This window comes from Zingiber officinale, chromosome 2B, assembly GCF_018446385.1.
Source record: "Zingiber officinale cultivar Zhangliang chromosome 2B, Zo_v1.1, whole genome shotgun sequence".
Classification (NCBI taxonomy): domain Eukaryota; kingdom Viridiplantae; phylum Streptophyta; class Magnoliopsida; order Zingiberales; family Zingiberaceae; genus Zingiber; species Zingiber officinale.
In genome coordinates, this window is record NC_055989.1 from 154,857,487 (window position 1) to 154,999,449 (window position 141,963).

The following is a 141,963-nucleotide window of genomic DNA, read 5'->3' on the forward strand; positions in this document are numbered from 1 at the left end:
TCAGTAACTCATTTAATTAGTCGACATTCTATATCTTAAACACAGGGAGATTAATGCACTCATAATAAGAAGGAGCTCATAATGTAATTTGGGATTGGTGCGGTAGTTCAATAATAACTTTTTAGTGGTATGAGTTATTATTGATGAACTTGAGTTGGGTGTTCGGGGCGAACATAGGAAGCTCAAGCTCATCGGGAGACCAAAACTAATTTCTCCTCTCAACCCTTGTAGGCTCACTACAAGAAAAATGTCATTCAACAACACTCAAACGACAACGGTTTTATACCAAACCGTTGTCTTTTTGCCTTTTAACAACGGTTTTAACAAAAACTGTTGTCTTTTAGTAATTTTTTTGGCCTATGACAACGGTTTTTAAAAACCGTTGTCTATTTATGTTTTTTTGGGGATACAACAATGGTTTTTAAAGGGTACGACAACAGTTTTTTAAAACTGTTGTCTATGTGCAATTTTTTGGGATTACGACAACGGTTTTTAAAAACCGTTGTCTATTAAGTGTTGTTAAATGCAATTGTTTTTTCTTTCGCCACTTTTTCTCCTTCGTCATTTGTCTGTTTTACGCCTTGTTTTTTTCTGTCTCTTTCCCAAAACCCTACTCTTCGCCGACTCCTCCTCACCGCCCTCTTCGTCGCCTCCCTCCTCACCTTCTTCGCCGCCTCCCTCCTCACCGCCCTCTTCGCCTCCTCCCTCCTCACCACCCTCTTCGCTGCCTCCTTCCTCGCCGCCCTCTTCGTCGCCTCAACTTTTGGCCTCGCCACCTCCTCCTCGCGGCCTCTACTTTCAGCCATCTTCACCGCCTCCTCCTCCTCAAGCCTCGACCTTTCTCATCCTCCTCCTCCTCCTACTCCTCGTCTTCCTCTTTCTCCTCTCTCTAGGTTTGATTCGCTTCGGAAATGGCGGCATCACTCCAGTCGGCAGTGTTCCTCTCAAATCGTATTGATCCGCACAGGCGTCTCTTTGTATCCCCTGCGAGATCTCTTCCAGGTTTTTTTTCGCCTCTTTTACGAATCAGATAACTATTACTAATTTGGGATCTGAAGATATGACGATTGTTCCTTTGGCACTCAGGAACGAAAGGAAGCATCTCCGGTAGAATTCCATGGGCTTTCATATTGTGGAGCATTTGCTCGGATTCTCTTTATGTTACATGGGTTTTCTTTTGGAGTTGAACTCCAAAGACAAAGCTTGGCATGCTGAGGACTTTCTCAGATTTCAGGTTTTTCTTGGGAGGTTTGCTTTGTGTTTATAATGACATTTTCTGCATGGGAAAAGCTTGAAGAGGGGAGGTTTTATGCTTGCTGGTGTGTTGATTTTGTTGGGGTTGGGTTTTCGGCAGAATTCTGTGCAACTCCAGTGTGCGTCTGAATGGGTGCTTGTGTGCTATAATCAGTTCTTTGATTTTAGTATTTATGGAGGTTGTTGAAGGTGGAGCTTGGAGGTGTTACGATGTTTCCAAATGATGGGGATTTCAATGTTGTTTCCCAAATGATGGAGAGATTTGAGAGTTCAAAGTTGATCTCAAATTTGAGCTTGGCATGTTGTGCTTTTTATCAACTTTCAGAGCTAGTGATTTTTTTGGAGCTTGTGACTGGGTTTGAAGAGCTGAAGCTTTTGTGGAAGGGTGGTCCTTGTTAGAGTCAGCGTAGAAGAAATTGGTGGCGTAAAAGGACATTTTGGACCGATAAATGCTATGGCTTTCAACCCTGATTGGAGAAGGTTTGAATTCCTGCTCAGCTTTAACGGAATAATCAATTCTCATTGGCCTTCTGAATGATCTAAAATTCAAAATAAAAATTTTCCACTGAAGTTTAAATTGATTTCTCAATGTTTTGATTGGCGTGTCTGCATTTCATTTATCCTAGCCTGCTGTATGTATTCTTGTATTTTTTTTCCATATTTTGTTTTATTCACAAAATAGTACTCTAAACACTTGATTTTCGATGTATAGCTGATGAAATTGGGTTTATTGTATTCTTAGTGGCTATAGAAAACGAGTAATCTTTCAGTAATTAATTACAAAATTTGCATATTGTATTGTTGTTCTCTTTTTCCCCCCTTTGGTTAGCACCTTTGATTATTGACCCAATGGTAACAGCATTCTGGTCATTGATTGGGATCGATTGAGATGTACGTTTTTGTTTCTGATTGAGCATCTAACCATGGACCAGTGCATTTGATAACCAAAGCACAAATGATTTTGTTAGTCTTTTTAATTGAAATATATAGGAAAAGTGGTGGTACATGTATAATTACATTCGGTTGGGATATTTTTTCCTTATAAATATTGATCATGTCTTAAGGTTAAAGAGATAGTACGCTGACTCTAATAGATGATTTATTGACTGGTGGAAGATTTCTTAAACTTAGAATGAAATTTTCTTAAACTTGTTAGATTCGATGGAAGGATCTCCGGTAGGCTCAGTGGAAGGAATTTGATCACAAATGCCGTTGCAGTTGAGTGTTGTTTCGTTCTTACTCGTCCTTGTAAATCGATACAATATGTCTCGTTATTTACTTACATTTCTGTCTCTTCTCTTACATACTCCTACAAGTTCCACCGACTCTAAACCTGGGTAAGTTTCTTCTCTTATGCAGTGATGTTTCTTGACAATTGATTTTTTTTGGAAATTGCAAAGGATTTCTCATGTTGAGTTGTTATTTTCTAAATTCATTTGTGGATTGGAAGAGACGTAGGACAGGGAGTTGTTACTCATTATAATCTTGGCCCAATCTGGAACATTGTGTTTATAATAGCATCCACTGTCTAGTGTTTCCATGTCCCTTTTCCTTGTTGAAACTTTTATCCAGCAGGGCGCTAGTATTTTCTAACTCATATAAACATTTATTTGTTGAAGCTTCTGCTATTGTCAGAATTCTTGTTGATCAAAATCAGTGGTATTTTGGTGCAAGTATCTGTTGTCAGATTTATAAAGTGTTCTTATAATGTTGAAAGAAAAATTTATAATGTGGACGTAGGAAGTTTCAAAATATTTACTGAACTAGGGTGGAATCTGGAATTTAATTAAATGCATCATCATGTAGAGATGCTGATAAAGTGGACATGATTAGTCAGATCAGTAGAGCTTCTGGTGTGTACAATCGTTGTATGTCATATCTTAATTTGCCAACTTTATACTTATAAAATGTAAGATGGAGTATGCGCCAAAGGATGATATGTTTGCTTGTTTGTTGCTTTAGGCTTGTGAAGGGCATAAAGATACTATTGCTTTACATTTGATTTCATCATGCCAGAAGTTTTTATTGTATGAACATGGAACATTAAAGTCCTTGAATGGCTAAGCACGCCAATGAATATTAAATTCTACAACAATTTTTGCAGTGTGATTGGTCCAATTGTTTTTGGACACAACAAAAACAACTAATGATCAACTAATGCTCTTCACTCTTCAGTCCTTACTAAAATGATTAAGATATTCTAAAGTTAGATTTCAGCCTGATGAAGAATATTCTTTGTGACTGTACAATAGTGCAAGCAGAGCAATTAAATGTGCTAGTTGTTGTAAGATTTTTACTGAAAATGTGTGATAATACATATAGTTTGTCAGGAGTAGGTTTATTTGCTAAAATCACTCATTTTACAATTTAACAACATTTAGGAAGTGCATTTCTCGGTGCTCTAGCATTATGTTTAGGCAAACTTATGGAATTAATTTCTATTTTTTTATCTAACAGAAGTGTTAAGTAATTATCTTTACAGCCTTTTATTCTTGGACTTTCGTTTACAAATTAAGCCGGTTAGCAATAAAGCTTATCAAGTGTTTAATTCTTTTAGTATTTATTTCTTGATTGACCATAAGTTATGATGTAGGTTATTGAGGATATGTCTATACAAGTCAATGTACCTGCTCTAGCAATGGAAGAGGTAAAAATATCTTTTGGAGTTGTCTTTTAGTTTATGGTAAAAACAGTTTCGAGTCACTGAAATACAATGGTTTTGCAGGTTGCTCCATTGGCCGTCTCAGATGCGGCTATGCTTGCCCCTGAGGAGATTTTTCATGGAAAAGGAAACATCAAAGAAGAGGCAGAGTTAACAAAAGAAGAGAGGAAAAGGAGACGGGCCAACCAGAAAAGAAGATTTCGAAGATTGAAAGGTATCCTTTATTCGCTTATATTTATGGTTCTGCTTATTTTCATGCTTGTCTACAATCTGTGCATAATGGTCAAAAAAATTAGTGGCGAACTTGTGACAGACATGATCCACCACTTAGAATTACATAGTTCTTGTGCACAGGATTGTATAATTTCATTCTGCTCTTTTTAGGTGTCCTCAAGAGTATTGGGAAGAATGCCGACAAGCTAAAAAAATGAAGAGACTTTAACAAATTAAGGAGCACTAGGAGCTGCAATCCCTCCTCTTCACCGACATCTAAGTAGAAAATCTTGTGTTATATTGTTCTACCTTTGTTTTAATAGTGTTATCATTTTGTTGGTTGCTTATGAAATTTTGTTGGTTGCTTATGAAATTTCTTCAGAATGTTATAAATATTATTTTTTAATGTTAGAAAATTGTATATTAAATTTTATTTTGAAATTTAGTATTTTGAATGATTTATAATATTGGAAAATTGTGTATTAATTTTTTTTTATTTTTTTTCTAAAAAAGACAACGGTTTTTCACCGTTGTCGTAGATAGTTTAAAACTGTTGTTGAAGACCCTGTTATTAAAGGTAGACGCTCAAAGACAACGGTGAAAAACTGTTGTCTTTGAAGGAAAAGACAACAGTTTTTCATCGTTGTAAAAAATGTTGTCTTTGCTTTCAAAGACAACAGTTAAAAACTGTTGTCTTTGGCCACCCCTTTTAACAACACGACCTTTAACAACAGTTCAAAATGGCCTACGACAACGGTGAAAAACCGTTGTTGTTTGACTTTTTTCTTGTAGTGGCTCTATAAAACTTTGTATCCACTAAGTGCACTTCTTATCCAAGTAATGGGATGGACACAACCTTGCTTGGAGCAAGGGGGCCGGCCAAGCAATGGCTTGGAGCTCAAGTAGTGGCCGACCAAGCATGGAGCCGACCATAGGAATAGGATTAAAGGAGATTTTAATTTTTGTTAAAATTTTTCCTTTTGGAGTCATTCGTGAAGGGATTTAAAAGACAAATTTTAATTTTAAAAATTTCCTTTTACAGTCATCCTCATGGTTTTAAAAAGAGAATTTTAGATTTTAAAATCTTTCCTTTTATAACTATCTACAAAAGATTAAAGAGAGATTTTAATTTTGTTAAAATCTTTCCTTATTTGTAGTTATCTATAATGCTTAAAAGAAATATTTTAATTTTTGATAAAACTTTCCTTTTATGTAACCATGATTTAAAAGGAGAAGTTTTAACTAATCTTTCCTTTTTTGTAGTTGTCTACATGTTTTAAAAGAGAGAGATTAATTTTAAAACTTTCCTTTATTGCCATGTACAATAGTAAATTTTAAAAAAGATTTTAATTGTTATTAAAATTTCTTTTTTTAAAGGGAGGTCACAAATAAGGAAGTTTTAATTATGTTTAAAACTTTCCTTTTTATAAATATCATGGTTTAAAAGGAAGCTTTAATTTTTGTTATAAATTTTTTTCCTTTTTAGCATACCATGATGTGGCCGGCCATAAGAAGATTAAAAGGAAGTTTTAATTAAACTTTCCTTTTTTGCCATGACCAAGGATTATAAAAGAGAGGTGTAAGATGCCTCATGAGAGGAATCTCTAATGAATTGATCTCTCTAAGTTCCCTCTCTTCTAATCTTTTGGTGGTCGGCCATCCCTCTTCTTGTTTCTCCTTGCTTGTTCTCCTTAGGGTCGGTTCCTATCTTTAGTTTGTTTTCTTCAACTTGCTTGGTGGTCGAAACCTAGCTTGGATGAGAAGATCTATAAGGGCCAGCGACACACTTGGAGAAGAAGGAGAAGAGAAAGAAGTTTCCTATTTTGACATCCCTTAATGACTCAAGAGTCTTGGAGAAGAAGAAGTGGTCCCAGTGGAATTCATCTTGGTAGATCGTCGCCCACACAATGCCCAAGAGGAGGTGAGGAATACAACAGAAGATCAAGAGGTCTTGAGCTACCAAGAAAGTGTTGGTGCAACCTTAGGTCAAGGTTGACCTGGTTGACCCGACTCGAGTTGACCTGACTCGAGTTGTATTTTGATGTTTGACGAGAACATGATGGGAGATTGTTGGTGCAACCTTAGGTCAAGGTTGACCTGGTTGACCCGACTCGAGTTGACCTGACTCGAGTTGTATTTTGATGTTTGACGAGAACATGATGGGAGATTGTTGGTGCAACCTTAGGTCAAGGTTGACCTGGTTGACCAGACTCGAGTTGACTTAACTCGAGTTGTATTTTGATGTTTGACGAGAACAAGCTTGGGAGATTGTGGGTGCAACCCGTGGTCAAGGTTGACCTGGTTGACCCGAGGTGAGTTGGTTGACCCGAGGTGAGTTACCCTGACTCGGAAAAGTCCAAGCAGGGAGCTTGGCACAGGAAAAGTCCAAGCAAGGAGCTTGGCATGGGAAAAGTCCAAGCAGGGAGTTTGGCATGGTGAAAAGTCCAAGTATGGAGACTTGGCACGGAGAAGTCCAAGTATGGAAGCTTGGCACATGGGAAGTCGGAGAGGGCTCAGTAGCTCGTTCTCCGGACTGTGGTCAGAGAGGGCTCGGGAGCTCGTTCTCTGGACCGGATGGAAGTCGGAGAGGGCTCGGTAGCTCGTTCTCCGAACTGTGGTCAGAGAGGGCTCGGTAGCTCGTTCTCTGGACCGGATGTGGAAAGTCCTGGTGAGTGAAGCCAGGCAGACGGATAAACCCTAGTGAGTGAAGCTAGGTGAAAGTCCTGGTGAGTGAAGCCAGGCAGTTGGAAAGTCCTGGTGAGTGAAGCCGGGCAGATTGGAAAACCTGGTGAGTGAAGCCAGGTGAAAACCCTAGTGAGTGAAGCTAGGTGAAAGTCCTGGTGAGTGAAGCCGGGCAAGGGAAAATCCAGATGGATCAAGGATGATCGGACATCTGGTGTTGAGAAGGTCAAGTAGGTCAAGGGAGTGATCGGATACTTGACACGAAGAGAAAAGTCCAAGTGGGTCAAAGGGATTGACCGGACACTTGGTGGGGAGTCTTAGCAGGTCAAGAGAGTGACCGGATGCTAAGCATGATGTACCAACAGGTCAAGGTTGACCGGATGTTGGTTTGGAAGGTTTGGGACTTGGTTTGGGCAAAAACCAAGCTCTGGATCGATCTGGGGACCGATCCAGTGATACGGTTGATCGGTCTGGTGACCGATCAGTAATCAAACAGAATGCTTCTGTGGATTATCTGATCAGGAAGCAAACAGAAGAGAAGAAGGAGAAAGGCTGATCGATCCAAGGGACCGATCAGACTCCTCCTGGACCGATCAGGACATGGCCTGATCGGTCCAGGCTTAGCCTGATCGGTCCCCAAGACCGATCAGGGATAGTGTGGACCGATCAGGTTGGAGCCTGATCGGTCCAGGACTAGCCGTTGTGAGTGACAACGGCTAGGTTATTTCGGGCTTCTGTGTTATGTTCTTTTTGCTTGCAGGTTCGCAGGTTGGCTCAGGATATCAGAGGTTATAAGAAGAGATCGAGGGCTGCTGACTAAAAAACTTCTTCTTCCTCCTCGAGCTGCTGTTCTTCTTCACTGCTGTGATTTGAGCTTTGCTGAGCTCGCTTCTGCTTGAAGCTTCGTGTGAGCTTCATCGGCTGGGTTCCTGCTGTTGTAGGCGTCGTTTGAAGCTGCTGCTTCATCCAGTCGACAAGAAGGCAAGCTAGGGTTATTACATTTTTGTATTGTACTTAGTTTCTTGCTGTATTCTCGTACTCCTGTTTATCTTGCTGTTGCAAGACATTGTGGCGAGGTTTCTCCACCCAGAAGGAGTGATTATTAGCCGGGTTTCCGGGGACTCATCCACCGACGGATTGATAGGCTTCGTCCACCTTACGGACACGCCGAGGAGTAGGAGTTTCATCTCCGAACCTCGTTACATCCATCGAGTTTGAGGTTTGTCTTTTTCCTTTACGTTTCTATTTAGTTATTTCCGCTGCGCTAACCCTAATCGTAGGAAGAAACGAAGAATTTGGGGCGGCTATTCACACCCCCCCCTCTCTAGCCGCGATCATCGATCCTAACAGAAAGGTATAACTAGTTGTCTTATTCCGCATTATACTAGTTTTCTTTGTATGGATTTTGAAATACTAAACACAAGAGGCTAACGATTCTAGGTAATCGAATTTATGTTTCGATTTTGTGTTTCTTTTGTTTTTCGATCTTGTGATTCGATTATTTTTAGTGGTTAAACCTAGGGTTACTATAAGGAGATTAAATATTGAATTTCGTTGAAAGGCTTTGTCTAGGAAGTGGTGGATGATCCCATAGCCAAGAAGGCCTAGTGCCTCGCCATGTTTAACCTGGAAGTCGATCCTTAAAATAAATATTTAATCAACTTTATAATATGGGTGGATTTGGATTATTAATGTTAAGCATCGTTTGCGATCCAAGTCTAAACATCTAAGAACAGATAAGTTAAACTTGGAATCAATAATGTTAAGTTCTGTTTGCGATTCCAAATTTAATTTCTAAAGAACACAATAGGTTGTTAGGAAAGGTTCGGGACTTGTACAAAATTTTTGTACAAGGGAACCAGTACGATATTTTGAATAGCAACCAACAATGTTTTGCAGGTGAGTTGAGGTAAACTACTGGAGATAGTGAAGTGAGGTTGTGTCCCGTTAGGGACAAACCTTAGGTACTGATCCAACTAAAGAAACCAACGGTGGTTTTTAAGTTGAGATCAGGATAGTCCAAACTGTCTGAATCATGCATACTATATTTGTACTAAACTTATCTTGAAGAATTATGTCCTAACTCTATTTTGCAGGAAAAATATTATTTTTGTTTACTAACACTATTTTACAAAAAATGATATTCTGTCAACAGAATAAAGGTGTTCAGTCAACGGATCGATGAAATATCAGAATAGTAAAATTTGAATTAGAGAACAAAAGGAAAAAGTTGTTCAATCGACGGATAAAGTCTGATCAGTCGAAGGAACAATGTAATCTTAGGGATTGAGCGGATTAAATCTGATCAAACAGGGAAAGTAAAGTTCAGCCAACGGAAAGATCTTGATTCGTCGACTAAATAGAGAGATTTCCACAATCGAATTGATCGCATCACTGTAAATAAGGAAGGAACAGAGGATCGGTCGATGGATAGAGTGATCAGTCGATGGATCAGTTCAATCGATTGAAATTCTTATCAGTTGACGGAACGAGACCTAAAAAAGAAGCCCTCAAGCTTCGAGTCAGATAGAACTCCTGCTTTTCAATTTTCCACTGCACTTATTCTCTGCTCATGCAAGCTACAACTACTACGATGCCGAGAGACCTCCGACCACTTACGCTTCATCTTCTATACGATTATTGTCAGTATATTTATTTTACTTGCACATTGTATTCACACTTTTATTATTCTATCATTTAGTGGATTGCCCAACTAAAGTGATCAAAGATCATCGGCCTTGGAGTAGGAGTCAGTTGGATTTCAAACTAAGTAAAAAAGAGACATGTCCCTTGTTTTTCTTTCTTTGCTTTATTCCGCTGTATACTCTGGTTTTACAAAAGAAAAAAAAGTTTTTAAAGCTACGAGATTCACACCCGCTCTCTCGTACTCTTATGATCCAAAATGGGGAATTGAGCCCCTTAGGTTTGACTGACACTTTGGGCTAACCGGGATATATGCGGGGGCCAACAGGCTCCTCCTGAGGAGTGAGGAATTGAACTCTAGATGTTCAATCAGCGCTGAGTCCGATCGACTGTATGCTGGAACCTTGCCCCTGAGGAGTGGACAACTAAGCTTCATAGGTCTGATCGACACTTTGGACCGACCGACCATATACCCCCTGAGGAGTGAGGAATTGAGTTCTAAATGTTTGACTGACGTTGGGTCTAGGGTTGTAAATGAACCAAGTGTTCGTGAATAAGCTTGATGTTCGACTTGGTAAGAGATTGTTTATGTTCGTTCAATATGCACAAGATTAATTAAATAAACAAGATTGAATAGCTCATTAAACTAAACAAACAAGCTTGAACACATGTGTGTTCAGCTCGTTAACATTCATGAACAACATTCATGAACAATGTTTACAAACTATATTCATTAATAAAACTCTTTTTAATATGCTAAATAAACAATAAAATTAAATAAAATAAACAAATAAATTTGAATTATCAAGCTCACTAATCAATCAAACAATTAAAAATTTTAAACAATCAAATATGCTTAAATTTAGAGCTTGATAACATTTAAATGAACCAAACTCAAGGAAGCTTGAATTGAGAGCTCGATAACATCTAAACGAACTAAGTTCAAGACAAGCTTCAAACAAGCTCAAGCTCATAAAAATAAACTAAGCCAAACTTGAACAATTATTTCAAAAGTTGGTTCATTTAAGTTTGACTCGGCTTGACTCGGTTACCTTATCAAACAAATTTGAACACCCCAAAGCTCGGCTTAGCTCGACTCGTTCACAACCCTAGTTGGGTCCGATAGGCTGTATGCTATGAGACTTGTATAGGAAAAGTGGAGAACTAAGTTCCATGAGGTTCAACCGGCGCTGGATACAACCGACTGTATACCCTGACTACCTCCTTAAATTTGACTGTCATCTCCCCTTAACTGTCGACTCCACATTAATTTCAGGATTACCCATAACATGTCCTATCATAAGTCTCCCTTTAAGTCTAGTCGAAGGAGGCTCATGATTGACTGACTAGACCCGAGTCCTATTACCGCCCGATCATTTGAACAGATGTTGAATCTGCTCCTCGTCCCTCGATGCCATCATTTATCTTTCTTAAAATGTGATTGCTAGGCGTGTGCCATGCAAGGTAAAGCGAAGGTGATGAGTGTGAGGGTGTATCAAGGAAATAATTTGGTTGTCTCGTCCATCATAAATGTCGTTCTATGGACAAGCACCATGTATTGCATCAACTCTTCATTCTCCGATGTGACATCTAACATACGCCTTTTTATATTGAATGACCCCCTGATCTAATAGTTGCAACCATTCAGGCTATTTTGATCTTTTATGCAGTCATAAGAGTACACACATCCATAATAACAGAAATTCTGTTATGCAATCAGTATAAAAGGAACGACCTCAAATGATCCTGCTCTATATACACATAGTGTACTAATGTAATTTTATACTCAAGATAAACTAATACCAAATTACACTACAACTATTCCAATGGTTTGTCCCAATCCATCTTGGTTGTGAGGTTCTATTTATAATTTATAAGGAACTGATAACATGATATTCTGTGTGACACCACACATGATGTTATCTACAATATAAATTAAATGGACAACTGCATTTAACTAAATGCATACGTTTGACCAATGTGATTCTCATTTCAAAATAAATGTTTATACAAAAGGCTTTTAATATACATCCTAACATTTTTCGCTCGGCCTATATCATCAAAGGGTGTGCAAGACAATATCCAGTGATACACGATAGGAGAGGGTGGCACGGGCGGCAAGCTGATCGGCTGTGTAGGCTCTTGCATGAAGCTAACCGTAGGAGGAACTAGCGGGTGTTGGATCGAGATAGACGAGAGGGGGGGGGGGGGGGGTGAATCTCATTCGTTAAAAATATTTTCTTTTCATAAAATCATATCAAAGTAAATAGCAGCAGAAAATAAAGAACACTTTCATTTTTTATTTGGTTCACAGCCCCGTGACTATTACTCCAAGCCCCATAATCTTTGACCGCACTCATTGGGTAATCCACTAATAATAGTTCTTCCACAGGAAACAAATTTGTACAAGCATGAATACAATGAATATGCAAGTATGAAAAGAATTTACCAACAACACAAGTATGAGGATTTAGCAAAGTTGTTGGAGAGCTTTTGAAGCAGATGTATTACCACTTGCATAATCAGTAGCAACACGTAGAGATAGAATGAATCAAGTAACAAGTATTTCTCAGCTCTAGGCTTGAGGCTTTCTTTTATAGACTTCGTTCGATTGACTGAAAAACTCTTCAGTTGACTGAACTTCCTATCGGTTGACTAACTACTCCGTGCCTTTCTTTGTTTGCCTCAATTCGATCCGTCCGATCTCGTGATTTTCGATGTTCGGTCAACTGATCAAGTCTATCGGACGACTAATCACTCAAAATGTTTTCTTCGCTGAGATTTGATCTTTTGTATGATTAATATCAACTAATGTTCAGTCGGTTGATTCTAGTGTTTGGTCGATTAATCTGACTGATTTCCTTATTTGTCGAGATTCGATCAGGCCGATCGATCCTTGAGTTTGGTCAATCGATAGGTGCTAGATCGAACCGGTTATATGTTAGGAAACTTATAAAAAAAAAAATGAAGAACTAAGTCCCATAAAATCTAACTAATACTAGGTCCCTTCAATTATAAATCCTAGCTAACTATCTCTTTAAATTTAGCTGTCATCTCTGTTAGAGTGTATACTAAAAGCCTAGCTTTTGGTATAAACATTTATCTAGAAATAAGAATCACATTGGTCAAATATCTACATTTATGATAAATGTAGTTGTTCAATTAATTTATATTGTAGATAACATGGTGTGTAGTGTCACACACAGAGGATCATGTTATCAGTACCTTATAAATTATAAACAGTAGCTCACGACCATAATGGAAAGGAACAAACCATTGGAAGGTCGTACTGTAATTAGGTATTAGTTTATCTTAACTGTATAATTACACTAGTACACTTAGAGTGTATTGAGTAGGACCATTAGAGGTCGTTTCCTTTATACTGACTTTATAAAGAAACAAAGACCTCAGTTATTATGGAAGTGTGTGCTCTTAATCCTAATATAATAACGAGCACATATATTTGATATTTATTTTTTTAATTTATCAATGGGTGAGATTTAGTTCGATGAATCAATAAGCCCGATAAGTTGGGAAATGATATCACTTATAGTGTGTGTTGTTGATTATAGAAGGAAACTGTGTCCTAGTGATCTAGGTTGAGAATGTCCCCAAGAGGAGCTCATAAGGATTGTCATGTTAAACCCTGCAGGTGGACATAGTCCGACATGACGATGAAGTTGAGTGGTACTACTCTTGGAGCTAGATATTAATTAAGTGAGTTGTCAATAACTTACTTAATTAGTGGACATTTGTTATCTTAAACACAGGGAGACTAACACACTCATAATAAGAAGGAGCCCAAAATGTAATTTGGGATTGGTGCGGTAGTTCAATAATAGTTCTTTAGTGGAATGAATTATTATTGATGAAATTTAGTTGTGTGTTCGGGGCGAACACGGGATGCTTAATTTCATCGGGAGACCAAAATCAATTCCTCCTCTCGGTCCCTATCGTAGCCTCTAGTATATAGAGATTTATACCCACCGCATACCCACCTTCTTACCCATCCAATGGGGCCGGCCAAGCTAGCTTGGAACCCAAGCTAGGGCCGGCCAAGACCAAGTGGATGAGCCATGTAGGTGGCCGGCCAAAGCTTGGGTCCCAAGCTTAGGTGGCTGCCACTAGAATATTAAAAGGATTTTTATTAAAATTATTTCTTATGTGGATATCATGATTTTAAAAGAGAGTTTAAAAATTAAAAATTTCCTTTTATAACTTTCTACAAAAGATTAAGAGAAGAGATTAATCTCTTTCCTTATTTGTAGATTAAAAGGATGGTTTTAATTTTTGGTAAAAACTTTCCTTATTTGTAAATCATCTACATGTTTAAAAGAGAGTTTAAAATTTGAAATCTTTCCTTATTTGTTGATTAAAGGAGGATTTTAAATTTTAAGAAAACTTTCCTTTTAACCATGTTCATGATTTAAAATAAAGTTTAAAATTAATAATTCTCTTTTATTAGTTTCTACAAAAGATTGAGAAAAGATTTGATATCTTTCCTTATTTGTAGATTAAAAGAGATTTTAATTTTTAGAGATAACTTTCTTTTATCCACATGTTTAAAGAAAGATTTTAATTTATTAAATTTCCTTTTATAAACCAATCATGAAGGATTAAATTATTGGAGAAATTTTATAAATTTCTGGAGACAAATTAGGAAGTTTTAATTAATTAAAACTCTCCTTGTTTATAACTTGATAGTGGCCATGTAAATTGAGAAAAGGAAAATTGTTTTTAATTAAATAAATTTTTCCTTTTCATGGCAAAAGAATTAAGGAAGTTTTTAATTAAATTTCCTTATTTGCCAAGACCAAGGATTATAAAAGAGGGGGTAGAGAAGGCTTCATGGAGAACAACCTCTATTATTTCTCTCCCTCTTTTCCTTGGTGTTGTGGCCGGCCAACCTCTCTTCCTCTCTTCCTCTTGGTGGTGGCCGAACCTTCTCTATTTGCTTGGAGCTCTTGTGGTGGCCGGATACTACTTGGAGAAGAAGAAGAAGAAGGAGAGAAAGCTTGTATCCCTTGGAGCTTGGTTGGTGGAAAAAGATCTTCATCTTTTGGAAGCTTTGTGCTTGGCCGAAACTTGAAGAAAGGAGAAGAAGGTGCTTTGGTGGATTCTCATCTCGGAAGATCGTTGCCCACACAACGTCCGAGGTTAGAAGAGGAATACGGTAGAAGATCAAGAGGTCTTTCTAAAAGGTATAACTAGTAATTTTTCTTTCCGCATCATGCTAGTTATTTATGGAAATAATACCAAATACAAGAGGCTTACGATTCTAGTATTTCGAATATGTTTTTCGAAGTTGTGTTCTTTTGTTTTATTTTTCCTTGTGATTTGATTGTTCTTTTCGGTTAACCTAAAGTTATTTTAGGAAATTAAATATTAGATTTCTATAAAAGGTTTTGTCTAGTCGGTGGTGGTTGCTCCCATATCCAAGAAGGCCATGTGCCTCGCCACGTCAGTACTGGGAACCAATTATGGAAATTAATATTTAATGGAATTAATAACTTAAGGTGATTTGGGTCGAACGTGTTAAGTTCCGCAGGAGATCCAAGTCAAAACCTAAAAGAACAAATAGATTAAGTTTTGGATCAAACGTGTTAAGTTCCGCAGGCGATCCAAAATTTAATTTAAAAGAACACATGGTAGCTAGGAAAAGGTTCAGACCTTTGTACAAAATTTTTGTACAGTGGAACCTCTAGGCTTTCCGAGTAGCAACCAACAATTGGTATCAGAGCTAGGGTTTTGCCTCTGTGTATTTGGTATTAGTTTAATTATGCACATGTCATACATAATTTAGGCAGGTTAATAGTAGGATGTGCTAACTTTGTGGATGCAGGATCCAACTATTATGACTTTTAGTTATTATGTGTGTAATTGGACCCTTGGACATGTCAAGGGCATTTATCTGTGTGTGCATGATTGTATTAAAATACAGCAGGAGCTGTATTTAATTTTATTAGGATTTTATTTTTGATCTAGATACATGTATATTCCTTTTATGGAATATAGGATCAAAATGTAAAATTCTATTTATGTCGCGGATCGAATCTTGTAAAGCGTGGAACCTTCTAAGGACCAGAGGCGCAGCGGAACTAGGAGCAAGATGGATGCGACAGCTAGACCCGGTGGCGGTGGCCAAATATGGCAGCAGCTTGGGATGACAACACACGGAGGACAACTAGAGATAAAAGCCATAATAATTGAAAATTAGATTTTCTATTTATTGCTTTTATATATTGTGCTGTGTGTGCATGTTAGTATACATGACTAGTAGGCTAGCATAGTTAAAATTCCTCGTTTATAAATAACTAAGTGGGAGAGGGATTTTTAAATAAATCCCATGGTCTCCATTACTGGTTTGTAAGTGATGCAAACAAGCTTGCGCGTTGGCTCTGAGTGCCTTCCTCCATAACGGATGAGCTTGTTTGTGGATCACTAGAACAGACTTCCATTTTTGGATGACTATAGGAAGTTAATTAAGAGCGTGTGATTTTCCCCAACGGAAGGGGCATAATCTTATTAATGGACTTAGTGTCAAGTAATGGTATACACTTAGACACATCTAATAGTATCCTCCCCATCAGAGTCACTGCTATTATTTGTGTGACCAAATGAAACCAACTATTAATTTGTCATAAAACTAGGTTGACAAGATAATAAAATTAAAGGGTTAAAACCCCTCTTACAAATGATTGATTTTGTATACGTCCACACTAACGTGGCATACAAAATTAACGGTGTTTGAGATAATTTTATTTGTCATAAAGATACGTTGACAAGATAGTTAATGGGTAAAACCCTCCTTTTACAAATGTTGAATTTGTATACATCCACACTAACGTGGCATGCAAAATTCACGGTGTTTGAGGTGTTGGTAAATTTAAATAATATTGTTTGAGGAATCAATGTTATTTTAAATTCAAAGAGTTTTGACCAAATATTTGATCAAAGACAGATCAACTATTAATTTTATTCGTCATAAAGTAAAGTTGACGAGATAATAAAATTAATGAATAAAATCTCCTCTTCGATTTTGTATGCACAAAATTCATGGAGATTTTAAGGAGTTGATCTTGACCAAATGTTTTTGTGATTCTTAGGATGTTTGTCAATCCCTAGTAGTCATACTATAGAAAAAGACTTAGTAGTCCCAATTGTAATGATTGGAAATAGGACTTGGACATTAAGGTAGACTGTCTTCTTAGAACTAAGAACAATTTAGGTGTATTTAATTCATTAGTTGAAACATGTCTAGTGGTGTTATCTACCAGAACCTGGAGTGTAGATACAAGATGCCATTAATCATGTCTGCAATTCATTGCAGGGTTCCAGAAAACCCGACAACTAAATGAAAGGTAAATCACCATCCACATGGGCACTACTGTAAAAGTGGTAACTGTTGCAGTGGGAGATGTTTATCCTTTGATAAGAATAAAATATGGATTTTAAGTAATTGTCTTTACGTACCAAGTTTAGAAAGAACCTGATTTCAGTTTCTAAACTATTATAGATATTATGTCTATTTTGATAACAAAGTTGTTATCAAGAAAAATAGGAAAGTTATCTATTCTGGTATGATGGTTGACAATTTATAATCCAATAGCTCCCACGATGCAACAAATGGAAATTGGTAACACATCTTCTAATTTTAAGAGAAAGCAACCTTCGGAAATGAACCAATTATATCTTTGGCATCTAAAGCTAGGTTATACTTGAGTAGGATTCATTGGTAGCTGATGAACTTTTGGGTTCATTGGTAGTGGAAATCTTTCCAACCTGCGAGTCTTACTTGGAAGAAAAATAACCAAGAAGTTTTTAAGTCCAAGGGGTATGGAGTCAAAGATATGTTGAAATCGGTTCATTCTGATTTGTGTGATCCTATGACTATCCAGACAAGAGGTAGTATTGAATATTTTGTCTAATTTATAGACAACTATTCAAGATACAAATAAATTTACTTAATGTACCGCAAGACTAAGTACTTTGATTAGTTCAAAGAGTACAAGGTTGATGCGGAGAAATAAAGTAAAAAGTCACTATGGAAGATCGTAGTGGCAAGTACCTCTTGAGAGATTTTAGGAGTCACTTATCAGAAGTTGGATTTCAATCCCAACTAACTGCATCTGGTACACCCCAACAGAATGGTGTAGTAGAAAGAAGGTAAAGAACTCTTATGGAATAATTAGATAGATGATGAGTTATTCAGAAAATTACCAAATTTGTTTTAAGGATAAACTCTGAAAATGAAAGTAAACATAGTGCCTTCCAAGTCATAACTCTCTACTCATATAGAATTGCTGAATAGGCGTAAGCCTATTTTGAAGCATATTCGGATTCGGGTAATCTAGCACATATGTTAAAGAGAGATAATGATAAGTTGGATAGGAGTTCACTTGTTTGTAAGTTATCCTAGATAAAAAAAGTAGGTTTATAGTCTTAAAAATCAGAAGGTCATCAATGACTGATTTTTAGAAAAGGACTATATTATAAACCACGTGCTCATAAGTAAATTTGTTCTTAAAGAAATAATAAAGGACATGTCTAACCTAGTACCAACTGTACAAGATGAGATACCACAAGAAAACTGCAACACGTATCACATATGATACACAATTGCAGAAAATACCTTGTCGTAGTGGGAGGGTTGTTAGGCAACCTAAATAGGTTCATGTTTTGGGAGAGTTTTTGGATTCGATCCCTGGAGGACATGAACCTGATCTCCGGTCATATGATGAAGTACTCCAAGATAAAGATGCAGCATCTTGGCAAAGAGTAATGAATAACAGAATTAGAATATATGTATTCTAATAAAATTTGGAAGCTTATAGAATCACCAAATGGTGTAAAAGCCGTTGGGGTGTAAAAAAGGTATATAATAGGAAAAGAGGGATAGACAGGAAGGTGGTAACTTTCAAAGCAAGGCTTGATGAAAAAGGAAACTTTTTTCACTGGTAGCCATGCTTAAGTCTATCCGGATTCTTTTATCTATTTGGCAAGTGGATGTCAAGACAGCATTCCTTAATGGAAGTCTTGAAGAAAGCATCCATATAAAGCAACCAGAAGGGTTCATTGCAAAGGGCTAAGAGCATCTTGTGTAAAGCTCAATCAGTCTATGGACTGAGGCAAAGCTTCAAGGTCTTGGAACATCCGGTTTATCAAAGTAATTCAGACCTATGGATTTATTTAGTAACCGGATAAGTCTTGTGTATACAAAAGGTGTGATGGAAGCGTGGTGGTATTTCTTGTACTATACGTAGATAACATTTTTGGTAGTTGGAAACAATATCAAAATGTTGTCAGAAGTAAGGGTATGGTTGTCCAAACAATTAGATATAAAGGACTTGGGAGAATGTATATATTCTTGAGATCAAAGTAATAAGGGATCGCAAGAAAAGAATATTTTACTTATCCCAAGCTTCATACATCGGAAAAATCCTTGCTCGTTTTAAAGCATGCAAAACTCCAAGAAAGGTTTCTTACCTTTTCAGAATGGAGTAACTTTATCTAAAGATATGTCTCTGTAGACATTAAAGGAGATAAAGGAAATAAAGGCAGTTCTTTATGCTTCGGCTGTCGGAAGCCTAATGAATGCTATGCACGAGATAAGAAATCTGTTTTGCCAAGGGCATAGTTGGCAGATATCAAAGTAACTCTGGACAAGGACAGTGGACTGCAGTAAAGCATATATTGAAGTACCTTAGATGCACTAGAGATTATATGCTAGCTTACAAGGCAATTAATTTGGTCCTTGTGGGTTGCATGGATTTTGACTTCCAATCGGATAGGGACAATAATAAGTCAACCTCGGGGTTTTGTGTTTACTTTAGGAGGTAAAGTCATAACTATGGAAGAGTGATAAGCATAGGTGTTTTTCTGGACTCCACCATAGAAGTTTAGTATATGGCAAGCCTCTGAGGTAGCCATAAAAGCTGAATGACTCAATAACCTCAAGATAGACTTAGATATGATTTCTGGTTTGTCCAAAGATTATTACAATTTATTGTAATAATATTGGTGCAGTAGCAAACTCGAAGAAACCATAAGTCTATAAAGGCAAGTAAACACAATAGAGCGCAAGTACCACCCAATACGAGAAATCGTATAAACGAGGAGAAGTTGTTGCTGCCTAGAATGCATCAGATGATGACCTATAGATCTTTTCACTAAGGTCCTTAAGGCGAGAGCTTTTGATGGACATGTTGAAGGGTTGGGAATCAGATGTATGGCAGCAGATATGGCAGCTTAGTCTTTTAGTATAAGTGGGAGATTGTTGTTGGTGCAACATCCTTCAAGTCAAGGTTGACCTGGTTAACCAAGCTGAGTCTTGGTTTGGGTTTAGATGTTTGACAATAAGATATTGATTGGAGAAGAGTCAAGTAGGTCAAGGTTGACTGGATACTTGACTAAGAAGTCCTAACTGGCAAGCTAGGCAGAAGGAAATCCTGGTGAGTGAAGCCAGGTGAAAGTCCTAGTGAGTGAAGCTAGGCAGAAGGAAATCCTGGTGAGTGAAGCCAGGTGAAAGTCCTAGTGAGTGAAGCTAGGCAGAAGGAAATCCTGGTGAGTGAAGCCAGGTGAAAGTCCTAGTGAGTGAAGCTAGGCAGAATGAAAACCCTAGTGAGTGAAGCTAGGTGAAAGTCCTGGTGAGTGAAGCCAGGCAAGGAAGGAAATCCAGATGGATCAAGGATGATCGGACATCTGGTGTTGGGAAGTCCAAGTAGGTCAAAGGGATTGACTGGATACTTGGCAAGGAAGAAAATCCAGATGGATCAAGGATGATCGGACATCTGGTGTTGGGAAGTCCAAGTAGGTCAAAGGGATTGACCGGATACTTGGCACGACGAGTAAAAGTCCAAGTGGGTCAAAGGGATTGACCGGACACTTGGTGGGGAGTCCTAGCAGGTCAAGGGAGTGACCAGATGCGAGGCATGATGTACCAACAGGTCAAGGTTGACCGGATGTTGGTTAGGGAGGTTTGGGACTTGGTTTTGGGCAAAAACCAAGTGCTGGATCGATCCGTGGATCGATCAGATGTGGATCGATCGGTGGATCGATCCAGTTCTTCTGTTCGCGAAGCTCGGATCGATCCGTGGATCGATCCGAGGTCCCGATCGATCGGCCGATCGATCGGGCGATCTTCCGCGATAGCGCCGGATCGATCCGTGGATCGATCCGGTGAGTGTAATCAGGCGCTCGGATCGATCCGTGGATCGATCAGCCTCCGATCGATTCGGAACATTTGAATCGATCGGGATCCGACCGCTACGTCGGGTTTAAAGCCGCAGGCGAGCGTGGTCTTCGGCATCTCTTCACGAGCTCTTCTCAGATTCATTCCAGCTCCTCCACAGCTCTCTACAAGCACGTGATCGCCAGTTCTTGAAGGTTCTTGGAGGCTTTCCAAGTCAAGAGGCGGATCTATTGCAAGAGGAAGAAGTTAGGGTTAGGGTTTTTACTGCACATCTTGTAAGCTTTTGCTTAACTTGTATTTCCCTTTCTTCTTCTTGTATTGAGAGTGTTGTAGGGCTTCTCCGCCTTCGGTAGTTACCGAAAAGGAGTGTTTCATAGTGGAGGGTGTGTGCGTGGTGTGGATCCTTGGATTAGTCACCTCCTTTGGAGGTGGATACCAAGTAAAATCCTAGTGTTAGCGTGGTTGTATTTGTTTCTGTATTTTCCGCTGCATATTCTTGAAGAAACAATCAACGACAAGCAACGTCGAGGAACGAGCGAGCGACGAGCTATTCACCCCCCCTCTAGCTACTTTTGGTCCTAACAAGTGGTATCAGAGCAAGGCCGCTCTTCACCGGAATCATCGCCGGAAGGGTCAAGCATATCAAGAAAAGCTAGAGGGTGAAGAAGCTGGAGCAAATTCTTCAAGTTCAAGATTTTATCAAGCTCAACTTCAAGATGCAATTCCAAGATGGACTTGGATTTGACACAAGGGTGGCTCCACCATACACTTCTACAAGTTTTGATTCTTGGAGATCAAGAATCGAAAACTTTCTTATGATGGAGATAGAGCAATGGTTTGCTCTAACGGAAGGCTTCAAAGCTCCAACGAACTCCAAGGGCAAGCTTCTAAAGAAAAGCAGATGGAGCTCGGAGCAAATTCAAAGGGGCGAGGCAAATGACAAAGTGACCAAGCTTTTGGTCAACTTATTGCCTAGCCACATCTTGGCTCAAGTTGGAGAATTCGAAGATGCCAAGGAGCTTTGGAGTAAATTGGCCAAGCTTCATGAAGAGATCCCCTCCACTGTACGAGATCAAGAAGAATCCAGAGAGGGAGACTCTTTGGAGCAAGACCAAGAGGAGGATTCCGAGGTTGAGAGATGCTCAACCTCCGAAGAAGAGGAAATCCAAGAAGCTTCATCCTCAAGGGAATGCAACGAAGGGAACAAGGAGGGAGCATACTCCTTGTTTCATATTCAAGATGATGAAGCCTCCACCTCTAGGATTGAGGGGGAGCAATCCTTGGTGACACCGGATCAAGAAGAAGGAGAAGCCTCTACATCCGGGTCAAGAGAAGAAGAGGAGGAAGAAGCTTCTACCTCCATAAGTCAAGAAAAATCAAATGGAGGAGAATCAAGGTCCGATCAAGAGGAAGCTTCTACCTCCGGATCCAAAGAAAAAGATGCCACCCCTACAAGCAAAGGTATAAATATTTCAATTAATAATAAAAATCATATTATATGCTTTGAATGTAGGGAACATGGGCACTACAAGAGCAAGTGCCCTAAATTAGCCAAGAAGAAGGGCCAAGTGGCACAAAGGGCAAGGTGAAGCCCAAGGAGACCATCCCAACACAAAGAAGAGCAAGGAGCATATTATATGCTTCTCTTGCAATCAAAAGGGGCATTATCGTAGTCAATGCCCCAAGGGGAAGAAGAAGGTCAAGGCTCAAGGAGGCACTAGTCAAGGGGGAGCCTCCAAGGTAAAAAGGAAGGTAATTTTCATTGAGCCTATTCCTTTGCAAAATGGTAAAAAGCATGATAGTTCAAATTTTTATCATTTTAATGCAATTTACCATAAGAATAGAAAGCATGAGGGTTTTAAGGAAAAGCATGTGGCCCTACATGCTAAGACTATCACTCCTAGGGTTAGGAATGTAGGTAAAAGTCTAGGCAATAACTCTAAGGATTTTAGATACAAGCCTAAAAACCAACATGCTCATGGACTTAATGAAAAACCAAATCCTAAGGATTTAATGATAGAAAATCAAGTCTTAAGATCAAGACTTGATAAAATGGAAAAGACCCTAAAAAAGATGGAAAATATCCTAAAAGGGCAAAATGAGCAAAACCTAGGGCTAGGAAAGTCAAAGCCATCAAATAGCCATAGAGGTTTGGGATACAAACCAAAGGCTAAGAAGGATGTGCCTAGTTATCATAGGGTTCCATATAGTTATGGAACAAACCCTAGGTTTAGTGGTCAAGTCAAGAATACTAGGGAAGTCATCCCTAAGAGTATTTTTGCAACCAAAGTGACTAAGACTTCTAAGAAGTCTAAGAAAGTCACTAACAAGGTCACAAGGGAGGCTATCCCTAGGGTTGACCTAGAAAATGTGACCAAGGCTTCTAAGAAGCCAAACAAGGTCACTAGGAAGGTATCTAGGGAAGTTATCCCTAGTGAGTACCTAAAGCATCCAAGGAGCACCAATAGGTGTTGGGTTCCTAGGAGCATCTTCTCTACCCCATAGAGGGGGTTAGAGAGTGTCAACTCCGATTGGAAGGGTAGTTAACCCAACCTTGAGGAAATTGACACTCAAGGAGCATTTTCAAGGTTTTTGTTAACCTTCGAAAATGAAATGGAACAATTATTTACTCCTTGAAAGAGTAAAATGTGCCTAGTGGTGAAAAATTGATTTTAGTCTTTAAATGGCACATATTGGGAAATTCATAAGAACTACCAAGTTGGGATTTTAGTATGTTCTTAGAAAACTTAAGGCAATCCGGGCCTTAATTTAAAAGTGCTACTCTTGTGGAAAAATGAAATATGTCAACATTTGAGGAATATGCTTAATTTCAATTGGCATAAATTAATCAAGGGAATTAGAAATGCCAATTTAGGCTTTGACAGTTTCTTGAAGCACTTTAGGGCAATCTAGGTTTAAGTTGTAAGTTTAGCTAAGGTTTTAAGGATACTTAGATAGTTAATCTAGGTATACTTTATTTATGCTAAATCTTGTCATGATTGTTTGCCCATCATATGCCATGACATCATGTCTACTTTTGCATTCATGACTTATTATGAAAAATACAAAAATACCATGTCATGACATTCATACATCATGTAGTTATAGGATATTTTCTTTTGAAAGTTATTTCCTTTTGATGTATGCCATAACATTATCATGCATTAGTTCAATTCCTTGTAATTAAGGACAAAAGGCATTTAACAACAATTATTAACAAGTGACATCCTTGGTGGATGTCTAGTATATATCTAAAATGCCTAGATAGATATGCATGATCCCTAGAATAGGGCAAAACCAAAATCTTACATCTCACAAGGACTATAAGATGACTTGTATGTATTTTAGTGCACATTAGATACAAGTGAGATGTTAGGAAGATGAACAAAACTCAAGATGTTGATTTAGTGCATTCTTTTGAGTTTTAGGTTCATCAAAACACATAGTTATGTGTTTTCCCATCATTGGGAAAGCTAATGTACAAGTCATGTGCATTATGCCCAAGGAACATGATGGGATATTGGTTTTGAAAATGTTTTTAAAATGTTTTTGGAAAACCTTGGTGAAGGCTATCTTTTGATAGTAATCACCATTGAATAGTTAGACACAAACTTGAAGAAAACACTAAAGTTTTTGTACGTTTTCAAGTTTGTGTCAATCTTTGAAAATATGATGTATTTTCATAGAAAACTATTTTTCCTTGATAATATATGCCCTAAACAATGTCTACACGAAATTTCATAATTTTTGGATTTTTGTAGAATTTTCTAGGGGTTTCTGAAGTTGACTGAAATGGAATTTCAGCAACTATCAGAGCTCCGATCGATTCATGGATCGATTGGAGTTCCTGAATCAATCCATGTCTCCCGCGAGCAGAAGCTCGCTGGATCGATCAGCCGATCGATCCGGTAGTCTGAATCGATCCGTGGATAGATTCAGAAAGGTTCAATCGATTGGAACCCAACTCCAATCGATTCAAGTTGCTGATTTTGGCTGGGAAAGCCTGATTTCAGCACTTTGAACCTATTTTAGTCTAGGTAACCATTCCAAACCCTTAAAATACATTTGTATACATAAAAAGGGTGTTTTCGTGTTGAAAACAAGGATGGAATGGTAAAGGAAGGCTAAGTTGAAGTTTAGGATGAGGTTTGTTTCAAATTTTGAACATTTGAACCTCAAAACTTCTAAATCTGGGTTTCCTAAAGGTTTAGGGATTCCAAGTCATTGTTGGTGCAATGACAGAAGTTACCACCATGTCTTTAGGGGGAGGGACTCTTTAAAGGCATGAAAATTATTTTTCATGAACCTTGGAAGGTGGTTAACCTTCATTGAAACTGCTCAAGGTTGAGCATTTAAACTTGAAATGGGGATAAATGGGGAGTGGATATCCTCATCATTTCAAGTGGCAACTCAAGTGGTTGAAAATGCTCAAGGTTGGGTATTTGTCAACATTGAGGGAGAAGTTAAGGATAATGAAGGGTATGGGACCTTCAATATTGAGTTAATCACAATGAGTGAAATTGTGATCACGATGAGCAACTCTTCAGGGGGAGAGTCTTCAACAAATGGAGTTGTTGAAGTGTGCTCAAAATTGGAGCATAGGTTGATGTGTGTCCAAAGACGGGTTGATGTTTTTGTAGGGGATTGATGTGTGCCAATAGGGGGAGAATGAAAGGAAGTAAGTTAGGTTTTCATTACCTAGAGGGAGTTTGCCCTCTAAGGGGGAGAATGAAAAGCTTAATTTATGGGTTCATTACCTAGTGGCATGAAGAAGGAGGCTATAGGATTAGCCTAACTTACATGTGGGATTGTAAGTGTTATTGTGGTATTGTCAAACATCAAAAAGGGGGAGATTGTTGGTGCAACATCCCTCAAGTCAAGGTTGACCTGGTTAACCAAGCTGAGTCTTGGTTTGGGTTTAGATGTTTGACAATAAGATATTGATTGGAGAAGAGTCAAGTAGGTCAAGGTTGACTGGATACTTGACTAAGAAGTCCTAACTGGCAAGCTAGGCAGAAGGAAATCCTGGTGAGTGAAGCCAGGTGAAAGTCCTAGTGAGTGAAGCTAGGCAGAAGGAAATCCTGGTGAGTGAAGCCAGGTGAAAGTCCTAGTGAGTGAAGCTAGGCAGAATGAAAACCCTAGTGAGTGAAGCTAGGTGAAAGTCCTGGTGAGTGAAGCCAGGCAAGGAAGGAAATCCAGATGGATCAAGGATGATCGGACATCTGGTGTTGGGAAGTCCAAGTAGGTCAAAGGGATTGACTGGATACTTGGCAAGGAAGAAAATCCAGATGGATCAAGGATGATCGGACATCTGGTGTTGGGAAGTCCAAGTAGGTCAAAGGGATTGACCGGATACTTGGCACGACGAGTAAAAGTCCAAGTGGGTCAAAGGGATTGACCGGACACTTGGTGGGGAGTCCTAGCAGGTCAAGGGAGTGACCAGATGCGAGGCATGATGTACCAACAGGTCAAGGTTGACCGGATGTTGGTTAGGGAGGTTTGGGACTTGGTTTTGGGCAAAAACCAAGTGCTGGATCGATCCGTGGATCGATCCAGGATGTGGATCGATCAGTGGATCGATCCAGATTCTTCCCAGCGAACAGAAAGCTTCTGGATCGATCCGTGGATCGATCCAGAGGTCCCGATCGATCAGCCGATCGATCGGGACGATGCTGCTTCGCGCGATAAGCGCTGGATCGATCCGTGGATCGATCCAGGCGCGTTTCCAGAGCACAGAGGCGCTCTGGATCGATCCGTGGATCGATCCAAAGCCTCCCCGATCGATTCGGAACATTTGAATCGATCGGGATCCGACCGTTACGTCGGGTTTAAAGCCGCAGGCGAGCGTGGTCTTCGGCATCTCTTCACGAGCTCTTCTCAGATTCATTCCAGCTCCTCCACAGCTCTCTACAAGCACGTGATCGCCAGTTCTTGAAGGTTCTTGGAGGCTTTCCAAGTCAAGAGGCGGATCTATTGCAAGAGGAAGAAGTTAGGGTTAGGGTTTTTACTGCACATCTTGTAAGCTTTTGCTTAACTTGTATTTCCCTTTCTTCTTCTTGTATTGAGAGTGTTGTAGGGCTTCTCCGCCTTCGGTAGTTACCGAAAAGGAGTGTTTCATAGTGGAGGGTGTGTGCGTGGTGTGGATCCTTGGATTAGTCACCTCCTTTGGAGGTGGATACCAAGTAAAATCCTAGTGTTAGCGTGGTTGTATTTGTTTCTGTATTTTCCGCTGCATATTCTTGAAGAAACAATCAACGACAAGCAACGTCGAGGAACGAGCGAGCGACGAGCTATTCACCCCCCCTCTAGCTACTTTTGGTCCTAACAATTGTTAGAGTGTATACTAAAAGCCTAGCTTTTGGTATAAACATTTATCTAGAAATAAGAATCACATTGGTCAAATATCTACATTTATGATAAATGTAGTTGTTCAATTAATTTATATTGTAGATAACATGGTGTGTGGTGTCACACACAGAGGATCATGTTATCAGTACCTTATAAATTATAAACAGTAGCTCACGACCATAATGGAAAGGAACAAACCATTGGAAGGTCGTAGTGTAATTAGGTATTAGTTTATCTTAACTGTATAATTACACTAGTACACTTAGAGTGTATTGAGTAGGACCATTAGAGGTCGTTTCCTTTATACTGACTTTATAAAGAAACAAAGACCTCAGTTATTATGGAAGTGTGTGCTCTTAATCCTAATATAATAACGAGCACATATATTTGATATTTATTTCTTTAATTTATCAATGGGTGAGATTTAGTTCGATGAATCAATAAGCCCGATAAGTTGGGAAATGATATCACTTATAGTGTGTGTTGTTGATTATAGAAGGAAACTGTGTCCTAGTGATCTAGGTTGAGAATGTCCCCAAGAGGAGCTCATAAGGATTGTCATGTTAAACCCTGCAGGTGGACATAGTCCGACATGACGATGAAGTTGAGTGGTACTACTCTTGGAGCTAGATATTAATTAAGTGAGTTGTCAATAACTTACTTAATTAGTGGACATTTGTTATCTTAAACACAGGGAGACTAACACACTCATAATAAGAAGGAGCCCAAAATGTAATTTGGGATTGGTGCGGTAGTTCAATAATAGTTCTTTAGTGGAATGAATTATTATTGATGAAATTTAGTTGTGTGTTCGGGGTGAACACGGGATGCTTAATTTCATCGGGAGACCAAAATCAATTCCTCCTCTCGGTCCCTATCGTAGCCTCTAGTATATAGAGATTTATACCCACCGCATACCCACCTTCTTACCCATCCAATGGGGCCGGCCAAGCTAGCTTGGAACCCAAGCTAGGGCCGGCCAAGACCAAGTGGATGAGCCATGTAGGTGGCCGGCCAAAGCTTGGGTCCCAAGCTTAGGTGGCCGGCCACTAGAATATTAAAAGGATTTTTATTAAAATTATTTCTTATGTGGATATCATGATTTTAAAAGAGAGTTTAAAAATTAAAAATTTCCTTTTATAACTTTCTACAAAAGATTAAGAGAAGAGATTAATCTCTTTCCTTATTTGTAGATTAAAAGGATGGTTTTAATTTTGGTAAAACTTTCCTTATTTGTAAATCATCTACATGTTTAAAAGAGAGTTTAAAATTTGAAATCTTTCCTTATTTGTTGATTAAAGGAGGATTTTAAATTTTAAGAAAACTTTCCTTTTTAACCATGTTCATGATTTAAAAGAAAGTTTAAAAATTAATAATTCTCTTTTATTAGTTTCTACAAAAGATTGAGAAAAGATTTGATATCTTTCCTTATTTGTAGATTAAAAGAGATTTTAATTTTTAGAGATAACTTTCTTTTTATCCACATGTTTAAAAGAAAGATTTTAATTTATTAAATTTCCTTTTTATAAACCAATCATGAAGGGATTAAATTATTGGAGAAATTTTATAAATTTCTGGAGACAAATTAGGAAGTTTTAATTAATTAAAACTCTCCTTGTTTGTAGCTTTGGTGTGGCCGGCCATGTAAATTGAGAAAAGGAAAATTATTTTTAATTAAATAAATTTTTCCTTTTCATGGCAAAAGAATTAAGGAAGTTTTTAATTAAATTTCCTTATTTGCCAAGACCAAGGATTATAAAAGAGGGGGTAGAGAAGGCTTCATGGAGAACAACCTCTATTATTTCTCTCCCTCTTTTCCTTGGTGTTGTGGCCGGCCAACCTCTCTTCCTCTCTTCCTCTTGGTGGTGGCCGAACCTTCTCTATTTGCTTGGAGCTCTTGTGGTGGCCGGATACTACTTGGAGAAGAAGAAGAAGAAAGAGAGAAAGCTTGTATCCCTTGGAGCTTGGTTGGTGGAAAAAGATCTTCATCTTTTGGAAGCTTTGTGCTTGGCCGAAACTTGAAGAAAGGAGAAGAAGGTGCTTTGGTGGATTCTCATCTCGGAAGATCGTTGCCCACACAACGTCCGAGGTTAGAAGAGGAATACGGTAGAAGATCAAGAGGTCTTTCTAAAAGGTATAACTAGTAATTTTTCTTTCCGCATCATGCTAGTTATTTATGGAAATAATACCAAATACAAGAGGCTTACGATTCTAGTATTTCGAATATGTTTTTCGAAGTTGTGTTCTTTTGTTTTATTTTTCCTTGTGATTTGATTGTTCTTTTCGGTTAACCTAAAGTTATTTTAGGAAATTAAATATTAGATTTCTATAAAAGGTTTTGTCTAGTCGGTGGTGGTTGCTCCCATATCCAAGAAGGCCATGTGCCTCGCCACGTCAGTACTGGGAACCAATTATGGAAATTAATATTTAATGGAATTAATAACTTAAGGTGATTTGGGTCGAACGTGTTAAGTTCCGCAGGAGATCCAAGTCAAAACCTAAAAGAACAAATAGATTAAGTTTTGGATCAAACGTGTTAAGTTCCGCAGGCGATCCAAAATTTAATTTAAAAGAACACATGGTAGCTAGGAAAAGATTCAGACCTTTGTACAAAATTTTTGTACAGTAAAACCTCTAGGCTTTCCGAGTAGCAACCAACAATCTCATAGTAAATTTTATTAGTATCTCACTTTAATTTTAAGTACCACCTCTCTTGAACTATCGTTTCGGGTCATCCATTACATGCCGTATGAATCATAATTAAGAGTTGGTTATCCCACGGATTGTCTGATCTCCTACATGCAAAAGTCATGTTCCGTTAGGAAAAATGTTCCTTGATTTACCCAAATAATAACAAAACATATACATCATTACGTACGTAGTTAGCTACTCCATCACTGCATTTCCTTGCATGGCTTCTATTGAACACTATGTTTTTTATATAATACATTAATTAACTGTGAATTAATTTTTACAATATCAGAGAAAACATTATATTATCCTGCAGATTTTTTTTCTCCATGCAAAAATATAAATATTTAATTTCTTTAGCTTCATAAATATAACTATATACGGAGCTTTCATGGTTTCTCCACGTGGCTACCAACTCCTGCATCACGTAAGAAAAATGAATTAATAAATTATTTTTTTTAATGGAAATTAAAAGAGATAAGAGCGATAGGAATTTTAATTAATTAAGTACTTACGTGTACTTGATTAATTAGTCGAGTTGATAACAGAGTTGGTTAAAGGCGGGCAAGTTGTGGTCGAAGAGCGCCACGTAGACTTCGATGCCGGCGGCGGAGTCTCCGGCGACGGACGGAAGGAGTACTATCATCCCCTCGGCCGGCGAGTAGGTCGGCATGAAGCAGAATGGGTGGCCGGCGCCGAAGTCGACGTCGTGGAAGGGGAAGCGGAGCCAGCTGTGCACCTCGAGGTGGGGGCTCATGACACACTCTACGGCGTCCGCGGTCGTCTCCAGGTCCTCCGCCCGCACCGCAGGCGAGCTGGCGAAGTCGATGAAGGAGCGGAAGTAGCGGTCGTCGGCGACACGGGAGATGGCGTCGCTCACGATGGTGGCGGCGTGGCCCAGAGGGCGATGGGACACATCGCCGGCCGGAGATCTGGGGAGGGCCCACAGGACGAGGTTGCCGAAGTATTCGTCGGGGACGGGCGGCCGGAGGCGGGCGCGGCCGTCCACCGAGATCCGCACCTGGACGCAGCGACTCGTTTATTATATTAAAAAAATTTCATTTCGCCCCTTCTAATTTTCCTTATTTTTGAAATATCCTCTAAGTTTCAAAAATTGCTATTCATAGTAAAAAAAATATATTGTTTTTAAGAAAATAAATGAGAGATATTAATAATTTTTAGATTACCTCAGTGGTCGTCCGCGGGTCGAGGCCGCGTGCGCGGGTAGTGACGCGCCACAGGTGGGCCACCAGGCACTCGAACGTGGTGAACCGCCGCCTCGAGTCGCCGCCGCTGGCGGTGGCGGACGCCTTGGCCTTGAGTCCGGCGAGGAATTGCTTCCCGAAATGGGTGCGGTGCACCACCACGCAGTCCTTGCGGGGGTCCTCCTTGGAAGCCCCGAACATCTTCCTCGCGGCGAACTCCGCGCCGCGGTGCTCGAACTCGACGCGCGGCGGCCGCCGCGGCGGGAAGAGCGCCGCGCGGTTGTAAATAACTTGAGGGTGACCAATCGGGAGCCCGCGCGTGGCGCGGCCCCAGGCGACGAGGAAGTTGCTCGCCGCGTGGCCGTCGGCGACTAGGTGGTGAGCCGTGAACCCCACGGTGAGGGTCCCGCACGCGAACCTCGTGAGCTGGACCTGCACCAGCTCGGGGCCCACCGGGTGGATCGGCGGGTGCAGGGCTAGCAGCGCCGGCGAAGGCTTCGTCAGCGCCGCCCGGTCGAAGGCGGCGTCCGAAGAAGCCTCCACGAACCGAGCACCGCCGTCGTTGAGGAGGACGAACGGCTCGTCCTCAACGTCGACGTCGAAGGCGAGGCGGCCGGCCCAGTCGCGGTAGTGGGCGAGGGCGCGGGCGAGGCCGAAGGCGATGTCGGCAGTGGAGACGGCCACCGGAGGGGAGAAGCCATAGATGACGGCGATGTGGGTGTCGTAGGTGATCTTGTCGAACTGGCTGAGGCGGACGCGGAGGTCGGTCGCGGGCGGTGGACCGCCTGCGCCGGCATCGTAGAGGGGCTTCACGAGGGTGGAGCTCACCACTCGAACCCTCGACGGAGTGGACCCCGGGAAAGTTTGCTCCGGCACCGGCATTGCGTGGGTTTTAATATAAACCTTAATTAAATACCTTAATTAAGTTTTAATTTGGTGAGAGGAAGTGACTAACTGTGGTTGGAGTGGAGCTGTGGAGGAGCTTAAATAAGGCGAAGGCAATGCAAATTTTGACGTCATCATGATGTATGCATGCAGGCATGCATGTATGGATATTATAAAATTTAACAGAAAACTCTAAATATATTTGATGAATTATTTTTTGACTCTGGTTTTTGTTTGGTGGGGGAATTAAATAAAGGTTATTTTTGACTTTTGGATGCATATATACCTGACTAGTTGTTCCGTGAAGTCCGTATAATTTATATATGCTTTGAACAACACTCTCATCTCGTTGAGTCGGCAACTGAGAAAGGGCACATTAATTTTCTATTTTACCCCCTCTTATTATTTACTATGATGTTGAATTTTTAAAAATAATAAATACACCCTTCAGTCAATTGCTACGTTAAGTTTGAATTTCTTGCCAGAAAATTATATATCTATGCATATTTAATTTCTAGAAATGTTTGGTGCCTGAAGAAAATATGTGCAAGAGTAGTGTCGGATGAGACTTCTGAAAGAGCTTCTCGAACATATGGACAACTCATATTACATCATATTTTGGAGAATATATTGAGAAAGATTAGTGTTGTATTATAAATATGTCGGCTGATCACAAATTCATTTAAAATATGTATTATGGGGAATGAGGATACACAAATTATTTGATTTGATGCCTAAACTATTCAATTTGATGAAAACAAAATGATTATAGAATTAAGTTGTTTGGTGTAAATTTTGGTAGGATGATCTTGCAACCTGGCTTAGAATTGAACTAGCTTGTGATAAATTGTGAGTTTATTCTCACCTACTTTGCAGCTGTATAATCTAATGTTAGAGGTAATGATCTTCTGTTTTCAGAATATTCTCAATAATCTAAAGATATTCCTGTGCAAGCATCATATTAACAGAAGCACACAGAAGAGATTTGAACATAAAAATTGGAGATCAATTAATATTGAGCTCGGCTCAAACTCCTTTACTAAAACAAATACAAACACAGTTGAGTTCACTTATTGATTTCTGTTCATGCAAAACGATATTTATATCAAACATGGGAAGGTTGTAGATACAAAGAACTTGTAACTTTATTGAACCCATTTTGTAGCTCGACCTCACATTTATAATGGGAGGATTCGTAGATACACGGACCTTAGGATGTATCGAAGATCAGCTCATGAAGGCCGAGTCTTGAATTCTTTTGGTAGCTTAGAATGCTGACCATACTTGAAGGTTGACTTCCGGACAATTAGCCTCAGTAGATTAACTCGGTCCCAATCAGTGAGTTTAGAAATTTGGATCTTAATCATCACCACCCAACTTCCTAAACTTTAGAGGAAGAGAATCATCAAAATTTGCAGTTCTCTTAAATCTCCTCATGTTCCACTGTGAAGCACGTTTTTGTGGATTGTCGGCGCAGACTGTAGTGTCAAGAGGGTTTGCTGAAGTTTTCTGATGCAAGACATGAAAATCCTGTCAGTGAGAAAGAAGCAGTAGGTTTCATGTCATATACTTTTGGAATTTCAGATTAAAAAAAAGAATAAATGGAAGATAAAGGAATCAATATGCATTTTGGTTGAAAGTCGACATGAAATATAGCAACTGGAAATCAATAAGAATTAGGTTCAGTATGCCAGAATATCAGTAGGTGATTGGCAGATAAATCTTGTAGATTAACACATGAAAAATCTAAAATGACCATTCATAACCATCGAATTGTGGAGTGTTATGCTGCTAATGCTTGATTGTAATCAATGTGTTCCTTGATTTTTTATTTGCTAAAGAAGGGGATGATATAAGCAAGGCACATAATTATGTCAATGAGGTGGAATGTAGCTTTCAGTTATGGTTTCAATGCAATGGACGATCCAATCTTAAGATAAGAACAATATGAACTCAATAAATGCACCAAGTGACCTATTTTATCTCTCAACTGCCCTGTGCGTGTATGCTCGATCTAACCTCGTTTATGTAAACACATTGTCAGGTACTGACATGCTGAAAATATTTTCATGTGCTTCCTGAGAGGACTGGAATTTTCTTAAACTTTTGATCCTTGGACAATGAAATATACAGATGTACATTCCAGGTATTTCTCCTGATGACAACCTTCATGAGCACATAAATATAGACGACAAAATGTTGATTTTACCTTTTAAAAACAATTTTCTGACGTTTTTGGCTGGGAGTATTATATGATAAAATTGCTAAATTAATGTATCTTTCTTATGCCAATGTTTATCAAATGGTTACTGTATTGCAAAGTGGCATATCTTGTCCCCTAAATATCCATGTCCTATATAGCACAGAAAGCTACCTTTGGTCTTTATTTCAACTATGATCCTATCCAAATCCGTAAAAGAAGTAACAAAGAAGAAATTTAACATTGCCCAAATAAAGAGGAAGGAGCAGAAATTTAATCTAGAAACTGGCTGAATCGAGTGAAACAACACTCTCTCTAAAATGAGTGAATTTAAGACACATATTTGGATTATTCTTTTACTTTTTTTTTTAGATAATGAATATTGCTTTATATTTATATATCAAACTTGAAACTCTTTCAAGCTGTCAGATTCCAGAATGTGCAAAGCCAGTTTGAGGCATTTTACACCATTGGTTTTCTTAACTTTCTTGAGGTAAGAAAGAGCTCTAGTTTAATCATCTAAGTTAGGGATTCATGAATTCTCATTCTCCTTCACACCTAAACCTAATGTTCCTACTTATCTTCTTCCTCCACTATTTTTCAATTTTCTTCCTTTGATTCTATATCAAGTAGATATGCAGAAGTTTAATCCCTCTGACCTACTAATTAGGCCTAAGAGCATGTGATGGTGGGTTCTAATCAAAGATCGATAGTTGGCATACCCAAAAATGGTATAAACCATGAACAATGTACAGAAATTCTATTCACTATTACGTTACCAATTAAATTTAAGGCAGTAAGGTAAAGACAACATGATCTTACATGAGATGTTCTAACTGAAGAAGCCATGCCGTCACCGCCAGCATCACAAGGTCCAGTGCCTGAGGAGGAAAACAGATGACGACACTTTCAGTAATTAGCTAAACTACTCAAATTAAAGTAAATGTCTCAGGGAAGTTTTATCCTCCCTAATAATGCTGACCAGAAGTGCTCGCTCGCCATGGATCAATTGGGAATTGTCGTTCGAATCCTCTACAAGATGGTAAATGTTCAACCCCACTTGGTGCTAAGAAGGAAATAGGCAATGGCAAATCCCAATTTCTTGGAGGTCTCATTCGACTTCGATTCTCCAAAATTCCTGTGCTTCCAATTCTTGTTCCTCTACTCCTATCTATCAAGTGAGCAGAGTTGAAGAATGGAGATACCGAAACCCGACTGCGCCCATCAAGTTTCCTCCTTGAGGGGCAGAGAAAATTCCAGTTATCAGATTTCTTGCCAGGGGGAAGAGGTTCCAGTTTCCTTCCGTTACCAGATCCAAAAACTTCTCGTTCCCTATCGAATTCTTCCCCGAGGTGAGCCATCTTGCGAAATAGAGGAAAACGACCGCTAACCTCACCATAATCGTCCTTAACAAAAACTCTTCCACCGCCATTGTAGCTACCTGCAAGGCGTCCAGGTCCCCCTCGAGGAAGGGCTGAGCTCGGCCTAAACTGAAAGGGTCCAAACCCATTGAGCAAATCGTTTCCTCCGCAGTCCACCACAATCCGATGCGGAGGCGGCGGCGGCGGTGGTGGTAAAGGAGACTGAGACTGGGGGACGAATGTGAGCCTCCGCTGTAACAGATCAAAGTAGCCGCGGGCGACGAAGGGCGAATCGAGATTCGGAATCGACATTCGGGTGCGGGACTCGTCGGTGTCGATGGTGACAACGTCCAAGGTGGCGCCGGGGTGATCGAAGGGCGTCCGGAGCTTTCTTCCATCGGGAATAGGGGGCTGTGCAGCGGGGGGAAGAGGGGGAAGCTTGAGATTGAGGCGGGAGACCCAAGAGGACGCACGTAGGGTTCGAACTTGCCCGTCTGGGAACGAGAAGGAGCTTCGGCGACCTTCGCCGCTGAGGCGGGCGGCGGAGCTCTTGCTGTCGACGGAGCCCCTCGAAGAAGAGTGGACCGAGCGAGTGGCCATGAACACGAAAGGATAAGACGAAGCTGCTTAATAGGGAGGTTATTGTTCTACAAAGGCATCTAATGTGATAATTTGATGGGCCGGGCTTCGGTCTTTATTTTGGACTTTGGTGCTAATGGGCCGAGATTAAATATTTAATTTAGCCCGGTCCAACAAGCTGGCTCACCAAACCGGGTCTAGTGCCGGACCGGTTAACCTGGTCATTTGAATGGTCACTGCATTCACTCGTCGTCTGTTTCCCGAGTTGAAGGTTTCGCCGTCGTCTCTACGAACAAACCCTAGCTCTCTCCGCTTCTCACCCTCCGCTCGCCGAGATGTCGACTTTCGTCCCTACGTCGGAGGAGGATCCGGTGCTCGCCGTGGTTCGATTCACTTCCGAGCTTTCCTGGGCCGACGCAGGGCCTGAGGTATGAAAGGAAATTGACCCTTCGATGTATGTTTGCCTGCTTTTGTTTTGGATAATGTGTTCTTCTGATCTGATTTGGTTACGGTCTATGTTTGAGGTAGTATATAAGGTTTTTGGTATTTTTCCACATAGCCTACTTGATGCTATTACAGATTTGCGTTTTTTCGTTAAAGAGTATAATCGAATTTGTAAAAGCAGAGTTTTTGTTTGTGATAGTTGATGATTTTGCACTTATGAACCCTGAACGGAGGTTTTTTTGTTCGCGTATATAATCTGTGAACGTAGAAGTAATGCACGTTCAGATTCTTTCTTTTTTTATAAGTTGCTTACTTGGGTAAGTTTTGTCTGAAACTTGTTTCATGGTTTCCTTGCTAGGTCGCGGACACTCAGGTGAGTGGGTTATGCATGGAAGCGGAAGAGTTCATGCTTAGTGGCAGATGGCTGGACTTGGCTTCTCTCATCCTAACGACGGTTGACTTGATAACATCTCGTGTATCCGAGAAAGGTATTACTTGTAATTTGAACAAGAACTTTTAGCATTCCAATGTGATTAAATGTCTGACTGTTTGTTTTCCAATACAAAGATCCTCCACTAGTCTTGTTTTAAGGACTTTATAATTTTTATTCTAGTCACCTTAATCTTGTATCTTCTGCAAGGGGGAAAAAAGAATGGCAGAATGACCTACAATCCTCGCCAATGAATAACCTTAGAGATGTCTTCTTGTTCTCTTTTCCTTGCAAGACAGAATCATTAACCTTGTGTGTAGGAGGAATTCAAGTGCTTGGGCTTTTGTTTCTAATATTTTAGATCAAGGACTTTCACAACAAAGCATTTTGTTTCTGTCAGGGAAGATCATAGAGTTTCTTATATCCAACCCTTAATAGGGAACCATGTTTCCACTTTCCAGAAGTAGGAATTAGTAGACTTTTCAACATGTAGAAGCCCAAAAAATCAGTGATTAGTTTCCATGTTTTGTGAGAAGTGGGAAAATCTTTATATTGAATGAGTAATAACAAGCTATATGTCACAATTTGAAACTTGTGTATAGCTATGTGCCTATGCCATAATTATTCAATCAACAATTGATCATGATTACGAAATTTGCAAAATTTAAAGTAATACTACCTCATACTTTTTTAAATTTGTAATTTTTCCATACTGTTCATCCAATAATATTCGCATTGATGTCTTTATTTACTAAACTAGTACCTTCTTAAGACAATTATTTTCTTCTTTGTGAACTAGTATTTAAATGTTGGTAATTAGGAAACTACATCTATCAAAAATTAGTGCTAATGATAATATTAAAATGGACATATGAGGTATATGAAAAGGTAAATTAAAAAAATATATATATTCAATAGCAATTAAGAGAAGCTACAAAAATGAAATTTAGAGAAAATAAGTGAAGATGTAATGGGCATGTTCCAATACTTATATCTAGATTCTAGACATTAGATAAAGTGAATTTGTTGAACTTGGAGAGGTAAGAGGTAGAGGAGGACCCAAAAAAATAATAGTCCATGGAATTAATAGTGATTTACGAGATTTGGGTATTAGTGATATAAGATCAATGTAACCTATCCCTATTAACTGGAACTAAAAACATGGTTTGTTGATGTTGATGTATATGTTTGAACAACTGGTATTTGGTTTCCATGTGCTCATACAAAGAAATGGGTCAAAGGGCATCTATTACTCAGTTATTAATTCTTGTGATGTATATGAAATAATTTTATCAACAGTTTTATAGTATCAAGAAAAAAAATATGTATGAATTGTTACCATTTTGTATGTATATACTATTTAGCATAATCAATTGATTTCCATTGTTATCAACTTGCAACCTTCCCGAAATTATAATAACACAATTATTATTATTTTTTTTTTGTAAAGCTATCCTTTAATTCCTTTGGTTATACAAAAGAAAACATTTTATGCTCCATAACATTAGCTAAAAGTTAAGATATATCATTTCATCTTACTATTTACCTTAAAAGACAATTTAGTGCATTCATGCTTGGACACAAAGGTTGTGGATATTTGTCATGGTAGATTAAGAAATTTTAACTTTTTGTTTTGCTCAAAACACACTGTTGCTTGTTTGTATATTGCAGATCTTGAGTGTATCTTCACTGTTATTTGCAATCTGGTAACAAGAGCCAATACGCCTGATGAAGCATTGGAGATGGCACAGTTGATATCTGCAAAAGTTGTCCAACAACCAACTGATAGACCAGCTTTGAGATTAAAGATGTGAGGTTTTCATTTTTTCTCTTTGGGTTTTATCATTCTCTGTTACTAACAAATGCACTTGTTTGAACCAGTTTGTTCAATCTCTACAATCTGCTAGAAAACCCATACAGCAAATTCTTTGTCTACACAAAGGCACTTGATTTGGCAGCCAGTGGGAAAGTTACTGAAAACATCATTCCTTCATTTAAAAAGATAGATAGTTTTCTGCAAGAATGGAACATTGGAAGGTTGGACATGAGGCAGCTTTTTCGGTCTATTTCTAATATTTTGAAGGATAACAAAAGGTGGAGAGAAAAAACCTATTGTTTTTCTTATACTTGTCTCTCATCCCTATTTCTTAATGTTCTTGTTAATTGTTTGCAGTATGGCAAAAGATTCTTTTGCCTTCCTGACAAGGTATTTGGCCACTTTTTCTGGTTCTGGTGAGGATGCCTCTTCTATGAACGAAGCTAAAGAAGAAGCTGTTCAAGCTGTCGTTGATTTTGTTAGATCTCCTGATATAGTGCAGGTATCTCATTTGAGCAATTTTGTGCATCCATTGGAGTTTGAGTACTCAGTTTAATAGCTACTTAAGGTAAAGACAGTAAGAGAGAGTAATAAATTCATTCTCAGCATAACGAACCCCTTTTGCTTCAGACAGGAGACATTTTAAAAGTGTTTTAGGAAGACAATTATGATGGTCTTAGTTACTATTTTACCAGTTCTTGACATCGATATCTATTATCATCTGTTTATAATCATATTTATGCTAACCAAGTTGCATTAGTATCTTATCTTCTTTGTATCCTTATTTGATATCTGACCAAAATAAATAAAGTAGCCAGCGCACATTAGAATTTGCTCAGCCTAAAACTAAACTTTGAGAATCTGTAACACAATATTTTGTTGGTCAGCATAGGCTTTGGCTTTTGGGACTTGGACTCATGATGTCATTTTTGTGAAAGACCTGTCATCCAAGATTTTGGCACAATAGAATTGTTTGCTTTTTAAGTGTTGCTATTTTGCGTTCAAAATTTTGCAATGCTGGTCTTGGAAGCACTTGTGGCATTTATATTATAGGCATATGGTTTAACCTATATGTGAGCATATATTCCATGTTGCTATTCTTGCAGTGTGATTTGCTTGATTTGCCCGCTGTAGCACAACTGGAAAAGGATGCAAAATACTCATTGGTTTACCAGCTTTTGAAGATATTCGTTGCCCAAAGGCTGGACGCATACTTAGATTTCCATGCTACAAATGCAACGTTGTTGAAAAACTACGGTACGTTACACATTTTTTTCTGCCTGTCCTATTCTTTCTACACTTCCTTGTCTGACATCTGTGGTTCTGCAGGTCTAGTTCATGAGGACTGCATTACAAAAATGAGGTTAATGTCACTGCTAGATCTCAGTTCCAACGAATCTGGAGAGATACCATATTCTCTTATTAGAGACACTCTACAGGTAATAAAATGCCGCAGATTATACTTGTCACTTGCTATTCTTAATTATTGCCTTTACAGATCACGGACGACGAGGTAGAATACTGGGTTGTTAAAGCAATCACCTCCAAGCATCTAAGCTGTAAGATGGATCAGATGAATCAAGTTGTGATCGTCAGGTATGTGAAATCCGCTTCCTCCATAAGTTCGCGATCAATGTTGCTAGAACTTGTCGGATGAAGCCCTTCTATGGCTGTTTAATGTATCTATACTTAAACCTGACATGTCCTTTTCCTTATATGCAGCCGACATACAGCGCGGGTATTTGGCTTGTCAGAGTGGCAAAACATTCATTCGAAACTCGGTATTTGGAAGGTAAAAGTCTGTCATTTCCTCTGGGTGATCTTGAGTTAGTAGAGCCTCAGATATATTACAAGTTACAACATCTTTGTGATTGTTTCTTTAAAATGAAGTGGTTGAGGATTTCTATTAAATTCAAAGAACCGGATCATTATTAATTTTTGTAAATTTTCTTTTATTCAGCGCAACATTGCAAATGTGATCAGCACACTTCAAGCAAACAAGATATCTGAAGGAGTACAAGGAGTGCAAGGACAAGTCATTCGTTGAACTATGCAAGTTTTTGAAATTTTTCTAGGAAGTTCATGTATTCTTCTTTGTAATGTTTGAGAAAGGATTCACTCTTAAAGGATTTGTTCTCCATTCGACTTATTATGGGTCAATGATATAGTGACTTTTGAAGTTCAATGTTGTCAAATGATATTATGGAGTTATAAGTTTAGAAAATTTTTAAAGATCGAATCAAATGCTGATTTTCCCCCTTCAAAGTATGAGTTCGATTAGTTGATTATATGTTTATGATTTTGTGATTTTTATGTGATGAATATATTGTTAAAATGAGGGTGTGGCCTATGGAAGAAACGAGGGTATTGAAATTAAATTTTTAGCTTTCTAAATAACTAATTTAGAATTTTTGTCAAGCAAACAATACGAATTTTTTCCTGAGATCAAAACAAAATCTATCTGCCTCTGTTTGCTAATCTCTACCATGAAATCAGACTCCTAAGCAAAAAAATTTGACGAATATTAAAAAAAAAAAAATGCACACCGTAACAACAAACTTGAAAAATGATCATTGAACTTCCATTTGGTAGATAATACGTGATGAAATCTAACAATTACACATTTATTCAAGTTGTACATGAAATGGTTTAGTTTCTATGGCTACAACCTCGCATATTTTTTCAAAGTTTCTTCAGCTTCTTTTGCATGGTCTGGTACGGGCAAGTTTACTAAGAGGGTGACCCTTGCTGAGGATATCAGGACCCCTTTTTCTGAGCCAGACTCCATGTCCATCTTCCATAGCTGCACCTCCCACACCTTATCAATTAATAATAACAAATAATTTCATTAATCTTGCATTTGCTGACTGTTAAGGCCATCAATGAACAATTTTAGAGACTCCATATTTGTCACCATGAAGAATGAACCTGTCTACATTAATGGGTTGTAATATATAAAAAAGGACTCTATAATGAACCTCTCCATGTTAAAGGGTTGTAGATTAGAAAAAATGGAAGAGTAATTTAAGCTGTCATGATCTCAATTAGCTCTAATTTATAATGATTGATTTTCTTGTCCCCCTAGTCTGCCCACCCTACCCAACCTATAATTACTTCTTATCTACTTCCATTGGTCCATTAACTCAAACCAGCCTAAACTGTTGCTTGTCTTTATCAGCCTTCATAGAGCAATTGAAGCACTCACTCCAACCTCTAATGTCATCATCAACCCATTAATCCTCAGTGTTGACCCTCAAATAAATTGACAAGACGTTGAAAAAAACGTATTCACTTTTTATCATCATCAACCCACCAAGTTTAACTCTCTCAATTGGCCTATTAAATATTGTAATAAAAAAAAGAAATTCCTTTTCCACTTCACCTTAAAGAATGGACCCTAAAGAACAATACATAGTTGGATAGCTCAGCCTTCTTCATTCTAGTAAAATAAATTATTGCATTATTCTGAAACAATTGCGCCTTACGCAGGAGTGTCGTCATGCCGACGGAAGGATATCACAATTACACTCCTTAACTGCGATATGTACCGAAGCATAAAGGCAGTGGGCCCCTTAAGACGACAAGTGGCGCGACGGGTGTGTGACTGTCGAAGGGACCGGTAGGACTCCGTCGCCACCGGAACAAACACTACGCCGGCGATGGCGTTTGGTGGGAAGTGAAAGAGTGAACTATGAAACCGGCGGTACTTACCCAAAAAAGTACCCGCTGGTGGAAAACTAAGGCGATTACATATATAGTTCTTACGGAAACCGGCAGGACTTTCTCACCCAAAAAAGCACCCGCCGGGGGCGATGGGGAAGATTAGGAAGATTCTCACCCAAAGAAAATACCCGTGCGTCGATTGGTGTTTGGCAGTAGGGGAGTCGCCGGAAAAGCAGGGCGGATCGGGTCGCGTACCTGGATGGTCTTGCCGAGCTGGAGCGGTGTGGCTTCGACGAAGACGCGGTCGCCGGAGCGGGCGCTGCGGTGGTGGTTGATGCTGAGCTGAATCCCGGCCACGCGGCGGAACCCGGAGGCGACGTGCGCCCCGATGCTGGCCAGCGCCTCGGCCATCATGGCCGATATCCCGCCGTGGAGCACCTTGAACGGCTGCCATCGATTCCAACCATCCATCAGAGGGAGGGCGAGAGGGGAGAGGGTAGGAATCAGTACCTGGCAGCAGGAATCGGTGACGGTGAGTCGGCCATTGACCTTGGCGGGGGAGATGAGATCGATCTCGAAACCGATGTTATGGAGGGCGGCGTCGAGTTGGGAGGTCTTCGACTTGGCCGGCGGAGAAGGGTTGCGGGCCATCTCTTCGTCGGCGGATCCGTCGCGGGGAGATCGATCGATCGGTGGGAGGATTTGTGGAGGGGAATCGGAAGGGGAGAGGTTGCGGTCAATAATGTGGATAGGGAGGACTATGAGAAAGGTAGGTGGAAGTGGGCGATGACTCTGAATAACCATTTTGAAATTTTGAACCGCTCCGCCCGGAGAAGAGATGCCGATCGAACCAGACCGGTTCGAACAAGCACTCAGGATGCAAATCGATGGCACAGACTCGAGCTAGGCCTACCATGCGAGCTTAACTTGGGCTCAAATTTCTAACTCTGCCGTTAAGCAAACCGCACAAGTTTAATTGAGTTTGAATACCAGTGGAGTCGGGTACACATTGGGTTGGGTGCTTAGAATATGTTTAAGAGTTAAAAATGACATCGATCCTGCCTGCTTACTCATTCAGCCAGGCTGTGGCTTAGATGGCTGAGAATTCGGATCATTTGTTTAATTGCCTACTGATCATTCCGTCGTTTAAGTTAATCAGCAGGCAATAAACAAAAGCCCGATTCGAAGGGCAAAAATGGCCAACTAATCTTTTTTTTTTTTTTTTGTGGTTAAGTGGTCAATCACCCACGATCCAAGTATCAGGATATATTACATTATTATGTACCCTTTTTTTCTCAATTTGATAAAACAAATTCATTCCTCAGAATTGATTTAGTCTCTTCAATTGTTTCTCGATTCTCCCTACAACTTCGAAAGTCGTCTTTGCAGTTTACATCAATGCCTGAATCTAGACAAGGCAAATGTTTGACTTTAACATGATCGTCAAAGTATAGTTACCGAGTACGGTATAAGAGCATCTGCACAAAATCAAATTGTTAATAGAGCTAACTCAAGTCCCTCTACAATATTAAAGAGCAGCAGCAGAGAATGAAGGGAGAAGAGCCCTCAAAAATATGTGCGATGCTTCTACACTACCACACTTCGACCTCATTACTTTCAATGCGAAATGGATCATGATAAACGACATGGGGCCGAAACTTACAAATAAAAAAAAATAGCATCAATCTTGAGGATTCTGAATCACAATCTTGTCTAGTGAGCATTCCACACCCTCGTCGGAATCCAGCAGTAGGTTCTTGGCCATCTTGCTTAGAGAAAGTAGTCAGGCGTCCTTCGTGTAACGTCGGGCTCTCCTCTCCTAGGTGCTGGGTCAAACTGCAAGAAAGATAAGATACTCTCAACCTATGTTAATTCGATACACTTAAGTTTCAGGCAAAAGCAAGAAATGATAACACCTACTGTACAAGCATACTATTTTTGTAAACAAAGAAGGTATAAGCATACTATTTTTTGTAGGAAAAAAAAAGTAGAACAGGGTATTGTATGCTGGGGTAAGGACATCAAAGTATACTAAGTTAAAGATTCGATCAATTATGTATAAAAAATTCCATTGATAATATACCAAAATATGACAACAGATTCACAACACCGTGTCCATTTGAAGAGAGAATTCAGGTAACTGACCTGAATAAAGGTCTGTCCTTTGCACTCATCATATTCCATTATTGATGCCATGTTCCCACACCGGTAACAATAATTCGGAGCGCTAAATATGGTAACCACCTTTTGTTCCTGTTATGCAGCCATAAAATTTACACTTGAAACTCATACATGGAAATGAGACGAAAACAAGTTCATCAGTGCAGAAAATTACGTGGCCCCAGTTATATCCCTCCATAACCAATTGATGAGCTCTGGCTATTAACTTGAGATTGTTGGTATGGTTGAATTGCTCAGATATATCCTGGAAGATTCAACATGAGGCGGTAAATAGACTTATCCACACAGCAAAACAGAGAAAATTAAACAAGCGAGGAGAACATACTTGGCCAAAAGTGTAGCCAGCACCACGTGGAGAAATACCCCAACCACATCTATCGTCAGGGTCAGACCACAAAAGATCACACATGGGCCCCTCATGAGGAACTTCTTGAACACGATCAAAGCTCCTAATGCTATCGAGGGTTTCAACATTTGGCGATAATCCACCGTGCAGACAAAAAATTTCAGATTCAACCTGGACAAACAATATTGTGCAGTTCAAATATAGGTAATTTGATTCACTACTGCAAAAGGAATTGTCAGAACAAGAACACAAATCATCTAATAATCCATCAAGACATCACCAATCAACTAAAAAGGGAAAACAAAATCGTTTTTACTATACAGAATAAAACAGAGTACTACAAACAGCTAAATATAAGGTGTATTAAAATGGTACGTATTGTGACATCAAGTAGCATACAATGAATCAGTTGTTAATAGAGGCAGATAAATAAAAGCAGATATTCTTTGACATAATATCCAGAGTAGCTCTCAGAGAAATGAAAACTGTAAATGTCTATCCATCTAATTGCTAGTGTGTAAGATGGATGTTTAGAAAAATAATTGAATATAAAATAAAGATAAGATGATTGAAATATTTAGCCTCTAGTGGTCGCGTGTGCAAAATTTTCAAAGCACAAAAACTTGATATATTTATGAAAGAGATCAATAACAAAAGTGCCATGTTCTTTTATCAACTTTAAATCAAACAGCAATCTCCATAACTAGCAAACTGTATACTCATAAATAAAGAATGTTAGAATATTGTAACATAATAACTAGGGGTATTATTGTAATTATGTTGTATATCCTTCTCTATATAAGTCAATAACTCCGTGGTGTCTAATACACGGTTTTCTCTTAACATGGTACCAGAGCATAGTTAAAAGAAAACCCTAAACTTCCTATTGCCCTAGTTTCCGCCGCCTCTCTCTTTTCCCCCTCGCGATTCTGCCCGCCCAACGCCGTGCCTTCCTCTTCCCAACACCGCCAATGCTGCGCCGCCCTCTGCCATCCCTCCCCATCCCGGAGGGGCTACGGCGGCTGATGTGGGTCGTCACCGGGGAGCTTCGACATCGCCGAAGAGTCGGGTTGCTGCCCTCTTTCACGCCGGTGAGCCGCGAGCAGCAACTGCTGCTGCCACAGTGCAGTGTGCCCTCCCTCGTCCGCTCGCGGGATCGCGACCTCTCTTCCCCAACTTCGATCCCGCGAGCTCCGGCCTCCATCCAAGAGCCCTTTGATCGCTCCCTCCTCTTTCCTTTCGTCTTAGCTACCCGCAACTCCAGTCGTGTGTCGCTGACGAGCAGGGCGGCGATAGTAGTGCCTTGAACGGAGATACTTCTCTTCCTCTCGTCTGGATCCGAGCAACTTGTGTGTTGATCCAACAGCATCTCCCGATCCTTGTTGAAGAGTGTCGGCTTCAATCTAGGGTTTCGTTGTCGTAATGGTTCTGCCCTCTGGAGACTGCTGTGGACTTTCTGCGGACGTGGTTGCGAAAGCAGGAGTTTTCACTAGAGAAGGGGGCAGTCGACTGCCTCTTCATCTTCTCCTTCGACGTTCTTCACAATTCTTTCCAAACTAATCAATGGCTACATCCGGCATCCCAAAACCAGATACCTCAATCTTTACCAACCACATCATTGCACCCCTCTCTTCCGAGAGGGGTTGGATGGTAAATATTACGTCTCTTGGGCATCTCACATTGAGCTTTGGCTTCTTGGACAGGTTATGAGACACATCTCACTCAAACTGAAGAAGATGTTCAAGTCGCCGATCGTCCTCTATAAAAGAAGGTTGACGCTCAGTTGTGTTGTATTATCTGAACCACCATCCATCTATCTCTTAGGAATGTCTTCCGTACTCACAAAACCTGCAAAGCCGTTTGGACACAGGCTCAACAACATTTTACAAACATCTCTCGGCGACTCTATCAAGTTTGTGAAGATCTTATGACCATCCTCAGTGCCCATCAGATTAAGGATTCAATGTCAACTTATCTAGGTTCGATCTCTAGCCTTCTTTGTGACTTCATGAACTGCTACCACCTGCGGCCAGTCCTGTTGAAGAGCTTGAAAATCGGAAGAAATTTTTTTTATTCCTGGCTTTATATGGTCTGCCCATAAATTATTCTCATGTTCGTAATCAGATCCTAGGCAGCCCCACAGAAGCTACCATGAATAATACCTGGGCAACTCTCCTCCGTGTCTCGACCAAGATCTTGATGATGTCTCCTTCTGTTCCTGTTGACTCGTCAACTTTGGTCTCTCGACACAACAACAGACCTCTGCCTCGCAAGGGTGGCAAAGGTCGTCCTTGGTGTGATCATTGCCACTGCTCGAGCCACACGATTGATAAGTGCTAGGGTCTGCATGGTCGACCTCCTCGCATTGCTCAGTTCGTTCAGAGTTCTATTGCTTCTTCAGCTTCCGCTTCACAGTTAATACCGGATCTGACCCCACAACTGAAATGGTTTGAGGATCGTTGGCTTCTGGTTCCACTGCTACTGTTGCACACGCTGGTAATTCCTTTGCTGGCATATGTCGCTCTTCAAATCCTTGGGTTCTTGATTCTGAGGCCACTGATCATATCACTGGTAATAAATCTCTATTTTCTTCTCTCACTACCTCTGGTTATTTACCAATTGTCACCATAGTCAATGGTTCCCAAACTGAGTCCAAGGGTATTGGTATTGTTCATTCTTCTCCGTCTTTTTCCATTCATAATGTTCTTTATGTTCCCGGAACTCCCTTTAATTTATTGTCAATAAGTCAACTTACTGGGTCTCTTGATTGTGTTATTTCTTTTACTAAAACGTCTGTTTCTTTACAGGACCGGAGTACGGGGAGGATGATTGGCTTCGGATGTGAGTCTCATGGACTTTATCGGCTTCAACAACCCTCTCTTGTTGGTTCGGCGATGACATCTCCACTTCTTATTCATGCTCAGTTGGGACATCCAGGTCTTGACAAGTTAGAAACAATTACATCTTAGTCTTTCTCACTTAGAGTCTTTGCCTTGTGAGTCGTGTCAGTTAGGTAAGCATGTTCGTAGTTCTTTTTCTCCTCGCACTGTGAGTCAGGCTACGCCCCCCTTTGCTTTGGTTTATTATGATGTTTGGGGTCCGAGTCGTGTTTCTTCTACATTGGGATCACGATATTTTGTTACTTTTATAGACGATTTTTCCTGTTGTACATGGTTATATCTGATGAAGGAACGTTCAAAATTCTTTTTTATTTTTCAATCTTTTTTTCATGAAATCAAAACTCATTTTGGTATTTCTCTTCGAACTATGCAAAGTGATAATGCACGCAAGTATATTTCTACTCAATTTAGTTCCTTCTTGGCATCTCATGATGTACTGCATCACACATCTTACCCTCATACCCCTCAACAGAATGGGGTTGCAAAACGCAAGAATCGTCATCTCCTTGAGACCACTCGGACTCTTCTTCTCCATTCTCATGTTCCTCATCAGTTTTGGGGTGATGTCGTACTTACTGCGTGTTATCTCATCAATCGCATGCCTTCCTCCACTCTCCAGAGTAAAATACCTCATCATATCCTCTACTCTCATCATCCTCTTCATCCTTTACCACCTCGGGTCTTTGGTTCTATATGTTTTGCTCATGATCTTGATCCTAGCATTGATAAACTCTCTCCTCGGTCTCATAAGTGTATTTTTCTTGGATACCCACGGTCTCAGAAAAGGTACAAGTGTTATTCCCCTACTCATCGTCAGTATTTCATTAGCAGACGTCATATTCTTTGATTTAGTTTCATTTTTTAGGCCTCCTGCTTCCCAGTTCGAGGTTTCTCCCTCTCCATTTGCACCAGTGACTATCTTTTGTCCTCCGAAGGCACCTCTATTATCCCTAGCCTCGTCTCCTCCTTTACAGGTTTATCAGCATCATCCTCATCCTGCTTTGCCGCACTGACATTGTCGTGGACACATCTTTGGAGCCAAGTCCTTTGTCGTTTCCTCCGATCCCATCTCCTGACTCTTGATATTCCTATTGCACTTCGAAAGGGTATACGTTCCACTCGTACTCCTTCTCTTCACTATCTTTCTTTGAGTTATCATCGTCTTTCTCCTTCCTATTATTCTTGTCTTTCTTCCTTATCGTCTGTTTTTCTTCCTAAGACTGCAAGGGATGTCTTTGCCCATCCAGGGTAGAAACAGGCTATGCTCGATGAAATTTGTGCTTTACAGAGTAGTGGGACTTGAGACCTTGTTCCTCTACCACCTAGGAAGTCAGTTGTTGATCATCGATGGGTGTATACGGTGAAGGTTGGTCCAGACGGTATGGTTGACAGACTTAAGGCGCGTCTCATCGCTAAAGGCTATACTCAGATCTTCAGATTGGATTATAGGGATACCTTTTATCCTGTTGCCAAGATGCCTTCTGTACGCCTATTCCTGTCAATTGCTGCGATTCGCCATTGGCCTCTTTATCAGTTGGACATCAAAAATACATTCTTATATGGTGATCTGCTCGAGGAAGTCTACATGGAGCAACCTCCATGTTTTGTTACTCAGGAGGAGTCCTCTGGTCTTGTATGTCGCGTGCGAAAATCTTTATATGGCCTCAAACAATCAATCACCCAGAGCATGGTTTGGTAGATTTAGTACTGTAATTCAACAATTTGGCATGACTCGGAGCAAGGCTGACCATTCTATTTTTTATCGTCACTCATCTACTGGTTGCATCTACGTAGTGGTTTATATTGATGATATTGTTACCTGTGTGATTATCTTGAGATTTCACAGGTGAAACAACATCTTTTTAAACATTTCCAAACAAAGGACCTCGACAAACTCAAATATTTCTTGGGAATAATAGCAGCACAGTCTAAATAGGAGATCATCATATCCCAAGGAAGTATGCAATGGATATTCTGGAAGACACGGGAATGTTAAACTCAAAGACAGTCGACAACCCTATGGATCCTAATATCAAGCTCCTGCCAAATCAGGGGGAGCCTCTTCCAGATCCTGAACGGTACAAGCGATTAGTAGGGAAACTAAGCTACCTTACTGTTATTTGTCCGGATATCTCATTTGCGGTAAGTGTAGTAAGTCAATTTCTCAACTCTCCATGCAAAGAACATTGGGATGTTGTGACTCGCATTATTCGATATATCAGAGGCGCACCAAAAAAGGATCTTTTGTATGCAGACAAAGGACATACTCGAGTCATAGGGTACTCTGATGTAGATTTGGCAGGATCTCCCATTGATAGAAGGTCCACTTCTGGGTTTTGTATATTTATACAGAGGTAACCTTGTTTCTTGGAAACGCAAAAAGTAGAATGTTGTGGCAAGATCCTGTGTAGAGGCAGAGTATCGAGCTATGGTCATAACTAGTCAAGAGCTTATACGGCTAAAACGATTGCTTCAGGAACTCGGGTTTGGGGAGGTTACACAAATGTCATTTATATGTAACAACCAGGCAGCCATGCATATTGCCTCAAACCCAATTTTTCATGAGAGGACAAAGCATATTGAAGTTAACTGTCACTTTGTTAAAGAGAAAGTCATATCAGGAGAAATATCTACTAGTTTTGTCAACTCACATGATCAACTAGCAGATATATTCACTAGAGGTTCTCGAATTGACTACATATGTAACAAGCTGGGTACATATGATCTATATTCTCCAACTTGAGAGGGAGTGTTAGAATATTGTAACATAATAACTAGGGATATTATTGTAATTATGTTGTATATCCTTCTCTATATAAATCAATAATTCCGTGGTGTCTAATACACAGTTTTCTCTTAACAAAGAATATTAGAATATTCAGTAAGCATCTTCAAGATATGTTGAAGAGTAAGAACCAATGCTGTCAATGGGAGATAATCAAAAAGATCTGTGAAGGTCTTCCAGACATTTGCATTGCCATATCTGCAACAGAAAATGAAATACAATTATTATCAAAATTCTGACTGCAACCCTGAAATTTTTCACAACATTAAAGATCAAAGAAATTAGATCTTTAACGGCAATAACTTTATATTGTGCAGGCAACTTAAACATCTTTGCTTGTCAAATGTGTAAAAATATGCAAACAAATCAATGTTAAAACTATTATGTTGATAGATGATATGGCATTGCATCACCAAGAAAATATAAAACATAGAAGACCGTGGCAAAACATATATTACAAATCAGTCCAAAAATAGGCATAAGTTTCCCTTTTCAAGAAATGTGTCCTTTTTCTCTTTTCCTCATTTGTTGGTGAAGGGAAAAGGAGAAATGAAACTTTTTCAGGTACCAAATAGCAAACAAATATTTAATAGCATATTTCAATGTTTGAGAAAATCTTATATGCCAAAGGTAGTGTACACCAAAACCAAACTCAAGTGTCTAACTCTATTTGCTGAAAATCTCAATTGCAGCACAAAAACTGAAATAGAAGGAAAATGTGTCCATATGACAAACCAAAAATAGTCGACCAGAATGGTTACTCTTGATCAAAACTTCAAGCATCAATCCGCAAAGTCATTTTACAAAATCTCATGGGAACAAAGAGTATGAGGAGAATGTAACTCACTTTCATATTGATGTTACCACAGAAATACAAGATAAACTCAAGCATAAAAAGCAAATGTATTGCACATGAAACACTATCAACTAACGCTTCTCTTCATACATTATTCTCTAATGTCAGGAATACTTATGTAACAACAGATGCAATAGTAAAGGAAAATAAATAAATACAAATGAATAAAGTTCCTGTCGGGGCAGATATTAAGCTATAAAAAAGATAGTCACAAATCCAATAAACACGCAAAGTAGGGCTTACTTTCTCAGGCATTCATCATAAAATCCATACACCTGGGTAATCTGCAATAACAGGATACAAAGTTATATTCTAAAAAAGTAAATGAGATGAGCCTAAGCCCGATAAGTTTGTCAGCAAGATATGAAGTACAACAGGAAGAAATCAATATTTTCATAAATACTACCTACCATAAATAGGATATGAATATGTCAAATTGAATCTTTTAGGAACAATGATATCTTATTATGCAAAGATTAATAGGTTACAAAAAAAAAACATAGGAAGAACAACCAAAAATTATGCTATATACCTGACGACTCTCATGGTTTCCTCTGAGAATGGTAATTCGCTGAGGATAACGCACCTTGAGAGCCACCAAAAGCTGTTCATACAAAACCAGTTGATACATCAATATGTCATCAAGACTTCATTGTTTTTAGAAAAATAAATATTGACAAATGCTAAATAAACAATTGTAGAAAAGTATTTTTTTATGATAGCCAATGTATAAAGAACATAGAATACAAGATCAACAAATGGACGGAAAAACATCTAGAAAGTGACATAGAGCAATCAAGCAATAATGCTGTTCTAAGATAAGTTTGATTCTGTTTGTGACACTCTGAGCAAAAACTAAGGCTGGCTGACCAAAAAAGAATTAATTCTGTTGTGTGTAGCATCTGATGAACTTCCAACTAAGATTGTGCAATTTGTAACTTGAAAAATATATATCAAATATGTGAAACTTATTAATACAACATAGCAAGAAATTCCATAGGAACAAGAACAAGATACTTTTCTTACCGTAACTGTCTCGACAGAATAGTACCCACGATCCACATAATCACCCATAAATAAGTAATTGGTATCTGGACACTGAAAAAAAAAAAAAAGATATGATTAAATCCATGAAATCCTTGGGATGATTAAATGGTCATGATAACTTCATTTAGTTGGTTCTTAGTTTTCTAACTCGAACAAGTACCTTTCCACCAATTCGAAATAGCTCTGCAAGATCATGAAATTGTCCATGAATATCACCACAGATTGTCACAGGGCTTTTCACTGACTGCAATACATCCAAAATTGTCACGAATACAACAAAGTTGCTGACTAGAGCACTTCAATCAGAAAATGTAACCATGTGCACGGTGAGGCTTGTCCAATATTTGGTTCAAACAGAAAAGAACAAACTGTATTAAATCTTATTTGATATGAAAAAGCTAGACTTCCATTTTAGAAAATTTCAGGCTATATTTAAAATGGCTAGATTCCACCAATCAAGAAACAAGATTTGTATTATTCAAAATAAATTTAATAAATCATTAATATGTATCTTTCTACATTTATACATTTAACTAATCAAACTAAAAATTCAACCCGAACAAAAATAAGTCATTTCAGTTTGGTGAGGTGGCTTCACTAGAACTTCAGTTAAAACCTTTTTGGTTTCACTAGGTAGATCATCCAGTTTGTCTATAATCGATTGGGCAGCCTAGATGAACAGATTTTACGAGGAAACGCAGGGCAAGGAAACTAGAAAAAATAAAAAAAGGATCAGAAGCAAGGTCTGAAATCTCGACCCATGCCGAGATTTCGGTCCTAGACCGAAACGATACGATTTCAGATCCGTATTGTGCCGTACCGATACGATTTCGATATTTTTTTTATTTATATATAGTAATTATTAGAAAAATATGTTTATTGTGTATAATTTAAAAATAAATTGTATATAGAATTTATATAAATTCTCAATTATTGGACAACTTAATATGGTTAGAAAAATTTTTAAATATCTTAATATTCATTGATCTAAATTTTAAATTAATTCTAAGACAAAAAAAATATATTATCTATAATACGTATATAAATTAATAAAAAATACTATGTTATGTACAATAATTATATAAATTAACTATTTATTCATTTAATTAATTATTATTTTAAAGAATATATATTTAAAATGATAAAAAATGAGAATATTAATTAAATACTAAAACAGTAAAAAAATATTAAAAAATATATAAGATTATTAATCTGATTTCTTAGATTTTTTAATTTTTTAGGATTTTTAAATAAAATTTAAAACAGTAAAATTAATTTTCAAAATATTAATTAATAAAATTTATTATTTTTTTAAAATTTTAAATATATTTATATTTTAGGATAATTTAATTAGGATTTATAAAAGCCTCTTCAAGATATCACTAGGAAATGTTTGAACTAATTAAATCAAAATATTTAATTTTTAACATATTGTCTTCATGCTACACTCGTCCGGTGGTGCCGGAGCATCGCAGGATGTCTCTGCGTCGCCAGATGAGTCCAACGACTCCTCCAGCAGCGCCTAAAAGGCGCTCAGGACCGTATGTCAATGCCAGAGGAGTCCCGTGACTCCTTTAGCACCGCTTGCGAAGCATGTGAGGCATTTGGGACACCTCGGGACATCCAGCGAAGCGTGGTTAGACCGTTAGAGGTGACTCTGGGATGCCAAGGCTTCCGAGGGCACCAAAGGCGTTGACGCCTCTGGTACACTTCCTGGGCGCCTCCACTTGGTCCCTGCCTTGCTCACTGCCTCGCCGGATGCCTTTGTCGTTGATTGCTCGCCGGATGCCTTCGGCGCTGCCCCTCCCCTTCCTTTTGTCACGTGACGATGAGCGCACGTGATTCCTTCTATCACATGACGCACGTGATGACGCACGACGAAATCGTCACTAGTCTAGTGCCAGTTTCGGTGAGTGGGTGGAATGGTAAGTTTCGCCCGTTCCACTAGGCACAGAACGAAATTTTGAACACGGATTAGAAGTATTGAAGTAGGAAGCATCATTTTGATGAAACGCCAGCAGAAATATGATAAACGTGTGCCTCAAGTGAGTTGTGTGCTTCAGTCAGCGTCTCCCAGTGAGAAATGGTGGTAGAAAATCAAATTTTTATTAATTGGAAGATTCTAATAACAAAAGGTTTCTTTAAAAAGCCTCAATCATGACCATTCATCCTTAAAATAAGTAAAAATTAACCTACTCCTAAAATACTTAATCAAATTTGGACCTACTCTAAATAATATTTATGAAATAGTATTTAAAATTACTAATTTGCAATGACTTGATCAAAATAAATTTTACAACCAATAAAAATTAAAACTCATCGAATTAAAATTTACAAGTCCAATTTACAAAATGTAAACCACATAAATCACCTATAATAGAGAATGATCATGGCCAGCATGCGAGTGAACAACTTCAAGGAAATTCAACAGCTTTATACTTTAACAAGGGCCTTAACTAGATTGAATAACTTACTTAAAAGAAGTAATGTCTACCTGAACATTGCTTTCTTCCATTAAAACCTCCTTAGCTTTTTCGCAAAGCACCCTAACCTGAAATTTTATTTAAAAACAAGGGGAAAACTTATAAATATAGTTATTAACTCACAATGATAAACTGCAAGAAATTCCAAATATTATTTTCATAGGGAAAAAAAGAACACTAAACAAACATTGGACTGCAAAAGCTAATGTCTTAACAATGAATAACTCATTGTGAACTTTTAGCAATTAGCAAGACACAAGAAGGGAATAGAAGCATTTACATCTATTCCTTGTTAATAGAACAAACAGTTAATGCATGTAACTAGAGGAGTCCTCCTATAACTTGAGTAATATTTCATAAATTTCCAGAGGCTTATGAAAAGATATAATAGAAACCTCTACGAATATTTTTTCTATATATCTTACAAGAAAAATCAGCTCGATCAAAAACTGAATTCCGAATGACATGCTGATCACATAAACTATTTCCCATGTCTCTAACAAATTAAAGCATTTATAATTGTATCAAGGAGAAATAATTAAGTCACATCGGATAAATAAATCATCAGATTATTCATTAACAAGCGACACTAACCCACCCCATAGTCCAACAAAGAAAATCATTACAGTCCAGGAATGAAATATGGACTGGCCAGTTCTACATTAGCAGTTTCAAGTTTGGGAAGAGCTCAAATTTCTCTACAAACTCCATTATTTAAAGCTTGAATCATAGGATACGTGGAACAATCCAGGGAACCGGATCAAAGACCTGCAACCGAACCAATTCGTTACGAAGAAAGATCGACTAAAGATTAAAATAGATCTAACACCAATATCTACCGTTTTACATATACAGATCCCAGTGATCACTAGAAACAAACATCTCAGCCGAACCACACGCCATAACAGCATCGCAGATCTGTAAATTGCTAAACACCCACTCAACCTCAGATCTGTAAAGAATACGCATGAATCGAGCAGAAAACCCCCAAAACAAACATCCTGACCAGAGAAGGAATAAATCGAAGGAGCGATCGGACGAAAATAAGCGAGGGAAAGGGCGAGATGTAACCTCCTGTTCGGCGAGCGGCTTGCACTGCATGAGCTGCGCGATCTGCTCGTCCAGGTTGCCATGGGTGTCCGAGGCCGGCGCTGGACTCACGCTCATCTTGTCCTCCTTATACCAGTCACCGCCTCTCTCGCTCGCGAGACGCCTCCGCAACCCGGAATTGGCACCTTATCGCCGCCTTTCGATCCCGACGAGCTCCTCCCCGCTTTTCTCCCTGGAGAACGACGAGCCGTAGCTTCGAACGACGAGGAGGAACGTGGGAACCCTCGTTGATGGTGGAGCCTGCGTCGTGGCCTGTGTGGATTTTGGGTTCGCTATCGTGTGGGATTTGAGGCGCGTCGCACTGGACAAGATCCGAGAAGAGAACACGCCAGAAATGATACGATCCATTTTCGATATAAGTACGATTAATATCAATAATTGAAAAATCACATGACACGCGATTCAAATTATAAACAAAGTTTTCGTCTTTAATTGTCTACAAGTTTAATTAATTTATATTTATATAAAAATCTACGTGAGCAATTAATCAATTATCAACCATTGACGAGAGATCCTTACATATCATTTTTCTACGATTTAGATGAAAATAAAAACTAAGTAGAATGGAATTACAAAACTTTCAGGTATGAAAAGGCATGAAGTACTACGTGTTCTATCATCCATTTTATGACGTCATAAATAATGGAAAAAAATTCATAGTATCACAAAAATTGAAAAGAAAACTACCATGGTAAATAGCCAAGAAACATTATTCACACAATGAAGTATAATTCAGTGGGAGAATTGTATAGTTTTTTCCTTTTAATACAAATTATTGCTCAACAACTCTCTGCATCGACTATAAACCACTTCCATCTAACAAGCTTGGTACATTTTTCATATAGGAAGAATAAACAAATCAGGGCACTCGAAACAAACGCGATGCAGAGTCGAAAACTCCAAATGAAAGTCACAGTGAGATTGGTTTTACTTATTTGGGGATTCCGGATCCATCTCTGCATGCGGTGCGACAAAAGGGATCACTGGTGTTGATCACTAGCAGCGTTGCAAGTCCTCGAGTTGTATCAGTAGACACCCGATGAGGGGATGCGCGAGCAGACAGAAGGGGGAGCTCAGTTGAGTGTGTAATGAATTTGTTCGAGTAGGTGTACAACCTGGTTGGAGTAGAGAGGATGGCGATGCGACTCTGAAGCCAATGCATGGGAGTTTGATCCACCTCCTGATGAAGCGAGTACAGATTCTTGCTGCATGCTTGTTAGCTCCAAGAACTGCATGAGCATGTCTCCGTCGAGTATGCTAGGAACTCCCGACTGCAACACAACTTATGAATCTTAGAAATCACATGTAACACAGGCATACCAATGATAACAATTAGAAAAGGGGGTCATGAAGAACGAGAACAAAGATAGTGTAATTCTTACATGTTTGGCAATATCAAATCCTAGTTTAGAAGGGGTTTTATATATTACTATATCGCTATGGTTAAGCAAGTCTCGAAACTGGTCGGTTGGATGAACCGTTTACAGCTTAGTTGGAAGGAAAAAGAGGAGATAAAATGAGATGAAAAGATATAAATAAGGCGACCTTAAACAAGATTTGGATAAAAGATTCATAAAGACAGCTTCATATGAGCATAAAACAGAAATTGCGCATACCGGAAATCCACGCCCACGGTATTCCCTGTGGTTGTTTCCTAGAACAGGAGAAGTCAGAGAATGAACTGCAAGTCGATCTTGGACGGCATCTAATAATGCATATTCTTCACTGCAAAGTAAAATACTATTAGCAGACCACAAATTAACCTTCTGCAATTTAAGATGTTCAAAACTGCAATAATATCGTAGTCCTATTCATGCATGCAAACGAAAGCCGTCGATCAGAATACTAATTAAAGAAGCTAACAATGACTTGACTCTAGAAGCAGTAGCCAACGGTAAGATATTTAAAGAAGATGCTTTATCTGGGAGAAAAAAAAACATGCACATAAAAAGACGCACAACTGATGAATACTATGGGATCTGAGAGCGGATAGTTCATCTGACCTTGTAATAGGAATGAGGATGAAGACACTTCCTAGCAACGTGCTTGCAACAATACTATCATAGGAAGATTTCTGAACTATCTCCACACCAATAGATTTATTAGGAATATTATCTACTGGAAGTTTACATGGAACTGGAGCCTACAGAGCACATTAATGGATTAGAACAAGTCATTCTAAATAAAATAGAAAACTTAATTGGCAAAAACAACACAACATGAAGAAAAATAGAACTGATAAATCTCAACCAGTAACAGAAATGATAGAAACATTTAAATGAAAACACACACACAAAAAGCTGACAAATCTGCTTAAAAAAATTTTGGAGGCAAGGAAGTTTTGTGATTGCAAGTCAAGATCAATAATAGTGACATCATGCACAACCACCACCATTGGCAGAGTAGAGGACGCCAACAAATTTGCACTTCCAGTTACCTTCAATTTTTCACATCATTATTAAATATTAACCAAAATAATTAAGCTTTTGGAATCACTGGTATGGAAAAACTAGGATGTTAATTTAATACAGAAACCAAGAAGGGCATCTAATTTCACCCAAACACGAGTTAAAAGGACAGCATTGAAAGAGTTCAAAGTCTGATCCATGTAACTAACTAAACAATTGTTTATCTACAGTATACCAGAAGGTTTAATTCTTCCTGTTACAGATAACCTAACTACAAAGTCATTGAGGCATACTATAAGTTTGATCACACAATGTCCCCATGAAGATAACATCCCAGAAATTACCTTTACAATGCTCATGACAGTTTCACCCATATAAAATGAACAATTCAGCACCAGGTTCTTCTCAGGGTATTCATTGGCTGCAAGATACAAACACAAACTTAACAGTCACGTAGAAATATAGCGAAATGACTACATTAGGCAAAAAAAAAAACAGTAAAAAACACAGGAAATACAAAACAAGAACCAACGTAAGTCACCAAACTCACACAACATCATTGTGAGTGGCAAAATATCTATGAGACATTAGGTGTAATTCCAATACATAAGAAATGTAAGAAAAGACATTGAGATGGTATGGGCATGCCTAAAGATGATCAATCATACCTACAGTAAGAAGAGTTGAATCTATTGGAATACATTGAGTTAATCTTCATAGTCATTGGCATGCTTAAAGATGATCAATCATCAATGAATTATGAGAATCATAATACATTGATCAATGTAAAATAAAATAATTAAATTAATTTGAATATTGACATTTGTGTGCATGTATTTCAATATGCATATCCATTAGGACGGAAGTTATCTTATAAATTTTGTATGTCTCTTTGAAATGCAAAAATGCAAATCTTAATGGGAATGAAAAAAAAAACCTTTTTTTAGAAAGATGGGCAAATGGAAGTTTAACTTACAAAAATTTTACATCTTGAGTGATAAATTATTACCATTCCACAAGCTAGAAAAGGCATTTGAAAAGCCAAAGCATACCTTCTAAAGTATTGGGACATGACAAAACAGAAATGTTCCCTTTACGATCTGATACGATGGCAGTATCACGATTCATCAGAGCACAATCAGCAACCAATCTCTGAGCAGGATCAGAATACAAGAGTTCTAATTTTTTAACATCCTAAGCATATAATACATAAGAAAAATTAGTTCAAATTGAAAAATCAAGAGATAGCAACACCATAACTATCTTTGCTCTTATATGCCTTCAGAGGCTTACAATAAAACAGCTAAGCTTAGAAGAAAAACCATACCGCATGATACGAATAAAAAAGGATACCATCACGGCAATCACCAACTGCTATTCTATTATAAAATGTCTTCAAACAAGTAATGGCAAAACGTGTCCTGCCCGTAGCAAACTTTCTCAGCCGCTGAGGGTTCTCATTTGCAAAGCCAAAAACATTAAGCTGTTAAAAACAATGAGCTTTCTTAGATGTTTGAATGGGGAAAAAAGGTAGAGTCAACTGAAGACATTAGTTGACATGAGAGATCAGATAATACACAGCTATCCTCAATAAAAGAGTTTCTAGAATGATAACTCACAGTATTACCAGCAGAAGCCAAGATAAACTGGTCTAGATAAGAGCAGACTGACAGTACAGCACCAGATGCTAAGGCCTGGGAAACTAATCGCAATTGCCCTGCCCCTGTTTCATCAAGATGAATACCATCACAACAAATATCACCTTGGCTGCTGCACTGACTATTAAGTGACAATTCTTCACCAGCATGGCCAATTATCTCCCCAAATGTAGAGCCACTTTGGGAAGATAGATTCAAATTAGAGCAGTGGTTTGGGCTCCCCTCGGAACTATATGTGAAATCCAAGCTCAACACAATCAGTCGGCCCTTTGTACTGTTTATTCCCAGTAGAATACATCATATAAGTATAAACATTATATATGATGAAAAAGTGTAGCCCCTTTCAGCATAAAGAAAACAATGTAAAAGTTCAAATGTACATAATTATTATAGCTAAAAAGTATTTTGTAGATAAATTCTCCAGTTCTTCAAGAAGAACAAAACACTGATCCACACAAATTAAGCATATAGGCATACACTTTAATGTATGGTCGAATGAAATATAAAGTCTATATCAACAAAAAAAGTAATGCAATTTCAGAATTGAAGTGTCTCATTACAGTTTATGGATATTTGTTGTAGATTCAACTTTAATCGTGATTCCTAATTGGAAAACAACTCTTGATGATGTCAGAGGGATAAGATTCATGTAGCAACCCCAAATAGTTGGAACAAACGCTGATAATTCCTAACTGGAAAGTACTCTTGACTACCTTTGTTAATGGAGATTTTAGGGTGTTTAATCTATATTTTCTCCTTTCCTAATATCTCCCCAGCGGCTGCAAAAACTCATAATTCATAAAATTAGGGTGCTATGAAACTTTCACGGTTTCATCACATAAGTGAACTCTACCAGAGTACTTTCTGAATCTGTATATGATGGCAACTAATAAAGAATTCCTTCTCAGTTCTAGCTTGTAATCTGAAATCAGGACTCTAGCTGAAATGGATTGCCAGAAATCCTGCTTAGAGGTTGTATTATGTCTAACTTATAAGCCCTTTTCATTAACTCATATACCACTGAATTTTTTTCCCAAACCAAACAAACAGCATTCATCAACCTCTCCAACTTTCAATGAAAAGGTCAATGTCATATAACAGATCAATTAGCATTCCAGTAACAAGGTAGCATTTGCATGTACCAAATGCAAAGATATTATGCTGTCACATGCTTTCCAATGCAAGCTAATCCCAATGTCAAGGCTAAATTTTCTCACCGTTGACTTTGCATGAACCCAGTGCTAACACCAACTACAACAATAGTAGATATTTAGATACCCAATACACCTAAACATTACTAAACCAATCCCTCGAGAACATCATAAATGACAACACATCACTACATTATCTTAAAAGCCAAGAGTGACATAACAAAATAATACAGATGTGCAAAGGAAAATGTGACAAGGAAACTGCAAAGTCGAGGATTCGCAAATGTAGCCTAGGTAGAACAGACATTCATATAACCGCCATTAATTTATTTAATTTTTCAAGCAAACCACAGTCATTTCTGTGAAAAAAGCTAGAGGCAAAGCACATACAAACATGGAAAGTCCAACAGAAAAACTATTGATTACAAGAGTCCATTGGACATCCGAAAACAATTGGCATAGTCTTCTTGCAAGGAAAGATAACACAAGAAATTCAACTGCAAACCTTTCAGCTTCACCACTAGGCATAATAATCCTGCCAGAAGATTGACTGGTTCCCACAGCCAAGACTTGTTCATTTCCTACCTTCACTATTTGCATGCATTTTGCTGTTTCCCCAGGTTCACACTGAAATTTTGAAAGCAATGTTCCACTAAGGGGATCTACACGACATATGTCTGATGAACATGGTCCACCCTTTAGTCCAGTTCTCAGCACTAGTAAAGTCTTACTTTCATTATGATATAAAAGTTTCCTTGGAGTGCCATGAATGGAAAACTTTTGCACATTAAGTCTCTTGCAATGTATCATTTCAACCTGCATGACAGAGAACCAAGCACAGGAGAATAATGATAGTTCTTGAGAGAAAAAAAATATCTCCAACAAAACTTCAACAGCATATAAAAGAAATGATTAGGACAGTCAGCCTAAGTGAAGAAAATAAATGCTATTAAAGAAAATAAATGCTGAAAAAAATACAATCTACAGCAAAGAAAAGGCAATAACCAAGTTACGAAAATATCATTATTTGCAAATCTATTACTATCAATATCAACCTCACAACACAGAATATATAACCAAACAACTAGACTTGCCAATACCTCAGAAAACTAGCAATCAGGTAACCCAACAACAACACCACTCCACTACTCCCAAGCCCCTCCTAAATATAAAATTCAATTTAAAGAATCCCTCTGAGCATATCAGCAGCAAAAAAACTGGTTAAGGCATCACTATAATAAAGCAATCTATAAAGATAAGTGTATATCCTTAGTTTTAACAGCAATCACCAATTACACTAACAGAAAGAAGATAATGGTCAGTCGTCGATTATCAAACCAAATTAAAACAGATTTCTAACCCCAAAACAAGAGATCACAGTTCTGTAATAATCTTATTATTTCTATCAATTATCAGAAAATTATGTTACTGTATACACATCCCTGAACAGGTTATATTAAAGCAGCAGTATTCATTGGTTAAGATGAAAAATTAAACGTTGAATATGATAAAATCAAGTATAGGACATCTACCAGATGTAAGCTGTTTTCTGCAACAAACAGAACCCCCTTAGGACAGTCAACAGAACTGACAGGAGACACATGAGTAGCAGGCTGAAATGAGATAGATGTATATGCAAGGCTGTGCCTTGCTGTATATAATAACCAAGGCCTATCACTGAGTACAATTATGTCTGCATCAAGTGATTCTTTCATTGGTACCAAAACAGCAGGAGTAATTCCTATGCGTCGAATAGCAATCAATTGCAAAAAAATAGGCGCGGGAGCTTTAGTATCTTCCATTGCACTATAATAAGAATTTAAAGTATCCACACTTGATGAAAGACTTCCAAAGTCATTAAAACAAGACCTAGTAAAACCACTATGCCTGCTTGGATCTGTCTGAGCAGACCACTCAAAACGAAGAAGCATTCCATTTCTCAGCCCAGCAAGAACATAAGGATGATCCACTGATACAAGCCTAACATCTTCTGGAATACATCCACTAATAGGACTACCAAGTGCATTGCTCACTTCTATAGCTCCTACAGCAATCACTCTGAACACATCTTGATGGCCATATGATAGAAGTTCAACTGATGGCTTATGTGTACCAATGACAAAAGCAGTATTAATATCACATTTATCAATGTGACTAGCTTCATGATCCTTGACATTTGGTGTAACTTCTGAAGCCAAATGTTTAGAATTGGCATTTCTCAATGGAATAGAAATGCAAGAAACTTCATACTGCAGTCTGACATGCTGAATCTCATATATTTCAAAATTAAATGCTGATATTGATCGGACACCAAGAATGTAAAGAAAGCAAGGATTAGAGGTAGCTACGATTACCAAATTTTGACCTACAGCGCCAACACTAATTGTCATATTATTGGGAGACCAACAAGAAAAAAATGGTTGAGAAAGAGGTATGCCCTCAGGATGAGCAGATGAAGAAGGTAAACAGAGTTTTACACCACACCTATGAATTTGTACAAGCATTCTATCAGCAAACAAACCACAGGCCAAAGTACATACATCAGGCTGAAAGCCAACTGCTTCACTTACATCACTGAAGCTTAAACCAACTGATAATATTCTAGTTTCTTCAACAAAGGACAAAACAAGGAAAGAGTGATAAGAGTCACTTTGTTTCATCCTCAAGGTCCACATACCAGTTACTCCTGGATAAATAGGTGCAGTCCTCAAAAGTTTTTCTACAGATATACCACTTCGAACGGTTCTTAATGAACCTCCAGGATTCATTCCACAACAAGCAAACATTTGATCTTGGTTCTCATCGTAATAATTAGCAAGTGATATATCCAAAATTGGAGCGATATTTTGGATAGAACTTTTGTAGGATAATCTATCATGTTCTAGCTTAAGAACAAACCCATCTCCCATCTCCACTAGACCTGCAATTAATCCACAACTTGTCCATAGGAGTGCTTTACAAGCCATGCCCTTGTAGAGACAGTCTGACAAATTAATTTGAACTCCACCAGCACCAGAAGAAATTTCAACCTTAAATAGTTCCCCGGTGTCTAAACACAATAGCAACTTAGAATCCAAGGAGGTAGCAGGTTCCCAAGTCCATGAGCATACAAGCTTAGTAGTTGAAGAAAATTTTCCATTGCTGCTATCAATGCTCATAGGATCATCGTTTTTATACATATCAGCTGCTGAATCTTTTAACTCCAGCAAAGCACAGGCAGCAACATTAAACATACCTTCATCATCAACATCTAATATCTTACAAGACTCATCAAAATAACCTTTATCTTCAACCAAAAGAGGCACATCAAAGCTTATCTTGTGATAGCAACAGACATTTTGAGGGTCTGTAAGATCCATCAAAAGCATCTCACCTATTCTGAAAAGAATAGCAAAGCCAGGGAGATGAGGGATCGCAGATATATCAAGTGCTAAAGGGCCACTTTCAAAATACCGAGAAATGATTTGAATAATCCGTGAATACGGATCACATCCAAACAATAGCAAGTCATTCATTAATGAACCTTTCCTGCATTATATTAATTAAAACTGCAATCAGAGGAAGGCAAAAGCATCATTTTAAGAATGGAGAAATAATAAATTTGTTTGAGATACATTTACAGCTTCTAAAGGTTCACAATAAAATCCGAGTCAGAACTGAATCACACCTGTTCATAATAATCGCCATAAGGGGATTATATCCTTTTGTCTGATAAGTACCATGTGAAATGAAGCACATACTCCATATTGTACCCCGGACAATGGAGCCCAAAGTGTCCCGTCCATTGCTTGCATCAATTTTGCTTTCCGGAGGATAATAAATTTTCTGAAATTACGACATGGAAGATCTTCAAAATCTGAAATAAGTATATGCCATATTAGACAAGCAAGAAGACAGAACCTGGTTTGAAGTCTAGATCAGAAGCAACATCTTTTAATCATTTGTAGAGACTCACCTCATAAACAACATTCCTTTCAGAAGATATGGCTAGATTTATTACTGCAAATTGATCTTCATATGCACTAACAGCGACAAAACATCCTCTGCAAAATGTATAAAAAAGAAGGAAAGCTAGCTGAAAATGACAATTACGATTACTACAGCACATACATAAAGCCAAAGCACAAGAGCATATAGGAAACCAAGCAATATGAGACTCAAAATTTATTCACATAATTACGAATAAAAACTGGCATGAACTTATGTACTGGTGCTGTATAAACCATAAAAACTTCAAGAATTATCATGTTATTTGCTTATTGCGTAATGACTAGAACAGAACTGGTAGGACCAGACAAAAAAGATGGTTCAGCAAAGATTTAAGTCAATGTGTAGATGCATGGCATTTTGCAGTCTGGTTAAAGAAGAAGATATATCACTTCATCTTTATTTCAGTCTAGAGTTGATTAGAGGGATAAGATCCAAGTTACCAACCAAAGATCCGGGACTGACATGGACTCTTCTTGTTATATAATCAAAGTCACTAGTTCTAAAATTACTGGAAAAAGCTAAAACATTGGCAAAAAAACCAAGGGTCATATGTTTTGGAATAGATATAATACTTTCTGCTAAATAAAATTATATATATATATATATATATATATATATATATATATATATCCTGACAAACATAGAATTTCAGTTGAAGTTGGAAGTTGAAATCCCTAGATCCAAATTTACAATAGTGAAAAAGGATTGATGTGACAGTCTAAAATGAAGAATTAGAAATTCAGTTAGATTCAAGTCCCCATGGATCATGAAGTGTGTCAAGTCAACCTTACCTATTCCTGCAAGGTCTAGCTTTCTGTCGCCGACATCATCCTTGCTCCTCACATGAAATGAATCCAATGGAGCAGAAACCTTGATTAATGATTATCTATCAACATTCTGCTTACCACCCTCTAAGCCAACAAGAACAGGGGAATGAAAAATGTTTTCAAGAGTGCTCTCCAAGGACAAGTTTAAAAATGGTAAAATTGTATTATTTCCACCAATGAGATATGGAATACTCATACTCGATGCAGTAACACTTTTCTCTATCTCTTCTATGATGGAACCATAAAATAGCATAAATCTAGAGTTCAATTTTAGGCAGTAATCTATCGTATCTTCCAACAAATAAAAAATTCAAATAATTAGATTCAAGAATAGAATACTTTTTCAGTAATCACATTCTTGATCATCCAAAACTTTGGAAACAGTGTCAGCTCATCAATTGAGAAGTCTGATCTAATAATAGTTTTTTAAAAGATGAACACATTTATTTATCCAAAACATTGATATTTTAACTCATTAACTGTGGGTATCCTACCAGAGAAGGAAATCAAAAAGAAAATAATTTTCCTTCAACGAAAAAGTTGGATGAAAGGAAAAGACTGGAAAAATCTTTCCCTGATTTTTTTTATATCACTTCCATCCATTTGGCCCAAAAACTCACTTTCGCATGGAGTGGAGTTCAAATTCAAAGTTAAAAAATTAAAAGAAATATTTTTTTATCAAATCTATTTTCAGTTTGTGTTTTCTTTCTTTATTTTTGATGAATGAAGTTTTAAAAACCCCTCATCTTTTCTTCCTATTTTTAATTTATTTTTTCTTTCTTTCCCTAGTTGTTTACTTCTTTTGAAAGATAAGAGCCTAAGAGTAGACTTTTGTTCTAGCAATATTACATCCTAATGCATGAATCCACAAAAAAATATAATTAAACTAAAATCTTTAACCAAGTAGAATCAGGCATCCAACTTAGTTGAATCTACTATATTATGCAAGACATCCAACAGATCAACAAACCAATCCCACTAAGTTCAATTACTGCAATGTAAACTGAATGTAAAATAATTCAATATTTTCATAAATACTACCTACCATAAATAGGATATGAATATATCAAATTGAATCTTTTAGGAACAATGATATCTTATTATGCAAAGATTAATAGGTTACAAGAAAAAATAGCATAGGAAGAACAACCAAAAATTATGCTATATACCTGACGACTCTCATGGTTTCCTCTGAGAATGGTAATTCGCTGAGGATAACGCACCTTGAGAGCCACCAATAGCTGTTCAAACAAAACCAGTTGATACATCAATATGTCATCAAGACTTCATTGTTTTTAGAAAATAAATATTGACAAATGCTAAATAAACAATTGTATAAAAGTATTTTTTTATGATAGCCAATTTATAAAGAACATAGAATACAAGATCAACAAATGGAAGGAAAAACATCTAGAAAGTGACATAGAGCAATCAAGCAATAATGCTGTTCTAAGATAAGTTTGATTCTGTTTGTGACACTTTGAGCAAAAACTAGGGCTGGCTGACCAAAAAGGAATTAATTCTGTTGTGTGTAGCATCTGATGAACTTCCAACTAAGATTGTGCAATTTGTAACTTGAAAAATATATATCAAATATGTGAAACTTATTAATACAACATAGCAAGAAATTCCATAGGAACAAGAACAAGATACTTTTCTTACCGTAACTGTCTCGACAGAATAGTACCCACGATCCACATAATCACCCATAAATAAGTAATTGGTATCTGGACACTGAAAAAAAAAGATATGATTAATCCATGAAATCCTTGGGATGATTAAATGGTCATGATAACTTCATTTAGTTGGTTCTTAGTTTTCTAACTCGAACAAGTACCTTTCCACCAATTCGAAATAGCTCTGCAAGATCATGAAATTGTCCATGAATATCACCACAGATTGTCACAGGGCTTTTCACTGACTGCAATACATCCAAAATTGTCACGAATACAACAAAGTTGCTGACTAGAGCACTTCAATCAGAAAATGTAACCATGTGCACGGTGAGGCTTGTCCAATATTTGGTTCAAACAGAAAAGAACGAACTGTATTAAATCTTATTTGATATGAAAAAGCTAGACTTCCATTTTAGAAAATTTCAGGCTATATTTAAAATGGCTAAATTCCACCAATCAAGAAACAAGATTTGTATTATTCAAAATAAATTTAATAAATCATTAATATGTATCTTTCTACATTTATACATTTAACTAATCAAACTAAAAATTGTTATACAATTCAACCCGAACAAAAATAAGTCATTTCAGTTTGGTGAGGTGGCTTCACTAGAACTTCAGTTAAAACCTTTTTGGTTTCACTAGGTAGATCAGATCCAGTTTGTCTATAATCGATTGGGCAGCCTAGATGAACAGATTTTACGAGGAAACGCAGGGCAAGGAAACTAGAAAAAATATAAAAGGATCAGAAGCAAGGTCTGATATCTCGACCCGTGCCGAGGTTTCGATCCTAGACCGGAACGATACGGTTTCAGTATCGTATTGTACCATACTGATATGATTTCGATATTTTTTTATTTATATTATCTAGTAATTATTAGATAAATATGTTTATTGTGTATAATTTAAAAATAAATTGTATATTGAATTTATATAAATTCTCAATTATTGGACAACTTAATATGGTTAGAAAATTTTTTAAATATCTTAATATTCATTGATCTAAATTTTAAATTGATTCTAAGACAAAAAAAAAATATTATCTATAATAAATATATAAATTAATAAAAAATACTATGTTATGTACAATAATTATATAAATTAATTATTTATTCATTTAATTAATTATTATTTTAAAGAATATATATTTAAAATGATAAAAAAATGAAAATATTAATTAAATACTAAAACAGTAAAAAAATATTAAAAAATTAAAAATATATAAGATTATTAATCTGATTTAGACCCTTTGAGGCGACTCCGGGATGCCAAGGCTTCCGACGGCACCAAAGGCGTTGACGCTGGGACACTTCCTGGGCGCCTCCACTTGGTCGCTGCCTTGCTCACTGCCTCGCTGGATGCCTTCGCCGTTGATTGCTCGCCAGATGCCTTTGGCGCTGCCCCTCCCCTTCCTTTTGTCGCACGACGATGAGCGCGCGCGATTCCTTCTATCACATGACGCACGACGAAATCGTCACTAGTCTAGTGCCGGTTTCGGCGAGTGGGCGGAACGGTAAGTTTCGCCCGTTCCGCCGGGCACGGAACGAAATTTTGAACATGGATTAGAAGTATTGAAGTAGGAAGCATCATTTTGATGTAACGCCAGCAGAAATATGATAAACGTGTGCCTCAACTGAGTTGTGTGCTTCAGTCAGCGTCTCCCAGTGAGAAATGATGGTAGAAAATCAAATTTTTATTAATTGGAAGATTCTAATAACAAAAGGTTTCTTTAAAAAGCCTCAATCATGACCAGTCATCCTTAAAATAAGTAAAAATTAACCTATTCCTAAAATACTTAATCAAATTTGGACCTACTCTAAATAATATTTATGAAATAGTATTTAAAATTACTAATTTGCAATGACTTGATCAAAATAAATTTTACAACCAATAAAAATTAAAACTCATCGAATTAAAATTTACAAGTCCAATTTACAAAATGTAAACCACATAAAGCACCTATAATAGAGAATGATCATGGCCAGCATGCGAGTGAACAACTTCAAGGAAATTCAACAGTGTTATACTTTAACAAGGGCCTTAACTAGATTGAATAACTTACTTAAAAGAAGTAATGTCTACCTGAACATTGCTTTCTTCCATTAAAACCTCCTTAGCTTTTTCGCAAAGCACCCTAACCTGAAATTTTATTTAGAAACAAGAGAAAAACTTATAAATATAGTTATTAACTCACAATGATAAACTGCAAGAAATTCCAAATATTATTTTCATAGGTAAAAAAAGAACACTAAACAAACATTGGACTGAAAAAGCTAATGTCTTAACAATGTGAACTCATTGTGAACTTTTAGCAATTAGCAAAACACGAGAAGGGAATAGAAGCATTTACCTCTATTCCTTGTTAATAGAACAAACAGTTAATGCATGTAACTACAGGAGTCCTCCTATAACTTGAGTAATATTTCATAAATTTCCAGAGGCTTATGAAAAGATACAATAGAAACCTCTACGAATATTTTTTCTATATAACTTACAAGAAAAATCAGCTCAATCAAAAACTGAATTCCGAATGGCATGCTGATCAAATAAACTATTTCCCATCGTCTCTAACAAATTAAAGCATTTATAATTGTATCAAGGAGAAATAATTAAGTCACATCGGATAAATAAATCATCAGATTATTCATTAACAAGCGACACTAACCCACCCCATAGTCCAACAAAGAAAATCATTACAGTCCAGGAATGAAATATGGACTGGCCAGTTCTACATTAGCAGTTTCAAGTTTGGGAAGAGCTCAAATTTCTCTACAAACTCCATTATTTAAAGCTTGAATCATAGGATACGTGGAACAATCCAGGGAACCGGATCAAAGACCTGCAACCGAACCAATTCGTTACGAAGAAAGATCGACTAAAGATTAAAATAGATCTAACGCCAATATCTACCGTTTTACATATACAGATCCCAGTGATCACTAGAAACAAACATCTCAGCCAAACCACACGCCATAACAGCATCGCAGATCTGTAAATTGCTAAACACCCACTCAACCTCAGATCTGTAAAGAATACGCAAGAATCGAGCAGAAAACCCCCAAAACAAACATCCTGTCCAGAGAAGGAATAAATCGAAGGAGCGATCGGACGAAAATAAGCGAGGGAAAGGGCGAGATGTAACCTCCTGTTCGGCGAGCGGCTTGCACTGCATGAGCTGCGCGATCTGCTCGTCCAGGTTGCCATGGGTGTCCGAGGCCGGCGCTGGACTCACGCTCATCTTGTCCTCCTTATACCAGTCACCGCCTCTCTCGCTCGCGAGACGCCTCCGCAACCCGGAATTGGCACCTTATCGCCGCCTTTCGATCCCGACGAGCTCCTCCCCGCTTTTCTCCCTGGAGAACGACGAGCCGTAGCTTCGAACGACGAGGAGGAACGTGGGAACCCTCGTTGATGGTGGAGCCTGCGTCGTGGCCTGTGTGGATTTTGGGTTCGCTATCGTGTGGGATTTGAGGCGCGTCGCACTGGACAAGATCCGAGAAGAGAACACGCCAGAAATGATACGATCCATTTTCGATATAAGTACGATTAATATCAATAATTGAAAAATCACATGACACGCGATTCAAATTATAAACAAAGTTTTCGTCTTTAATTGTCTACAAGTTTAATTAATTTATATTTATATAAAATCTACGTGAGCAATTAATCAATTATCAACCATTGACGAGAGATCCTTACATATCATTTTTCTACGATTTAGATGAAAATAAAAACTAAGTAGAATGGAATTACAAAACTTTCAGGTATGAAAAGGCATGAAGTACTACGTGTTCTATCATCCATTTTATGACGTCATAAATAATGGAAAAATTCATAGTATCACAAAAATTGAAAAGAAAACTACCATGGTAAATAGCCAAGAAACATTATTCACACAATGAAGTATAATTCAGTGGGAGAATTGTATAGCTTTTTCCTTTTAATACAAATTATTGCTCAACAACTCTCTGCATCGACTATAAACCACTTCCATCTAACAAGCTTGGTACATTTTTCATATAGGAAGAATAAACAAATCAGGGCACTCGAAACAAACGCGATGCAGAGTCGAAAACTCCAAATGAAAGTCACAGTGAGATTGGTTTTACTTATTTGGGGATTCCGGATCCATCTCTGCATGCGGTGCGACAAAAGGAGATCACTGGTGTTGATCACTAGCAGCGTTGCAAGTCCTCGAGTTGTATCAGTAGACACCCGATGAGGGGATGCGCGAGCAGACGGAAGGGGGAGCTCAGTTGAGTGTGTAATGAATTTGTTCGAGTAGGTGTACAACCTGGTTGGAGTAGAGAGGATGGCGATGCGACTCTGAAGCCAATGCATGGGAGTTTGATCCACCTCCTGATGAAGCGAGTACAGATTCTTGCTGCATGCTTGTTAGCTCCAAGAACTGCATGAGCATGTCTCCGTCGAGTATGCTAGGAACTCCCGACTGCAACACAACTTATGAATCTTAGAAATCACATGTAACACAGGCATACCAATGATAACAATTAGAAAAGGGGGTCATGAAGAACGAGAACAAAGATAGTGTAATTCTTACATGTTTGGCAATATCAAATCCTAGTTTAGAAGGGGTTTTATATATTACTATATCGCTATGGTTAAGCAAGTCTCGAAACTGGTCGGTTGGATGAACCGTTTACAGCTTAGTTGGAAGGAAAAAGAGGAGATAAAATGAGATGAAAAGATATAAATAAGGCGACCTTAAACAAGATTTGGATAAAAGATTCATAAAACAGTAATTGCGCATACCGGAAATCCACGCCCACGGTATTCCCTGTGGTTGTTTCCTAGAACAGGAGAAGTCAGAGAATGAACTGCAAGTCGATCTTGGACGGCATCTAACAATGCATATTCTTCACTGCAAAGTAAAATACTATTAGCAGACCACAAATTAACCTTCTGCAATTTAAGATGTTCAAAACTGCAATAATATCATAGTCCTATTCATGCATGCAAACGAAAACCGTCGATCAGGATACTAATTAAAGAAGCTAACAATGACTTGACTCTAGAAGCAGTAGCCAACGGTAAGATATTTAAAGAAGATGCTTATCTGGGAGAAAAAAAAACATGCACATAAAAAGACGCACAACTGATGAATACTATGGGATCTGAGAGCGGATAGTTCATCTGACCTTGTAATAGGAATGAGGATGAAGACACTTCCTAGCAACGTGCTTGCAACAATACTATCATAGGAAGATTTCTGAACTATCTCCACACCAATAGATTTATTGGGAAAATTATCTACTGGAAGTTTACATGGAACTGGAGCCTACAGAGCACATTAATGGATTAGAACAAGTCATTCTAAATAAAATAGAAAACTTAATTGGCAAAAACAACCCAACATGAAGAAAAATAGAACTGATAAATCTCAACCAGTAACAGAAATGATAGAAACATTTAAATGAAAACACACACAAAAAGCTGACAAATCTGCTTAAAAAAATTTTGGAGGCAAGGAAGTTTTGTGATTGCAAGTCAAGATCAATAATAGTGACATCATGCACAACCACCACCATTGGCAGAGTAGAGGACGGCAACAAATTTGCACTTCCAGTTACCTTCAATTTTTCACATCATTATTAAATATTAACCAAAATAATTAAGCTTTTGGAATCACTGGTATGGAATAACTAGGATGTTAATTTAATACAGAAACCAAGAAGGGCATCTAATTTCACCCAAACACGAGTTAAAAGGACAGCATTGAAAGAGTTCAAAGTCTGATCCATGTAACTAACTAAACAATTGTTTATCTACAGTATACCAGAAGGTTTAATTCTTCCTGTTACAGATAACCTAAATACAAAGTCATTGAGGCATACTATAAGTTTGATCACACAATGTCCCCATGAAGATAACATCCCAGAAATTACCTTTACAATGCTCATGACAGTTTCACCCATATAAAATGAACAATTCAGCACCAGGTTCTTCTCAGGGTATTCATTGGCTGCAAGATACAAACACAAACTTAACAGTCACGTAGAAATATAGCGAAATGACTACATTAGGCAAAAAAAAAAAAACAGTAAAAAACACAGGAAATACAAAACAAGAACCAACGTAAGTCACCAAACTCACACAACATCATTGTGAGTGGCAAAATATCTATGATAATAGACATTAGGTGTAATTCCAATACATAAGAAATGTAAGAAAAGACATTGAGATGGTATGGGCATGCCTAAAGATGATCAATCATACCTACAGTAAGAAGAGTTGAATCTATTGGAATACATTGAGTTAATCTTCATAGTCATTGGCATGCTTAAAGATGATCAATCATCAATGAATTATGAGAATCATAATACATTGATCAATGTAAAATAAAATAATTAAATTAATTTGAATATTGACATTTGTGTGCATGTATTTCAATATGCATATCCATTAGGACGGAAGTTATCTTATAAATTTTGTATGTCTCTTTGAAATGCAAAAATGCAAATCTTAATGGGAATGAAAAAAAAAACCTTTTTTTAGAAAGATGGGCAAATGGAAGTTTAACTTACAAAAATTTTACATCTTGAGTGATAAATTATTACCATTCCACAAGCTAGAAAAGGCATTTGAAAAGCCAAAGCATACCTTCTAAAGTATTGGGACATGACAAAACAGAAATGTTCCCTTTACGATCTGATACGATGGCAGTATCACGATTCATCAGAGCACAATCAGCAACCAATCTCTGAGCAGGATCAGAATACAAGAGTTCTAATTTTTTAACATCCTAAGCATATAATACATAAGAAAAATTAGTTCAAATTGAAAAATCAAGAGATAGCAACACCATACTATCTTTGCTCTTATATGCCTTCAGAGGCTTACAATAAAACAGCTAAGCTTAGAAGAAAAACCATACCGCATGATACGAATAAAAAAGGATACCATCACGGCAATCACCAACTGCTATTCTATTATAAAATGTCTTCAAACAAGTAATGGCAAAACGTGTCCTGCCCGTAGCAAACTTTCTCAGCCGCTGAGGGTTCTCATTTGCAAAGCCAAAAACATTAAGCTGTTAAAAACAATGAGCTTTCTTAGATGTTTGAATGGGGAAAAAAGGTAGAGTCAACTGAAGACATTAGTTGACATGAGAGATCAGATAATACACAGCTATCCTCAATAAAAAGAGTTTCTAGAATGATAACTCACAGTATTACCAGCAGAAGCCAAGATAAACTGGTCTAGATAAGAGCAGACTGACAGTACAGCACCAGATGCTAAGGCCTGGGAAACTAATCGCAATTGCCCTGCCCCTGTTTCATCAAGATGAATACCATCACAACAAATATCACCTTGGCTGCTGCACTGACTATTAAGTGACAATTCTTCACCAGCATGGCCAATTATCTCCCCAAATGTAGAGCCACTTTGGGAAGATAGATTCAAATTAGAGCAGTGGTTTGGGCTCCCCTCGGAACTATATGTGAAATCCAAGCTCAACACAATCAGTCGGCCCTTTGTACTGTTTATTCCCAGTAGAATACATCATATAAGTATAAACATTATATATGATGAAAAAGTGTAGCCCCTTTCAGCATAAAGAAAACAATGTAAAAGTTCAAATGTACATAATTATTATAGCTAAAAAGTATTTTGTAGATAAATTCTCCAGTTCTTCAAGAAGAACAAAACACTGATCCACACAAATTAAGCATATAGGCAAACACTTTAATGTATGGTCGAATGAAATATAAAGTCTATATCAACAAAAAAAGTAATGCAATTTCAGAATTGAAGTGTCTCATTACAGTTTATGGATGTTTGTTGTAGATTCAACTTTAATTGTGATTCTAATTGGAAAACAACTCTTGATGATGTCAGAGGGATAAGATTCATGTAGCAACCCCAAATAGTTGGAACAAACGCTGATAATTCCTAACTGGAAAGTACTCTTGACTACCTTTGTTAATGGAGATTTTAGGGTGTTTAATCTATATTTTCTCCTTTCCTAATATCTCCCCAGCGGCTGCAAAAACTCATAATTCATAAAATTAGGGTGCTATGAAACTTTCACGGTTTCATCACATAAGTGAACTCTACCAGAGTACTTTCTGAATCTGTATATGATGGCAACTAATAAAGAATTCCTTCTCAGTTCTAGCTTGTAATCTGAAATCAGGACTCTAGCTGAAATGGATTGCCAGAAATCCTGCTTAGAGGTTGTATTATGTCTAACTTATAAGCCCTTTTCATTAACTCATATACCACTGAATTTTTTTCCCAAACCAAACAAACAGCATTCATCAACCTCTCCAACTTTCAATGAAAAGGTCAATGTCATATAACAGATCAATTAGCATTCCAGTAACAAGGTAGCATTTGCATGTACCAAATGCAAAGATATTATGCTGTCACATGCTTTCCAATGCAAGCTAATCCCAATGTCAAGGCTAAATTTTCTCACCGTTGACTTTGCATGAACCCAGTGCTAACACCAACTACAACAATAGTAGATATTTAGATACCCAATACACCTAAACATTACTAAACCAATCCCTCGAGAACATCATAAATGACAACACATCACTACATTATCTTAAAAGCCAAGAGTGACATAACAAAATAATACAGATGTGCAAAGGAAAATGTGACAAGGAAACTGCAAAGTCGAGGATTCGCAAATGTAGCCTAGGTAGAACAGACATTCATATAACCGCCATTAATTTATTTAATTTTTCAAGCAAACCACAGTCATTTCTGTGAAAAAAGCTAGAGGCAAAGCACATACAAACATGGAAAGTCCAACAGAAAAACTATTGATTACAAGAGTCCATTGGACATCCGAAAACAATTGGCATAGTCTTCTTGCAAGGAAAGATAACACAAGAAATTCAACTGCAAACCTTTCAGCTTCACCACTAGGCATAATAATCCTGCCAGAAGATTGACTGGTTCCCACAGCCAAGACTTGTTCATTTCCTACCTTCACTATTTGCATGCATTTTGCTGTTTCCCCAGGTTCACACTGAAATTTTGAAAGCAATGTTCCACTAAGGGGATCTACACGACATATGTCTGATGAACATGGTCCACCCTTTAGTCCAGTTCTCAGCACTAGTAAAGTCTTACTTTCATTATGATATAAAAGTTTCCTTGGAGTGCCATGAATGGAAAACTTTTGCACATTAAGTCTCTTGCAATGTATCATTTCAACCTGCATGACAGAGAACCAAGCACAGGAGAATAATGATAGTTCTTGAGAGAAAAAAAATATCTCCAACAAAACTTCAACAGCATATAAAAGAAATGATTAGGACAGTCAGCCTAAGTGAAGAAAATAAATGCTATTAAAGAAAATAAATGCTGAAAAAAATACAATCTACAGCAAAGAAAAGGCAATAACCAAGTTACGAAAATATCATTATTTGCAAATCTATTACTATCAATATCAACCTCACAACACAGAATATATAACCAAACAACTAGACTTGCCAATACCTCAGAAAACTAGCAATCAGGTAACCCAACAACAACACCACTCCACTACTCCCAAGCCCCTCCTAAATATAAAATTCAATTTAAAGAATCCCTCTGAGCATATCAGCAGCAAAAAAACTGGTTAAGGCATCACTATAATAAAGCAATCTATAAAGATAAGTGTATATCCTTAGTTTTAACAGCAATCACCAATTACACTAACAGAAAGAAGATAATGGTCAGTCGTCGATTATCAAACCAAATTAAAACAGATTTCTAACCCCAAAACAAGAGATCACAGTTCTGTAATAATCTTATTATTTCTATCAATTATCAGAAAATTATGTTACTGTATACACATCCCTGAACAGGTTATATTAAAGCAGCAGTATTCATTGGTTAAGATGAAAAATTAAACGTTGAATATGATAAAATCAAGTATAGGACATCTACCAGATGTAAGCTGTTTTCTGCAACAAACAGAACCCCCTTAGGACAGTCAACAGAACTGACAGGAGACACATGAGTAGCAGGCTGAAATGAGATAGATGTATATGCAAGGCTGTGCCTTGCTGTATATAATAACCAAGGCCTATCACTGAGTACAATTATGTCTGCATCAAGTGATTCTTTCATTGGTACCAAAACAGCAGGAGTAATTCCTATGCGTCGAATAGCAATCAATTGCAAAAAAATAGGCGCGGGAGCTTTAGTATCTTCCATTGCACTATAATAAGAATTTAAAGTATCCACACTTGATGAAAGACTTCCAAAGTCATTAAAACAAGACCTAGTAAAACCACTATGCCTGCTTGGATCTGTCTGAGCAGACCACTCAAAACGAAGAAGCATTCCATTTCTCAGCCCAGCAAGAACATAAGGATGATCCACTGATACAAGCCTAACATCTTCTGGAATACATCCACTAATAGGACTACCAAGTGCATTGCTCACTTCTATAGCTCCTACAGCAATCACTCTGAACACATCTTGATGGCCATATGATAGAAGTTCAACTGATGGCTTATGTGTACCAATGACAAAAGCAGTATTAATATCACATTTATCAATGTGACTAGCTTCATGATCCTTGACATTTGGTGTAACTTCTGAAGCCAAATGTTTAGAATTGGCATTTCTCAATGGAATAGAAATGCAAGAAACTTCATACTGCAGTCTGACATGCTGAATCTCATATATTTCAAAATTAAATGCTGATATTGATCGGACACCAAGAATGTAAAGAAAGCAAGGATTAGAGGTAGCTACGATTACCAAATTTTGACCTACAGCGCCAACACTAATTGTCATATTATTGGGAGACCAACAAGAAAAAAATGGTTGAGAAAGAGGTATGCCCTCAGGATGAGCAGATGAAGAAGGTAAACAGAGTTTTACACCACACCTATGAATTTGTACAAGCATTCTATCAGCAAACAAACCACAGGCCAAAGTACATACATCAGGCTGAAAGCCAACTGCTTCACTTACATCACTGAAGCTTAAACCAACTGATAATATTCTAGTTTCTTCAACAAAGGACAAAACAAGGAAAGAGTGATAAGAGTCACTTTGTTTCATCCTCAAGGTCCACATACCAGTTACTCCTGGATAAATAGGTGCAGTCCTCAAAAGTTTTTCTACAGATATACCACTTCGAACGGTTCTTAATGAACCTCCAGGATTCATTCCACAACAAGCAAACATTTGATCTTGGTTCTCATCGTAATAATTAGCAAGTGATATATCCAAAATTGGAGCGATATTTTGGATAGAACTTTTGTAGGATAATCTATCATGTTCTAGCTTAAGAACAAACCCATCTCCCATCTCCACTAGACCTGCAATTAATCCACAACTTGTCCATAGGAGTGCTTTACAAGCCATGCCCTTGTAGAGACAGTCTGACAAATTAATTTGAACTCCACCAGCACCAGAAGAAATTTCAACCTTAAATAGTTCCCCGGTGTCTAAACACAATAGCAACTTAGAATCCAAGGAGGTAGCAGGTTCCCAAGTCCATGAGCATACAAGCTTAGTAGTTGAAGAAAATTTTCCATTGCTGCTATCAATGCTCATAGGATCATCGTTTTTATACATATCAGCTGCTGAATCTTTTAACTCCAGCAAAGCACAGGCAGCAACATTAAACATACCTTCATCATCAACATCTAATATCTTACAAGACTCATCAAAATAACCTTTATCTTCAACCAAAAGAGGCACATCAAAGCTTATCTTGTGATAGCAACAGACATTTTGAGGGTCTGTAAGATCCATCAAAAGCATCTCACCTATTCTGAAAAGAATAGCAAAGCCAGGGAGATGAGGGATCGCAGATATATCAAGTGCTAAAGGGCCACTTTCAAAATACCGAGAAATGATTTGAATAATCCGTGAATACGGATCACATCCAAACAATAGCAAGTCATTCATTAATGAACCTTTCCTGCATTATATTAATTAAAACTGCAATCAGAGGAAGGCAAAAGCATCATTTTAAGAATGGAGAAATAATAAATTTGTTTGAGATACATTTACAGCTTCTAAAGGTTCACAATAAAATCCGAGTCAGAACTGAATCACACCTGTTCATAATAATCGCCATAAGGGGATTATATCCTTTTGTCTGATAAGTACCATGTGAAATGAAGCACATACTCCATATTGTACCCCGGACAATGGAGCCCAAAGTGTCCCGTCCATTGCTTGCATCAATTTTGCTTTCCGGAGGATAATAAATTTTCTGAAATTACGACATGGAAGATCTTCAAAATCTGAAATAAGTATATGCCATATTAGACAAGCAAGAAGACAGAACCTGGTTTGAAGTCTAGATCAGAAGCAACATCTTTTAATCATTTGTAGAGACTCACCTCATAAACAACATTCCTTTCAGAAGATATGGCTAGATTTATTACTGCAAATTGATCTTCATATGCACTAACAGCGACAAAACATCCTCTGCAAAATGTATAAAAAAGAAGGAAAGCTAGCTGAAAATGACAATTACGATTACTACAGCACATACATAAAGCCAAAGCACAAGAGCATATAGGAAACCAAGCAATATGAGACTCAAAATTTATTCACATAATTACGAATAAAAACTGGCATGAACTTATGTACTGGTGCTGTATAAACCATAAAAACTTCAAGAATTATCATGTTATTTGCTTATTGCGTAATGACTAGAACAGAACTGGTAGGACCAGACAAAAAAGATGGTTCAGCAAAGATTTAAGTCAATGTGTAGATGCATGGCATTTTGCAGTCTGGTTAAAGAAGAAGATATATCACTTCATCTTTATTTCAGTCTAGAGTTGATTAGAGGGATAAGATCCAAGTTACCAACCAAAGATCCGGGACTGACATGGACTCTTCTTGTTATATAATCAAAGTCACTAGTTCTAAAATTACTGGAAAAAGCTAAAACATTGGCAAAAAAACCAAGGGTCATATGTTTTGGAATAGATATAATACTTTCTGCTAAATAAAATTATATATATATATATATATATATATATATATATATATATATCCTGACAAACATAGAATTTCAGTTGAAGTTGGAAGTTGAAATCCCTAGATCCAAATTTACAATAGTGAAAAAGGATTGATGTGACAGTCTAAAATGAAGAATTAGAAATTCAGTTAGATTCAAGTCCCCATGGATCATGAAGTGTGTCAAGTCAACCTTACCTATTCCTGCAAGGTCTAGCTTTCTGTCGCCGACATCATCCTTGCTCCTCACATGAAATGAATCCAATGGAGCAGAAACCTTGATTAATGATTATCTATCAACATTCTGCTTACCACCCTCTAAGCCAACAAGAACAGGGGAATGAAAAATGTTTTCAAGAGTGCTCTCCAAGGACAAGTTTAAAAATGGTAAAATTGTATTATTTCCACCAATGAGATATGGAATACTCATACTCGATGCAGTAACACTTTTCTCTATCTCTTCTATGATGGAACCATAAAATAGCATAAATCTAGAGTTCAATTTTAGGCAGTAATCTATCGTATCTTCCAACAAATAAAAAATTCAAATAATTAGATTCAAGAATAGAATACTTTTTCAGTAATCACATTCTTGATCATCCAAAACTTTGGAAACAGTGTCAGCTCATCAATTGAGAAGTCTGATCTAATAATAGTTTTTTAAAAGATGAACACATTTATTTATCCAAAACATTGATATTTTAACTCATTAACTGTGGGTATCCTACCAGAGAAGGAAATCAAAAAGAAAATAATTTTCCTTCAACGAAAAAGTTGGATGAAAGGAAAAGACTGGAAAAATCTTTCCCTGATTTTTTTTATATCACTTCCATCCATTTGGCCCAAAAACTCACTTTCGCATGGAGTGGAGTTCAAATTCAAAGTTAAAAAATTAAAAGAAATATTTTTTTATCAAATCTATTTTCAGTTTGTGTTTTCTTTCTTTATTTTTGATGAATGAAGTTTTAAAAACCCCTCATCTTTTCTTCCTATTTTTAATTTATTTTTTCTTTCTTTCCCTAGTTGTTTACTTCTTTTGAAAGATAAGAGCCTAAGAGTAGACTTTTGTTCTAGCAATATTACATCCTAATGCATGAATCCACAAAAAAATATAATTAAACTAAAATCTTTAACCAAGTAGAATCAGGCATCCAACTTAGTTGAATCTACTATATTATGCAAGACATCCAACAGATCAACAAACCAATCCCACTAAGTTCAATTACTGCAATGTAAACTGAATGTAAAAATAATATTAATCGAGTTAACTTAATTACAAAATACAAGAACTTGAGATCATCAATACCAAGAAATAATCCACTAAAAAATGAAGATATGGCCAGTACTAACCCAGGATCGACAGCTAACATTCTACCTAGTTGATGCCTTGTATTTCCAGGTTTGGATAATTCAATATGCGTCATTGCAAAGAACCTACCAAAATCAAAGAGAACCACAAAAAAATCATGTCGATTAAAAAAATCATGATACAAAGCTGTATCTAAAAGTGAAGTCGTGTCTATTAATAAAAAGACCGTAGTTCTATAACAACCTATGCATCTCTGAGCAGAAAGTAAGCAATGAAAGTTTTCCAGAATCAGAAAGAACAAGCAAGATGTCTTTTCCTTGTCCCTGCAAAGGAAAGGAACATCATCAAGAATAAGAGCACCTACTTACATGAGATCAAAAAGGCCATTAAAAATAATGAATATGGTATAAAACATTAGTCCAGATAATAATTGAATAAAACAAATAACAAGAAAATAAAATTTAAGGAAAAAACAGTGTACTTGACATGGAGACCCTCGGTGCCTGTCCTTCAAGGGTAGGACTGCAATGTCTTTAATTGTACCAAAAACACTTTGTTCAAATATTGATTGTATGATGCCATCTTCGTTAATTGATGCCAATTCTAGTGATGTTTCCTGAGAGAGATCGATAAATATAAGAGATAAAAAAAAGGCAGCCCAGTGCACGAAGCTCCCACCATGCGGGGTCCCGGAAAAGGATCCACTATACGCAGCCTTACCCTGCTTTTTGCACGAGGCTGTTTCCAGGATTCGAATCTATGACCTTTAGGTCACAAAGCAACAACTTTACCGTTGCGCCAAGGCTCCCTTCTCAATAAATTTCAGAGATATATAGAAAAAAATCATATTAATCGATATAGAACTCATAAAAACAGTAGGATCATTTTGATTCGAATATGTGACCTTTAGGTCACAGAGCAACAACTTTACCGTTGCGTCAAGGCTCCCTTCTCGATAAATTTCAGAGATATATAGAAAAAATTCATATTAATCGATATAGAACTCATAAAAACAGTAGGATCATTTTGAGTTTCTGAACCTAAAAGGACTATTTCCTATTAAGTGTGATATCTTAATGTTAACAAAAAATCCATCAAAGTAAGGAAGAGTGATGAATTGACATTTGTTTCATGTATCATAAGTTAAAACCAAAGAACAACAGCAAACAAGCCCATTTCAAGATGAAAGATTAACGCCTTAAAGAAATTGATTGTCGCTTATTTGGGAATTCCTAAAAATACATAGTTAGGTAGGCTAACTTAAGATGACTTCTTAAAGTTAATGAAGCTATTACTGGATATCCCTTCCCAATCAACTGTCACAATCAAAACCTTTAATGCACTCCGAATTCCTAAATATGTACAAAAAATATATATCAGATATTATTAATTGTCAAGTTCAGTGTCGTGGTCTCCGAATATGAGCTTTCCTGGACAGATCAATTTGACCATCTTCCACATATAGGACTTCTCAATTTATCTGGCATGTTGATGCACCTAGAAGCTACCTATACTCCAAAATTAGCAATTGAACTTACCCGTAATGTTTATTAAATGGCCGCATAAGAAACCAGAATTATTACATGTTATTTCATATCTGATATAAATTAAGAAACATAAAGTCAACCATTGCCAGACTATCAAGCTAAAATTTTTGCTAGTTAATACAGGTGGGACATAGTCCCCCATGGAACCAATGTTGTTCAAGTTTAATCAAATTTTAAGATATACGCATAGAACCAAACAGCCATTGGTAAACAAGCTGCAACTCAAGATGTTTGCAATAGGATCATGAGACTAAAATTGTTGACTACATGAGAACATGTACATGGCCTATATTATCCACTATGATTCATGGCGATGAGCAAGTCTTGGCCCTTAAATTAACCACTTTGTATTAAGTTTATGTAGGCTCACCAATAAAACAATTATTAATGATAATACATTCATATGAATATGTTGAAATTTGTGTGTATATTTGTATAAGCATCAACACAAAATTATTAAGATTCATAAGTTTTAGAAGTTGAAACTGTTTTCCTTTGCACACGTGCTGGTCAAACTTTCGTTGATACTACTACAAGAGGGCAATTAGGTATGTTTTTGATAAAGAACAAAAACATTGAATGCAACTAATAGACTTTATACTTAAAAGAACCCAATCGATTAGAGTTAGTTGATCGAGTAAGCGATAGAAAAAGATCGAAGACAGTTCATAATAAAAAAAAGCAACTTGATAGATATAAATATTATCAATGATAAAGTATTACATGGAGTTCAATGGAGGAATAAAACTCATCTAGTGAAGCATAGATAGGCAGGGCTGTGAGGATCACGACAAAATGATATCACTTCTGCTTATTAAATAGAATTAGGTCAAAAGTGGGTTGAAAGATGTCGAAGAGGAATGAATCTTCCTATATGTTGATCAAACAAGGTACTGTCGAGGTCATATTCAGCTAGCAGTTAGGCACGAGGCAAACAGCCGGCCAAATCAACAGTTCTGCCCATTTTTGTCACGCAAGCAGTAACCTTTTCCAATACTCGCACAAAATAATAAGAGCCAAAGCTAAAAAGGACACTAATGGGAGCAAAAACCATCGAAAGAAGCTCATTTGTGATCACGGCCAGCGACACCGAGGCGAGTACCTTGCCAAATACGATGTCCTTGGAGTAAGGCGAACGGAAGTGGCCCTGCACAGCGTGTAGAACAGCGCTTCCGCGTAAGACACACTTGGCGAGGTAGTGGACGCCGCGGCGGGAGTTGGAGTCCGAACTGGAATGACTGGCCAGCGCAGGCGATCCCTCCTCTCCCATGCCTGCCATCTCGATCTCAGTAGACGTTGGAGCCTGAAATCGATGGCTGGAGAAGAGCACCGGCGATAGACGGGAGGTTTCTAGGGTTTGCCTCGGGTCAACGAGGTTTGGGAAGGAAATCGAGTCGATGAAATAAATTATAAATGTGACAACGTCATAATTTTGTTATAATTTATATTATCTTGTATTATATATGCTAAAAGAGTTTCAAAAAAAAAAAACACTTTAAATGAGACCTATAAAAAATAAGAACAATCATATGCATAAAGAAAAAAACTCAATGAAAATTTCAAAGATAAACATATAAAGTCATGGTCCATCATTTCATTTTTTGTGAGCTCCCCATCACTTTATGTGTCTATTCTTAAATTTTTCATTGAGTTTTTTTATTTATGTATATTATTTTTTAAAAAATAAAATAATGATCATAAATTCATATATCTATCCTTCGATAATTCCTTGAGATTTTTTTAATAAATACAGGTTACTTATTGTCTCAATAATTTATCCATAACACAAAGGACCAATAAAATATGATTTCATTATTTTTTTCTCCAATATAATTATATATTATGCCTTTATGCCCCCATCAATTGGTATCGTTTGATAATTACATGATTATTTGATCTAATAAATATTAGGATTAATTTTTAATAGTCAAAAATATCTCGTGTTGATATACTGAACCGCTTAGAGTAGATAATATATTGTTTTTTATTTCGATTATATATTATGCTTGTGCGAGGTATGATATCATGGTAAGAGATAAGAATTTTCATATTGTAATACTCTGATTTTAATATTCTGATTAAGTAAGTATGGTTTAAAAATATTATATGGTGTTATTTATATCATCAAGGTGTATCTTTTTTTTCGAAAGCTTAAACTTAAGAACTCCAAAGTTAAACGTACTTGGCTTGAAGTAATCTGAGGATAAGTGATCTCTTAGAAAGTTTTTCAAGTGCATGCGAGTGAGGACAAAGCACGTTGAAAGGACCTACGATGATTTATAGAGTTAGTTGTCAACCCAATGGACAATTCTGATGGGCTCGCCCGATTCGATCAGGATGGGATCCGTCCAGACCGGGACGTTATAGATGGTATCAAAAATAATCTTACAACCATGAATACATCTCTGAGAAAAGTGGATTTAAATCTCTCACAAGGTAAATAAAAAATCTCATATATATATATATATATATATCAATGATCGCTCTGCGATTTTTTATTTATCTTAAAGATGATCACCTTATTTTAGTTGTTTGGAAGAGTTAATAATATTAAGGTAAAAATTAACAAGATAATTATAAAAGTTTAAAATTTGGGTAAAAATTTGAAAAGATATTCCTAGTTATCATTTTCTTGTAATATGCTAAATTGATTAAACTTAATTAAAATTAGTCATTATATATATATATATATATATATATATATATATATATATATATATATATATATATGATCCGGTGGTAAGAGCCCGGGACCCCTAACGAGGGGTCAACGCCACGTGGAGGTCAAAATGGCCAAGTAGTCTGCCAGAGAAGGGTGAGCCGACCGGACTTGGAAGAAATGGATAAGGTCAGTGAGCCAATGGACATTCGGTAGTAAAGGCATACGGCCATGGGGTTCGACTCGATGAAACAAGGTCTCGAGCGAGAGGAAGTCACTCACTGGAAGCCTCCCGGCATCTCGGCCTGGCGAGATGTAAGGCGTGCGTCCGGCCGTGCGAGGATGGCCGTCGGACGATGTTCTCCAGTCCAGGCGGTAGGACGTACGTCGGCCGTGATAAGGAGAACGGAACATCTCGATGATCGTCAAGTCACATGATCGAGCCATACTCCTAGTCGACACGGGTGTCTTGTTGTCCCATCGGCGCGGTGGGATTGTTGAAGTATGGCGTCGGTAAGTTTCACGTGCAGCACCGAGGCATGCGCGGATGCCGCAGCGCCTCGAGGCGTGTAGGAGCTTTTTCATCGCCCCTATAAAGAGCGTAGACTTTCGGAGATGCGCGATTCTCTGAGCTTGGGAGCTCCTTTTCCATTACTTACGACTTGGCGTCGGATCGCCGGGAACCTTCGGCCCGACTTGTCAGGATCGCGGAGCCGGAGGCTGTGCCATCGACTAGGAGCGCCATGCCCGGCGTCCCTTGGTTCCGCGATTCGGACATGATCAATTTGGCACCGTCTGTGGGCCCCTGCATCCGATCGGAAACAATGGACGAGGCCGGACGACAACACACCGTGACACTTTCGTCGAGGAACTCGACGCTCTGATCGAGATAAGGGCCACAGCTTGTGGAGCAAAATAGAAGGCGATGGCCGCGGTAGGCAGGACAAGCAACCGCGGCGGTAGGCGGGCACCACCAGTCGCATTTCATCGGGCTCATTCGCACCTGAGTAGCGTGCCAAGGATAGGGAATTTCTTCGGATGAAATGCCTAGGCGAGATAACTGAAGGAAAGCCCAGCGGACGTATCCCGAGTGGATCAATCGCCAATTTTCGGAGGCTATCCCACGAGACCCTGCGCCAGCACTACGCCTCGACGATCGGCGAGTATGATGGAACAACCGACCGGATGATCGTAAGTAGATCGTTAACGGCTACTCTCCATCATACACGGATGGAGTAAAGTCGAGTTTTTCTTACCACTCTCTCGGGCTCCAACGGTGGTTTCGGAGATTGCGGACGAATCCATCACAAGCTTCAAAGACCGGCCTTCCTCCACCATTTTGCGGCGATCGGCGTTACGAGCGTGAGCTGTTCGCCATCAAGCAAGAAGCTCGTGAATCGCGAGCTTACATCCGGTGTTCAACCAAGTGGCGATGGACATTCCAACCACCTCGGAAACTATGATGAATGCCTTCACACAAGGCCTAGTGGATGGAGATTTCTTCCGATCGCTCATCCGAAAGCCGCCGGGATTATGATCACATGCTACACCGAGCTAACGAGTACATCAACGTGGAAGAAGCAGCGGCCAGGAAAAAGAAAATCCACCGGGCGGCCTCCTCCGCCGGCGGAAACCACGCCACTCATCACCGCCCCAGAGGACCAAGAGCCAAGCAATTCGATCCCCATGCGCGATCACGTGCAAGAGGTATCCCGCTCAAGAAGAAGAAATGGACCCGATGTTCCGCTCCTTCCACCGGACGGACACGCACAATACAAGGGATTGCGAAGTCTTCCCTTCGTGACTCATCCTGCCGGTCTTGCGGACGACGGTCTCCCTCGATCGACGGCGATAGAGAACTCATGGCCGATCGAACTCGAAATGGTAGGTCACGACAACAAACTCCCGATCGGCATCGTTCTCAAGGCAGGAGAATCGCCGAGCGTCCAGAAACGGTCTCGACTCCGCTCGGGAAGAGGAAAATAGAAGCAATACTTCGGCGAGATCAACGTTATTCTGCGGGCCGGACGGAGGAGACTCAATCGAGCGAGGCGGCGTCCGAACTCAAATCCATGCCGTTGGATGTAGCCAAGAAGGCGGAGGAAATCGATTTGAGCGAGGGACTTGGAAGGTTGAAGTACCACGACGATGCTGCTCATCAAAGCGGTAATAGCCAATTACACAATTCACCGCGTATTTGTTGACACGGGAGCTCGGTCAACATCTTATTCAAGAAGGCGTTCGATCAGCAAATTGATCGAGCCGGTATTACCATGACAACTCCGCTCTCGGGTTTCTGGTATGATTGATGATCGAGACAGATTGGTGGCTACCTCGGCGAGAAGAGCGCTCGAAGGACAAGAACAACAAACTTTGTGGTGGTCGACTCTCCTCGTCCTACAACGTCGTTTGGGACGACCGGCGCTCCGCGAATTCCGAGCGGTCGTCTTAACCTTCCATCGAGATCAAATTCCCTGTGGAGGACAAAGTGGGAGAACGAGGAGATCAGCTAGCAGCTTGGCGATGCTACATAGAGATGGTCCGAGCAGAATTCCGCGGAAGGCGCCCGGATCGAGGTGAACGCCATCACCGAAAAGCCACCCTCTTTAATTTATGAAGAAAAGAGGAAGTGCAGATTCACCCATCCCGATCGGAAGCCACAACCTTCATTGCGTCTGGAGGAGAAGCAGAAAGAAGAGTTGATCCAATGCCTCCAAGAAATCATGATGTCTTCATCTGGTCGACACATGAGCTGCCGAATTTAGCATAGCGCAACACGAGTTACATGTCCGACCGGACGCCGGCCGAAAGCAAAGAAAAGAGATTTCAGGGCCAGAACGTCATCATCCGGGCGGAGGTGGAGAAGCTTCGGAAGCAGACCATATACGCGAGGTTCAGTTCCTGAGCGTAGTGTTAGTCTCCAAACCGGCAACAAATGGAGAGTGTCATAGATTTCGGGATCTCAACAAAGCTTGCCCAAAGATTTTATCCCCGGATCGACCAACTGGTGGACTCTACTGCTGGATGTAAGCTCGACGCCTACCAGGCTATCACCAAGTGCCGCTCGCCCGTGAAGATCAAGAAAAGGTCGACTTCACGATGACACTTATTGCTATAATGTAATGCCGTTCGGATTAAAGAATGGGGTCACATATCAGCTCGATGAATAAAGTATTCAGAGAGCAGATCGAAGGAATCTAGAAGTTTATGTGGACGACATTCTCATTAAGTCCGTCCGAGCGGATCTCTTCAAGACATGGAGGAAACCTTCCGAGCAAATATGAGTCAGCTAAATCCCGAAGTGCTGTTCGGAGCAAAGGAGGCGCTACGGGGTACATAGTAGGCGGGGAATCAAGCAAATCGAAGGTGAAAGCTCTGGATATCGCCTCCAGAAATACAAGGAAGTGCAGCGTTTGACGGTCGGATAATATCCAGATTCATCTCCAAGCACTAGTGGGGCCTTTTTCAAGATCTTACGCAGCTACAAAATTTCTTGGGAAAAAGAATAAAGGGCGTTCAAGATTTGAAGGCATATCTGAATTCGCTCCCGGTATTAAAGCCGACTATTGGTGAGCCACTTTGTATTTATCTATCCTCGACCGAGGCTGTCGGCTCGACATTGGTGAGGGCGAGCGGAGAGCCTGTGTATTTCCTTAGTCACATTTTAAAAGATGCTGAATCTCGCTACACTGGGCTCGAAAAGCTAGCCTTCGCTCTGGTCCTCGCCGCTCGGCGCCTTCATCCATATTTCCTGGCGCATACCATTATTGTCAAAACCAACAACCCGCTCGGACGTGTCCTACTAAATCCGGAGGCATCCGGACGGCTCATTAAATGGACGACGGAGTTAAGTGAATTTGATATCCAATACCAGCCCCGCTCGACGATCAAAGCGCAATCCTTGGCCGATTTTGTGACTGAGGTGCAAAGGCCGGAGCCGGAAGCTATGTGGAGAATATATGTGGATGGGTCGTCCACTCGGCTCGGAAGCGGGATTGGAATATTGCTGCTCTCCCCACAAGAAGAAAAGATGCACCTATCCGTCCGGCTAGATTATAAAGCTACCAACAATGAGGCGGAGTATGAGGCCCTCATAGCTGGCTTGCAGGCTGCCCGGCATGTGGGAGCCGGTCGGGTAACACTCCACTCGGACTCGCAGTTGCCCGCTCAGCAGCTCTCTGGTACCTTCGAAATCAATAGCGCTCGGCTCAAGCTCTACGCTGAAGCCTTCGAGAAGCTCAAAGCTGATTTTCGAGAAGTTATTGTTCAGAAGATACCCAGAGTAGAAAATCAAGCGGCCGATGAGTTAGCCAAGCTCGCGAGCTCAATAACGTCGGTCGCCATTCAGCAGCCAATTGAAAAAGTATTGTTGGTGGCGCACGTCGACCGAAGATGCTCACATTTCGCTACACGCGCTTGAGAAGCTGAGTTCGCTCCGGCCACGCCACCAATGAATTCTTATGAGGAGAGCCGGTCGGTTCACACTCATCGCGATCAGCTTTATAAAAGGCTTTCTCACGCCCGTTGTTGAAATGCGTGAGCTCGGAGGACTCGGCTACATCCTCTAAGAAGTACATCAAGGATCGTGCGGAGGACATCCGTGCGGACGAGCACTAGCTAAGAAGATCCTGCTAGCTGGATACTTCGACTTTCCAGGCGAATGCCGCTTGAGCGGTGTCGACGTGCCTTTCATGCCAAAAGTACCATAACTTCTCGAACCAGCCCACAGAAGAAATGAAGGCATCCACTATTTCCTGTTCGTTCGATCAATAGGGAATGGATATTGTTGGTCCATTCCCGATGGCGACCGGTCAGTGGAAATTCCTACTAGTGGCGGTTGATTATTTCTCCAAGTGGGTGGAGGCCGAGCCGCTAGCCAAGATCACCGAGCAGATGGTCAAAAAATTCGTATGACAAAACATCATCGGTTCGGCATCCCTCGCCGCTTGGTCTCGGACAATGGGCGGCAATTCACAGGAAGATGCTAGAGGATTGGTGCAAAGCTACGGCATCGAGCAACACTTCACGTCGGTGGCTTATCCCCAAAGCAACGGTCAACCAACCTCGGAAATTCTTAGTATTTTGCGCTCGGCTCGACCATTTGGGAGGAAGTTGGCGGATGAAGTGTCGGGCGTCTTATGGGCCATCCGAACGGCCGAAGGAAGGGACGGGCGTCACGCCTTTCCACTTGGTGTATGGCGGCGGTCATTCTGTTGAAGTCGGGTCGAATCGCTCGGATCAAAGTTATGATGAGGGCAACGTCGAGAGGAGGAGCGTGGAGTGGATGCGGTCGAAGAAGAAAGAGCCAAGGCGTCCGTCCGGTGATGGCGTACCGACAACGGATGAAGCAAAACTACAACGGTAGCGTAATCCCGGATCATTCGGTCGGCGATCTCGTGCGGAAGAGTCAGCCGGTCGTGACATCGACAAGCTGGAGGCACCGTGGTGGGCCCCTTCAAAGTTATTGAAAAGCTCGGCTCGGAGCATATTATTTGGAGGATGAAGGGCGGCGTGACTAGATCGAGTGGTGCAAATCATCTCGATTATCGAAATTGGATGAAATGTGCTGAATGTAATTCATTTTGTGTATATGCTAGTCGCCATGTCTTGGTAATGCGGAAGCAAAAGATGAAAACACATTGAGCATCCTCCGCGAACGGCTTCTGCGTGAAGACCTCGTGCCGTTCGGCGGGCATATAAATATCTGACGGGCAGATGCTCGGGGCGAAGACCCAGCGTGGATTCGTGAGGGGGTGTATCGAGCCAAGGCTCTATATTGAGGCCGGACCGTTAGGCGGAGGTATATAAGCGAGCCGCACGCTCGATATCGAGACCCTCGCCCCTCGGCAGGGCTTATATAATCAGTTAAAGTTAGCCGTAAAGGCCGTCGAGCTCAGGCGTTAAATATCGAGAGGCAGTAGGCGTCTATAAGCGTCAGGCGGAAGACCGTCGAGCTCAGGCGTTAAATATCGAGGCGAGCGGCGTCTATAAACTTCGGCGGAGGCAGGTGAGCTCAGGCATTAAATATCGAGGCAGCAGGCGTCTATAAGCGTCCGGCGGAAGATCGTCGACTCCGGCATTAAATATCGAGGCGGGCGTCTATAAACTTCCGGCGGAGACCGTCGAGCTCAGCGTTAAATATCGAGGCGGCGGCGTCTATAAACTTCAGGCGGGCCGTCGAACTCAGGCGTTAAATATCGAGGCAGCGGCGTCTATAAACTTTCGGCGGAAGACCGTCGAGCTCAGGCGTTAAATATCGAGGAGGCAGGCGTCTATAAGCGTCCGGCGGAAGGCCGTCGAGCTCAGACGTTAATTGAGAGACAGGCCGGCGTCTATAAACGTCCGGCGGAAGACCGTCGAGCTCCGGCGTTAAATATCGAGGCAGTGGCGTCTATAAGCGTCCGAGTGGATAGCGATCTGAATACAATCAACGATAGCACGGTTATCGGTTGGTGGCTCGCTTATCAAAAATGTACGAAAAACCCCTTTGGGGGTAAGGCACAAAGAAAAAGTTGGTCAGCGGAAGTTAGGGATATTAGCATGTAAATGCCGAGCGGTCACGTCCGAAAACCTAGCGGTCGCGCGGTCGTATGATAGATGTCATTAAGACGATCGAATTGAGCCGGACAGAAGCGTGGTGCCGAGCGGAAAGGATATAAAGAACACTTTGGCATGACGAGGGAAAAAGGCCTTGTTAAAACAGAAGTGAAAGGAGCAGAAGGTCATCTATTACTCATTAGGTAAAGCAAACAAGTCATTACAGAAATAAGTTGGGCCGAACGGCAGGAATACAAAAAAGTTCATAAAAATGCTCCTCACACATCAAAATCAAAAAGAGCGTCGGGGATGGCGTCCATCACGCTCGCGAGGTCCTCGGGGGGGGGGGGATGGTCAGCTCGGCAGGCAGGTGGCCTTTGGTCTTCAGATAGCCGACCGTCGCCTTGATCGCCTCCTCGAAAGTGAGGGATATCTTGTCGGTAAACTTCTCTCAAAGTCTTTCGGAGGCGCCTTCCTCCCTTTTTGGGCGGTGACTCCCCTCTTGATATTCTTTGGAGCGGCGTGGGCGTCATTTGGCGGCTGAAGATCCTTCAAATCTCCATCAAATCTTTGGAGATCGGCCGAGCGGCTCTCCTTCTCGGTGGCGGCAGGGCGTCAAATCTTTGATGTTGTTCCCTCCGATCTCCACCTTCATGTGGTCCATATCATTGATGGCATGTTGCTTCCGAGTCGCCGTTTTGATCTTCTTATCTCGTTGCTTGATCATCGTTTCAAGCGAACGACCTTGCTCACGATTGGAAGCCCTTTTCGTTCGGCATCCGGTGGTTTTGGCCTTCTCGGAGTGGTGGTCGACGGCGGCACCCCATGACTTTTGTTTTCAACTCGTCCTCGGTTAGGCAATCGATCGCTAATGGCGATCTGCTCCACCCCGTTAGCTAGACAAGAATATAAAACATAATTTAAATCGTAAACAAACATACAGGGTGCTCCTTCGACATTGATTGCTCAAGCCCTGGGAGTCATCTTGGCTATTCGACGCCGAGCGTCCACCCAAGCTTGGGCGGAGGGTGTCAAGGTAATATCTTGCTCGGGGACCCGGGCCGTCGGCGGCGACCATGTACGCCTCGAAGGAAGGCGCGAGCAGTTTTAATTAAATTTTGCCGCTCGGCTCGCTCAGGAAGCGTCGACCTGCCGGGCCCGGTGGGCGGAGGAAGCTCGCCCAAGCGCGTCTGATGAAAGTTCTTGAAGAGTGGGCGGCGGCACCTCGGTCGGCCTCGGAGAACCATGAGGGTCGGAGTACTCTCGGAAACCGTCCGGACGGCAAGGCGCATCCGCGCCCGCTCGGCGGTGGCTCATCAAGTGTAGTCGAGGCGGATCGGATTCGGTCGTCGGCGTTTAGAACGCGTGGCGGCACATCATCGGTGACGGCCCTCCACCTCGGCCATGGGAGGTGCTATGGCCATGGCCTCATCGTGAGGCGGGAGTGCGAGCTTGAGGACGGTTGGTGTCCCTCACCTTCTTCGCCATTTGGATCGGTTGGAGCAAGGCCCCGTTCGGTGACCTCCTTGTTCGTCACCGCCTCACGGCCTTCAGTTTGAGCTTCTCGGTAGCTTTGGCGCGCCACATGACTTCAGTGCAGAGCAAAGAATAAATCAGTTAGAACAAAACAAATGGGAAGATAAGGAAACTTACTCATGTTGCAGGGCGGATCGGTGTGGTAGAGGACAAGCCGAATATGTGAATTACTCGGGAGGAGTAGCTTGTAAATATGATAATGTGACTAGCGATTCATTGCATGAAGGTAGCGCGTCACCTCTAAATTTGCTGAGCTCAGGTTGCGATGGCATCGCCGTCTGCCACTTGGTGCGAAAAGTTGGCCGCTCGGAAAGCATATAAAAATGCTCCTTCCAATGTTTGTTGGAGCTCGGCATATTATCAAAAGGACGAAGCCTATCCTAGGTGCCCACTCGGCTTGCTTGGGATAAAAAAAATAGTGGAAAATTTTTGGTTCTAAGGGGATGCCGTTCAGTTTGAATAAAACTATCACTCCGCTCAGCAGCCTAATAGAGTTGGGAACTACCTGGCCGAGCGGAATTAATTGCAAACTTCTAAGAAAAACTTGTGGGGTGGAAGACGCAGTCCGGCCAGAAATTGGTCTCGGAAGAAAAGAACAGTGTCGGGCGGCGGATCGTGAGGCCGATCGGCCGATGTGGCTAACACTATTTGGTGGTCGATCGACAGGTCATAGGCTCGAGTGAGGCGCAAGGCGTCCTCCTCGTCGAACTGGCTTTCCATGTTCGAATACCAAAGACCCGGAGCACCGCCGGTCGGCTGCGAGGTGCTAGTCATGGTCGATAGACAAGGATACGGGACCAAAAGGGAAGGTTCAAGCAAGGAATGGAGGAAAACCGACTGAAGGAAACGATTAACAGAAGAAAGAAAGCGTTGGGAGCGAGAAGAAGGGTCTTACGAGCAAGAAAGATGATCGGCGGGGCCTGGGGTTGCCGAAGAATTGAGGAGCGAGGTCGCAGAAAAAAGCAGAGGAGCGCGGAGGAAGATGAAGCAACAAGGCGGCGGAAGCGGAGTCGCGGGCTTTATATCGCCGGGAGCAACCTCCGTCCGATCCAGTCGTCGATAACGAGGTCATCATCAGTAGTCCATTTCAAACGGTGTCCCATCGGAAGTGACGCCCGCCATACCGACAAACGCATGATCGCCGCGTGTCGTTTGGATCTTGATCGCATTTAGGAGCTCCCTTCAGGTGCGGTGCGTGATGAATAGTGAGGGAGGCATAGGACATGGAGTCAAGAGACCACAGAGCACGGACCCGGATATCGCCGACAGGCGAGCATTAGTGAACTGCCGGCGGCCCAATCAATTATCGTGGTTTTGTCAGTTGGCGGTCCGGTCGGTCGGACTTCGTCTCTTCGACTAGACTCGGGGAAGGCAAGTGATCCGGTGGTAAGAGCCCGGGACCCCTAACGAGGGGTCAACGCCACGTGGAGGTCAAAATGGCCAAGTAGTCTGCCAGAGAAGGGTGAGCCGACCGGACTTGGAAGAAATGGATAAGGTCGATCGGCCGACCAATGGACATTCGGTAGTAAAAGGCGCCCTGACCGGGCTGGGGTTCCGACGCTCAATGAAACAAGGTCTCAGAGCCGAGAGGAAGTCACTCGCCTGGAAGCCTCCCCGGCATCTCAGCACAAGCGACAGGCGAGATGTAAGGGGCGTGCCGTCCGGCCGGTGCAGGGGATGAAGGCCGTCCGGACGATGTTCTCCATCCGGGCGGCCGGACGTACGTCCCGGCCGGCGGTAAAGGAGAACAGGAACATCTCCTGATAGTCGTCAAGTCACATGACTGAGCCATACTCCTAGTCTGACAACGGGGTGTCTTGTTGTCCCATCGAAGGCGCGGTGGGACTGTTGAAGTATGGCGTCAGGTAAGTTTTCTGACAGGCACACACCGAGGCATGGGCTGCGGATACGCACGCGCCTCGATAGGCGTGTAGGAGCTTTTTCATCGCCCTATATAAAGAACCGTAGACTTTGCCGGAGGTACGCATTCTACAAGCTTGGGAGCTCCTTTTTCCATTACTTACCTGACTTGAGCGTCGGAGGGTCGCCGCCGGGAACCCTTTCCTGGCCCGACTTCTGTGCAGGATCGCCGGAGCTTCGGAGGCCTGTGCCATCGACTAGGAGAGCGCCACGTACCCAGCGTCCATTGGTTCAACGATTCGGACAGGATCAATATATATAATACATAAAAATATATATATAAATTACTACTATAAATAAATAACTCACTTTATATTAAATTTTTACAATGCTTTTAATCTTAAGATCATTCACGTCAGTTTATGTATCTCTATATCTAAAATTTAATAAATAATTCATTTTATTAAATTTAGACAATCATTTTTTACTATACACTACATCAACTATCTTAAAATTTTCATTATCTTCAATGTTTTATTATTTTATCCTTTTTTTTATTATTATATTTATGAAATGAGTGGAATGAAAGAAATTGAAAAGAATGACAGAAGGAGAGATATTGAAAAAAAATATTTTTTTTTTTAGAATATAAATTTTATTTGCTAAATTTACAGAATCATTATTCATCAAATTTAAATTTTGAAAATAGATAGGATAGCTAATGTAAATATTTTTTTAACTAATCTATCTAAAATTTAATATAAAATCTTTAGATAAAATAGTTGATGTGGATGTTTTAACAGGAGAGACTAAAGATAATTGTACATATTTTTATATAAAAATAATCATAAAAAATTGCTAATAAATTTTAAATTTATTTTCAGCGTTAAAAGAAAAATGAAAGATATTAATATAATTTAATTTTAAATTTTATCAAAGTTAGTAAAAGGTCTGATTAAAATATTTTAATTTAGTTAACTTTTTTTAACCTCCGCTTGGATTTTATCTAATTTAATTAAATAATCTTACCGCCCATTCCCACTGGAAATATGAAGCATATATATAATATAAAATATATTACAATAGCTATAATAATCATACTAAACTTATTAAAATTGTAACAATCAAACATTTTTATATCAAATTACTTTATATTATTTAAATTTAACCATAATTATTCCAATTATGATCATAAATAATTATAGTCAACTTTGTCAAGTTGATTTGTTTTGACTAAATTAAAATGTGTAGTAATTCTGATCAACTTAAAATAACTTTATTTTATTACGACTATAATATTTGGAAATGAAAAATTAATTCGATGTCATTTTTTATTCAAACAAATATATGCATTTTTGAATCAAATGTGGCTGTAGTTTAGTGGTTAGAATTCCACGTTGTGGCCGTGGAGACCTGGGCTCGAATCCCAGCAGCCACACTTATAATTTTTCCTCGAATCATATTTTAGCCTGAAAAGTTTTTTTTTTTGGCACCGTAACGCGGATCGGATGTTTCAGGATTTGGGTTCGGATTCTACTTGGATCCGATCCGAATGCAACCAACCGGGCAACCTTCTGGAAGACCAACTAATATACGTGCAAATGCGAAGAAGAGCGATTTGATAGAGGGCAATTAGGTATGTTTTTGATAAAGAACAAAAACATTGAATGCAACTAATAGACTTTATACTTAAAAGAACCCAATCGATTAGAGTTAGTTGATGGAGTAAGCCATAGAAAAAGATCAAGGACAGTTCATAATAATAAAAAAAACAACTTGATAGATATAAATATTATCAATGATAAAGTATTACATGGAGTTCAATGGAGGAATAAAACTCATCTAGTGAAGCATAGATAGACAGGGCTGTGAGGATCATGACAAAATGATATCACTTCTGCTTATTAAATAGAAGTAGGTCAAAAGTGGGTTGAAAGATGTTGAAGAGGAATGAATCTTCCTATATGTTGATCAAACAAGGTACTGTCGAGGTGATATTAAGCCAGCAGTTAGGCACGAGGCAAACAGCCGGCCAAATCAACAGTTCTGCCCATGTTTGTCACGCTAGCAGTAACCTTTTCCAACACTCGCACAGAATAATAAGAGCAAAAGCTAAAAAGGACACTAATGGTAGAAAAAAACATCGGAAGAAGCTCATTTGTGATCACGGCCAGCGACACCGAGGCGAGTACCTTGCCAAATACGATGTCCTTGGAGTAAGGTGAGCGGAAGTGGCCCTGTGCAGCGTGTAGAACAGCGCTTCCTCATAAGATACACTTAGGGTTGTAAACAAGTCGAGTCGAGCTGAGCTTTGGGGTATTCAAACTTGTTTGATAAGATGATCGAGCCAAACCGAGCCGAGCTTAAAATGAACCAAGCTTTTGAAATGAGTGTTCAAGCTTGGCTTGGTTTATTTTTTATGGGCTTGAGCTTGTTTGAAGCTTGACTTGACCTTGGTTCGTTTAGATATTATCAAGTTCTCAATTCAAGCTTGGCTTGAGCTTGGTTCGAGCTTGGTTTGAGCTTGATTCGTTTAGATGTTATCAAGCTCTCAATTCAAACTTGTTTGATTGTTTGAAACTTTTAATTATTTGATTGATTATTAAGATTGATAATTTAAATTTATTTATTTATTTTATCGTTTATTTAGCATATTGAAAAGAGTTTTATTAATAAATATGGTTCGTGAACGTTGTTCACGAACGTTAACGAGCTGAACACATATGTGTTCAAGCTTGTTTGTTTAATTAATCTAATGTATATTGAACGAACATAAACAAGCTCTTACCAAGTCGAACATCAAGCTTGTTCACGAACGCTTGGTTCATTTACAGCCCTAGACACACTTGGCGAGGTAATGGACGTCGCGGCGGGAGTTGGAGTCCGAACTGGAATGACTGGCCAGCGCAGGTGATCCCTCCTCTCCCATGCCTGCCATCTCAATCTCAGTAGACGTTGGAGCCTGAAATCGATGGCTGGAGAAGAGCACCAGCGATAGACGGGGAGGTTTCTAGGGTTTACCTCAGGTCAACGAGGTTTGGGAAGGAAATCGAGTCGATGAAATAAATTATAAATGTGACAACGTCATTATCTTGTTATAATTTATATTATCTTGTATTATATTTGCTGTAAGAATTTCAAAAAAAAAACTTTAAATGGGAGCTATGAAACGTAAAATAGTGGTCATAAATTTATATATCTACCTTTCAATATTTTCTTGAAATTTTTCCAATAAATACAGGCTGCTTATTGTCTCGGTAATTTATCCATAGCACAGAGGGACCAATAAAATGTGGCTTCATTGTTTTTTCTCCAATATAATTATATATTATGCACTTATGCCACCATCAATTGGTATCGTTTGAAAATTACATGATTATTTGATCTAATAAATATTAGGATTAATTTTTAATAGTCAAATATATCTCGTTTTGTCATACTGAACCGCTTAGGGTAGATAATATATTATTTTTTATTTCAAAGGTATGATATGATGGTAAGAGATACGATAGATTCTCATATAATGGATTTGAATCTCTCGTAAGTATATATATATATATTTATTTATTTTTTTTTTATACCAAATCTTTTTTTTTTTAACTTGGTCTTCTAGGTCTTATAGTAAGTCTCACCTGCAAAAGAGCTATAAGAAAACCAAATGCCCTCGATTATGTAGGATGATGGCTACTCAATGCCTTTCATGAACTAGCATAGGTCTTATTTTAGTTTGCTTATTCCTTTACAATTTTGTTCACCTTTGAGTTACTTAGATAAGAACCCAAGAAGATCTAGAAGAGAAGTAATATTTTATTTAGCCAGATATTTTACATGCACATACAACATATAATTTAGGAAGAAAAAACATTCTAGAAGGAAATTATTTTACAGACTTGCAAACATAAAATTATATATTGAAACAGAAATATTACATACAGAAATAGGCATATCTTACATACTTACAGAAAGAGATGAGGGGCGTTCAGAGGGAGCTTGAGAATAAGGGAGTGTGAGTGAGGAGGCAAAGAGAAAGAGGGAAAGAAAGTTGCTGGTGGATGCTCTTGGAGGCAGAAGAGAAGGGCTTTTTATAGGCGAGAGGACAGATGACTTTGGGAGGAAGGAAGTATTATGAGACAGGTGGAAAATAAGGTTTGCTTGGGGATAAAAGAATGCATCTAGAAAAGTGAGACAGGTGGAAAGTAAGATTTGCTTGGGGATGAAGGAAGGCATCAAGTAAAATGAAACAGGTAGAAAGTATGTCTTAGTGGTGGCACTGTTTGAGTACTGTTGTAGTAGTCTTAGCTGTCAATCATATTATCAATGTTATCTTCTCCTGTTAAGTCCATCGATGGTGCTTGTGAGCTAGAGGCTTGGATTGGTGCTCTGCTTCTCGCTAAGGTAACTCGGTATGCTTTGGTTGAAAGGGCGGAGCTTGCTAACCTCTTGTTACTCATTCTTTCTGTCTTCTTCTAGTAGTGTTGAAACAGAATAGTATGCTGAGTAATAAAGTGAAAAGAAAAGAATCTGGTACCCATATCCGTTTGTCAATAAATTTTTTCATTAAACGATTCTCCAATCAGGAGATAAGTATCTGGATCTTCAAGTCGGTCCCAGCCCCAATGCGTCCCTTGGACTGAAGCTCTCCAGTGTTTAAATTGGTCAGAAAATGAGGGAGGAGCTTCCCAATCACAGTCCGGATCGGTAAGATAGTCTTCTAGCTCGGCTTGGTAACCTCCAACTTCATAAACATCAATTTTAACTAAATGTCGAGCTGGCTCTATTTTAAGGTACAACCATTCTGGAGGAGTACTGTCAAATGTGCATACCATAAACGTTTCTTCTTCTTCCAAAGCAGTAGAAATAACAGTACAAGTTTCTTTGGGAAATCTTTTACTGAATCTGGGTCATGAACCCATAATTTATGTAGGAGTCCATAGTCAAGGAGAGTAAAAGGGTTGATTTGTCTCCTTTTGTAAGCTGTAGTGATGTAGGCTTCATAATCCATATTAGCTCTTCTGAAAGCATAGAAAAGCTGGCATTGACAATTGTATTTATCGGATTCCAGACAAGGTGGTCCTTTCTTTTAGCATTTAAGTTTTGGGCGGAATTCAGCTTCATATACAATGGTCATTCCTTCAGGAGGTGTTTTGTGAAAAGTTTTTAGGGCTTCACATAATTCGATAAAAGTTTGTAAAGTATATTTTTCAGCCAAACTGCGAACATAAGTATGAATGTCTTCAGGAATAATATTCGTTAATCCTGCCAGGCGCATCTCAAATGTTCTTTGTAAAGTTGTAATCTTATTTTGTTCCTTAAGTTGGGCTAAAGTTAAGTACTCTGGTCTAATAGGAGTAGTGTTATGTTCTGTTGATGAAGTCTCTGTTAGTATGTTGTACAATTTGAGCATAAGTGAAAGTACTTATATCAGGGCTAGTAGCTTGTATTGGTATTGTTTGCAGAGTTGTACTAATAAAGAAATGTGACCCTAAATGGGCTCTAACTGCTGTAAAAGCCTCTTCAAGCGAATATAGCCTTTAAAGTATGGATGTTATAAGTTTTGAATGGCTAAGTTGGTTTCTTCCCATGTAGAGTATACCCCTACCTGAGGTCCTGAAAAGACTACGCAATAGGAAAATTTCTTTCCTGCTGGTTTTTTGATAGTAGTAAGGAAATAGTTAGAAAGTGTGTTAATCACAACAATTTTATGCCCAGAGGTCCCTGGAGGTGTTGGGATATGCCAAATATTGTCAATAAAATAATTTTGGATGTGATCAAGTCTGTCTCTGCCAACAAATCGAAAATGATCTTCTGGTTGTGCGAATAGTTGTAAATCCTGAGTACCAAAATGCACGGTTTTGGTGGAGAAAGTACGAACTTTTCTTGGTCTGTCCATCCTGTAAGCTCAAAAAGTAAAAAAGTTAATGCAGCAGTCATGATAATGTATCTGCTAAGGAATTATTAACCCTTTTTATATGTTCCCATTATATCTTAAGTCCTTTGTTGATTATGGCATCTGTAAATTTTAACCACCGCTTTCTACTGAAGCTTTTTCTAACTGTTTTAGTTTGTTGACCATATTTAACGATGACTTCACAGTCTGTTCTAATAAGAATTTCTAGTTTGTTACAAATAAATAATCTAAAAGCTTATAAGAAGTAAATAACAGCTAAGATTTCATAATCTAAGGATGTCAAGTGTCCTTTTTCATGGTATTTTCCATAAGCGTATCGGCATAAAGTTTCTGTTGATTTAGATTCATATTTTGATGTTTTATGATATAAGATACCGTCTTAGCTAGTCTCACAACCATCTGTTTCAATAATTAAATAATATGAGTCAAGAGGTAAAATTAATTTAGGAATAATTTTGACCAATTGTTTAATTTGCTGGACTAAAGCAATATCTTCTTGATTGAAATGTTTTTGTCCAGTCAAAGATGTCTTATTATATAAAGATCCACTAATTTTTCCTATATCCTTTAGGTAGAGTCTTGCATAATTTAGAAGACCTAGAAATGCTCTTATCTTCCATTTTGTCTGGAAAGGCCATAATTTGGCTGAAATATGAGGTTGTAAGGTGATTTGTCCTTGACCTATCTTGGCTCCTAAAAAATTCAACGTGTGTAACTGCTAGTTTTATTTTCTTTCGTGAAATAATCAAACAATGTTTTTCAAAGAGATTAAAGATTATATGTAAATGGGCATAGTGTTCGTGTTTAGTTTTGGAAAAGACTAAAATATCATCTATGTAAATACAGGTGAAGTGAGAAACATTTCTAAAAATATCATCCATTTTTCGTTGACAGATTTGAGGAGTTACTTTAAGACCAAAAGGCATAACAAGCCATTCAAAGTGGCCTTCTGGGCAGGAAAAAGTTGTCCACTTTATAGAGTCTGAGTGCATCCTTACCTGCCAAAGACTTGATTTCATGTCAAACTTTAAATACCATTTAGAATGTTGTATTTTATTCAAAAGTTGGTCTTTATCGGGTATTTTATAGTCATCCTCATGGCAGTTATGATTTAGCCTTTTGTAGTTAAATACCATTCGGGATTGACCTCTTTTTTGTTCAGCTCCTTTATTTACTATAAAAGCTGAGCTCCTATATCGGGAGGTAAATCTTTGAATGGCTCCTAAGTGTACTAATTGTTGGATATGTGTTTTGTATTCTTCAGTTTCCCAGTTTGTGTATCTCAAATATTGGATCTTAATAGTGAGATCAAGGTTAATAATTGCTAATTTACAATAGATTTTATCTCTCTCCCAGTATTTGGTTGGATTGTCGTCAATAATTTCTAGTTTTTTCTAAGCGAGAGATGAGAGAGTCTATATCTGGTTTATGAGTATTGATAGTCTAAAGCAATTGTTTGGGGCGGAGTAGATCATTTGGAATATCCCAAAAAAAAGATCATTTAGTGGGTTTGTCCAGCCAAGTAAGTCTAGTTTTCCTGATATTCAGAAAAAGCAAGTTCACAAGATGATAGGAGAGGGGTATATTGGCAATGTTCCTTTGACCGTACACTGGTAAGGAGTGTCAATAGACTGGGTTCTGATTTCTGTTGAAGCTATTAGAGGCTGAACTACTGAGGGGTAGTCTGAAACAATAGGTGTTACGATTGGGGTGGAGAAAAATAGAGCATAATCTTTAGTAAACAAAATACTCTGTCTTGTGATATGAGAAAATTAAGTCATAGGATAAGGTTGATATTCTGGTGTAATAAAGGTTTAACCTATAATTTAGAGAGAGTTTGGGTGTTGATACAGTCTGACCTGGATGTTGTTTTGCTGTTGACACTGATTTAAGTTTGTATCAGATATTTAACTCAGATTGATTACTAATATAGGTTGACTTGGTTGACCTGATTGAGAAAGTCCTAACTGGGATGTTAGGCAGTTGGAAAGTCCTGGTGAGTGAAGCCAGGCAGATTGGAAGTCCTGGTGAGTGAAGCCAGGCAAGGGAAAATCCAGATGGATCAAGGGTGATCGGACATCTGGTGTTGAAAAGTCCAAGAAGGAAGCTTGGCATGCGAAGTCAGAGAGGGCTCGGTAGCTCGTTCTCTAGGACCAGATGAAGTCGGAGAGGGCTAGGGAGCTCGTTTCTCCGGACTAGGTCAGAGAGGGCTCGACCCGGCCGGTAGAAGTCTGGATCGGTCGGCGGACCGATCAGTGGCTCTGGACACGATCGGTGCGGCCGATCGAGAATCGATCGATGGCTCGGCGATTCTTGTCGTCTGCGACCGATCAATCGATCGATAGCCTCGTGAGTTCTTGATTAGTGCAGGCTTGGGAAGAGCGACATCTGATCGGTCTCGGGACCGATCAGATTAGTGCCTGATCGGTCCGCAGACCGATCAGAAGCTGAGCGCAGCGACATCTGATCGGTCTGGAGACCGATTAGATTAGTTCCTGATCGGTCTACCGACCGATCAGTGATGATCCAGAAAGCGTGGATCGGTCTGCAGACCGACCCATGGTATTGTTTGTTTTGCATGTACTTTTTCTGATTGCCGTATTTGTTTTCACCCATCTGTTTTTAACCATCTGCTGTGAGTCTTTTTAGCTTGCAGGTTGCAGGTCACACTCTCATGGTTGAATTCAAATTAAGCTTCATTAAGATAAGAAGACAAGCGCTCTTTACACTGTGATTTGCTGCAACAGATGCATTTGAGGCATCAACGTTCACTTACGAATCTGATTGCGATTGGGCTGCGCTCAGTTTGACATCTACTTATTGGTTCGTATCCAGAGACGCCAGTGATTTCCATTGGCATGGGTTCAGAGAACCAGATGAGGAGGAGAGGTGATTGGCTACGCCTTGTTGGCAGCAGCGATTCTGCAGGCGGCGGTGATTCGAGCCAGTAGAGCAGAGAGACATAAGAAGGAAGAAGAGAGGTTCAAAAAGCATGAACTGGATTCTCTGTTTTCCAATCGATCAATCCTTTGAGAAAGCAAGTTGGTGAAGCTGTGAGCTCCTTGCTAAGAAGGTTGTTGTACGCTCTCTGCTCTGTTTCTTCTCCGCGTGGCTGTAAGCTCATCTGATTATTCTTCTCAGCCACTGTAAGTCTTGTGCTTAATTCTATAATCAATTGAGACTCTGTTGAGAGGTTGCTCCACCGAGAAGGAGACATCTTTAGCCGGATCTTGTCCGGGGTGTGATCTACCGAAAGATCAAGGAGTCATCCTCCTTACGGACACGCCGAGGAGTAGGGGCAAGTTATCCCCAAACCTCGTAAATCTCTGAGTTAGTGTGCTGTGTTCTCTCTTTGTTTTAGTTTTCTAATTCCGCTGTGCTAACAAAGTTCTTGAAGAAATTTGTGTTTAGTATTTTTCAAAGAGGCTATTCACCCCCCCTCTAGCCATCTAAGATCCCAACAAGTGGTATCAGAGCAAGGGGCTCTTTGATTCGGATTAACACCCAAAAGAGCAAACAAGGATGGCTATGAAGGAAGGCTTTAGCACAAATCGACCACCCTACTTCGAAGAAGCAGATTTTCAATATTGGAAGGGCCGCATGGAGTATTACCTCAAGACCGACATTGACATGTGGTTCTCAGTCAAGGAAGGTTTCACACCACCAAAGAATGAAGAAGGTAAGGAACTCGATTCGTCAAGGTGGTCTACCGAACAACTCCGCAAAGCACAAGCCGATGCCAAGGCTATGGTCACCTTGCAATGTGGAATCGCCAAGGACCAACTCGTCAAGGTAGGTCCGTTCTCGAGTGCAAGAGACCTATGGAACAAACTCATCGAGCTCCAAGAGGGAACTCGAGATTCTCAGATTGCCAAGAGGGACCTATTCTTAAATCAGCTCCAAAATCTAACCATGAAGGACAATGAAACGGTAAGTGAACTTCATGGGAGATTCAAGGAGATCATCAACGGCCTACACTCTGTGGACGAATGAGTGGAGAATCGCGATCTAGTAAGGTACGCTCTTAAATCTTTTCCGAGGAATGCCTTGTGGTCATCTATGGTAGATGCCTACAAGGTATCCAAGGATCTTTCCATTGTTAAACTAGATGGATTTTTCTGTGAGATGGAACTTCATGAGCTTGCTAACAAAGGTCAAAAAGAGAAGGGTATTGCTTTATTTGCAGGACCAAAGAGCAAGGATGGAAGAAGGAAGAAGGAAAAGAAGAAGGAAAAGGAGATTTCCTCATCCACCTCTTCCTCCGAATCCGATGATGAAAGTGGATCATCATCAAGTGAGATGGCGAACTTCGTAAGAAGGATTATGAGAAGAAGCCGAAGATACAAAGGAAAAGGTAAAACTAATGATCAAAATTTTGATAAATCTAATGTTATATGTTATGAGTGTAGCAAGAAAGGACACATTCGGAGCGAGTGTCCGAAATTAAAGAGGAAGGAGGAACGAGCCAAAAAGAAGGAGGAAAGAGTCAAGAAGAAGAAGGCTCTCAAGGCCACTTGGGATGAGTCCTCATCAAGCTCATCGGAGGAAGAAGAGAAGATGGAAAAGAGCACACGACAATTAGCACTTATGGCAAGGGAGGTTTCGGACTCCGGAAGTGAGGGAGACTCGAGCGACGCTTCAACCGCGGCTTCATCATCGTCGAATGATGAAGAGGTAACCTCTTCTCATATAGAAAAGTGTTATAAGACTATCACTCACTTATCTACATTGCTTAAAAAGTCAAAAACAGAAAATAAATTGTTAAAAGAAGAAGTAAAAACCTTAAGGACCCTTAGGGAAGATGAGGTCGATGACCTACATCTAGAAGTCCTTGAGGATGAGAACAAGGCTTTAAAGGGTGAGGTTGAGAAACTCAAGAAAATGCTTGAGAAGTTCTCAACTAGCTCTAAGACTCTAGACATGATTCTAAATGCCCAAAGGGCAGTCTACAACAAGGCCGGGCTAGGGTATCAACCCAAGGAGTCGAGTTTCATTTCTCTAATGTCAAGAACTCAAAATAGTAGATCACATGTTTCTAATGCTCATGGAACTAGGAAAGGTATGACCAAGGCATGGGTTCCTAGGTCTTTCGTTGTAGAAGCATTAGGTCCCAAGATTTGGGTACCTAAAACCTCTATCTTCCGTGTCTTGTAGGCATTGGTCGAGGGGGAGCATCTATCAACTTGGTTTGTTGATAGTGGATGCTCCAAGCACATGACCGGGGACAAATCACTATTTACAACCATTCAAAACAAAAGTAGAGGTAATGTGTCTTTTAGTAATAATGGTAGCCTTAAGGTTGTAGGAGTTGGAGACATTCATATATCCGAATGTTTCCATATCAAGAATGTCCTTCTAGTCAAGGGGATGACTTTTAATCTCCTAAGTGTCAGTCAATTGTGTGATACGGGTTACACAATTGAATTTCATTCAAGTCAATGTTTGGTTAAACACATTGACACACTTGACACGGTACTAGTAGGCACAAGGGTTGATAATATTTATCAAGTATCGTTTAAAAGTGCTACTAATGCTATGATTAAGTGTTTCATGTCGAAAGAAGAAGAGTCTTGGCTATGACATAGAAGGTTGACACATGTAAACATGAAGAACATCCGGAAGTTGGTCAACCAAGGATTAGTGCGAGACTTACCCAGCATCAAGTACCACAAGACCAAACTATGTGATGCATGTCAAAAGGGTAAGCAAACAAAAGGTGTTCATAAAGGTAAAAGCACTGTAAGTACATCTACTGCTTTAGATTTATTGCACATGGACCTATTTGATTGCAGTAGTGTAATATCATTGAATGGAAGTAGATATTGCTTGGTAATCGTTGATGATTTTACTAGATACACATGGACTTTCTTCTTGAAACATAAGGACCAAACTATAGATATTTTTATTTCTTTTTGTAGAAGAACTGAGAATGAAAAATCGACAACAATTAAAACCATTAGAAGTGATCATGGTGGGGAATTTCAAAATCATAGGTTTTTAGAGTTTTGTCAAGAAAAGGGATATAGACATGAGTTCTCTACTCCAAGGACCCCACAGCAAAATGGGGTTGTGGAGAGAAAGAACCGAGTCCTACAAGAGGCTGCACGAAGCATGCTCAATGAGTACTCACTACCGAGCTACTTATGGGCTGAAGCTGTGAATACAGCTTGCTATGTGCAAAATCGAGTTTTAATACATAGGTTTTTAGGAAAGACTCCCCATGAACTTTGGTTTGGGAAACCGCCTACAATTAAACATCTTAGGGTGTTTGGTTGTAAGGTGTTTATCTTGAACACCAAGGATCATCTTGGGAATTAAGTTCACGGCTAAGGCTGATCAAGGGATACTGGTCGGGTACTCTCTTACCAGCAAAGTCTATCGAGTCTACAACAATAGGACTAAATTGATTGAAGAGTCCTCTGATGTAGCTTTTGAAGAAATCCCTAACTTAAATGATCAACCAAGGGATGTAGGAGAAATTCAATTTGAACTTAGAAATCTAAGTTTGAATGATCAAAATGAAGAACGAGTCGAAGTTGACTCTGATGTTGATGAGCAAAGGCAACAAAGAACTCAATCTGATCCTTTGCCTGATATTGAGTCATTGCCTGTGCCGAGTGAGACCACTCATGAGGCACCGCCAACACCAAGGCAGTCTAGGTTAGCCACTAGTCATCCCCAAGACCAAATTGTGGGAGACATCCAACAAGGGGTTAGGACTAGGTCATTCTTTAGAAATGAGTCTAATGAAGTCGCATTGATTTCAGAGATTGAACCAAAAATAGTTGATGAGGCATTGCACGATCCTGATTGGATCTTAGCTATGCAAGATGAGTTAGGTCAATTTGAAAGGAGCCAAGTGTGAGACTTAGTTCCTAGACCTAAGAAGACCACCATTATTGGAACTAAATGGGTCTTCAAAAATAAGTTAAATCAAAAGGGAGAAGTTGTAAGAAACAAGGCAAGACTTGTAGCCAAGGGCTATAGTCAAGTCGAAGGTCTCGATTATGATGAGACTTATGCTCCCGTGGCCCGATTAGAGTCCATTCGTTTGATGCTAGCTTTTGCTGCACATAGAGGTTTCAAGCTCTATCAAATGGACGTTAAATCAGCCTTCTTAAACGGATTCATCAAATAAGAGGTCTATGTTGAGCAACCACCGGGGTTTGTGAGTACCGAAGCTCCAAACCATGTATACAAGCTCAAGAAAGCTCTTTATGGGCTTAAACAAGCACCTCGAGCTTGGTACGAAAGGCTGTCAACTTATTTACTAGAGAAGGGATTTGTAAGAGGTCAAATAGACCCAACACTATTTCTACGTAGAGATGGTGAAAATATTTTTGTAGCCCAAGTATATGTCGATGACATAATTTGTGGCTCAAATAACAAGGGCTATTTGAATGAATTCATTTCTCACATGGAAAGTGAGTTTGAGATGAGTCTAGTAGGAGAGTTGACATTCTTCCTCGGACTTGAAATCAAACAAACTCGAGATGAAATTTATGTCCATCAGACAAAATACACTCAAGAGATGCTTAGAAAATTCAATATGAGTGACTCTAAGGAAGTGTCCACTCCAATGGCGACAAACACTCGCCTTGACAATGATGAGAGTGGAAAACCAATTGATCTAACGCAATATAGAAGCATGATTGGTAGTCTTCTATATCTCACAGCTAGTCGACCAGACATACTTTTTGCTGTGGGCATGTGCGCTAGATATCAAGTCTGTGCCAAGGAATCTCATTTAATTGCAGTTAAGAGAATATTGAGATACCTTAAGGGCACAATTCGAGTAGGTCTATGGTACCCTCGTACAGAGTCTTTTGACTTGATAGGCTATACCGATTCCGATTATGCTGGGTGCAAATTGGATCGGAAAAGCACTAGTGGGGGTTGCCAATTCTTAGGTTCATCATTAGTTAGTTGGTCAAGTCGGAAGCAACATTGTGTTGCTCTCTCCACGACCGAGGCTGAATACATTGCCATGGGAGAGAGTGTATCACAATTGTTGTGGATGATTCACACTCTAGAAGATTATGGACTTTCGTATAAGGGAGTGCAAGTGTTGTGTGACAACATTAGCACAATAAACCTAACGAAAACTCCAGTCCATCATTCAAGGACCAAACACATTGAAGTGCGTCATCACTTCATTAGAGATCACGTAGCTAGGGGAGACATTGCACTCACATATGTTGAGTCAAAGTCAAACTTAGCCGACATTTTCACAAAACCCCTTCCGGAAAATGAATTTAGTCATTTAAGGAGGGAATTGGGAATGTGTTTGGCTCAATAAGTCATGTTGACCACATCATGATCAATAAGGACCATTAAAATGACAAGAAAAATTGGAAAATTAATTTGGGCAACTTGGGGACATCTCACACAAACTATAAGGTTTAACAAATTATTTTTGTTTGCTAAATATGGGGTGAGATGCTAGGATCAACCAAATTATTCAAAATGTATCATGCATCCCTTGAATAATTAGGTTGAAGAGACATTAATTGAGTATGGGGAAGGTCATTACATAATTCATGTGTATTTGGGTCCTAGATCTTACTCATATATTCCAACCAAGGAATCTTGGTTGGACTTTTGCCTAGAAATTATCTAATTATGGTTGATGGTTGATGTGTTGATTGGTATTGTTGTTTGGTTCATTTCATGACTTTGATTGATAAAACGATAGGTTGTTAAAGTAAATAATAGCAACTTGGATATATTTTGACAAACTTGAAACTAAACATAACAATGATAAAAAATTTCAGCTTTCATGCCTTGATTGAAAAATTAGGACAAGTTGTTTATATTTTGACAAATTTGAACCTGATCATAGAGATGAGTTTAGCAAAAATATGTTTTGAACTTCTAAGGACCAAGAAGACAGAACTCCATATGGTTGGAGTTAGTGTGAGGTTTTGTTTGATAAGAGTTGAAACTTTTGGATTATGAACAAGTTCAGGCCATAAGAAATCATATGTCGAATATATTAGTGTTTGGTGATTCCTAAGTTCTAAGGTATGTCTTAGGGAAGTTCTGAATTCTTGAGTTCCGGATTCTTCATACTTCATGGCTCAGTATTTCAGTTACTGAAATTACTGAAATCGGGTTATCAGACACTGATCGGTCCACAGACCGATCAGGAAAGTCTGGATCGGTCTGTCGACCGATCCAGAACGAAGCCAAACTCTCTGTTTGGTATCTGATCGGTCCAGTGACCGATCAGCGCACGAAGGAAGCCCCCTGATCGGTCCGGGCACCGATCAGGATGATCCCTGATCAGTCCACTGACCGATCAGGTGTCGCCGATTCACTCGGGTGAATCTGATCGTTCAGGATTTCTCCTGATCGAACAGCCGTCCGATCAGGGAATAGATCGATCCCTGGCTTTAACTCCTCCCGACTCCCTCTTTTCCCATTCCATACGAAGCCCTAGCCGATTTTTTTTCCCGTTTCTTCTTCCCCTTGATCGCCGAACCCTAGACGACTCCCTCCTGCCTCAGCACTTCTTTCTTTCTCCGAAAACCAGAGAAATGGCTCCAAGGTAACTTAATCAGCTCTATTTCTCGTTAGTACTTCATTTGTTTCATTTCTCACTGCTTCAGTGATTTGGGGTGGTGCTCGGGTTGTGCTCCTTTGCTTCATCTGTGTCATGTTCCTAACCCCTTAGGAAGAAACCAGTAGGTGAGGGTACTTCCAAGTCCAAAGATAAATCCAAGTCCAAAGAAACCTCCCGACCTCAACCGTCCAGTTCGGGGAGATTCCCCAACCAACAGTTTGAACAATCCTTTAAGGAAAGGACCTTCAAGTTGCTCCCATGTAGATCAGTCGATAAAAAATACATGAATGAGTTTTGTCCAGCGATTACGGAGACCATAGCCTACTATAAACTTGATTCCTTGGTATATTTAGAGAAGGATATCAACTTTGACCTAGTTTCTGAATTCTATAACAACCTTCATCAGACTATTGATGGTAGTTATAGATCAAGAGTGGCTAAGCAAATCGTTGATTTCAGCTTAATTGCCTTCTTTGATTATTTAGGCTGTCGTTTGTGTTCGGGGACGGTGTTCTCATTCTATCCTGCTTTGCCTGAACCCGTGCCTCATCCTCTTGATGTCTCATCTGACTCGATTTATGAGTACTTCTTTGGACATCCGAGACCGGATGGATTAGATGAGTTAGATGTCGACTTTCCTACATTTGCAGTTCTTGGCCTTTCTGCTCCTGATTACATTCTTTTCAAAATTGTCATAAACTGTCTTCTATCTATTACTTCTAAACCATTGGCAGAGATTCGACCGTATCATTGTCTGATGCTTTACGGGTTGCGTAGGCGTCTTGACTTTGATGTCATGTCGAGTGTCTATACTTCTATCATATCCCATAGCGAGCCAAGCGGTTACACCATCTATATGCCTTATGGGCATGTAATTACTGATTGGCTTGAGACCCTGGGTGTTGACGTCTCTAGGGGGAGGATGGTCAAGATGGTTAGGCAGGATTGTCGACTTGGGAAACGTGCATTTTCAAAGTCTGGAATCTTAGGACAGGATGGGGCAGTTAGGTGGAAGGATGGGAGGGCACTAGGTGAGTTACCTCGATGACAGGTTGCTGCTGCTGCTGCATTTGGCGAGGCGGATCCAGATCTACGCTGGCAGATCGCTGAGTTGGAGAGCCGGTTTGATCGCCACGAGGAGATGATGGCTGCTGAGTTCGATGGACTACGCTTACGGGTTGACCAGCGCTACGACGATCTGCGCAGCCAGCAGTTGGTGGCTCAGCAACTGCTTCGAGGGTGGATGGCCAGATACCCACCTCCGCAGTACCACCCGGACCATACACTTTCGAGCAGCAACATCCCGCCTTCGGAAGATATTCCTCCAGCCGACACTGGAGATGTTCCTCGTCTTGAGAAGATGACTGATACTTTTTGATGATCATATTGATTGTATGTTTTGGATGATGGTTGCTAGATACTTATGTCTGACCTGGTTGTATGCTACTTACTGTTATGCTACTCATTCTTCCTTATATATTTGTTGTTCTTTTCTTGGTTGTTACTATACTCTTCATATGTCTTTTATTTCTTTATTCATTTACTGTCCTAAAATACACTTAGAAGGAATTCTAGGGGCATTAAGCAGAAGACAGTATGGATAAAGGGGGAGCTCTTTAAGTTATCTTACTTTGTTCGCTCCTTTTCGGTGTTTGACAAAGGGGGAGAAGATAATTAAGTTTAGAAATGAATGAAAGGTTGATTTTAGGGGAGAGGATGACTTTGAGTCGTTTTGAATCCTCTTACCTAATTCGCACCTATTCGACTAAGTTAAGTTAAGCGATGAATTGACTTCATCGAGTCAATATGAAAAAGGGAGAGAAGATAACTAAGGTATATCCGTCTTAGGGGGAGGATCCTGATTTCCCTAAAATTATGGGTATATGAGCATTTCTGATCTAAACTTAAATCGTGTTGTCAAACAACAAAAAGGGGGAGATTGTTGATACAGTCTGACCTGGATGTTATTTTGCTGTTGACACTGATTTAAGTTTGTATCAGATATTTAACTCAGATTGATTACTAATCTAGGTTGACTTGGTTGACCTGATTGAGAAAGTCCTAACTGGGATGTTAGGCAGTTGGAAAGTCCTGGTGAGTGAAGCCAGGCAGATTGGAAGTCCTGGTGAGTGAAGCCAGGCAAGGGAAAATCCAGATGGATCAAGGGTGATCGGACATCTGGTGTTGAAAAGTCCAAGAAGGAAGCTTGGCATGCGAAGTCAGAGAGGGCTCGGTAGCTCGTTCTCTAGGACCAGATGAAGTCGGAGAGGGCTAGGGAGCTCGTTTCTCGGACTAGGTCGAGGGCTCGCGACAGATCGAGTCCGGATCGATCGGCGGACCGATCCGGTGAAACCTTGGACACTGATCGGTGCCGACCGATCGAGAATCGATCGATGGCTATTGAGCGATGCGGTCGGTCTGGACCGATCAATCGATCGATCCTGATGGTTATCTGATCGTCTGGAGACCGATCAAGAAGCTGTAAGCCCTTGGGAAGAGCGACATCGATCGGTCTGGGACCGATCAGTAAGTTCGATCGGTCCGCAGACCGATCGAGCAGCGCACATCTGATCGGTCTGGAGACCGATTAGATTAGTTCCTGATCGGTCCGCACAGCGATGATCCAGAAGCGTGGATCGGTCTGCAGACCGACCCATGGTATTGTTTGTTTTGCATGTACTTTTTCTGATTGCCGTATTTGTTTTCACCCATCTGTTTTTAACCATCTGCTGTGAGTCTTTTTAGCTTGCAGGTTGCAGGTCACACTCTCATGGTTGAATTCAAATTAAGCTTCATTAAGATAAGAAGACAAGCGCTCTTTACACTGTGATTTGCTGCAACAGATGCATTTGAGGCATCAACGTTCACTTACGAATCTGATTGCGATTGGGCTGCGCTCAGTTTGACATCTACTTATTGGTTCGTATCCAGAGACGCCAGTGATTTCCATTGGCATGGGTTCAGAGAACCAGATGAGGAGGAGAGGTGATTGGCTACGCCTTGTTGGCAGCAGCGATTCTGCAGGCGGCGGTGATTCGAGCCAGTAGAGCAGAGAGACATAAGAAGGAAGAAGAGAGGTTCAAAAAGCATGAACTGGATTCTCTGTTTTCCAATCGATCAATCCTTTGAGAAAGCAAGTTGGTGAAGCTGTGAGCTCCTTGCTAAGAAGGTTGTTGTGCGCTCTCTGCTCTGTTTCTTCTCCGCGTGGTTGTAAGCTCATCTGATTATTCTTCTCAGCCACTGTAAGTCTTGTGCTTAATTCTATAATCAACTGAGACTCTGTTGAGAAGTTGCTCCACCGAGAAGGAGACATCTTTAGCCGGATCTTGTCCGGGGTGTGATCTACCGAAAGATCAAGGAGTCGTCCTCCTTACGGACACGCCGAGGAGTAGGGGCAAGTTATCCCCGAACCTCGTAAATCTCTGAGTTAGTGTGCTGTGCTCTCTCTTTGTTTTAGTTTTCTAATTCCGCTGTGCTAACAAAGTTCTTGAAGAAATTTGTGTTTAGTATTTTTCAAAGAGGCTATTCACCCCCCCTCTAGCCATCTAAGATCCCAACATTGGGGAGTGCTATAGGTACCACAATTATTATAAAATTTTATATGTATATTTGTAACTAATTGTGTACTAACAAGTTGTTGTCTATCAAATTGTGTACTAATTAAAGGTAGAGATGAAATTTTGATAAAAGTTTTGGGTAAAATGGACAGAAGTGTAGCCTCATCTATAGTATAATTAGTAGCTCCACTATCTAAGAATGCTTGTAATGTAAATTCATGGTCATGTATATTTACTAGGCATTTTACCCTAGCATCTATTGGTATTGCAAATTCTAGGGGTTTTTATAAAAATCATATCAATGTTTGGTGAATTTGTCAGTTGACTTTTACCTTTGTCAGGTGGTGGAGAATTTTGTGAGACCAGTTCTTCTATTTGGTTTGTTATTATATTCATATGAGTTTCTAGTTAATTTATTCTAGTTTCTACTGTTGATACTCTTGTTTCTAAAAGGATATTTCTAGTACTACTTTTAGTGGGTTGTGTTATAGGGATTAGAACATTAAAATAGTTATGGAGACAAATATTAGAGGCCTGTTTTTTGCAATTGATACATTACCTCTTTTATCAACTGTTGGATAATAACTGCACAAATAGTAAGGTATATTATCTGTTCCTGTTTTTAAATTCCAATAATGTGTACAATTGGATTCGCTTAAAGTTGTATTTAGTTGTGTGAGCATTAAATTTAGGAATGTCGTCTCATAATTCTGGTTCTAGGTTTAATGATCTGTAGTCTAAATCTGTGTAATACGGAGGTTGTAAGAAGGAATTTACTAGGCTATAGTCTGAAGAAGGGGGAACTTCTTCCATGTCATCTACAGAGATAATAGAGTAAATTGAAGATGTGTTTGAGACATCTGATTAGATTTCTACTATATCTAAATTTCTATAGGTGACTAATTTAACTTCTCTTGTACATAGGTTTTGCTTATTTGGGCAGGCAGAAGACAAATGTCCTGGTTCATTACAAGCAAAACAAGTAATAATATTAGCATAAGTTTTCTTTAGTTTGTATTTTTTGACATGTTTTCCTTTATTTAAATATGGTTTCTTTTCTCTGCTTTTTTGAACATAATATGTTTTTCTTGGCTTGACATTTTTAGTTTTAGCTGGTTGTGTAGTTGTTTTAGTCTTTCGATAATGTTTTGTTTTTGTTTAGGTATCATTTATCCATACTATTGGGGGTATAGATTTGACTACAAAACCCATATTGTTGGTTTTTAAGTTGTTTTTGAATATGGATATAAGTACATGTCATATTGGGGTGCTACTTTCATGTCTGTCTGGGTCTTTTGTATTTTTTTCCTAATTCCCCTGGAAGTTTACTAAATAGTCTTTCTTCTAATTCAGGATTACAGTAATTTCTTGATACGATAGTTAAGGCAAGGAAGTCATTGTAAAAAGATTTAATCTAATTCTAGTTAAAAATTTTAATTGTTCTAGGTCTCTTATAGCTTCTTTTTGTTTAATATTTAAACCTGTATTGGTATCTCTTGCTATAAAAAGTCTGTGGATAATATAACATAAATTAAGTATATTATCTCCCTATGAAACAATCCTAGCTATTTCTTCAGGATGAGTAGGTTTATAGGATTCTTATGCTGCTCTGGCTACATCACTTAGATAGTTTTCTCCTACTCTTATCATAGTGTCACCAGATTCTATGTCAAGTTCAAGTTTTTCCTAGTAGTCTCTTTTAACAGAGACTATCCACTGTTCTGAGTAAGTGTCATATATTTGAGAGTCATCGCATTCACTTATATTAAGTAAGACTGAATTCTTATCAAAATATATAATTTCTGGTGGTCTTCTTCTCTCTACAGTTCTTAACAAGGGATTATTGTTGGTATAAGGGTGAATTTGTGTTTTTGGAGAATGTCCTTTTCCATAATCCATAGTTCTCATGGAACTTTTTGGGTATCTTACTTGTAAAGGTTGTGATGTATTTGTAGCACTAGATTCTGCAGGATTCATTAAAGCAACGTTGGAAACATAATCTTTTTTTTATCTATAATATTATGATCTTCATTAAAATATAACATCCAATCTTCCTCTAGCATATGATGCAGTATGTCAAAAGTTTCTAATTCTATATGATCTTCTTGTGTAAAATAATTAGCTATTTCAAATGGAAGATAGACGTATTCATTTAAATCATCATAAAATAAAAAATTATCTTTATCTTTCTGTGAGTGTGTACTAATTTCTATATTAATTAGATTTAAAACAGGTTGGTTGTCTTCCGGGTTGTCTTCTTGAGAAGTTAAGGGATTGTAATTATGAAATCGTACTATTGATTTGCCATGTATGTCTTTATAGATTATGGATTCTCTTGGTTGTAGTGTTTATGGTGTAATGCTTAAATCTAGGTTAAGATTCCAATCTAATCCAGCAAGTAGGTCAGACGAAAAGTCTTTAGGTTTGATGAAATAGATTCCTCTTATTGTAAGAGTTTCTATTATGTTATTAATTTGTATTTTGAAACTGTTGTTGATGCTAATCATTGTCTTTCCTAGAAAAATTATGTCTATTTGGATATTATGTTTCTGAAAATCTCCATATCCACTGGCTTAAACAGAAATTTTAATATGATCAATAAAGTTTGGAATAGTCATATTAAAATTGGGACAAAAATACGTGATTCCTAGATTACTATTCATATATACTTCTATAAGTCCAATAACTGCTTTATCATTATCAGAGAACCTTGAGTCATATAGTACTAAAAAGACTTTAGCTCCTATGTTTTTTCTGGTAAGTCCTTTTAGGTCAAACACAATAAATCCTAGGTGGATATAATTATGTTTTCTTTGTAGGAGTGCTTTAACTAATTCTTCATTCATAAGGGTAAATCTTTCTTCTCCCCCATCTAATAAGTGTAAATTTAGAGAATCATTTTTCACTACATACTACATCAACTACTCTAAAATTTTTATTATCTTCAATTTTTTATTATTTTCTCTTCTTTCTTCTATTTTTTTTATTATTATATTTATGGAATGAGTGGAAGGAGAGAGATTGAAAAGAATGAGAGGAAAGAGAGAGATTGAAAAAAAAAATATTATTTTTAGAACAGAGGTTTCATTTCCTAAATTTAAAGAATTACTATTTATCAAATATAAATTTAAGAATAGATAATTGATGCAAAGATTTTTTAACTAGACTATCCAAAATTTAAGATAAAATTTTTAGAGAGAATAACTGATGTGGCTGATCTAAGAGGGGAAATTAAAGAGAACCGTGCATATTTTTATATAAAAATAATCAGAAAAAATTATTAATAAATTTTAAATTTATTTTTAGCGTTAAAAGAAAAATGAAGGTTATTAATATAATTTAATTTTAAAATTTATCAAAGTTAGTAAAAGGTCAGATTAAAATATTTTAATTTAGTTAACTTTTTTATACCACCTAAGTGCTTGGATTTTATCTAATTTAATTAAATAATCTTACCGCCCATTCCCACTGGAAATATGAAGCATATATATAATATAAAATATATTACAATAGCTATAAACATAATAAACTATTTAAACTATTAAAATTATAAAAATTAAATATTAATTACATTCGAAAACAAATGTGGCTGTAGTTTAGTGGTTAGAATTCCACGTTGTGGCCGTGGAGACCTGGGCTCGAATCCCAGCAGCCACACTTATATTTTTTCCTCGAATCATATTTTAGCCTGAAAAGTTTTTTTTTTTTGGCACCGTAACGCGGATCGGATGTTTCAGGATTTGGGTTCGGATTCTACTTGGATCCGATATGCAACCAACCGGGCAACCTTCTGGAAGACCAACCTAATCCACGTGCAAATGCGAAGAAGAGCGATTTGATAGAGGAAGGATCGGAAGATTTCCCCTCTTTCCTTTCTCCCAACCACCTCGCGCTTACCGATTGCGCTCTCCCACCCTTTCCCCATGGCCAGATCCTCTCGCCATCACCTCCTCGCCTTCCTCCTCCTCCTCTCCCCCGTTGCCTCCTTCGCTAGCCAACGATCGCAGCCTGTGTGTCCTGTCTCGGACCTCCCCTTCCTCGACCACCTTGGATCTCGATGCCCTTCTCGTATCGATCTGTCTCCGTCCGTCGAGGTACGCTCCTTGTATCCCCCTTGAGTATTATTGTACAAAGGCGGGTGCTTTGATGTCGTTTTTTGGTGACGAGATGATTTAGGGTTTGATTTTTCTTCCATTGCTATGTCTTAGAAGAATCCCTATTGCAGTTCTTAAAATTGGTATTTTTGGTGTCCCGTGTGTGTTTGGCTATTTGAAATAGGTTATTTGGGACTCGTTGTTTTTGCTTTGATTGAACGAACGACAGATTTTTTTTCCTTTATTGCTTTGATTATGTGTTGAATATTTGATTACAGACGGGGAATGGAACTATATGTAGGGCAAATTTCAATGCTTTTATTTAGTTTTAGGCGTCGATTTCAATTAGCCTACTTTTGGCTTGCTTGAGTGAAAAAAATGTGTTCATTGAAGTCCAACTCAAGGCGCAGAAAGTGCAAGACTGATAGAATATGTGAAGTAGTTGCTAACCTCTTCTATGTAATTCTTTGTATAAACGTTGAGGTGGACCTATACTAAGATGGGATAAGTCTGCCAAAATTTTAACTTAATTGTGAACTCATAAATAATCTAACCGTATTGCCTTGTTTGTGAAAGAGAGTCTTGGCACAACGGTAAAGTTGCTGCCGTGTGGCCTAGACGTCACCGGTTTGAGTTTCAGAAATAGTCTCTTGCAAAGCAGGGTAGGTTGCATACGATAGACCCTTCCTTGGACCCTGTATTGGCGGGAACTTCGTGCACCGGGCTGACCTTTATTGCCTTGTTGTGCGCACCATGATTTTTTTTTCCACCCTTAGCTAAATCATTGGACTCCTTAAAGAAGAAGTGAAGGAACATTTTTTGGAGCACTTAGGATTACGCTGCCACATACTATGAACCTAACCTAGGTTCTATGTAGGGACCAACTTCAGTGTCCATTTTATAATGCTAGACAATTGGCTACTAATTTAAGATATTGTTTAGTTGTCCCGGTTTGTTCTTGTATTGGCATGATCTCTTATTGCTTGCTCATTTAACAATCTCCCTTAGAATAAAAGAATCCCACAATGCTGGCTGAAGATAAGAAGGTTCTGTGGTTTTCACAAAAAATAGTTAACTACATGTTTTTTTGTCTTAATCTATTGTTTTTTCCCTTTTTGGAATTGAGAAGCATCTACAACATTTTATTGAGGTTTCTCTGTGTTCCCATTTGTTAAATAATATTGTGTTCTTCTCATAGATTGGAGAGGTTATATTTTATAGACTTGAATTGAGTAATAAGTTGATAATTTATCACTAGCATTATTTGATCTTACATGGCTACGTGCCTTTTTAATTCAGGTTAAAGGGAAAGTAAGTGATAATTGTATTATTGTAAGATTCATATTCGGTGTGTTTTGGTCATCATTAAATATGTGTGCAAAAGGTGTCATCAAGGTTGAGATGATATACACTTAGATAGATCAGTAACTTATTTAAGTTAGTGATGGGATAACTGATTTAGGTCTTACAGAAGATATTTGCCTTTGACAAGATATTTATTGGTAGTTTGGCTAGTGAGTTTTCTCCTCAATGCTCATTGGCAGTGAATAAGAAATATTGATGCGCATGGGGACACTCATGCCAAATTGACGCATCATGAAAATTGAACTCGAACTAACACAAAATTGAGGCAAATTAATGTGTCACAAGGGATAACTATCTCAAATTGACAAGCTTACACATAATGAAAACTCAGAAGAATATTATTATGCAAAACTGAATTACATAAGGGAAATTAGGATCCTTATATAGATTTTAATCCTGACTAAATTGATAATAAATTAGAAATAATTAGGGAAAGAAATAGCCTTATTTCTTAAAAGATGCAAACAACTTGGAAATAAACTCAGTTGTAAATTGGGAAAGAATTAAGTTAATTTAAACTCTTATCAAAGTTTTTCTACAATTCTAGATTGATATTACCAACTTTGAAACTTCTTCAAGGATTTAATCTCTTAAAGAGGAGATCCACTCCAGGAACAATGACTGAAATCCTCTTTAGCATCTATCAGAGGATACATGTAGTTAGACCAAGGGCGATTAATTCTTGTTTATGATATAAAATAAGCTGATGGAAAGAAAAATTTACATAGTAATATAAAACAACCTTTTAGTCTCAGCACCTAGAGCTGGAAATTTGATGTATGATACTTGCACAGGAAGATGGGAGTTTGAGGATTAATAGAACTAGTGATTCTCTATTCATTATGAATAATTGTTTATGATTGTGATTCCTCCTTGCCTGCCGATTTCTGCTTCATCACAAATTGAGTTTTGTCTGATATTTATGCTTGTAATCAAAGCCTCTTTGGATTTTTTTTTTCCCTTTTTGTTTGTGGGAGCAACTGTGAATGAGTTTTTGTATGATTTATCTCAAATAATTTTGAAGGTGAGCGGAGAGATGCTTGAGAAAGAGCTGGGTTCTGGTGAGAACAGTGCTTATTATTCTGTTCTCTTCTATGCATCATGGTGTCCATTCTCACGCAGCATTAGACCTGCCTTTGATGCCCTTAACTCAATGTTCCCTCAAATAAAGCACTTAGTAGTTGAAGAATCATCCATCATGCCAAGGTATGTTGAAGCAAATCATTTCAGTTGCTCTGCTCCAAATCCTGATAAGTTGCCAGCACACTGTTTTTTGCAACTACCTTTTGGATGATAACTTCTGTGCTGTTATTCAGTGTCCTCTCAAGAAATGGTATCCACAGCTTTCCCTCTATATTGCTGATCAATGGAACAACAAGGATTCGGTATCATGGGTCAAAGAGTCTGAACTCTCTGGTGTACTTCTACAAGAAAAGCATTGGTACACTGCTCTACCTGCTTTCCTTCTCTTAGCTAAACTCTCATTTGTGTTATCCAATTTTCTACCATATTTGTTTGTTTTCCCCTTTTTAGGTTGACTCTTGCAAGCATATAACTGATTTACCTTTGATTATATAATAGAATTGGCTTTAAGAATGAAGGATCACACGCTTTGATTTCAATTTCATCTACTGAGGCTATATCTTATCATTTTCTTCATTTCTTGTAACATTATTAATTTATACCTTGAAATTGTTTATCTATTTTTATACAGGTTTGGATCCAATCATACTTCTAGAAATAGATCAGGTCAGTTCAGCAAAGATCAGGACCCCTGTACTCCATTTTGAATCTGCAAGGGAGTTGATAACCAAGGAACCATATTTGGCATTTTCCCTTCTTTTCATCTTCCTGAGAATGATCATATGCTTCGTTCCTTTGCTATACTCTCGCGTTAAAGCTTTTTGGGCCTCACATGCCTGGTGCCTGAACTTGAGATGCCTTCGCGAATCAAGCCAGCTGTTGGAGCAGGTGTTGCACTTAGTCGACATCAAAAGGGTGTGGAGCAATCTTAAGATTTGGAACCGGACAAGGAACCTTCAGAAAGGAGCAAATAACGCACGGGTTTGGGCATCTTCCCTTACCTCCGTCTCACTCGGTGAGTCATCCTCTTCATCAAAACTCTCTCTTTCCAACACACAATGATATCTTTCCAGTATTCATGGTTGAGACTAGTTGTGTTTGGTGGAATGCATGTTCACTTTCATAGATCAATGCTAGGCTTAGGCATATGGGAAGGCATATGAGAAGCAAAATCTCATGTAAATTTTTGGATATGAAATCTTTTTGTATATTATTTACTGTCGTTGCATTTTCTTTTAAAACAAAATGCACTCTGTAATTCCCTCTCAACTGTATCTTTGTATGTCTAGATTATTTATTTCATCTCAATTGTATCTTTGTGTCTGAATATCTCTAAATTTCAAGCTTCATTAAAAAGGCAAACTACAGTACAATCCTATGCAAGAACATGAACTGAACATATATTTAGGCTCTGAGCTAAATTGACATCATATACATGATTGTCAACCTTCTTCATTTCAAGCAGTCATCCATGGCAAAAATAATAATAATAATAATAATAATAATAATAATAATAATAATAATGATGAGAAGTATCATGTTCAGAAATCTATATCATGAACATGAAAAGGAGATATAAAGTGAGGTGAAAGGTGAAGGCCCTCAAAATAATGATGGAAGAAATAATTTTGCGCTTAGGATATCACATGAGAAAAAGTTGCTGCCGCTTAAAGTTGTCAGTCACTTTCACATCAACCTTATAACGAAGAATTTCGAGTCAGAATTCTTCTTTACAAAATTATTCAATTTAGCTTCTCTCTAATCTGTCCAATTCATTCATTCTATTCAGTTTTAGGGAAAAAAAAAAAAAAATTGAAGACACTGAAACATACACAATCTCATTTAGAGGGTGTTTGGTTAGTGAGTTTGGGAATAAGAGAATGGAATGATAGTAAAAGATAATGTTTGGATTATAGGTTTAGGAATAATAATTTAGAAATGATTTTAAGATTTATAGAAATTAGCCAAGTTCTTCATTTCAGTCATTTAACCAAACACATCCAAAACAAAAACAATCTGAGGACAGAAATACAAACCAAAACAAAGAATTAAAGTAACAAAAACTTCTCTCCAAACACAGATCAAACTGAAATATTTATGGGCAATTGGAGTTTCTTCCAGGACCTCCAAAGTAGAAGTAGTTCCCCCATTGGCCACCACCATGGCCAATCTGCACATTATAGCAGTCGGCTTGCTCAGTGAAGGCAGCAATGCCTGTTGGATCTCTCAAGTTGTTTGATCCATCAACTACTTGGATGTTCCTGAAGTAACTGGATTTGCCGAAGCCTTCTCTGGGAAAGTGGCCACTGCCCATGGCGGTGGAAGTGTGCTCGCCGCCTGGCTCTAAGTTCACAACCTCCCCTCCCCATTCAATCATGGAGGCACACTCCGAGAGGTAGGAGAAGAGGAAGGAAGGCCAGTAGCCAAGCACATGGTCGTTCCCAAATTGTAGCCACCAGTGACCTTCCTTTGGATCCTACTCAAACAATCACCATGTTTAGTCGATGCCATCAGAACTGAAACTAGTTTAACCTAAACCAGTTCAGTTACATAATTGCATGAAAATGACATTATTTAACTACTAATACCTTCCAAACAAGGATACTGATATCATATTGGAAACCTTCATATTTAGAAACAGGGTAGATTGTGGCACCCATTGCAATCTCACTGTTTACTTGAATGAATCCAGAACACAATAAGTTGTAGCAACCTGTTGCTTGGTAAGAATCAGTCTGTAAGTTTCAAACACAAACTGTTAAACAAAAAACAAAACAATGAAACACAGAGCAAATTGAGGTGGATGAAGAAGCTCAAACAATGGCAGGCTTCTTCTACTTTGTGAGTGATGACTTACAGTCCAGTAAGTGAAGAGTCTTGTGTTGTTATCACCATAAAGGTCTGGACTCACCTGATGAATTGTGATCGACACCAGAAGAATCACATCAAGAATGAAGTGCTTGATCAAAGTTCATCAGAAGGATAGTTAATCACCTGCCAGCCAGCTTCAATGCTGTTGAGATCCTCTCCAAAGGAGCCCCCAATGACCCAGACCTGAGACAGACTGAACTCATTCCCCTGCTCAAGCCTTGGCTCCCAGACATTAATGGTCGCCCTTGCTCCATAATATGAATCCCCCTCCACATAAGCAATCGCATGCTGACGACAAGACTTAAAATTCTTACTTACCACTTTACAGAAAATGGCTTCTCTATGTGTGTGTGTACCTGGTGACCACTCTCATCGAGGAGGTCAGGTTGAAGGGACAGTGGATTAGGGGCGGTCCTTTGCAGCTTTCTGCCATATTTCTTCATGGAGCTTGCTCTGAGCAGGTCTTCCTTCTTTGTTCTGCGAACAGGGATAGTGTTTTGGGGACACCTGCCAATGTTGTGCCAGAGCTGGGATCGGGGAGGGGGTTTCTGGTTTGAAGTGATCAGCTTGTTCTCGTCAAGGAGCACTTGTCCTTCTGGGTAATGTGATGGTCTCATCTGGTGAAATCGGCAAAAGTTTTAGGTAGAGTAGAAATGAAGACGAAGAAGGGGAAGAATTAATGGACCTGGATCGTGTGGTTCTTGAGGAAAGGGTGGTCGAAGGCTGGCTGGTGAGATATGTGTACGCAGTCGATGATGTCTCCATCAGGGCTCTGCAAAAATGGAGATGAAATCGTTGAAAGAAGAGAAAAGATACAGAATTAGGTGAAAACGGAACTTGAATTTTAAAATTTTAGACGAAATTGTGTTCTGGAAGGACAGAGGAGGTAAAGGGAGCAACTTTGATGTTCTTGAAGAAATGGAGATAAAATCTTTGATACAAGGAAAAAAAAAAAGAAATAAAGCGAACAAAATTAGGCGACGCATTGAGCATGCAGCTCAAAGGAGCGACCTTGATGCTCTTGACAGCTTGCTTGTTGAGCCTCTTTAGGTGTCTCTGCACCTCCACCCGCCGCGTCGCCGCCGCCGCCTCGGCGCACGATAAGTAGCACACCACCGCTACCACTAGCCACGCAACCCCGAGCCTCGCCCAATCGCTAGACTCCATCCCTCCGCCGCACCCTCAGCTCTCAATATCAAAAAAGTACCTTTTCTTCCTTAAAATTAGCTCCTTTCAGTTGTTTCCTTCCCCGAAGCAAGTCTTCAACTGTCGTCGTCTACGCCATTTGTGTCCAAAACTGAATCTCCCCAAACTTTCCCGACTCTTCGAGTGGAAAGCGAAGCCAAGTGACTAAAAACAGAGCCCACTAGTGCGTGATTGATTCTTCTTGATTCCTAATCAATTCTCAATCAATAGCAGAACTCTGTCTTTTTCTCCTCCCCCCTCAGCTTTTGCGGCAGCGTTACTAAAGTTCCTTCCTGTATACATACGAGTGCATGCCGCTACGTACGGGACGCTCTGAGCCGTCGGTCGACTCACGATCGTCGACGCTCGCAGGCGTAGACGCCATCTAGGCGACCCCAACCACGTGCTGCGCACGTACGGGTCGACAGCTTTATAGGTGGGGGTGGCGTTTTCTGACGCAGGGCAGAGAGGGATGGGCGCCGGTGTTGTTTACGATCTGCAGAGTGTGCAGGGGCTGCTCGCCACCAGTACCGTCTGCGAGCATGATCCTCGGCCATGGCGGATTGATACTCGATGGTGGTGGAGCGATGGATCTGAGGGATAAGGAATTCGAGTGCAGCAACTCCGAGGCGGTCTTTGTTTGACGGCCGACGAAGGGGACGCATGGGGACGTCGGATTCTGCATGGCTGCGCACGCATTTTGAGGCCCATTCGCTGCATCAGTTCGAACGGTAAATATTCAGATCGGACCCTCACATTACGAATTTCAAATTCGGACAACCTCCCTGTCATAAAAAGGAACACATTTTATTTGCGTAGAGGTCAAATAAGCATTTTAAAAAATATTTAGGGGACGTTTGATTAAATGATGGAAATGACTATGAGTATGAGTTTGATAGTAGGATGAAATGAGAATAGGAATAGAAATGAAACCCATCATGTTATATGAGTTTGATTGATTCCCATAAATATAGTAATCATTCCCAAAATGTCATTCCCCAACCCACAATTCAAATATTATCTTTTATTATTATTCCATTCCCTCATTCTTAACTTCATCAACCAAACACCCCTTTAGAGTAATAAGCAAATACCATATAATGTATATACGATCCATTTCCACTTAAATTTAATTTAATAATAAAATTAAAAGTCACATGTACTTTTTGACTATCTTTTACAATCCTTATCTCCATACCACGTGTATGCTTTTTTTAATCTAATTAAAAATTTAGAAAATATAAAGGAAAAAAGTTGGAATGAAAAAGGTGATTGTGATGTGACCTCCTCGCCAATTATTGACAAACCCTAAAATTTATGTTTGACCAACTAATTGGCCATATGAAATTAATGATCCATTTAAGTAGCACTCTATAGTGGATGATGATAATAATTAGTAGAACTTTGTGTTTGATGTGATAATGATTAGATAAGAATTGAGATGGACTAATCATGCCACCTTTATTTTAATTTATTTAAATTTGAATAACTTAATTTGAGATAAAGAGATCACTAGTAACTTTAAATGAAATAAAAAATAATTTAAATTTTAATTGAGAAATTCTCAACAGTATATTTGTTCTTAGTATCATTAATTGTTCAAACGCAGTATAAAATGCGCTGTGTGGATTTAAAACTTTAGAAATTAGAATCATGAAATAAGTTATGAGAAATTTAACTTTGGATAATTTTAGAGTTTAAGTTGGGTAAATGAGGTGTAGAGTCTTCATTTGATATGGATCGACAAGTTGTCATTTGATATTAATTAAAGACAACCATCGAATGAGAGGATTATATTGATCGAAAGAGTGATTTGTAGATGATTCTTATCATTGGTTTAGAAGGCAAACTCACTATCAATTTAATTTGAAATGAGAGAAAAACTCAACTTGCAGTAGAGCTAACAGTCTAAAACCCTTCTCTGCTTACTCTAGATCAAAATAAGACTACAAGGCACACATGTTCTCCTTGTTACCTTGCTAGAAACATATAGTGAATTCATCCTGAACTCGAAATGGAAATGGACATGAAGATTGATGTCCAATGCTTCTCATAAGTAGCAAGTACTATACTTGACTAAAGATTACAATCAGGTTGCTGAAGGCTCATTAAAGAATACATATACAACAATACATTTCCATTAGTCTCATGGTCTCTGTACAATAAGGCAGGTGAACGGCCGAAAATTTTGATGCAAGCAGCAAAAAGACTCGATGTGCAGTTTGCAGATGTTAAGCATCAATGCATAGAGACTTTGTTCTAGTGTGGGCACTTGTGGGTTCGGTGTAGAAGTTCTTTGCCGTGAACATCTGCTCAGGGCTGGCTGGAGAATTCACCATGCAATTTTGATTGCTGAGGGATTGCAAACTGCAATTTCTTGAATGAGTAGGAGTCGTCTTAAGGTTGCCGGGTTCATTCGTGTCACTATAAGGTATGTGGAACGAGTTTCGCTTGCCCAAATGAAAAGACTTCATCAGCTCTCTTTCTTCTGAAGAACCTGTAAAGCTATTTTGTTGGTTAATCTCCTTGTTAGTAGAGTCAGGGGGTGATCGCAGTCCTCCTTTGGATGTTCTCTGCCATTCCATCCAGTAATTCGCGTCGAGCCATTTCAGGTCTGGACTGATGTCAAGTTCATTGGGTGCCACTTTCTGGTAATCAAACTCTGGTGAATCAAGATCTTGTTGCAAAGATTTTTTGGATTTGCTTCTCGAGCAATCATCCATGTGTATGACCTTTTCATCCTTCCCCGACAAGCCTAATTGTTCAGATTCTTCATCAGAGTGATCGAACCTTGACGAAAGACAGCAATCCTCAAGTCCATCAGATTGGCTTGTGGATAGCATAGGCGCTTCCTCGGTGACACAAAGCTCGGTTTCCTCAACTTGGTATGTTATTTCCTCGAACCGGCCATGCATTTCAGCACACTCAAAATGGCAACAGTTGATAGCTTTCATGCTTCTGTTGGATGGATTTTTCACCGAGGCACACTCTACCATTGAACCATAAGAAGAAACATTGGAAGCACAATTGCGGCAAAATCTTGGATTTTCTTCTATGCCGGGGCCTGGCTTCCATTCTGGCACCAGAGAAGCTACCTCTCCATCGATCATGTCAGATATTCTAGTTACTTCATAATCTATTATATCTAACTCCGCTACCATCTCCGTGGCAACGCTCAGTGCAGTATCAGCTTCGATATCAAAGAGAAAATATATGTTTCGTACACAACCTGCATAAAGATCAAAATTTAGCTTCCATTTCTCAGGTAACGATGAAACAAGGCAACAAAATTCCAAGATGTAAATTGTTGTTACCATCTAGATCTGAAATCCGTAGTCTCAAAAAGATGTTCCCATCTTCTTTTCTCTTTCCCTTGATAGTAATATCCACATTTGAATATTGATCATCTTTGTGGCAGTCGAAGAGGCTCATACCGCGTTCTACCATATTGACAACATCATAATCCCAATGATTCTCCAATTCAATTTGGTGCTGTACATTGTTTGACAAATAATTAGTAGCCAAAGACCCATTACTTTGGAAAAGTTCAAGGTAAGGTTCCGTAAGTGTTTGATCCACAAGGCCAATGTCTTTTTCCTCATAATTCGAACCAAGATCAATTTGTAAAAAGGGATCATCGAGAAGCTCCCTAGCAGAAAGCCTCTCGGATGCGGTTGCAAGGCATTTTTCAACAAATACCCTGATCTCGGGATCTTTAACTCGGTACAACGATTCCGGCTTTGTTCCCTGACAGTAAAACAAAGATCACCTTAACTACTTACTCGCCATAACAATTTTCTAAGGTAGTTGTTTCTTACAGAGATAACTTTCTTGTATATCTGAACAGGGTGGGTGCATTCACTGTAAGGGTACTCAAAGGTGACCATTTCCAACACGCACATCCCGAACGAGTAGATGTCCACTAGTTCATTGTATTCCTCCTCATACACCTCCGGCGCCATGAACTCTGGTGTGCCTGTGGATGATTCCAAAAACCATTCCAAACTGGTTACACATTACAACACAAGTTATCAAAAGTCTAGGAACTGGAGATCATCTACAATGATCGTACCAACGCAATGGATAGCATGTGATTTCCGGAGAATGGCGGCAAGGCCGAGATCACCAATCTTGACTTCGCCTTGATTGCCATTAATGAAGATATTGTCACACTTGAGGTCCCTATGGATGATTGGGGGGTCATGGCTGTGGAGATAGAGAAGACCACTAAGAATCTGCCTACACCAATGCTTTACTGCCCTGATGTGAACCCTTCTATGTTTCTGCCTATACCTATCCACATATCGAAAAACCGACCAAAATAACAACAATAATTTAGCGAAAAAGGCAAAAATTTTCAGATCTAAGAACTTACTAAACTTAGAGAGAACAAACAAGCATCAAAATCCACTTACTGCCTTAGAGTGCCTGAGGTGAACAACTCAGTGACAAAATTGATGTTCCTCTCAGTGGCGTCGACCCAAGAGGTGTAGAATTTCATAATGTTCTTGTGCTTCAAGGTCTTGAGGAGGTGAATCTCACAGTAGAGCCTCTCCAGGTTCTCAGGGCTCTGCAGGAAATCATGCAGTTTCACTTGGTTCCAAGCAACCTCAATCCCTTCATACTCATCAAAAGCCCTATAACTAGCAACACCAACAACAAAACCCCAAAAAAGAGGGCAAAAGGTCAGCAAAAGTAGAAGAAAGCCAGATTTAGGTTAAGGAATGCTCATACACTGTCTTGGAAGCGCCCTTGCCGAGGATCTCATTGTACTGCACAAAAACAAGCAAAAAGATGACAACTTTAGCCCCCAAAACTGAAACTTTAGGAGAAATAACCAAAAAAGAAGAAGGAAAAGTGCAGGATTTGAGAAAAGCAACTAGTATTACCCTGCCATATCTGCCTGTGGGATCGACCTCAACGAACTCAAGGTGAGTTGGGTCTTGAGCTCCCCTGCCCATGCTTGTTCTACAGGCTACGGAAGAACGCGAACATGAACATGAACAGGATCACCGACAGGGAGGAGGGGGAGGGACTGGGAATAGTTGGAGAGATGGCATGGCAGCAAGGAATCAAGGTGGAAGATAAGGGAGTGGTGGAATGGGCATAGGGAGCTTCACCAAACAAGAACAAGATTTTGCAATGAATCAAACCACAAGGCTGAGGCTGGGAGAGAGAAAAGAGTTGGCATTGATCCCACAGGACAAGAAAGGACAGACTTTGGGTCCTTTTATTTTCTTCTATAAATATATAATTTATTTTATTTCATATTTGATTTTTTATTGCCACCTTCTTCTTTTCTCTCTATCCACAAAACAATTATTTTAAAAAATATATATAGAAAATGAGGAGATTTTATTTGGGCGAACGTTAAAACAACACCCATTTGTTTTATCGTGGTAAGGGACGGCATATCGAATATTTTTATTTAAATATTATTATAATAATAATTATAATTATGACTGCTAAAATAATACTGAATAAAGATATTTTTATAATAAAAAATATAATAAAATATTTGATGTTTTAAAAAAAAAAAAATGGAATGTCATAATAAAAATAAAGAATATCTTTTTTTTATCTACTTTATTTTAGTACGATTTTCACTTCCCCGCTTTCTTAAAAATTTCAAAATTTTCTATTTGAAAATCCAGTATTTTAACATGAATACCATCTCATTAATGAGATAATAGCGTGAGATAAATTAATTTTCTAAATTCATAGTAGAATTTTTTTTGTTTTCCAAAACTAAGATTAGGATGGTAATATTAAAAATTTTAATATATCATACATCAAGTATCAAAAAAAAAATATTGAATTAATATATTAAAATTTTTGATATGATATTATATCATACTAAAAAATTTCGATATAATTTCAATAATTTTAATATAATATCATGATATTTTTTTATATATTGAAATTTTTGATATGATATAAGAGCATAATAATAAAGAAAAAAAATACATAGAAATAAAAATAAATCGCTAATAATCCTTGATGTATATCCGCGTATGTTAGTGGCTGCTGTCTAACACCATTTGCTATTCCACGCCGCGCCATTAACGCACTAAATTCCAAAATTAATATTTTTTTATTACTAAATATTTAATAATTGGTGGATTTGCCACGGTAGAAAGTTTAGTGACATGTCAAAGTCAAAGATTCATTTTCCACACTTCTAGAACGTAAGAAAATATAAGTCAGAGCACACATGTTCTGAATTTTGGTAAAAAATTTGATCTATTTTTTTTTTAAATTATTTTCACGCGTGGTTCCATTTCAACAAGTACGGCCCGAGTGGAGTTTGACGTAATTACGTCAATAAATTTTAAAATTAATTTTCAAGTGATGTAAAATATTTGATACATTATCTTCTCGTACAAAGGATTAGTGCACTAAATAAATATTTCTCATAATTTATCGGATGAGTCCTAAGATAACTGACAATTTATTTTTTAAAAAGAAATTTGGTCAATTAATTCAGATCATATATAATTCTGTTTGACTGTTACAAGAAATGTGATCATTCGTTGACTAGCATAGATTTTTCATTTTGAATTATATATGTTTATTAGAAGGTCTACTAAGAATTAACATTTAAATTAATTATTAATTATACAAAAATTAAAATAAAACTCAAATTACATATTATATTATTGTACAACAGATTAATTAATAAATCAGTGGGGAAAAATATTTTTTGAATGGTGAAATGTAAATTTGGAATAGGGAACGCGGGACCATATCTTTAGATCCGATTTGAGTTTGGATTCGGATTCGATGGATAGCATGCCATGTTCGGGAACCAAGGATCATTGGCTTGTGCTACGACCAGTATTGCGACTGCATTAGTGTCTTTAACCTCCATTTACTTGGAACGGAAATTTTTTTTCTCATTTTTCGAATAGTCAAAGCAACGTTTCATTTTAATTTTTTTATCAAAAAGACATTTCATCATATAAAATGTTAGAGATACCTCTTGTACATGCATCTATCTAGGGGTGTAATCGATCCGAGTCAAGTTGAGCCAAACTCTTGAATATTTAAGTTTGACTTGTTTATAATCGAGCTGAGCTGGAACTTTATTTAATGAATATATTCATGACTCACGAACTTATTCGAACTTTTATCGAACTTAAACGAGCATAATAAATATAAATTATAGATTTAAATATTCATTAAAAGCTAAATTATATATTTAGAGAAAATTATAATATTTTTATTAAAATTTATAATTTTATTCTAATAAATAAATTTAATAGAGTGTAAAATCTATAAATTTAATATCAAATTATTATTTTTTATTTAAAAATTGATTCATGAGCTTAACGAACATGTTCACAAGCTAACAAACCGAATATTATGAAGCTTGAGTTTAGTTTGTTTATCTTAATTAGTCTCATTAAACGAGCTTTTATCGAATCGAGCTTCGAATAGCTCATGAGTGGCTTGGTTCATTTACACCTCTACATCCATCTGACACGTACAATGCCCCTTTTTTCCTTCCTAAATTTCGTCGCATTATAGCATTAACGGGAACGTAGCTACCACAACTATAATAATAGTTATAGTAGTTACGAACAAGCAAATATTACAACTGCAATCAATGCACAAGAGGAATCAAAAATTGATTTTTTAATTGAGAAAAGAGTGACAATTCTGTAAACAAGTTACTTGCTCAGAAATCTTAAGTCTAAATCCGTATTAGTTGATGAATTTTTATTATGTGTATGTTACCGCGAGTGATTCGTTAAGTAATTAAATAGTTATGATATATTACTTATGATATTCTCTTCTCTAACTTAACTTGATGAGATAATTAAGAAATTAACTTCATAATTAGTATATATCTATCGCATCAACGTCTTTATAACACTACTAAAAGAAGAAAAACATTAATACTCTATTTCCTTCTAGGTACCGAAAATTTTACCTTACAACTAACTTTCGCCTTGAAAATTCACCGGCACAACTACTTTCCAATAATGAATTGAATCAATTTGCAAATAAAAATGCAAAATCCTTCCAATATTGATCCTGAAAATCTATCACCGGAAATCCTTTGATTCTACAACCATTCATTGGAGGAACCGAAAGTTACAGTTATTATGTTTTTGTAGTTATTACAACACAGTTTGTTACTTGATTGTAACAGTTACAAATTTTAAACGTGATCGAATTTAAGTAGAAAAATAAGCGTGAATATACATGCAGCGCATCGAAAGACCGTGACATTTTATAAGGGGAGTGAGGTATCCTTTTATAAAAAAATTAAAATAAAGTGATAATTCCGTAAAAGAATTTATAAATCAATCCGTTCATTATTTGATAATAAGTAAACAGGTGAAAGGATAAGTAATTCATACTTCTTTATGAACTAAATAGCGGAAAACTTTGTATGTGGAAAACTTTCCGTACTAAAAACTTTCCTTAGTTTTTTCAATCCATCAATAATTAATTTAATAATTATGATATGTTAAATTCATCATCCTTAATTGTAACAGCTACAAAATCTTAATTGATACAACATAATTTTATTATTCAATTGTGGTTATTACGCTTTTGTAATTATTACAACACGGTTTGCTGCTCGATTGTAGCAGTCATAGTTTTTAAACGTGACTAAATTTAAGTAGAAAATAAGATAGGAATGTACATGCAACGCATCAAAGACATCCGTGTCATTTTATAAGGGAGTGAGGTATCCTTCTATAAAAAAAATTAAAATTAAGTGATAATTTAAAAAAACTAGAGCGCCCCATGATTTTTACCTTAAAAACTTTTCAATGTCTATTTCGGCAAATAAAATGAATTACTCATCCTCTCACTTGTTTATCTGTTATAAAAAAAAAATAAGATGGATAAAATTAACTTTTTTCCTTGGATATTTTTTTTATATGTCTAAATCAGATCTCTTCTCCTCCGTTTCCATGTATCACATATTTATTCTCTTTTTTTTTTCTTCCTATTTTGTCTTTTTGTTTTTTTTCTTCTTCTTTTCCATAGAATATTAGGATTCTTATATTTTCCTTTCTTTAACTTTTCTCCTCCTTTTCCTTATTTGTTTTTGTTTCAATTCCTTTCCCTCCTCAGTCCACACAGATAAATATAAATTATAAATATTGAGAAGACAAAATAAAACTACTATAAAAATTTAAAAAAAAAATCAAAGAGATAAAGTTTCAGCAGAAATAGTAGACAAAAAAAATCAACCCAACAAAATTTTGATAATAAAATTGTGAATAAAAGTTATATATATGAAAAATATGCGTTCAGGTATAATAGAGATCAAATAAAAGATCTCTTCAGTAAAAAATAAAAAATAAAAATTAAAAAACTCTACTGTAGAACTAAAATCTTGTTTACTTGGGCTGAAGGAAGGATAATGAGGAGAAAAGTTGGACTTGTTTAGTTAGATAAAGAGAGAGGAATACTGCATAATGAACATATCTATCACTCAAGGAACATGTGTTGCAATTTCCTTTATGCAATTTGTGGTCCATGAGCACAATAAAACTAGTGACGGATGCTGAGTCAATTGTCTAGATATAGCTTCTGAAATATGAATGACTTGCTTGTCAATCTTCTCAAGTTTGTGAGTTGAGTTCAGTTAAGAACAGAAAGTAGTTTTCATCAAATAAATATAATAAATTTTATATCTTGAACCATTTAGTAAGAGAATAAACAAATGATATATTCATCAACTCTATATACTTTGCATAGATATGAGGATTTGTTGTCGATTCACTAGGAATCATGTTGATGAAGATTATATTGTAAGTTTTTCAATTACAATTTCCATCCAAACTATGGTTAATTACTAGTTTCACTGATTTCATCAGATATGATGATACTCTTTCTGAAAATTGGAGAACAAATTAAAGGACATACAGATAAGAAAATTTCATACCACTATAGCTGATTGTAGGATCCTCGAATAAGCGAGTTGAAATTCCAGATTCTTCAAAGACAGCATCAGACCAATCACATTGAAGAAGATGAAGAAAAGTTAATCAATCGTTAATGCTATGTTTACTCTCGAGTGTGGACACTACAAGAAAACAGGGCTTCAGAAACGAAAAATTCTGTCTTTGAAAGTCATTTTTCTGTTTCTAAAGAAAGTTTGAAACAAAATATTCCGTCTCAAAAATCCGTTACTGAAAGCCCCGTAGCTAATTTTGAGACGAAAATATTCCGTCTCTAATTTCATAAACAGATTAAAAAATTGTTTACGAAGCTGTTTTTAATTTGATTAAATAAAATTAATTTCAAATACAAATTTTGTTTCTAATTTTGTTTTAAATATATCATTAGGTGTTTATCAATCCATTTATAATCTTGTTTATAAATCCACATATAAATTTATTTCCAAATTTATCACTAATTTTATCTATATTTCATATCAACATATTATTTTGCAATAAACAATCATAAATTCAAAAATATTAAAAACAACTAATTTTTAAATTCAAAGTACAATACAATTGCCATTGAGATAAATAAATATTCACATCGTCTTGAGATATATGCAATCAAACATTACTATTTCAATTTCCTTTTCCTTTTAATAATTTCTTCCTCCATCCTCTTGCTAGTAGAACATGCATATCTTCAAGTTCTTGTGATAATTCTTTGTTCTTCTCATCAGAGCAAATATGTTAAAACTTTAATTCTTCGATCTTCCAAGCTCTAAAGTGTCGATTGCATTGAAATTCATACACCCTCCCCTTACACAAGTCACCCAGATCATATTATTGTAGCTAATCTGTCGCCATCTAGCAAATTTGCCATCCACTACATGACATCATGATTGAAGATTGAATGAATAAGGAGTAGCATGATCATCAACATTTTGTCTCTCTTTATTGTTTCTGTTCATATTACAAGAACTTATATTAGTCTAATAAATATAAAAACAAACAAATAAGATATACATGTGAAATAGATAAAACTTTAAGATGGTTACCTGAGTTGCAGTTTGTTGCTGGTTAACATTACTAACATTGCCACTTTTTTTTGCACCGGCACCAACATAATCTCCAATTCCGCTACTAGTGGCAACACTAGCAACCTAATTTTACAACATAAACATAAAAAATCAAAGTAATTAAGAAAAATTCATGTTACTTAATTTCATATACTTACTTTGACAATGCTTGTAAGAATATAAGATTACTTCACATATTTTGGCATAGTTCCTTGTTTGTGCTGGAAATTTCTGAACTCCTTCTTCATACTCTAGTACAAGCCTTCCGTCCTAAACAGATAACTTCTTTAAGAGCGAAGTTAGAAGAATACTTTTTCAATGTAAAAGTATATGTACAACAAATGATAAAAAAAAAAAAATAAGATGCATAGGACATTACTGTTATAACAGAATGATTATAAAGATTCATGAAGATGAATGGCCAAGCTAATCAGGTTATCAAGCTAAATGTGATAGTTAAAACCTCCAGATAATACATTTGTCTCTACATTAGAACATGTACACACGAATCTACAAATCTTGTGAGAATGAATATGGAAATTCAGTGATGATGAATGCACCTCTTGATGTCCTTTTGCACGAGGAGGCACTTGCAGAAGAGGTGCCCCTTCTGACAACAAAGAGGATCGATGAGGAGCTTGAGGTAGAGACAACAGGCGTTAAAAGGAGATTCATGGAACAATTGAAGTAAAGAGAAGAAGATTCATGGAACAAAACAACTATTACCTCATTAAACAGATTAGGGCTTTTGGAGATGGAGTTAAAGAGGCACCTCATCGCCGGTCGTGAAGGAGACGAAGGCTAGACGAGGATGATCTCTCGAAGTCTATCGCTTGAGTGCCGAAAGCGAAGGAGATGAAGGATAGACCGAGAAGATCTGTCGGAGTCGAATTGATTGCCTGAGTGCTGGAGGAGGGAAGTAGAGAAAGAAGGGGGTCGGGGCTGCTTCTTGGAGAAGGAAGGGCTACATTTTTGTTGATCTCTGCAGTGCTGGAGGAGGGAAGCAGAGAAAGAAGAGGGTCGGCGACGTCTGTGACGATTTGTCGGAGTTGAATCGAAGGGCTCGAGGTCAAGGGCTTAGGGCAAGGGCCAGCGCTGTTTCTGTCGAAGGCAAGAGCTACGTTTTTTATAAAAATTAATTTTTTTTCATCTTAATTTTAATTAAATTTTAAATAAATTTTTGATAAAAACTATACGATTTCAAATTCTATTTATAATCTATATTTATTTTTATTTATAAATTTTATCATAAATTCATTTTAATTTTTATCTTATTTTTTTTTAATATTATATTTTATAAACAGACTATTAATTCCGTAGCAAATTCAAGTCAAATTTACATGAATCTAAAATAGATTTTATATCCATAAAAAAATATCTTTAATTTATATAAATTTAAAACAGGTTTTCATTTGTCTCAATTTTTCATTAAATTTTAAACAAGTTTTTTTGATAGAAATTATACCGTTTCAAATCTTGCTTGTAATCCGTATTTATTTTTGTTTATAAAAATTTATTTATAGTTCCGTCTCAAATTCATTTCAATTTTTGTCTCAATTTATTTTTAAAATATTATATTTTATTAAATTGAAATGGATTAGTAATTGTGTAGTAAATCTGTCTCAAATTGGCCTAAATCAGAGACAGATTTTAATTCCGTTTTAAAAATCTGTTTCTGAAGCCCTGTTTTTTTGTAGTGGGATGAGGAAAGGAAAAGAATCAACGATAGAAAGTTATCTTTGGAGGAAGAGAAAATAAAGGGTGAAGAAATCTTTTTCTTTACACACTTGTTTACCTTGATAGAGGAAGGTGAATACTTATGATGTAATTTTGTAAATAAAAAGGGTGCATGCGTCATTTTTTTGGTACATAGTGTAATTTTGTGAGTTAAAAATGCTACATGCGTCATTTTTTTTGGTATATGGTGTAATTTTGTGAATGCAAAAGGGGTACATGCGTCATTTTTTTTTCCATCCGTTGCTTTCCGTCCGATTTTGAAGTGATCGATTTTGGCTCTAAAATTATCCGCTGATGGATTGCGTTACTTTTCTTTCGGAAAATTTTAATGAAGTAAACGGTGGAAACTTTTCCACCGTGGAAACTTTTCCTTAATTTTACTTTCCACTCTCCCAAGTAAACAGAGCCTAAGTGCTTATGATAGATGAAAATGATTGATCTGAAGGGTAATTAGAAGGTGTCATATGGATAAAAAAGGTTAATAACCCTGCTGAAATGGTGATTCCAACAAAGGAAAAACCGAGTCGACCTTCGACTCCTTGGGTACCCTATGTCATTCGTATCCTGACTCCTTGACTATTTCAGAATTATTTCACGAAGAAGATAATACTCACATGGATTTCGAAATTCAGAATTATTTCAGAAAGAAGATAATGCTCACGAAGATTTTAAGATTCAAAATTGTTTCAGAAAAAAAGATAGACATGAATAAACCTCAGATTATTTAAAAAGTTAAGTAATGATATTGTGAAGAAGGGGACATAAGGAAAGAGTTTGTTTTCTCCCTTTATAAAAGATACATGCATATATACATTTAAGATGTAATGCCCATCTTCTTCTGTATTTTCTAACTTGTAGCAGTCGTTATAATCCTCTTTTTTTTTTTTGTTTACTTTCGTCCAGACTTATAGAATAATGTCATCATCCTCATTGTCATTTAGCGATTGACGATTAAGTTGCCATCAAAGTCAACTCATTGGTCATTCAAGATCAAGGATGATTACAAAATGCAGCAATTGTTATGTCCTTAAGCAAGAGATGATAGGATGATGAAAAGGATTTATCAAGCTGTTTGAAAGATTTCATAAGGGAATTAGCCAACACATATATCATGTATTCCTTGAGCAATCATTGAAGATGTCCACACAAGAAATGTGCTTTAATGGTGACATCTTCAGCAGAAATGAATTTTTCCCCCAAGCTCACAATACAGACAAATAGACTAAGAACATCAGGGTTTGTTTTCTTCTTGTAGCATGTATTTAACATGTCAAATATGAAAAGATTCGACATCAGTGGAGAAAAAAAAAAAAAAAAAAGTAGTTTGGAAGGAGAAATAATCAGCCTATTATTTAACAAGGGAGCTAACCCTCTCTTTGGATAGAGTGAGAGAAGGTTAACAGAAGGGGAAGGAAGGGGAAGTGAGGGAAACTAAAGTATTTAACTTTTCTTTGTTTAGGAGGGATGGAAGGTTCATTAATGTAACATGTGTTACTTTGTTTTGGAGGAAAAGAAGAAAAATGAAGGTTAAATAGATAAAGTTACAAAAATACTCTTATTTTTTAAATTAGAAAATTTTCATAATATTAATATTTATTTTATAAATATAAATTAGATATTTTTAATAATAAAATTAATTTTTTATATTATCATTTAAATTAGCTATTTTTTTAATAAAAAATTAATTTTTTTATACTATTCATAATAAAACAATGGAATTACCGATAATAATTAAATGAAAAATAATGAAAATAATGATTTTAGAAATCTTAAATAAAAAATTTTGAAAGATAACGCTGATAACGAGAATTCCTATTCTTTAAAAACTTATTAAATTTTGATGAAAAAATTAAAAAATAATAGATATTCTCTTAAATTTTGATGATAAAAATAGTTTTTCCCTTCAATTCAATTAGAAGACGTGTCGGATCCCCTCCTCTAATAATCTGGTAGCAAGCGAGCTGTGAAGAAGGCGAGGAAATTGAACTCCGACGACATAGTAAAATTAGAAATTGAAATATTTCTTAAACTATTAAGAACAGGGATAGAATTGGAATAAAAAATATTTTATTTTCCTTTCCCCTTCCTTACACCCCAATTCGGGGTGTAAGAAAATCTTTCTTTTCATGGGTAACGAAGATTAAAGTTTACCCTTCTTTACTTTTTCTTCCCTTTCCTCACTCCTTCCCAAACAAGGTTCAAAATTTTCCTTCCTCTTACTTTCCCTTCATTCCCCTTCCCTCACCTCCTCCCAAACAGACCATAAAAGTCATATGAAAAATAAACTTTTCAAATATGAATGCCAAGAAAATGTCAATTTTTTCGACGTCAGTTGAAAAAACAAAGGTAATTTGTGCACACGATCATAGTCCTCTGGATGAATGTGAGCCGTCGAGTATTTTAATTAGTGTGTCAAAATTATAAAATTACATCTTTATTTATCTAATATTAAACAGAAAATTAAATCATTTTTAGAAATTAGAAATAAATTATAAGCTCGTTTAGATTTTGATTTGTTCGATACCAAAACATTGATGATAATTTTATTTCCTTTTTTCTCGTATTTCCCTCCAAAAAAAGTAGATCCGCTACCTTAGCGGCCCCTAGTGCCGGTCCCACGGATATGGAGGGAGGTTCATGCAGGTTCACAGGCCATAGGCGCATGGCGGGGTAAACTCCAGGTCGTCAGTTCCTGAGAATCGATCCCTGACCATTACGCCAGAGATACCATGCGCCCACCGTTTGTGCTACGCCTGGGGACTCTCGTATTTCCCTCCAAGTAAACACATAATATGTATATTTATATAAGGAAATAATCCGAATTAACTTGTCATTAATCAGCCCGTAGCTCGGCCCCAGTTGTACTTTCCACGGTGATGGCGCCTGCACCGGAAGGACCAGGGATGGTCTGTCGGCGAGCAGATGCACCGGCGACTCGCTGTCGTCGCCGCCGGTAGCCACAGCGCGTTCGCCTCGTGCACCGACGCCTGCGGAACACGGCCCTGATGCCGTCGCCGGCCGCGATCAACGGCGGTACCGCTGGTACATGGAACCAGAGCGTGGCACATGGCGCAATCTGATTGACTGTTCCTGTGTCTAGCTTCCGCTAGCAGCGACTCGCCGGCAGCGGCGGGGCGATAAAGTTATCGTGCGGCGGAGGACAATTAATGGACGACGGCGATGCCAAGTAGCTAAGGAATGTGTCAGAGAAAAGGAAAGGATTTGGTCTGAAAGAAAGCAAGGCAGATCCTTTGAAAGGGCAGGGCTATAAATAAATTGAGCTGAATTGAGTTTTGATATGTTTAAGTTTATTTGATACGATAATCAAGTTGAGTCGAGTTGAGGTTAAAATGAATTAAACTTTTGAAATGAGTGTTCAAACTTACCTTGATTTATTTTTTATGAGCTTAAGCTTTTTTGAAACTTGAATTGAATTTGGTTCGTTTAGATTATCAAACTTTCAATTCAAGTTTGACTTGAGTTTGATTCGTTTAGATGTTATCATGCTTTAAATT

General features: G+C 38.4%; 10 protein-coding genes, 1 long non-coding RNA gene and 2 other non-coding genes across 28 annotated transcripts; 4 read left to right on the forward strand and 9 right to left on the reverse strand.

Annotated features, from left to right (window-relative positions):
- Nucleotides 1–29,841: 29,841 nt before the first annotated feature.
- On the reverse strand, nt 29,842–31,841 carry LOC122049698 (agmatine coumaroyltransferase-2-like). The gene is made up of 3 exons (XM_042611056.1): nt 30,872–31,841; nt 30,200–30,705; nt 29,842–30,102 (listed from the first exon to the last, which is right to left on the reverse strand). The coding sequence occupies exons 1-2, from the start codon at nt 31,769–31,771 to the stop codon at nt 30,214–30,216; spliced, it is 1,392 nt and encodes a 463-aa protein (XP_042466990.1). The 5' UTR covers nt 31,772–31,841; the 3' UTR covers nt 29,842–30,102; nt 30,200–30,213.
- A 940-nt stretch (nt 31,842–32,781) lies between these two features.
- LOC122048005 lies at nt 32,782–35,961 on the reverse strand. 2 transcript variants are annotated; one of them, XM_042609587.1, is made up of 3 exons: nt 34,957–35,961; nt 34,797–34,855; nt 32,782–33,283 (listed from the first exon to the last, which is right to left on the reverse strand). In XM_042609587.1, exons 1-3 carry the CDS (start codon nt 35,933–35,935, stop codon nt 33,134–33,136), a joined length of 1,188 nt encoding a protein of 395 aa, XP_042465521.1. In that variant the 5' UTR covers nt 35,936–35,961; the 3' UTR covers nt 32,782–33,133. The 2 variants fall into 2 exon arrangements, with proteins under 2 accessions (XP_042465521.1, XP_042465520.1); XM_042609586.1 differs by having other exon boundaries at nt 32,782–33,304.
- A 172-nt stretch (nt 35,962–36,133) lies between these two features.
- On the forward strand, nt 36,134–40,848 carry LOC122048009 (eukaryotic translation initiation factor 3 subunit M-like). Its single transcript, XM_042609597.1, has 10 exons — nt 36,134–36,342; nt 36,717–36,846; nt 38,460–38,598; nt 38,670–38,882; nt 38,962–39,106; nt 39,711–39,861; nt 39,934–40,043; nt 40,103–40,200; nt 40,327–40,396; nt 40,565–40,848. Exons 1-10 carry the CDS (start codon nt 36,250–36,252, stop codon nt 40,649–40,651), a joined length of 1,236 nt encoding a protein of 411 aa, XP_042465531.1. The 5' UTR covers nt 36,134–36,249; the 3' UTR covers nt 40,652–40,848.
- Nucleotides 40,849–41,163: 315 nt separating this feature from the next.
- LOC122048011 (1,4-dihydroxy-2-naphthoyl-CoA thioesterase 1-like) lies at nt 41,164–43,086 on the reverse strand. Its single transcript, XM_042609604.1, has 3 exons — nt 42,778–43,086; nt 42,523–42,714; nt 41,164–41,422 (listed from the first exon to the last, which is right to left on the reverse strand). Exons 1-3 carry the CDS (start codon nt 43,069–43,071, stop codon nt 41,267–41,269), a joined length of 642 nt encoding a protein of 213 aa, XP_042465538.1. The 5' UTR covers nt 43,072–43,086; the 3' UTR covers nt 41,164–41,266.
- Nucleotides 43,087–43,746: 660 nt separating this feature from the next.
- Nucleotides 43,747–71,201, reverse strand: LOC122048010 (serine/threonine-protein phosphatase PP2A-2 catalytic subunit). Of its 5 annotated transcripts, none has more exons than XM_042609602.1 (13): nt 70,828–71,201; nt 70,596–70,708; nt 70,355–70,524; nt 69,768–69,824; nt 67,847–67,930; nt 67,672–67,743; nt 67,179–67,250; nt 51,579–51,619; nt 50,611–50,677; nt 44,774–44,965; nt 44,603–44,692; nt 44,413–44,520; nt 43,747–44,103 (listed from the first exon to the last, which is right to left on the reverse strand). In XM_042609602.1, exons 4-13 carry the CDS (start codon nt 69,786–69,788, stop codon nt 44,038–44,040), a joined length of 813 nt encoding a protein of 270 aa, XP_042465536.1. In that variant the 5' UTR covers nt 69,789–69,824; nt 70,355–70,524; nt 70,596–70,708; nt 70,828–71,201; the 3' UTR covers nt 43,747–44,037. The 5 variants fall into 5 exon arrangements, with proteins under 5 accessions (XP_042465536.1, XP_042465535.1, XP_042465534.1 ...); XM_042609601.1 differs by lacking the exons at nt 67,179–67,250; nt 67,672–67,743; nt 67,847–67,930; ... (2 more) ...; nt 70,596–70,708; nt 70,828–71,201 and adding exons at nt 51,868–51,939; nt 52,362–52,433; nt 52,543–52,626; ... (2 more) ...; nt 55,705–55,817; nt 55,937–56,310; XM_042609600.1 differs by lacking the exons at nt 70,355–70,524; nt 70,596–70,708.
- LOC122048007 (splicing factor 3B subunit 3-like) lies at nt 56,647–67,011 on the reverse strand. 5 transcript variants are annotated; one of them, XM_042609592.1, is made up of 12 exons: nt 65,148–67,011; nt 64,860–65,017; nt 62,725–64,720; nt 61,698–62,008; nt 60,185–60,315; nt 60,003–60,106; nt 59,711–59,866; nt 59,436–59,577; nt 58,728–58,804; nt 57,979–58,118; nt 57,592–57,700; nt 56,647–57,246 (listed from the first exon to the last, which is right to left on the reverse strand). In XM_042609592.1, exons 1-12 carry the CDS (start codon nt 65,298–65,300, stop codon nt 57,049–57,051), a joined length of 3,675 nt encoding a protein of 1,224 aa, XP_042465526.1. In that variant the 5' UTR covers nt 65,301–67,011; the 3' UTR covers nt 56,647–57,048. The 5 variants fall into 5 exon arrangements, with proteins under 5 accessions (XP_042465526.1, XP_042465530.1, XP_042465528.1 ...); XM_042609596.1 differs by having other exon boundaries at nt 60,003–60,315; nt 65,148–65,235; nt 65,974–67,009; XM_042609594.1 differs by having other exon boundaries at nt 60,003–60,315; nt 64,860–65,048; nt 65,148–65,235; nt 65,974–67,009.
- A 333-nt stretch (nt 71,202–71,534) lies between the features above and the next one.
- On the reverse strand, nt 71,535–84,899 carry LOC122048006 (splicing factor 3B subunit 3-like). 3 transcript variants are annotated; one of them, XM_042609589.1, is made up of 16 exons: nt 84,604–84,899; nt 82,436–82,570; nt 82,198–82,277; nt 81,996–82,079; nt 80,018–80,105; nt 79,730–79,887; nt 77,595–79,590; nt 76,568–76,878; nt 75,056–75,186; nt 74,874–74,977; nt 74,581–74,736; nt 74,307–74,448; nt 73,592–73,668; nt 72,845–72,984; nt 72,459–72,567; nt 71,535–72,135 (listed from the first exon to the last, which is right to left on the reverse strand). In XM_042609589.1, the coding sequence occupies exons 1-16, from the start codon at nt 84,778–84,780 to the stop codon at nt 71,938–71,940; spliced, it is 4,086 nt and encodes a 1,361-aa protein (XP_042465523.1). In that variant the 5' UTR covers nt 84,781–84,899; the 3' UTR covers nt 71,535–71,937. The 3 variants fall into 3 exon arrangements, with proteins under 3 accessions (XP_042465523.1, XP_042465522.1, XP_042465524.1); XM_042609588.1 differs by having other exon boundaries at nt 74,874–75,186; XM_042609590.1 differs by lacking the exons at nt 71,535–72,135; nt 72,459–72,567; nt 72,845–72,984; nt 73,592–73,668; nt 74,307–74,448 and having other exon boundaries at nt 74,594–74,736; nt 74,882–75,186.
- Nucleotides 84,900–97,459: 12,560 nt separating this feature from the next.
- Nucleotides 97,460–97,531, forward strand: TRNAH-GUG. Its single transcript has one exon. It is a non-coding gene; the product is annotated as a tRNA-His (tRNA).
- A 21,177-nt stretch (nt 97,532–118,708) lies between these two features.
- Nucleotides 118,709–118,780, forward strand: TRNAH-GUG. The gene has a single exon. It is a non-coding gene; the product is annotated as a tRNA-His (tRNA).
- Nucleotides 118,781–118,943: 163 nt separating this feature from the next.
- Nucleotides 118,944–122,988, forward strand: LOC122048012 (5'-adenylylsulfate reductase-like 5). The gene is made up of 4 exons (XM_042609605.1): nt 118,944–119,217; nt 121,607–121,788; nt 121,899–122,023; nt 122,297–122,988. The coding sequence occupies exons 1-4, from the start codon at nt 119,047–119,049 to the stop codon at nt 122,725–122,727; spliced, it is 909 nt and encodes a 302-aa protein (XP_042465539.1). The 5' UTR covers nt 118,944–119,046; the 3' UTR covers nt 122,728–122,988.
- Nucleotides 122,989–123,596: 608 nt separating this feature from the next.
- Nucleotides 123,597–126,002, reverse strand: LOC122048013. Its single transcript, XM_042609606.1, has 7 exons — nt 125,548–126,002; nt 125,222–125,308; nt 124,893–125,153; nt 124,660–124,824; nt 124,523–124,576; nt 124,254–124,400; nt 123,597–124,141 (listed from the first exon to the last, which is right to left on the reverse strand). The coding sequence occupies exons 1-7, from the start codon at nt 125,701–125,703 to the stop codon at nt 123,761–123,763; spliced, it is 1,251 nt and encodes a 416-aa protein (XP_042465540.1). The 5' UTR covers nt 125,704–126,002; the 3' UTR covers nt 123,597–123,760.
- Nucleotides 126,003–127,725: 1,723 nt separating this feature from the next.
- On the reverse strand, nt 127,726–130,927 carry LOC122048014 (probable serine/threonine-protein kinase WNK9). Its single transcript, XM_042609608.1, has 7 exons — nt 130,611–130,927; nt 130,456–130,493; nt 130,137–130,364; nt 129,794–130,014; nt 129,540–129,697; nt 129,036–129,468; nt 127,726–128,950 (listed from the first exon to the last, which is right to left on the reverse strand). Exons 1-7 carry the CDS (start codon nt 130,680–130,682, stop codon nt 127,953–127,955), a joined length of 2,148 nt encoding a protein of 715 aa, XP_042465542.1. The 5' UTR covers nt 130,683–130,927; the 3' UTR covers nt 127,726–127,952.
- A 5,242-nt stretch (nt 130,928–136,169) lies between these two features.
- LOC122048015 lies at nt 136,170–137,809 on the reverse strand. 5 transcript variants are annotated; one of them, XR_006130710.1, is made up of 5 exons: nt 137,438–137,809; nt 137,272–137,321; nt 136,870–136,993; nt 136,691–136,795; nt 136,170–136,595 (listed from the first exon to the last, which is right to left on the reverse strand). It is a non-coding gene; the product is annotated as an uncharacterized LOC122048015 (long non-coding RNA). The 5 variants fall into 5 exon arrangements; XR_006130709.1 differs by having other exon boundaries at nt 136,870–136,996; XR_006130711.1 differs by having other exon boundaries at nt 136,870–136,981; nt 137,272–137,348.
- Nucleotides 137,810–141,963: the final 4,154 nt, after the last annotated feature.

Coding starts and splice junctions, on each gene's coding strand:
- LOC122049698 (XM_042611056.1), bottom strand. CDS start 31,771: ATGCCGGTGCCGGAGCAAACTTTCCCGGGGTCCACTCCGTCGAGGGTT. Junction 30,706..30,871: donor ACCCGCGGACGACCACTGAG/GTAATCTAAAAA, acceptor CGCTGCGTCCAG/GTGCGGATCTCGGTGGACGG.
- LOC122048005 (XM_042609586.1), bottom strand. CDS start 35,935: ATGGCCACTCGCTCGGTCCACTCTTCTTCGAGGGGCTCCGTCGACAGC. Junction 34,856..34,956: donor ATGGCGAGCGAGCACTTCTG/GTCAGCATTATT, acceptor TTTCCTCCTCAG/GCACTGGACCTTGTGATGCT. Junction 33,305..34,796: donor CTTCAGTTAGAACATCTCAT/GTAAGATCATGT, acceptor TCTCACTGACAG/GATTTTCATGTCTTGCATCA.
- LOC122048009 (XM_042609597.1), top strand. CDS start 36,250: ATGTCGACTTTCGTCCCTACGTCGGAGGAGGATCCGGTGCTCGCCGTG. Junction 39,107..39,710: donor GATCTCCTGATATAGTGCAG/GTATCTCATTTG, acceptor CTATTCTTGCAG/TGTGATTTGCTTGATTTGCC. Junction 40,044..40,102: donor TTATTAGAGACACTCTACAG/GTAATAAAATGC, acceptor TTGCCTTTACAG/ATCACGGACGACGAGGTAGA.
- LOC122048011 (XM_042609604.1), bottom strand. CDS start 43,071: ATGGTTATTCAGAGTCATCGCCCACTTCCACCTACCTTTCTCATAGTC. Junction 42,715..42,777: donor TCACCGATTCCTGCTGCCAG/GTACTGATTCCT, acceptor AATCGATGGCAG/CCGTTCAAGGTGCTCCACGG. Junction 41,423..42,522: donor AGCTCGGCAAGACCATCCAG/GTACGCGACCCG, acceptor TTAATTGATAAG/GTGTGGGAGGTGCAGCTATG.
- LOC122048007 (XM_042609591.1), bottom strand. CDS start 65,300: ATGTGCTGTAGTAATCGTAATTGTCATTTTCAGCTAGCTTTCCTTCTT. Junction 65,018..65,147: donor AAAGGAATGTTGTTTATGAG/GTGAGTCTCTAC, acceptor TCGTAATTTCAG/AAAATTTATTATCCTCCGGA. Junction 57,247..57,591: donor ACCGTGGGCGTGGATTTCCG/GTATGCGCAATT, acceptor GTTGTGTTGCAG/TCGGGAGTTCCTAGCATACT.
- LOC122048010 (XM_042609600.1), bottom strand. CDS start 70,923: ATGAGCGTGAGTCCAGCGCCGGCCTCGGACACCCATGGCAACCTGGAC. Junction 44,966..50,610: donor ATCTCCCATTGACAGCATTG/GTTCTTACTCTT, acceptor TTGTTTGTCCAG/GTTGAATCTGAAATTTTTTG. Junction 44,104..44,412: donor AAGGACAGACCTTTATTCAG/GTCAGTTACCTG, acceptor TCTTTCTTGCAG/TTTGACCCAGCACCTAGGAG.
- LOC122048006 (XM_042609588.1), bottom strand. CDS start 84,780: ATGGCAGGCATGGGAGAGGAGGGATCGCCTGCGCTGGCCAGTCATTCC. Junction 82,278..82,435: donor ACCGAGGGTCTCCATGTCAA/GTACACTGTTTT, acceptor TTTCCTTTGCAG/GGACAAGGAAAAGACATCTT. Junction 72,136..72,458: donor ACCGTGGGCGTGGATTTCCG/GTATGCGCAATT, acceptor GTTGTGTTGCAG/TCGGGAGTTCCTAGCATACT.
- LOC122048012 (XM_042609605.1), top strand. CDS start 119,047: ATGGCCAGATCCTCTCGCCATCACCTCCTCGCCTTCCTCCTCCTCCTC. Junction 119,218..121,606: donor ATCTGTCTCCGTCCGTCGAG/GTACGCTCCTTG, acceptor ATAATTTTGAAG/GTGAGCGGAGAGATGCTTGA. Junction 121,789..121,898: donor GAATCATCCATCATGCCAAG/GTATGTTGAAGC, acceptor GCTGTTATTCAG/TGTCCTCTCAAGAAATGGTA.
- LOC122048013 (XM_042609606.1), bottom strand. CDS start 125,703: ATGGAGTCTAGCGATTGGGCGAGGCTCGGGGTTGCGTGGCTAGTGGTA. Junction 125,309..125,547: donor AAGCTGTCAAGAGCATCAAG/GTCGCTCCTTTG, acceptor CCATTTTTGCAG/AGCCCTGATGGAGACATCAT. Junction 124,577..124,659: donor GCATTGAAGCTGGCTGGCAG/GTGATTAACTAT, acceptor ACAATTCATCAG/GTGAGTCCAGACCTTTATGG.
- LOC122048014 (XM_042609608.1), bottom strand. CDS start 130,682: ATGGGCAGGGGAGCTCAAGACCCAACTCACCTTGAGTTCGTTGAGGTC. Junction 130,494..130,610: donor CCACAGGCAGATATGGCAGG/GTAATACTAGTT, acceptor GTTTTTGTGCAG/TACAATGAGATCCTCGGCAA. Junction 129,469..129,539: donor TATACAAGAAAGTTATCTCT/GTAAGAAACAAC, acceptor TTTTACTGTCAG/GGAACAAAGCCGGAATCGTT.